General features: G+C 47.9%; 2 protein-coding genes across 3 annotated transcripts in view; both read right to left on the bottom strand.

Annotated features, from left to right (window-relative positions):
* Nucleotides 1-8,356, bottom strand: part of RAB6B (RAB6B, member RAS oncogene family) — a 58,700-nt gene extending 50,344 nt beyond the window's left edge. Inside the window, exon 1 of one of the 2 annotated variants that reach the window (XM_012663512.1) lies at nt 7,947-8,356. In XM_012663512.1, coding sequence (XP_012518966.1) covers nt 7,947-8,016 — 70 coding nt within the window. In that variant the 5' untranslated portion in view covers nt 8,017-8,356. The remainder of the gene's footprint in view (nt 1-7,946) is intronic. The other variant, XM_012663519.1, reaches the window with a different exon arrangement.
* A 31,368-nt stretch (nt 8,357-39,724) lies between these two features.
* On the bottom strand, nt 39,725-117,944 carry SLCO2A1 (solute carrier organic anion transporter family, member 2A1). Its single transcript, XM_012663715.1, has 14 exons — nt 117,849-117,944; nt 80,414-80,551; nt 74,706-74,868; nt 57,916-58,143; nt 57,025-57,123; nt 54,634-54,770; nt 52,868-52,946; nt 52,206-52,370; nt 50,956-51,145; nt 49,088-49,253; nt 46,567-46,730; nt 43,623-43,687; nt 40,971-41,094; nt 39,725-40,232 (listed from the first exon to the last, which is right to left on the bottom strand). Exons 1-14 carry the CDS (start codon nt 117,942-117,944, stop codon nt 40,112-40,114), a joined length of 1,935 nt encoding a protein of 644 aa, XP_012519169.1. The 3' UTR covers nt 39,725-40,111.
* Nucleotides 117,945-135,152: the final 17,208 nt, after the last annotated feature.

Here is a 135,152-nt window from a genome sequence, read left to right on the forward strand (position 1 = left end):
CACCCTCAACATCTACAAGGAGGTAAAGGGATGGGGGTTACTGTCACTATTTTGCTAGCAAAATTACCTATCACTTGAGCTTCTACCATGTGTCATGTACTGATGCATTTGATCTTTGTGGAACTCCAACAAGGTAATGATCACCTTACTGGAAAATGAGCACAAGGTAGTCCTGTTGCATCCCAACACCATCCGGAGAACAGGGGGTGGGCTGAGATGGAAGCCCAGGATGTAGGAGGACTGATGTGGTGATAGGGTGGGAGTGGGAGCTGGGGCCAGGTCTCTAAGCCCTGCTTGGTCTGCTGGGGACACCGCACACCCCACTTGGCTCCGGCCCTTTCCCTGCTCTCCCGGCTTACCTGGCCCACCTGACTGCAGAAGGAAGTATTTTGGGCTAAGAGCACCTGGGAGGTGTCACCTGTCCTGCTGTTCTCATCACAGGTCCTCTCTGTGTGGAAGAAACACCTCCTGGCAGCAGGAAGTGCAGGAAAGCCCCTTCCCTGTTGCCTGGCAACCAGAGCCAAGCACAACCTCAGGAGAGGGGAGCCAGAGTGCCCTGGGGGCACACCAGGCAGGGCCACAGGGGGGCCAGGAATGCCTCCTAGGAGAGGAGGTAGCAGGCTGGAAAGGAACCTGCACGTGGGACCCGAGACAGCTCTGAGGAAAACAGTAGACCCCCTGACCCCACACCCTATCCTGCAGCCCCTTTGGCCAGCAGCCTGCTTGTCTCCAGGCTGGGAGTGTTACTGATTTGGCATTATATTTGCAACTGGAACTGAATTATAGAATCAGAATTAGAGCACCATTGGCCCAAGGGGTCACCCAGTCCAGCAGCCTTAAGGAGACACATGGAGAAAGCCAAAGATGGCTGGGCTTGTCCGGCACACAGCCAGCCAGTGGCAGAATCAGCGTCTCTAGGGCCGGATATCTCCCAGCCTCGGATGGGGATGTGGCCAGAGGGTTACCCCCTCCCCTATCCCCAGGTGGGAACCAGCTATTTAGCTTGATTGGTTCTCCTCTGGCAGTCATGAGTTCTCAGCTAGAACCTGGGCAGAGGCGCTCCTCCATGGCAGTGGGCTGAGGGCTGACTTGGGCAGGATTCGGCTGCCCCCATACACCCCATCAACTCCCTTCAAACCACCACACATACGCAGTTCATTCCAAGAACGCGGGGCCTGCTGTGCAAGACCAGCCCCACTGGACTCCACACTGAGTCCCTGCTTGCTCTGAAAGCACCCATTGCCCTCCTCCCTGCAGGGCCGCAACACCCCTCTCCAGCACAAACCGTGCTGGCATCTGCGGGTTCCTCTTTAGCAAGAGCTTGGCACAAACATTCCCCGAGAGTCATCTAGGGCAGACCTCATGTCTGTCAGACTCAGTGTTCTTCTGTCCCCTCCTCCCCAGTCCTGGGCCTTCCTTTGAGGCAGGAAGCCCAGCAGTTCGCTGTGCTACTCATAGCGACCTGGTTCTGAATTCTAACTCTGCCACACTCACAGCGAGTCCTTGGGCAGCGCCAGCTCTCCGAGCCTCTGCCTTGTGGCCAGGAACACGGAGAGGATCCCGCAGCCATCACAGTGATGCTGGGAGGACACAAAGCACGCGCCCGCCCGTGTGGAGCCTCCGGCATGGGAGGTATTCAATAAATGCCATCTGAGGTTAACTGAAGGAAGGAGACAGGCGGCTCTTCTTTTTATACATTTCCTAACCTTTGCTTTAAAGGCTCTATTCTGCCCTCAGGAGCAAGGTATGATCTGCTTCCTCCAGGACTTGGGCCTGTCCCTTGGATATGTCAGCCCCTGGGGACAGGTAGAACCTAGCCCAGAACACGTGGTCCAGTCACCTGGGCTCCCACTGGCCTGGTTACGAAGAGATCAGAATAAATAAGTTTTTCTACTAAAAATAAATCTGTCGTTTCTACTAAAATGATAACGTATTCATAGCAGTCAAGATTTACTTTTCAAAAAGATCTTACTTAGTTTAGGGCAAAAGCTATGGGAATGATGAAAAAAAATTTGAAATCTTAAACCCCAAGACACAGTAAAGAACCTCCTCTTTAGCAGTTGTGAACCTTTGTCCTTTTCTCCCCTTGTTCCAGGAAACAAAGACTGGCCTGCCATTCCGAGTCCCCTCGGGGCTTCAAGTCCCCAGGCCCTGCCTGGAGCCCCATTGCCCCACCCCCAGCCTGTCTTTTTCGCCCTAACAAAAGCTGCCCGTCTCAGGGCGTGTCTGGTACTTCTCCCTGGCAACCTCCACCAGCGATCCCCCAGCTTCTCTTCTCGGTGGTGAGAGATGGAAGAGGATGACAGACAGCAGTCTGCCCAGTAGTCGCCCCTGATGTTTATGAGTTTTGCTGTTTTACCTAACCTTCTCTCACCTTTCCCAATGGTTCTATCCAGCAACTTCCCTAAATTATTTACACTGAGACCAGACAGCCCAGCACACTCAATGGTTCATTCGTTCAACGGGGTGGGAAGGACAGGGAGATTCTGCAATCTGCACGGGGCACAGATGGTACCACCCTCGGGCCTGCCCCGGGCAAGTCTGCAACATCGGGGCAACACCTACAAGAATAAATATTCATGGCCTGATTTTAGGGATATAGTGAGGAACAAAAGGACAATGAGGTTATTTTGTTCTATTTTAATGTGATTAATTATAATTTGGGGGCTGCAAATGATAACAATAATCAGATCGTTCAAAAGATGGTAATTACTATTGCATCTGCACAGCCAGAACATATTCTAACAGTTTCTTTTTCTCTACTAGCAAGTTCTCGTGTTATCTATCATCAGAATTGAAGGTGCCACTTTCTTTTTATACCAAGTACAGGTTAATTCTCATCTTGGAGTCTATCTGACTCTCTCTCACTAACACTCACCTTTAAACAAAAAAGCAAAGGTTCTGGGTCTATACCAAACATCCATGAAGGAGCCCCCTCTTACTCCAGCTGCTGAGGAAGGAATAAAAACTGGGAGGAGAGAAAACAAGAACAAGACACCATGGCACAAAGCACCTTGGGGATTTACTCCAGTTCTGGTGCACCTCTCCCTACCTCTGGTGGCCTGGCTACTTTCCTGTATTTCTTCAGAGATGGGGTGGGGTAACCCAAGAACTTCCGGTTCTTTGAGATGAACTGTAAGTCCAGCATGACCAAGGCTAAATGATCCAATCCTCTGATTCTTAGGTGTTGCTGGTAAAAATCTGCCTTCATTAAACAGCAGGTGTCAGGATGAGGAAAGCCTGTTTCAAAGCCACTTCGAGGCCCTTCACTTTAATCTACCCGTGGGCCAACAGCAAATCTCACACAGCCAAGATAATCTCATCATTTTCAAATCAAGATATTTAATAAGCACATGTAGATGGGGAGGGGTAAAATAGTGACTAAGACATAGTTCTCTGAAGGTGCTTAAAATTCAATTAGGGTTTTTGTATCTGAAAAAGTTAATGAACATTTAAAAATCTTTAGTTAACAGAGACAACAGAAAAGAGGTCACAGGGCAGCATGTGATTGTTTTTAAGAAATGCTCAGAAAAAAACCAAAGGTATGCCATGGTGCCTGGCCAGGTGGGCTGCTGCAGAGCTGGACACTGAAGAGCAAATGGGTCTGGGATTGGTGGGGAGGAGAAAACTTCTAGGAGGGGCTGCAGGCATAACCACCAGGCCAGCAAAGGGCTCCTCGAAGGAGGGCAGGTGCTGGGTGCTGTGGCTAGTGTGAGGACAGGGGGCAGGCTGGGCCAGGACGTGGGCAGAAGAAAAAGCCTTCCAGGCAGTGGGGGCCCCTGAACACTCCTTAGCCCTTAACTGGAGAAGAATGGGATGAAAGTGCAGGAACAGCCCCTACTCAGCACCAGCAAATCAGACACTGAGAGTCACCCTAGTCTTCCTGCAGCTCCACCCCACACACTTTTCACACAGCAGGGAAGAAGAACAGACTAGGTTCTCTGGAGATGGTGGGCTCCTTCTAAGACCTACTCCCTGCATGAAGCCCAAAGATGAGCAGTTACCTGTTGCCCATAGAAGCATCTCCTCTGAAACCTGCAGAAGCCACCTCTAACACCAGCCCCCAAAGGCGAGTCAGATGCCCCTGATAAAGGCTCTGCCAGCTGTTGTTCCTCCCTTGTCATGGCTCTCATAGACCTTTATCCACAAATGTCTGTGCTCCCAGTGGACTATAGGATCCATGAGGGCAGGGATACACTCAAAAAGTAAATGAATAAATAAACAGATGACGGAAGGAGGAAGGGAGGGAGAAAGAGGGGAGGTAGGAAGGGATGAATGAACAAATGACTAAACAACCAAGGGGCAGCTGCCTGCAGGGTCACTGCATTGCACAGCTGGCTCCAGGGGATGCTATTCAGATCATGTTCAACGTGAACAGCACCTCCGGCAGCACAATTGCTAGGGGCAGGGCAGGGAGGTAGCTGGTCAGAGGGAGAAGTTGGCCTGCTGGCCTCGGCCATGGAAAACAGACAGAGCTTTCTGTGTGCCCAATGAATCTTGCCATATCCACCGGAGGAGTCTCAGAGAAGGGGCGATCAGAAGAAGCCAGAGTGTAGGAGACACATCCCTGACCCTCCCTTCCCACCACACATACTGAGATGTGCTGAGTGAAGCCTCAAAGCCCACAGGATGCCATTAGAGCTTAGGAGGAAGACGTGTCCCACAGGCCCACTCTCCTTCCTCAGACACCTGCTCCTGCCTGTCTTCTCTGGATGTCATCAAATACCCCAGTTGGGACTGGTGTATGATATGCACATGTTCCCTAATCCATACAAAGGCATGCCCAGTAGGCCAAGAGAGCCATCTGGCACCAGCAGGGTTGCACAGCCTCCCTGCCACAAGGAAATCCCTCACCCTGGGTCCACAGCACCCTCCCCACATTCGCACCCTGTGCCAGGCTGACACAGTTGGGCAGCCTATATTCCACGGGCCAGGGGACAGTAGTCACTCTGCTGCTAGGAGGGAGTGGTCTCTCATCAGCAGGAGCTATTCTCTCTAGAGTGGTTCCTCAAGGGCTTCCCATTCAAACCAGTTACCTGGTATCTTTGAAGGCCTGATGCCCACCTGGGATTACCTGTCCCAGGATGTGCTCTTCACCCTGCTCCATCACGCCACTCCTCTTTGGAATCCAGCTGCCCTTGCCCACTGACCTAGACAGATGCCACCACTATGCCAGGCACTGGAAACAAGAGAAAGCCGCATCCCTACACTTCTTCTCCTGACCCCTCTTGGCTCGTACAGACAAGCCCAGAAGGGGCTCTGCTCCAGAAGGCTCTGCCGAGCTCAGCTGGCCCAAGTCCCCCATATACAAAAGGTAAGGGACCTCTGAGGTCATATAGGAAGAGAGAGCCAAGGTGGGAGTGAGGGCCAGACCTCAGGATGCTCCCTCTACCACACAGGCTGCAGCGGAGGCTGGTACAAAGGACCACCAGAAGCAAAAGTGCATGCAGGCAAGGTGGAAGAAGTGGCTCTGGTGACAATCCCCTATCCCACCAGGCTTAGAGATGCACAGGCCTCCTACCTAACTCTGGGACCTCATAAGCTTTGTAAATCCTAAGGTAAATAACCCAATAACCACATCACAAAGTGGAAAGAGGTTTTTCAAGGCCTTAGGGCTCCCTGCCAGTAGGGACCAGGGTGGCCAGGAGCCAGTCTCACTGATGGCAGTGCTCCTCTAATTTCCAAGGGCCCACAACCCTGCCCCTGACCAACTAGCCTAGCTTTCCTACCATACCAGGTCACCAGACCCAGCCATAAGCCTGGCCAGATAGCGGCAACCCTCACACCCTCTCAGGGAGGCTCCCCAATTCTTGGCTTCCCCAATTCAAGGTCATCTTATTTCCCAATGACATGCTAGTGAAAAACAGTGGACCGGGAACAGGAGGGGTGGACTGCAGCCCTGGAAGGGGACTCTGGTCAAGCCCTCCCCCGCGCCTGGAGCTCAGACTTCCCATCCCAATGAGGGGGTTGGTGGGGGGTCATTTCTCAGGTTTCAGCTCTCACTTCTGTGATTTTAGGAGCAAAGGGGGTTTGCAGGGTTCAGCAGGGACCTCAGCCCATCAGGGATTCTGAGGGAGCCCAGAGTTTTCGCTCAAACTCACCAGAGACCTTTTCCTTATCAAATCCCTAGCCCTTTCTGCAGCTTCTCTAGACATGGAATAAACAAATGTTTGTTGAGAACCTATGGGCGGTCCAGGCACTTTGGGAGGCACTAGGGAAACATGAAGGAATAAGAGAACAGTCATCAAGCAACCATTTTTCAGAGGCAGAAAGTGAGTCACAGAGAGGCCTCCAATTTTGCTGAAGGCAACAGAGCTAAAAAATTCAACTCCCAGCCTCCCTGATCTCTATAGGTTCTCTCCCAGGGTTCCAGGTCGGGTAAGACCAGCACTGGGTTGTGAAGACCACCAAAATCCCTTCCAGACACAGGGAAGAGTCAGCTCTGTAAAACTGGGATCTAATAATAACAGAAAATCAGAGTCTAGAATATAGGCTGGCTGGCTGAGTTGATCTTGTTCTAAAATGGTCAGCGTGGCCCCCCAAACCCATCCCCATGTTTGGGCCTGGCAACCACCTTCTATCCAGCTCAGGTGATGAGCATGAGCAAACAGGAGCCGGCCACGTGACCGCCATAACCCTCATGTACACACATCACAGTAGCACTATTCCTGGCCTACCGGATCCTCCCACAGTTGCCTTTCTCCAGGCCCTCCCTGTCAGACAGGCACCAACCCAGGTGAACAGGACTGGTCTGCAGAGCCAGAGCTGGGGGTCCTGCCCTCCTGGGATGCCTTCTCCCAGAGCAGAGCTGACCAGGGCCCAGCTTGTCTCTCTGCGGCCCCCTGTGAGAGGCCTCTGGAGGGATGCTCTGAAAGCCACTCTTTGCTACAGGTGGCAGAGGGGGCCCAGCTCTTCAATCTGGGTGTCAGAGATGTTTTCCTGGGGAGGCTGCTGGGTAGCAAAGAAGCTGTTCCTCTCCTCGTCCCCTGGCTCTGGCCAGCTGCCAGGGTGACCTCCCCTCCCCCAAGAAGGGCGATGAGCTGGGAGGTGGGGGTGGGAAGAATCCGCCCATGCTCTTAAGAAGGGTGCTGGGAAGCCAGGCAGGGCGTGTCGCCTGGGCCTTTCTCTGCCCAGAGCCAGGATTCACAGCCTCTTGGCGTAAGGTGCCCCTGTACCATCCCCCAAATAGCCTCGTATTAGGGTATCCCTCGCTGTCATCCCCCAGACCCCTAAACACCAAGAAGGCTAACACGTTCCGGCGAAGGACAGCGGGTCTAGAACCTTCTGTGCCCAGTCGGACGTAAGCCAGGGGAGGTAGGCGTCCTGATTCCCCACAGCCTGCACCGCTCTTTCTGCACTGCTCCTTCGAGAAGAGACAGGTTGTGGGTCTTTTACCCCCGGCGGCCGTCTGTTCCAGGGCCTGGATGTGCCCTTTCGCATGGTTCCTGGCAGGGTCCGCAGGGAACCCCTCCAGTGCAGCGGGGTGGGGGGAGGCTAGACCCCAGCCCCACCTCGTTCTTCCAAGAGGGGCGCCCGTGGTTCCCCCACCCCCGCCTGCACCCAGCCACCTGAGCGGTCGCCCGCAGCCGGTGCCGCAGTGCGAGCTAGCCAGCGAGCCCGGCGCCTTCACGCCTCAGCCGGCGCCGCGGAGCGAGCCGCCGCCCTCCGGCCTCCCTGCCGCGCCGCACCTGCACCCGCACCGCAGCCCCCCACCCGATCCCACCCTCACCCCCACTCCTGGCGCCCGCGCCTCCACCTTCCTTACCCTTGGCCCCTCCCCAGCCCGGCTCCGCCCGAGCCTGCCCCGACCTCCTCATCCCCATCCCTCTCCTCCACCCGACACGGAGGCGCCCTTCCGAGCCAGGGCCGGGGGTCCCAATGGGGTGGGTGATTGGGCGGCGGGGGTTGACTCGGCGCAAAGCCAAGAGAATAAGCCAGGTACTTACCGCTCTGCTCCCCCAGGAACACCAACTTGAATTTTCTCAGTGGATTCCCAAAATCTCCCCCTGCGGACATGGTGCTGGCAGCCGGGGCCGGAGAGAAGGAGGAGGAAGAAGCGAAGGAGCAGGGAGGGAGAGGAGGAGGGCGAGGGGAGGCGGCCGGCGGTGCGGGAGCCGGAGGGGGAAGGGCTGGCTGGCTGCGCGCGTCCCTGACTCCCCAGCTGCGTCCCGGCCCCGGCCTGCGGCTGCGTGTCCAGCAGCAGCGGAGGAGGAGGAGGAGGAGGCGGAGGAAGGTTGGGGCTGGGCTGCCGCGGGCGGCGCCGGCTGCGGTGCGAGGGGCGCGCTCTGGACGCCCGAGGCGCGGCGCTGGCAGCGAGGCGCTGGCGGAGCGGGGCGCAGGGACCGCGCGCGGGGCGGAGGAGCGCTCTCCAGAGCCGCGCCAGTCGGCCCCCTCCCGCCTCCGTCCTCCGCCGGCGCCTGCGCTCTGCGCGCTCCCCAGCCTCTGATGTCATGCGGGGCCCGCGGTGCTGCGGGGCTGGGGGGCGTCCGCCCGCCCACCCCGAGCCCACGCCGGGGCAGGAGAGAACCGCCGCGCTGTGCTTCTGAGAGCCTCCGGGATCGGACCGTCTCTCGCTACCCCGCTATGTCTCTCCTCCCCACTATACCTCTGTTTTGAACCCAGAAAAATGACGCGAAATTGTCAGGGGACATTTATTTCTGGTCTTTTAAACCTAGATGCCCAGTCCTTTCCTCCACCTCCACCTTTTCTCCACCGATGCAAAGTGCAGTAGTCCGACGGGGCGGAAAGAGAGGAAGGAGGTAGGGGGAGAGCCAGGGTGTGGTGAGGCGTCTCGAGTGGGCAGACTTGCGCATACCTGGCGCGCCTGGCTCAAATGGGGCTCGACTGTCGCCCGGTGTGGTCTCTAGCCAACCGTCTCGTCCTAGGCCCAGACCCTTTATCCAGGCAGCTTCTCTGGGGTCCGTGGGTGCCCCCGCAGAGCTGACCAGCAAGAGGAGCTGCCAATGTAGGACGTGCCTACCTCAGACAAACTGCTCTTACTGATCATTTAATACTAAATCCTAACGTGCCCCATGGGAGAGAAGGAGCAGTGACGCCCTGAATGCCAGTGCGGCTGTCTCCAGGACCGTGCCCTGCGTTTTTTGATCCTGGGGTCGGTAGGCTGTCAATGCCACTCCTTGCCCTGGCAATTATGTGCATCTGGACAATGAACTCCCAGAAGACACTCTGGAGACCTCCCATTCGCCTCTGTATAGCCTGGCCCATTGAGGCACGTGGAATAAATTGTTTGTGGGTGAGAGCAAAGAGCAAATGCCAAGCACGAGGAACTCTCCCAGGAGAGCCTGACGCTAAGGTATCCTGGTTAATCAAGGTTTCACAAAGCTGCCTCTTTCAGTCCTGCCACCACGTGATCTGGTTCATTTAGGGCTGTTCAGTGAACATTTATTTGGGATTATAATCCTCATGTCTGTGAACACACTGTTACAGAGACAGGAGTGAGACACAACTTTCATCTCCAGGTTTCCAGGGGACACTTTTTACCCTCTTTTGACTTGCAGGGCTTGCTTAGGCTGTCTCCCTGCCTGTCTCCCTGGTGTACTCACCTAGAGTCTCTCTTCCATCGCTTGTGAAGAACCTGACCACAAGTTCCATGAAAGCAATAGTTGAGTCTCCACTACTGGATACCAAGGACCTAGCTCAGAGCTTAAGAAATAGTTGTTGAATATTTGAATGAACATCTGGAACCCAAATCAAAATAAGTATTCTGTTCTCAAGGTCACCTTTGGTTCAGAACTCCAGAAGTTGTAGATCATCTCCCTGGCACATCTGCCCCCCTGTGCCTGGCATCAGGCTCAGGGTAACCCTCCAGACACCCACTCTCTTCTGCTCTGGGGTTCTTGCTCTCTCAAGAGACCACATCCAGCATGGAGCTGAAGGAAGCTCTGGAAGGAGAGGAAACTCCCAAGTCACAGTCCTTCCTGCCTCTGTGAGTGGTCCTTCCACAGGAGGGTCAGGGAGCTACTGGTCAAGGCACCTAGCCAGGCGTCAACACTCCTCCAACCTGTACCTTCTCCTAACATCTGGTGCTGTCTTCCCAGATCCTCTCATCCTGAGGAAATCATCCATGGCAAAACAAAGCAGCTGAGGTGTAACAGAAAAGGCACCATCTTTTAGGTAAGCCTAGGTGAGTCCTGTATCTCCCCTAATCATCTTGTCCTTCACACACAAAGTGGTATGGCCGTGGAGGTGGGAGGGCTGGGGCCTGGGACCCTCTGGACGCCTTTTCTAAGTCAGCCCACTGTGCTTACCAGACCTATCTGGACTGCCTATGGGCTAGGATACCCAGAGGGGCTCTGTCAGGATTCTTCCAGTCCAAATGACAAAAACCCAACTCCAACCACTGGGCTGGCTCATTGTAGCTGGAGCAGGTACTGGTGTTGCTTTCACAATGAGGTCATCAGGCTGTGGGAATGAGAGCCTCAGAAACTCCAAGTCTCTCTCCTTCTCCATCTGTTACTGCTTGTCTCCCCTTATTTGGGGTCTTGTCCTTAACCTGCCCTGGAGCAGACAGGCTTTCTCCAGGTGGTAGAAAATGTGACCACTGTGAACCTCAGTTTGGCAACCCCACTAGAAGAGTTTTTTCCACACTGCATCTTTGTGTTCCCTTTTTAAAAATTCTGTAGAGCTTCCTATTGAGTGTGTGCTATGTATATATATGTTAGTCATAAAGGAAACCTATTGCTGTGAATGCCCATTTACCCTCCACCCGGCTGGAGAAATCAAATACTACGAGTATACTTTCCTCCCTCCCCAACTTGGAAATCCAGAATCTTGGCATTTCTTTGAGTCTTATCTCATTTGGATGTGCCTTTCAACAATGTTTTGTTTTGCACCTTTTGAATCTTATATAAGGTATCAAACTGTATATTCCGTCCTATGACTTGCGTTTTTCTTAACATTATGTTCCTGAGATCCATATGTTGATTCACATAGCAGCAGTTCTTTCATTTTCACTTCTGTTTAGTATTCCACTGTACGCCCCAATTTTTAAATGGTTTTCAGTAAAATTTGTCCAGTTAAATTTTTCTTTAATTTTAGATAACTTTAGACTTGTATACAGGTTGCTGGAAATAATACAGGGAATTTCTTTGTATTCTTCAGCCAGCTTGCCCCAGTGATAACATCTTACATAACCTTATTGATTAGCAAAACCAGGAAATTAACATTGGAAAATGCACCCAGTTTTCTTTCTGCTATTATAAACGATGCTGCTGTGAACATTTCTTTATGTGTCTCCTGATGCACCTGTGAAGTTTTTCTAAGATATGTTTCAAGTAGATGAATCATGGGATAAAAGCAAGTGTATGTTTAATTTTATGCCAAACTATTTCTCAAAGGTAGTTGTTAGGTCATAGAGTTCTACATTACCACCTTTATTTTTCATTTTCTTCAAGAAGGTCTTGACTATTCTCAGCCCTTTGTTATTATGTACACATTTTAAAATTAAACTTTTTATTTTGAGATTATTGTAGATTAACAAGCAGTCAGGAGAAATAAAACAGATCCTTTGTATCCTTTATCTAGTTTCTCTCACTGGTAACATCTTGCAAAACTACATATCACAGGATACAGGATATAGGATATCACAACCTGGATATTGACATTAAGACAACCAAGGTACAGAACATTTCCATTACAGCAAGGATCGGTCTTGTTCCCCTTTTAGAGCCACACCCACGTCCCTCCCACCCTCACCCCCTTCCTAACCTCTGGCAACCACTAATCTGTTCTTCATTTCAATAAATCTGTCACTTGAAGAATCTTATGTAAAAAAGTGGAATTTCACAGTACGAAACCTCTTGGGATTGGCTTTTTTCACTGAGCATAATTCTCTGGAGAGTCACCAGGTTACTGTTTAGACTGATAATTAGCTTTCTTTTACTGCTGAGTAGTATTCCACAGTACAAGTCTACAACAGTTTGCTTAACCATTCACCTGTTGAAAGGCATGTGGGTTGTTTCCGGTTTGGGGCCATTACAAATAAAGCTGTTATGAACATTCACGTACAGATTTGATGTAAACATAAGTTTTTATTTCTCTAGGAGAAATGCCCAGGAGTGCAACTGCTGGGTCATATGCATGCTTGTTTGTTTAAGGAACTACCACCAAGCTTTGCACTCCCACCAGGAATGTATTACATGAGTGATCCAGTTTCTTTCCATCCTCACCAGCATTTGGTGTTGTCAGTGTTTATTTTTTAAGCCATTCTGAGAGATATTTAGTGACATTTCATTGCAGTTTTAATTTGCATTTCCCTAATGGCTAATGATGTTGAACATCTTTTCATGTGCTTATTTGCCATCTGTATATCCTCTTGGTGACATGTTTGTTCATGTGTTTGGTCCATTTAATTAGATTGTTTACTGTTGAATTTTGAGAGTTCTCTATATATTGTAGATACTAGTCCATTGTCAGATATGATGCTTGCAAATATTTTCTCCCTCTTTGCAGCATGTCTTTTCATCCTCTTAACAAGGTCTTTTGAAAAGTAAAAGTTTTTAATTTTGATGAAGTCCAATGTACTGATTTTTTCTTGTATGAATTATGCTTTTTAGTGTCATGCCTAAGAACTCTTTACTAAGCCCTAACTCCCAGAGATTTTCTCCTATGTTTTTTGAAAAGTTGTTAAAAAAAATTTTGTGTTTTACGTTTACCTTCATAGCCCATTCTGAGTTAAATTTGTATAAGGTGTAAGACCTGGCTAGAGGTTTTGGGTTTTGTTTTTGTTGTTGTTGTTGCCTATGGATGTCCAGTTACTTCAGCACCACTTGTTGAAAAGGCTGTATTTTCTCTATTGAATTGCTCTTGTGCCTTTGTCAAAAATCTGTTGAGCCTTGTTCCTGGGGTGGTGGTGGGAGTCCAGCCCCCTTGCATGGTCTCTGCTGACACTGCAGGTGGGAGGCCTTGGTATTGCCCATTGGAGGTGAAAGTCCTGGCTCCCATCTTGGCCTTCTCTGACACCCCCATCCTAGCTAAAGGGTTGGGGCAGCTTGATACAGCCTGGCAATGGTGGAAATCTATACCCACCACTCGGACTTTGCTGGCATTAAGTAGATGTGGGGTGGGGACACACAGCACAGTTTTTACAGTGATGTTTGGCTGGAGTAGAAGTTATTGACTAAACATTTTCTGTTTTGTTAGGTTGTACTTTTCCTGTTCCTCTGACTAGAGAGATTAAGCTTTCATTGGGGGTTTATTTTTGTTTGTGCTTTTTGTTGTTTCTGGGTTGCCAACTTCTTCAGCTCAAAGTCCCAGTTATATAAGGTAAAAAGAAAACCCAAGGAGCTCATCACTGTTTCATTACTTAGGTCCTGAGGTCCCTACCTGGTCTGCCTTCTTTTCTCTCTACCTTTCAGAGTTTTCTTATGTTTGTTTTATGCATAATATCCAGAGTACTCTGTTGTATTCAGCAGGAGGAATAGGGAAAAGTACATTTACTTCATCTTTCTACATATACATTTTAATATAAACACATTGAAATATAACAGATATGCATAAAAGTCAACAAATCACAAGTACACAGCTTAATGAATTTTATGTAGTGAACATATCCTTGTAACCACCACCCAGGTCAAGAAGAAGAATGTTACCAGTACCCCAGAAGCCTCCATTATGCCCTTCTTAATCATTATACTGCACTTTCCACAAAGGAAATAACTATTCAGATATATCAGCATAGATTGGTTTTGCCCATATTTGAATTTTATATGAGTTGAGTTAAACAATATGTACTCTTTGGCATCTAGCTCTTTCATTCAGTATTGGGTCTGTAAGATTCAGACGTAGTGTTGCATGTAGCCATAGTTGATTCATTTTCACTGCTACGTACTGTTCTATTGTGTGAATATATCACAATTTATTTACCCATTCTAAATGGAGGAACATTGAGCTTGCTTCCAGTGTTTGATCATTACAAATATTGCTGTCATGAAAATCTTATAATCTTATACATGTTTTTTGGTGAACATATGTACTTATTTCTTCTAGGTACCCCTAAGTGTGGGATAGCTGAATCACAGAATATGTACATTTTCAGATTTAGTAGATATTTCCAGCTTTCCAAAGTGGTTATATCAAGCACAAGTGGTATATAAGAGTTCTAGTGAACATCCTTGCCAACACTTGATATTATTAGTCTTTTAATTTTAATTTTTAAATTATCATTATTATTATTATTATTATCTGGAATGAGAGAAGCAGTCTTTTAATTTTAGAGATTTTGGTAGATTTGCAGTAATATCTCACAGTAGTTTTAATTTGCGTGTTCCTGATTACTAATGGTGTTGAGCATCTTATCATATGTTTACTGTCCATTTAGATATTCTTGTAAGGAAGTGTTAGTTCAGGTATTTTCTCATTTTTCTTTTGGGCTTTCTGGCATTTTCTTATTGATTTGTAGGAGTACCATATGTTTTCTAGTATTGGTTAATTATGTGAATGACAAATATCTTCTTTTGGTCTGGATTGCCTTTTCTCTTTCTTAATGATATCTTTTGAGAAACAAAAGATTTTATTTATAATGTAGTCAAATGTATTAATTGTTTTATTTATTTATTTATGTCAGGCCACCTGAGATAGATAATTGTTTCCTTTATTGTTAGGGCTTTTTGTGTCCTGTTTAAAAAATCTTCATCCACTCCAAGATCATGAAGATATCATACTTTATATAGTAGAATTTATATCGTGTTACCTTTCATATTTAGGTCTACAAAACACCCAAAATTGACTTTTGCATATGGTAATTTATTTTTTGCCATAAGAATATCTAATTGATACAGCAACATTTATTGACAAGATCACCTTTTGCACATAGTACTATAATTGTACCTTTTTAATAAACCAAGTGACTATAAGTGGTCTGTTTCAGGACTTGATATTCTTTTCCTTTGGTCCTTTTGTTGGGCCAACACCACACACTATAAATTACTAGAGCTATAGAATACGTAGTGTAAATTCTTCAAAAATCATCTTGTTTCTTTTTATATTTTCCAAATACGTTTGAGAGGCAGATTCTCAATTTCCAAATACACACACACACACACACACACACACACACACACACACCACAGACTCCTCTGAGAGGAGTTTGATTGAAATATCATTGAATCTACAGGTCAATTTGGGGAGAGTTGATGGCTTTACAATATTGGGTGTTTCAATCCATGAACACAGTTCATGGGTCTGCTTTAATTTCCTTCATTGATGTTTTATAATTTTATGTGGAGGCCTTGCACATTTCATACATTGACCTTATATCCAGTTATCATGCTAAATTTACTTATTATCACAATAGGGTATCTGTAGATTCTTTTTGGATTTTCAACATATACGATCATGTCATATGGTCAATTTTAGCCACTCTAATAGAAGTATAGTGATATCTCATTGTGGTTTTACTTTACATTTCCCCAATAACTAATGATATTAAGTATCTTTGCAGTTTATTTGTGTTTATTAAGCATCTTTGTGTTTATTAGCCATCTATATATCTTACTTGATTGGATTTTCAGTTCAAAAATTTTGACAATTCTTTTTTGGTTATTTGTTTTCTTGTTGTTTAGTCTTGGGAATTCTTAATATATTCTGTTCACAAGTCCTTTGTGGAAAGTGTTATGACTTCATTGATTGCCTGGAAGAGTTTGTGTAGAATTAGTATTACTTCTTTAAAAGTTTGGTAGGATTAACCAATGAAGTCATTTGGTTCTTGCTTTTCTTTGTGGGAAAGTTTTTTAAGTATAAATTTAATTTATTTTATAGATACAAGGCTTCTTAGGTTATCTTTTTCTTGAGGGAAGCTTGGTAGTTTGTGTCTTTCAAGGAATTTGTCCAATATAAGATGTATAATTTATTGGTGTAAAGCTTTTTGTAATATTACTTTATGGTCCTTTTAATACCTGTGGAACCTATAGTGATATCACTTCTCTTGTTCCAGATATTGGTAATTTGTGTATTTGTTCTTTTTTGCCCCTCGGCATTCTGTCTAGTTTATTAATTTTATTGATTATCTCAAAGAATAAGCCTTTGGCTTTATTGGTTTTCTCTATTGTTTTCTTTTTGATTGATTTATGTTCTTTTATTTTTATTATTTCCTTTATTCTCTTTATTCTGGGTCTAATTTGCTCTTCTTTTTCTACTTTCTTAAAGTGGAGGTTGGTTTATTGATATGAAATCTTCTTCTTTTCTCATAATATGCATTTTTTGCTATAAATTTAATTCCAAGTATACTGACTTAGCCGCATCCCACCAATTTTAATGTTATGTTTTCATTTAAATTTATTTTGAAATATTTTCTAATTTTTATTTTGATTTATTCTTCTATCTATGGTTATTTTTAGAACAGTGGTATTTACTTTACAAATATTTGGAGATATTCAAGAAATAGTTTGGTATTACTTCTAATTTAATTTCGTTGTGCTAAGACACTAAACTTTGTGACTTAATACCCTTTAAGTTTATTCAGACTTGTTTTATATCCCAGAATACGGTCTATCTTGGTAAATGTTCTGTGTACACTTGAAAAGACTGTATATTCTGCTATTGTTAGGTGAATTGTTATATATAAATGTCAATTAGACCAAGTTGGTTGATTGTATTGTCCAATATACAATTGTATTATATATTCTTACTGATTTCCCACTTTTATCAATTATTGAGAGAGGGATATGGAAATCATGAGTTATCATTGTAGACTTGTCTGTTTCTCCTTGGAGTTCTATCAATTTTTGCTTCATGTATTTTGAAACTTTAGTATTAGGTACATACACATGTAGAATTTTTATGTTCTCTTGATGAATTGATCCCTACATTATTACAAAATGACTCTTTTTATTTCTGGTAATATTATTTGCTTTAAATTTTACTTTGCCTAGTATAAACAGGGTCACTCCGGCTTTCTTTTTATTAGTTTTGGTATAGAATATTTTCCATCCTTTCACTTTTTAAGCTATTTGTATTTTTTCACTGAAAAGTGTGTTTCTTGAAGGCAATGTATATTTGGGTCTTGCTTTATCTAAACTGAGAATCTCTGCCTTCGATTAGAATGTTTAGAAAATTTACATTTAATATGATTATTGATGAGACTGGGTTTAAATCTATCAATTGCTATTCTTTTCCCATTTGTCTTATCTGTTATTTGTTCCTTTCTTCCTCAATTTCTACCTTCTGTTGGATTGAGCATTTTTTAATGATTCTATTTTATCTCCTTTGTTGGCTTATTAGCTATAACACTTTGTGGTGTTATTTTGGGGATTACATTAGGGTTTACAGTATTCATTTTTGATTTAGCATAGCTTACCTTCATGTAATATTATAGCACTTTACCTGTAGCTCAAGATCCTTACAACGGTATACAGCTGACCCTTGAACAATACAAGTTTGAACTATGTGGGTTTACTTATACGTGAATTTTTTTCAATAAATATATTGGAAAATTTTTAGAGATTTGGAATAATTTGCAAAAACTCACAGATGAAATGCATAGCCTAGAAATATTGAAAAAATTAAGAAAAATTAGGTATGTCATGAATGCATAATATATATACATACTAGTCTATTTTACCATTTATTGCCATAAAATATATGCAAATCTATTGTAAAAAGTTAAAATTTATCAAAACTCATGCACACAAACACATATCATACATGGTGGCATTTGCAGTTGAGATAAATGTAAACAAATGTAAAGATGTAGTATTAATCATAACTGCATAAAATTAACTGTTGTAATACTGTACTATTGTAATACTTTTGTAGCCACCTCTGTTGCTATTGCAGTGAGCTTAAGTGTTGCAATATCCGCTTAAAATGCCATGATGCTAATCCTATCATCATATAAATATGCTAATAATGTCAGTTTGTGGCCTAAGAGATTGAACTGAATTTGTGGCAGGAATATTTTGAATATTTTACATCTGTCAAAAAATAATTTCAACAAGATATGAATAAAATTAGTTTCTATCATGATGGAAGGTGCTCCAGCAATGTTAAGTAAAGAATCCAGACTTATTGCAAGTTTAAACCTAGAGACTAATATTTCAAGATTTTTTTAAGTAAAACAAATATTGGTCAAATGTTCAATAATTAAAGATAAAAATGTCAGTGGGGCTTAAGTTTTCTTACTGATATTACACTGCATGTGAATAATATCTAAATTTGAAATGGCAAGACAATAAAAAAGCTTATTTATTGGCCTAGCTAGATAGGTACAAGAATTTATTTTGAAAGTGCTTTTTATAATATGTACAAATCAATAATAATGATTTGACACATTGTTCTAAAGTAAATCAATATGCAGAAGATTTTAATTATAACTGTCACCATTATGTAAACTGGCTGCAAAAACTATAAGAAAATTTTGTTAATAAATTTAGAATTGCTTTTCAATTTATGTAATACCCCTTTGATGTGATATTAATAATACTGAGTTGACACAAGGTTATAGAATTTACTTAACTTAGACAGATGTAATTTTGAAACCAATAGACTTTTGCTTCAAAGTCAAACTAATTCTTCTGTAAAAGATGAACCAGTTTTGTCAGTATGGATGCAAATATTAAAGGAAAATTATAATATTGAAGGAAAAAATTTTAGTATTCAATTCAGTTATTAAAATACTTTAATGTATATTTGAAACAATTTAAATATGTGAACCTACTCTTTTATCTATAATTTTATGAAAATATAATATCCAAATTGAAATGCACTATAAATTTAAATTATACACTGGATTTCCAAGACTTAATACGAAAAAATTGTAAAATATCTCATTAGTAATTTCTCATATATTTATTATGTGTTGAAATCATAGTACTTTGGCTATATTGGGTTAAATAAAATATATTATTAAAATTAATTTTTCTGTTCCTTTTTATTCTTTTAAATGTAGCTACTAAAATGTAAAATTGCATACTTGGCTCACATTATGCCAATCTGTAGAATCAACAGTCATATAGGTTTACTTATTTATTTACCAATTTGTTGTTCTACACGCTTGCCTGCATCTCCATTTTTCTTTTGGAGTCCTTTTCTTTTTGTCTGAGAAGGTACTTAAGTATTACTGTGGAAGTACCAGTGATGAATTTTCTCAGTTTTTAAAAAATATCTTTATTTTGCCTTCATTCTTGAAAAATTTTTGCTGTGCATGAGGTTTTAGGTTGCAATTATTTTCTTTCAACATTTCGTGAATATTCCATTGCTTTCTGACTTCCATTGTTTCTGTTGAAAAACCAGCATTTAGTCTAACTGCTGCTCCTTTTAAGGGGGAATCTGTCTTTTATGTCTGGCTGCTATTAGATTTTCTCTTTGCCTTGGTTTTCAGGCAAATACAAAATGTCTTTTTTCAGAAATTTAATGTGCTTGAGTGTGCTTTTCTTTCAGTTTCCCTGGGCAGAGTTTTCAGAGCTTCTTGAATCTGTTTTGGAAAATTCATCAGTTTTGGAAAATTCTCAACCATTATCTTTTTAAATATTTCCTCCTCTCCATTTTCTCCCTTTTCTCTTTCTGCAACTACAATTACAGATGTGTTAAACCTTCTTACTGTATTCCACATATTTTTATCTTCCATTCTTTTGTCATTTTATGCTTCCTTATGGATATTTTCTTCTTATTAACCTTCCAGTTTACTAATTTTTTTCTTTAACTGTGTTTATTGTTTTAAAAATTCATCCAATGATTTCCTAATTATTGTATTTTAAGGTCTTGAATATCTGTATATTTATTTTTCAAATATGCTATATTCTTTTAAAAATATATCTTTTTTAACTGTTTTCTCTTCCCTCAAAAAATTTTAGACTTATTTTTTTAAAAATCTTATTGAATTTAGCAAGCATTGTTTTAAAGTATGTATCCAATTTCCTCACTATCTGGAATCTTTATTGGTCTGTTTCTTTTGAGGGTTGGTTTTGGGGTTTTCATTTTTGGGGTGTTTTTATCCTCCTTTTCATTCATATTGTCTTGTCTCAAGTGTCTGATTATTTTTATTGTGTGATGGAGATTGTATTTGAAAAACTGCTGGTATAAAAATAACCTGAGGCCTAGGAAGATGTTCTTCTCTAGGGAGGATTTACATTTGTTTATGCCAAGCATTAGGGAATTCTAGCAAACTGGTATTGCTTTAATCCAATTTCAGAGACTGAGCTGATCTGAGGCTGCAGTCTTTGTGAGAACTGATCTATTTGCAGTCCAATCTTATTACTACGCTGCAGTTCTTTTGGTTCTCATCCCACCACCAGGCTATTTCCCTAGATAAGTCCTGGACTCTGACTTTTTACGCCATTACTTTGAGACCATCTCAAACACTGCCAGGCTCTCAATTGACTCTTCCACAATTAACAAATGCTTCCAAGGTAGAAGTAGTCCAAATGTTGAGTTCACCTTTCTGGGTTCCGATTTTTTTTCAAGATCTTTCTAGACCCACTACTTCTTTACTACCTTGTTATCTCTTCAGTATCTTCGAGTATATATATATTTTTAAACTGTGCTTAGTTTTTCCTGATGTCCTGAATGAATTACCTATTCTTCCGTCCAAAGAGGCATAGGGTTCCCTTTTATAGCTTGTTGTTTCTTCTTCATTTAACTAATAATCCCTCTTATATCTTTGAATATATTTGTAATATTTATTGTGCTTATTTCCCATGGTGGATCTGTGTATAGCACACATTGTATTCAGTTTGTTGTATGCCTTTTCTAGTGGTTTCACTCCTCAGCTCTACTGACATTGGCTTGTGAGGTCATGTTCCCTTGTGATGATCAGCTGCCCTGTTTGATAATGGATAAGGGGTATGATGGAGGTCTGGCCGCTGTTTCCTGCTCCTGGTGAGCATGACGAGAGGAGTGGGGATGAGCCCCAGGCTGGAGAGCCTCAGGTATTGTAAGGCCACTATTCAGCATTCCTTTTGCTTTCATTTCACAGAGAAACTTCTCCAGTTAGGGATTCCTCTTTAAATTTTTTGAAAAAAAGCAGCACTGAGAGGAGACAGAATCTTTAGAATGGTCAGCCACCGTCCATGAGGAAGTCATCCACTGTCCTTGAGAGGGCCATCCGTCATGCTCGAGGGCTTGGGGGAGAATAGGATGGAAGAGTAAAAGTCCCGGGATTCTGGTCAGCCTGCATTTGTTTTTATCAGAATCTCAGTCTAGCTTGGCTCTGATATTACCCTGGAATCCTGAGCAGCTTGAGCTGTTGCTGCTGATTTCTTTCTCACAGTGTCGGAGGCCACCAATGACCTTATCTAGGAAATATGGGAAAGAGGACTGAGCAGAACTTAAAATCCCTCCATCATCCTTTCCTCCTACATCTGTACCTGCCACTCCTACATCGGACAGCGAACTGTTCACATTGGTTCACCCCAGCCTTAGTCTCCCCAGGGGTTAGTCACAGATTTTATATTAGTTCCTCCATCTTACTTCCATAATTTCTCTATCATTGAATTTTTGGGAGACAAACAGAAGACAGGGTTAGTTCACTACCTTGTAGGATACTGTATCCCTCTTTCTCCTCCTTTCTTTTGCTCCTTGAAATTTTTCTTGTGCTTATTACTATTTTCCTCTTCTTCTCCCTTGTTCCCCTTTCTCCTTTCCTTCTTCAACTCTAGGTTGATTACAGTTTCCTTGTCCCTACTTTGCAATTTACCCTGCAAGAGAGTTTTTAAAGTTTATATTTATTTCTATAGTCTTTCCTTGTTTTGACTTGCATTTTTCATGAATAGCCTTGGTCTGGTAGTTCTAGCTGTGAACCACTCATCTGGGTGAGAAACTGAGCTTTTCTCACCTCCAGTTGTTACTGAGATCCATTGAAGTGGTGCTTCCAGGCTGCTTAACCCAGAGTGGAGGTGGGAAAGTAGACAACTACATGCAGTTTGGCACTTCACATTTCGTGCAGGCTGGATGGCCAAAGAGCTGAGTAGTAGGTGGATTGATGGAAAGTTGTGCCCCCAATAAAGTCATCAGACCAACGAAGGAAGGAGGTCTAAAGGAGTCCAAATATGGGCAAAGTTTTTACCTCATAGTGTGACATTGTAATCTTTGCTGTAATCTTCAATAAAGAGGGGATTGGTTACTTTAAGATTAGAAGATTCTATTATTGGGGAGATTGTTAACAGAGGGTCCAATGTTTAGTAAGATACCATAAGATCCACCCTCTTTGTTGCAAGAATTTTTATTTGGATAAGAGACAATTAGGATGTCTGTGAGTTCACAGACCTCCTTATCATGCTTATGGAATGCTGTGGTCTTCTCCTGACAGCTGGGAAATGAAATGAGACCAGAAGAGTCATAGAAGGACAACATTCCCTATTCTATGGAAGATCTGGGTTTCAGGGTTATCAAATAAATTGATGAACTGGTTGGATGACTAGATGAATTAATAGAAAGGATTAATCATGGATGGGAGATAGCATTGAGTGATTTGTGAATGGGTGAGTTGGTGGGTGGGTAAATGGATAGATGGATGTCTGGATGAGTGGATGTGTCTATGCACACATGTATGAGTGGGGAGAAGGTGGATGGATGCTATTGTGAATGAATGTAGATATATGGATAGATAGGTGAATAGAAGGATGATGGGTGGATTGATAGATGAATAGGTGGAATGTCTGGATGGATTAATGGATGCATGTAAGTGTATGTAAGTTCACATCATATATGTGTGAATGGAGTAATGAAGAAGCAGGTAGCTGGATGTTTGATGGATGGAAGAGTGTGACAGATGGATAGATACGGAGCTAGACAGGTGAGCATGATGGATAATGAGCAAATGTGTAACCGAGTGGTGGCAGGAGATAATGGATAGATGATAATAGAATGAGCTCTGAAATTAGACCTGTATTTGTATCCTGACTTTGCACACTAGCTGCGTGAGTGACATTGGTAACATCTCTTAATTTCTCTAAGTCTTGGGAAAAATTTAAATATTCATGAAAAGAAGTCACAGGTTACAGTGAAAACTTTAAAGGGAAAATATCATTGAAAATAAGTATTTTTCCAGCCTGAGCAAGAGCGAGACCCCATCTCTACTAAAAATAGAAAGAAATTGGCCAAACAACTAAAAATAGAAAAAATTAGCTGGGCATGGTGATGGGTGCCTGTAGTCCCACCTACCTGGAAGGCTGAGGCAGGAGGATCCCTTGAGCCCAGGAGTTTGAGGTTGCTGTGAGCTAGGATGACGCCACGGCACTCTAGCCCAGGCAAGAGAGTGAGACTCTGTCTCAAAAAAAAAAAAGGAAAAGAAAAGAAGTATTTTTGAGAATGAAAACATCAAAGAATAAATATCATTAGCAGAGAGTGGTGAAGGTCTTACATGAAGTTAAATTTCTATAATTAAAATAAAGATTTCAGGAGTGGAGAGCTGTGGTCAAATGTCAAGTGGTAAGACCTGGAAACATTTAACTATGAAATAATATGAATATAAAACATCTTACAAATTTTAGTTATAAAATAAAATATAAATACTATTTATGTAAAAAATATTAATATCACAATATGTGAAAATAGAAGAGAAGGATGACTTTGCATCTAATGTTCTCATCTTTCACAGCAAGAAATCATAAACAATAATGCCTAAATTGAAGTATGGTATATAAAACAATTACTCTAATCTCAATGCTTTTTCCCCCAAAATATCTTTTTGAAATTATAAAAGGATATTTTTAAAAAACTGTCTTGAGGTGAATAAACATTAGTAGTTTGAAATTTTATAATTCTTTCTGATTCTCTTTGGTTTCTTTTTCAAGTTTTAAATACAAATGAAATTAAGCAATAATGTATTACAAATAGCATATATAAAAATTACATATTTATAAACATATATCAATATATCTATTTAGCCTTTCTGGAACACATGTATGACAAGATGTCTAGAATGATACTCTGCTAATGTAAATGCTCATTATTTATGAGCAGTGGCATTTGAATTTTTTTAACCTCTATGCAGTACTTGAATAATTTATAATAACCATGCATTCTTTTTTTGCAGAAAAAAATATTTGCTTTTACTCTCATGACAGTTGGGAATGAAACTAGAAAAAGTACATTTTAATAGAAGACTATTAAAATTCTTCTTGCTAAACAGTACATATTTCCAAAGTACAACACAATATTTCTATAGACAATAAAATATAAAAGTTTACTTATGTGATTAATAGAGAAAATATTTAGTAAACACTGTCTTCAGAATTGTAATGTGAAGTTTCAATCCAAGTATTCTTTTTACAAAGCCCATACTGATTTTTCTTTGCATAAAAGAGAAAACTTAAAAAGAATTAATTCTCTGCTTATTCTAGTGTTGTCATTACAATCATAAGTAGTTTATTTGCAGGAGTGCTCTTGTAACCTTCTACACTTTAACTCTAGGCTTTATTGTTAATTCTCTATGGAATGTGACCCTTAATCTCAAGGCCATGGAAACTACAATGCTTGTTTCATTTTGTATGATTTGTTGGGGAAAAAAAGGATAGTTATTAAGATGCTTGTTATAAAAAATTGTGACTATTCGCCTACAGTTGCAAATATTTGTGATAGGAAATTGAATTTGTTCACCAGCCACGTGACAAGTAATCCCTGGCTATTTCCCCTCTGGTCTTGTTATCATTAATCTGAGAGTTTATAAACTAAGTGGAGTCTTTGGTGAATAAGAAATTTAAGGGTAAGCTTTCCTCCTTCAAAACGATTTTTACAAGAATTTATAGCAGACATTTTAAAATAAAACACAAAATCTTTTATGACAGTTAAGGAGTCACGATTCAGATCAAAGTAGGGAGCGGTGGGACGGGCTGCCCAACCTTCCACCTGAGCTTTATCCGATGGCGCCAGGAGCACAGCAAACTCCCCTGCCAGCTCAGAGCTAGTAGGGGGCTGATTTTGCTTTGTAATCTCTAAATGGTATATGGAAAGGAAATGCTCACCTGCAGGCCGGTTAGGCTAAGATCCAGGATTTCAAAACCCTATCAGTGAGGATATACTCTGGCTGCGAGGTGGTATATTAATTTCCTATGGCTGCTGTAACAAACTTGGTGGTTTAAAACAGAAATTTATTCTCTCGGAGATGCAGAGGCCAGAGGTCCAAAATTAGCCATCACTGGGCTGGGATTAAGGTGTCAGCAGGCCCCTGCGCCCTCTGCAGGCTCTAGAGGAGAGCCACTCCCTGCCTCTTCCAGAGTCTGGTGGCTGTTGGTGGCCACATCACTCCAGTCTCTGCCTCCGTTGTCACTCCCCTTCTCCTCTGGGCGTGCATGTCTAATCTCTCTCTGCTTTTCTCTTGGAAGGACACTTGTGATTGTATCCAGGGCCCACCCAGCTAATCCAGGATAATCTTCCCATTTTAAGATCCTAAACTTAATTACATCTGCAAAGTCTTTTAAGTAACATTCACAGGTTCCGGGATTCTAATGTATCGTATCCTTAGGGGCCATGGTTTAGCCTACCACAGCGGTAGTAGGATGGTAAGATTGAGAAAGAGCTAGAAACATTTCCGTCTCCTCCAGAGGCAGCTATTTCACACCATATAAATTAAGGCTTCAATCTGAAAGATGTGAGTGTGCGAATTTGCTCTGCCCTGGATTGTGAAGCCCTCACCCGAGAGGCAGGTTCCTGTCACTGCCGTGAACCAAGGTGGAGGCTCTGGCTCCCCTCAGGGCCACCCTTCCTGAAGGCCCTCTCTGTGGCTAGAGTGTAAAGCTTCCGTTGGAGAATATGCCAGCACTGGCTGGTCTGAGTGTGTTTGCTCTTTTGGACCTGGGTGAGGACAGGAAGACAGAAGGGGGTGTGTTGACCCACAAACAACCAGTCTGGGGCTTTCATGCTTTTAGCTTCTACCTGCTTCACCAGGAGTCAGTTCTGACCCAAAGCATCTCTTGTCTTTTCCTCACTCTGCATGGGGCATTCGTGTGGAACATCATTCATATTTAAATAGGGCCCACAATTCATGTGCCAGAACAACAAGTGGGTGCTTGCTGTGATGTGCCAAGGATGTGTAGCCTCCTGTCTGGGTGTGTGCTTTCTGCTTTGCATCCCAGAAGACCCTCATACTTGGCGGACTGAGTCCTGGCAGCACTGGGGGAGTGAGAGGGCCTCCTGGGCTCTCCTGCTGCTCCAGGGTCAAGTCTCTTCGTTCCATTGTTGATGTGTGAACTACGTTCCCCTCAGACACCGAGTGCAGTGAGCTGGGAAGAGAGAGGGGGGCCTGTCTCTAGGGAGTCCTTCCTGCTCACACACATGAATGGTCATAGGAGATTATCAATGTAAAGATGTGGAATAATATTACAGAAGTGTTCAGATAAACAGTAGATTGCTGACTCATTGCCTGAACAATCACATGCTGTTGTACATTTTGCTCCTTTCCCCGCCCTCCATGTGTCCCTATAGCCTGTGGAAACCAATCTTTGCAATATCATAGAAAGCTGAGTGACACAATATGCTTTTTAAACTCTGAGATGTAAGCATATTAAATGAGCTTTAAAAAAATCATGGATAGAGGACTGGACTTTATGAAAAAACAAAAACTTTGTTCTTGAAAACCTTTCGAGTATAAAATTAAACTGAGTTAATAATTAAGCTTTCATTTAACAAGTAAATATTGTGCTCTGATAAGAGAAAACAAATATATGAAGGTATTTTGGGGTAAAAAGCTATTAATTATAACATTTTAAGTTCCAGATGAATTTCAAACAATAAAGACTAAAGTGTTATTATAATTTATGATGAGCGTTAAAACTGGTAATCTATTCTTTTCCCACATAATTTGTCTTCTCCCCTATCAGACAGTGAAGACTGAGAAAGCGGGGAAGAAAAAAGTCACCTGTCTTCTTTGTTTTATTAAGTTGAAAAAAAATGGCTTGAAGCCATCTCTGGCTAAAATAAGTTGCAGCGCAGGTGATGTTTTGCAAGATGGTAATATCAGCCCTCATTCAAAACAACTTCAAAGATGTAAAGGTAAATTGGTAAAAGTTTTACAATTGGAAATGCTTTCCATTGGAGAACATTTTAATACAAAAACCATTTATTCAAAAAGGTAGCATCATGCTGTTGTATAATAAAACCATGAGTGTTGAGTTTAATATGAAATTTACTCAAAACCCCTAATTAAATAAACCTTTGGAAAATCAAATATTAGGTAAGAGTTTTACTTTAAGGATGATTTTATGTTTTATCCCTGCAATGATAGTACAATTATAAGAGTGCTCAACTGAGATATGTGCATGGTATTGTAACAATTTATACTGGGAAGTGTAATACACAGAAGTACATAAGGCATAAATGTAAAACTCAATGGATTATAACAAAACAATGTACCCACCATGAGTTCAAAAAGTAGGACATTGCCACAATCACAAAAGCCTCCCTCCTGCCTTCTCCCAGTTATTAAACCTACCCTCCTTCCCAAATGTAACCATTTTTCTGACTTACAGCACAACAGTTTAGTTTTGCCTGTTTTTGGAATTACTGGGTATGTGTTCTTTTGTGTTTTGATTTTTCACTCAATGAAATGTTTGTAAGATTCATCCATAATGTTGTGGTTACTGTGGTTCATTTATGTTTATTTATGTATATATGTATTGTATATGTATGTGTGTGTTTGTTTTTGTGTGCGGTGGTGTTTCCAGTTTGGGGCTGTTATGAATAATGTTGTTAGGATATATATTATACGTGTCTCTTGATGCACATGTGCAATGCATTATTGTGTTTGTGCTGTTGAGTTTGTGCCTAGCAGTGGCATTTCTGGATTAGATGATATGCAGGTGTTCGGCTTTAGTAGAAAATGCCAAAATGTCTTCAAAATGATTATACCAGTTTACACTTTTACCAGCAATGTATGAGAGCTCCTATTGCTCCATATTCTTGTCATCCATCTTTTTAACTTTAGCCATTCTGGTGGTAGTACTGTAGAATTGTATTTTAGTTTTCATTTTCATTTCATTGATGACTAATGAGATTAAGTACATTTTAATGTATTTCTTGGCCATCTGGCTATCCTCTTGTGTGAAGTATCTGCTCAAGTCTTTTGCCTTTTTCTCTATTGGGTGTATCTATTTATTGTTTACATGTATGAGTTTTAAGTACAGATCCTAGATACAAATCTTGTCTGTTATACAAGTTGGTGGTTTCTTTTTCTTCTCCATGGCTTGATGTTTCACTCTATTAATGATGTTTTCAGTGAAAATAAGTATTTGATTTTAATGTAGTTCAATCTATCAGTCTTTTTTTATGGTAGTGTTATTTTTACTCTCTATAAGAGATCATTATTGAGGTCTTCCACTTCTACCTAGGAGGTAGAAAGCTGCAAGATAACATTACTCCCATTCTTAAAATAACAACAAGCCCAGACAACCTAAAAAGGCATAAGTTTTCATGAATCCATCAGAGGGTTGAGGTTGAAAAGCAACTAAGAAGACAAGAGACACATACTGTTTTACCTTTGGTGGAGTATAGGAGGAAGAGGTGGGCACCATCCAAGTGAGTAAAAAGAAATCAGCTAATATTTTCATGAATTCCTACAAGCTTATTTTGGTTTAGCATATCAATTTAAAATAACTGGGAGTCCCAGACACAAGTGGAGTTTGCATACACTTATATTCTACATGAGTCTCCCCTGGGTGCTCATGAGAAAGATGCAGACAGGACAAAAGATCAGACAGAGCTCCCTTGGGTGGTGTTTACACACAGGAGGTGATCAGCTGTGGCTGAACACTACCTATTTCTCTGGTCCCCTATCTTATGCAAACCAAAAGTCTTAAGCTATTGGGATGGAACAACAAACCTTCATACCCCAGTGCTATTGAGGAGGGGTAAGAACATGTCTGAGACCAAAGCCTACTCTAGATCTGCCTTAAAAATGCCTAAAATCAAGCCCTTATGAGATGCTTAGGGGAAACAGAACATGGAGGTTGAATCCCACTAAATTAGAGGGAGTTGGCAAATATCTTGGTGTTTTTACAGATTTTCCCTGAAAAAGTATATAAAACCAAGCCTACACACATTCAAAATGATTAGCCATAAACTACCTACTAGAAAAAAATTCAACATTCTTTAAAAGATGATAGCAGAATTTGGAGTCTCTATAGCATATCATTCACAATGTCCAATATATACTAAAAAAATAACTAGAATAGCAAAGAAGGAAAATGTGACCCAAATTCCAGAAATAAACACAATCAAGAGAAATTGACCATGAGAGATGGCCCAGAGGTTGGATTTAGCAGACAGAAAATTTAAAGTAGCCATTATAAGTAAGTTCTAAGAATTAAAGGAAAATATATTCAAATAATGAAAGGACAATATGATTTTAATGAGTGAATAATTTGGCAATCTCAGCAGAGAAATAGAAGTTATAAAAAAGGATCAAATTATATGTCTAGAACTGAAAAGATAAAAAACTGAAATTAAATCACTGGATGGTCATAAGAATGGATTAACAGGAAATGGCAGAACAAAACTCAATAAACTGAAGACAGATCAATAGAAACCATCCAGTCTGAGGACCGGAGAGAAAAAAGTAAAGGAAAATCAACAAGAGAACCGTGGAATGTATCAAATGGTCCAATATGGTTAATTAGAGTTCCAGAAGGAGACAAGACTAAAAATGGTAGAAAAAATATTTCAAGATATAATGGTGGAAATTTTCTCAAATATGATGAAAAATGGCTCAGTGAATCAAAAGCAAGAGAAATATAAATAAAACCACAGCTAGGGAAATCAGTCAAACTGCTGAAAACCAAAGATAAAGAGAAAATAATAGAAGCTGCTAGAGAAGAAAGATGTTGCATACAGAGATCAATGACGCAAATGGACTAACAGCATAAATAATGGCATCTAAAAGACGATAACATGACATTTTTAAAGTACTAAAGGAAAGCACTGTCAATGTAGGTTTTTATATCTAGTAAAAAAATCCATCAAAATAGATTAAATAAAGCCATTTTAGATAAACAAAAGCTGACACGATTTGTCACCATGAGAACTCTAGTACAAGAAATACTAAAGTATGTTCTTCAGGCTAAAGGTAAATGATTCCAGATGGAACCCTGGGTCTATGGAAAGGAATGTAGAGGGTCAAAAATGGTAAGTATAATAACCCAACTCTAACTTTAATAACTTTGGTAAACAGTTTGGCATTTCTCATGATCTAGGAATTCTACTCCTAGGTATGTAACCAAGAGAAATAAGAATGTATGTCTATAAAAGGCCACTAACACAAATGTTCATAGTAACTTTGTTTGTAATGGCTCCAAATTGGAAACAACCCAAATCTCCATCAACAAGTCCATGGACAGAACATTGAGATATACAGTATTCACACAATGGAAAACTGAGCAATAGAAAAAGAATGAGTTTGACACCAAAAGCACAATCTGTAAAAGGAAAAATTAATAAATTGGACCTCATCAAAATTAAAACCTTTTTTTTTTTTTTTTTGAGACAGAGCCTCGCTTTGTTGCCCTGGCTAGAGTGAGTGCCGTGGCGTCAGCCTAGCTCACAGCAACCTCAAACTCCTGGGCTCAAGCAATCCTTCTGCCTCAGCCTCCCGAGTAGCTGGGACTACAGGCATGCGCCACCATGCCCGGCTAATTTTTTCTATATATATATTTTTTTTTAGTTGTCCGATTAATTTCTTTCTATTTTTTGGTAGAGACAGGGTCTCACTCTTCCTCAGGCTGGTCTAGAACTCCTGACCTTGAGCGATCCACCCGCCTCGGCCTCCCAGAGTGCTAGGATTACAGGCATGAGCCACTGTGCCCGGCCTAAAAACTTTTACTTTATGAAATTCCACATGAAGGGGATGAAAAGATAAACTACAGAGAGAGAGAGAGAGAAAATATTTGCAAGTCACATATCTAACAAAAGACTAGTGTTTAGAATGCATAATGAACTCTCAAAACTCAACAGTTAAAAAACAAACAATGCAATTAGAAAATGGACAAAAGACATAAACAGACATTTCACCACAGAGGATATACAGATACAAATAAGCATATGAAAAGATGCTCAACATCATTAACCATCAGGGAAATGCAAATTAAAACCACAATGAGATATTACTACATATCTGTCAGAATAGCTGAATTCAAAAAGAGTGACTACATCAAATGCTGGCAAGAATTTGGAGAAACTGCATCACTCATACGTTGCAGGTGAGAATGTAAAACGGTATTGCTACTCTGGAAAACACTAGTAGTTTCTTAAAAAATTAAACGTGCAATTATCATATGACTCAGCAATTACACTCTTGGATATTTATCCCTGAGAAATGAAAACTTTTCTTCACACAAAAACCTGTACACAAATATTCATAGCATAGTTATTCATACTGGCCTCAACTGAAATCAGCCCAGATGTCCTTCAGTAGGTGAATGGTTAAACAAGCTGTGGTACATGCACACCATGGAATACTACTCAGTTATTAAAAAGAACAAACTATTGATACATGCAGCAACTTGGATGAATCTCCAGTGAATTATGTTGAGTGAAAAAAATGACATGCTGTATGATTCCACGTATATATATTATATTTATACCATTTTTGAAATGGCAAAATTTTAGAAATGAAGGATAGATTAATGTGGTTGCCAGGGGCAAGGGACGGGTTGGGAGGGGACAGAGAAAGGGAAGTAGATGTGTTTATAAAGGGCAACAGAAGAGAGTCTTATGGTGATGGAACTGTTCAATATCTCCACTGTGGCGGTGAATTCATGGACCTACACGGGTGATAAAATTGTATAGAGTTAAATACACACATGCACACACACACACACACACACACACAGATGAATACAGATAAAGCTGGGGAATCTGAATAAAATAGGTGAATTGAACCATCAATTGAATCAATGTCGATATTCTGGCTATGATATTACATTATAGTATTGTAAAATGTTACAATTGAGTGAAACTAGGCAAAGTGTACAAGGGATCCCTCTGTATTATCTCTTACAACTGCATGTGAAGCTACAGCTTTTGCAATAAAAATTTCAATTAAAAGTATCCTATGGAAAATTAACCAAGCTTAGAATAGTTAAGACAGTATCTCCACTTTTTCAGGTAGTCACATAAGCATTTCCATGTGAAAACTGGAAAAGCGGACTCTAAATTTATGCCTTCTTAGAAACCTAAATGATCTGATTGTCATAAGCTGATCCTACTTAAAAAAACAGCTGTGGATATTGTGGAAAATAGGAATATTCAACAGGTGGTCTTTAAGAACAAGTCTAGGCTAGGTTCATTCTACAAATATGGGACCTTAAAAACTGCATATTTTGTTAGATATTTAAGTAGTAGTAAAATCATTTGAGACATCAATTGATGGCCTTAAGGCATTTAAAATAACTATCATGAGTATTTAAGATGTGCGTAATGTAAAGATTTAAAAATATTTTATAAAGTTAAAATAAAATCCATTTTGCAAAGAGGGAAAAAGGAATAAATTACTGATTCATGCAACAACATAGATGAATCTCAAAAGCATTATGCTGAGAGGACATAATTAAGATTCCAATTTTATTGATTTCCAGAGCAGGCAAAACTAATCTATAGTGATAGACATCAGATCAGTGGTTCCCTGGGGGCAAGGTATATGGTAATGAGGAGAGCTGGACTATAAAGGGGTGGGAGGGAACTTACTAGGGAGGTGGAAATGTCTCAACTGGGCTACAATAGTCACATGGATGTATGCATTTATCAGAACAAACTGACCTTATACTAAAAATGTATGGATATAATTGCATGTAAATTAAACCTCAATACAGTTGGTTAAAAAAAAAAACAACTAATGATACCAAGTTTTCAAAAGGATGTGGAGCAACTGACTTTTCCTACCTTTCTGGTGAAAAATGTTAAATGGCATGACTTTGGAAACAGGCAATTTCTTACAAAGTTAAACATGCACATACCCTATGATTCAGCAATTTTTACTCCTAGGTATTTCCTCAAGAGAAATGAAGACATGGGTCCTCAAAAAAAATTGTTCACAAATGTTCACAGCAGTTTTATTCATAATATAACATTGTAAACAACCTAAATGCCAGGGTGAATAGATAAATGATATATTTATCCAACGGAATACTACGCACAATTAGAAGGAACAAATTACTTACACACACAACCACACGAATGAATCTCAAAAGACATTACACTAAGCCAAAGAAGCAGATATATAAGAAAATGTATTATATGTCTCCATTTGTATGATATTCCAGAACAAGTTAATCCGTAGTGAAAGAAAGCATGTTAGGGGTTGCTTACACCAGGAGGGAGGGTGGGGTGCTGATGTGGGGACAGTATTTTCTGTAAAGGAGTGTCAAGATATTTTCTGGAGGTCATGGAAATGTTCTATAAGTTGATTAAAATGGTGGTCGCATGGTTGTATGCATTTGTCAAAACTCGTTGAAAGGTAAGTGGGCTTAAAATTAATGCTTTTCATTGTATGTAAATTATAAGTTAGTAAAGTAGGTTTTTTTAAAATAAACTTTTAAAACTTATTTTCTCTTGTCTCCCAAGTTTTTGTTCTAATCAACTGAAGCTGGAGTGTCATTAACTGAGATAGGTAAGTCAGTGAGTGAAGGGGGTTGGGGAGAAGGACCAGGAGCTCTGTGTTGCGCTTCATTCCCTAGCAGGCCACAAGCGGCCACCTGGCGATCACCACCTGTTCCTCAATCATCCACCCATCAGTCATCAAGCACTGCCTGTCTTCCCTAGTCATTATTTCTCAGACATGGCCCTTGTCTCCTTCTCGGGTGCCCCAGGCCTTGAAGGGTCCTTCTCAACATCCACCTGGATTTCTGGTGGCTTAGCTTGATTCTTTAGGGTGTGTGTGTGTAAATTTTAAATATCCACAAAGGCCGGGCAGATGATATGGGCGAGTCGCATTGCGGCGGGGTCGCACCGCAGGGCCCCGGCGGACGGGGCAGCGCCCCCTGATGGTGGACAGCGACTCCGGGCGCGGGCGAAGCCCCGCCCACCAGGCTCGCAGGCCCCGCCCACCCACGGCCCGCCGGGCGGGGCGGAGGCGCGGCAGTCTGCAGACGCAGCGCCTGCGGTCCCGGCGTGCGCCTACGCGGTGGAACTCGGAGGAGAGGAGCAGCTGTGCCCCAGTTTCCTGGTCTGCGAAATGGCACGATAATTGCGTCTCATAGCGCTGTCGTCGAGATGCAAGGCGCAGATGTTATGTAAAGCACTTAGGATGTCTGGTACGTTCTGAGCGTTCAACACACCCGAGCTGTTGAAACTGCAATCTCGGCGTGTCTGGAGAGGCGGCGCGGGTCGAAGAGGAGCGGCGCGACACCTGCTTCTGTCCTCTCCCAGTGTGGACCCAAGCTCTGCCCCCCACTTCTCCTTCTGTAAGCTGGTGGTCATGAGGTGTAACAAGAGCGAAGGTTTGAACAAATGTTCGTCCCTGCCTGGGATCTTTGAGGTCACTTTTATGGATTTGGGGATTTTATGGATTTAAAAGGGGATGCCTGGTGTATGGCACATTGACAGACACGCGGAGCAAAGGGAAGGGGGCTAGTCACACATTGGGGGCCCGGAGAGACGCCGTTTTAGACAAGCTGCCCCACGCTGCCCTGGACTGAGCCTCTGTGGCGCCAGCTCCAAGCCTGGCGCTCAGCACCCAGATGGGGGAGAGAAGGTGGGTGAGGAAGGCGGGGGGTGGGGGGGGCGGTTGGGGGTGGAGGCTCCTACCGTGGAGAACTTTCTCCTGACTGTGCCCCTCTCCCCCAGCAGCCTGACAAGGCTGGTTTAATTGTCCGGGTGAGCCACCCTGTCCACCCGGTGTCGCTCCCCACGGCGAAGGAGTCCAGTGCTCATTCCATCTCTGCTTTTTCTCTCTTCCGAGCATCCGCGATCACCCTTCCCTGCCCTATGGCAGTTAGGCAGGGCCATGCCACTAGTTCTGGCCGATGGGCTGGGAGCAGAGTGAGTGCGTTACTTTGGGGCCAAAAAGCATCACTTACACAGAGCAGGACCTTCCAAGTCCCGCTCCATCGATCATGGCAGCATGTAATGAAATGCAGCTACCTCAGGATCCAAGCAGCCTGGATTACTGCTACGCTACGGAAGCCACTGCCCTGGGGAGTCACCCAGACCCCACCATGGACTTTATGTGAGCAACATACAATCTTCTGTTGTGTCATGTGACTAAGATTGGAGAGGTTTGTTACCACAGCACTGCCAAGCCTATCCTGACTGAGCTTGTTGAACAAGCTTGATTGAACAAGCTTTAAAGGAGCTTGTTAAATGAATGGGTGGCTTGGTAAACTGTAAAGATCTGTGCACATGTTAGTTTTTATTACTGTTGTCAAAGTGCAAGAGGTGCCCAGGGGGCAGCAAGGTGAGTGTAGTGCTGCAGGGCTGGGATGGGGGTGGGGAGTGGACGAATGGCCAGGGTGTGTCTTGGAGAAAAACTTCCTCTCGTTAATGACTTGCCAAGGGCTTGCCCAGGACCTGTTTACATATTTAATCTCTGATAAAAGGTTATAACAGGCCGGGCACGGTGGCTCACGCCTGTAATCCTAGCACTCTGGGAGGCCAACAAGGGAGGATTGCTTGAGCTCAGGAGTTCGAGACCAGCCTGAGCAAGAGTGAGACCCCGTCTCTATTAAAAATAGAAAGAAATTGGCCAAACAGTGAAAAATAGAAAAAATTAGCCGGGCATGGTGGTGCATGCCTGTAGTCCCAGCTACCTGGGAGGCTGAGGCAGGAGGATCCCTTGAACCCAGGAGTTTGAGGTTGCTGTGAGCTAGCCTGACGCCATGGCACTCTAACCCAGGCAACAGAACAAGACTCTGTCTCAAAAAAAAAAAAAAAAAAAAGTTATAATAAATCTGATGCTATTGGCAGGAGATGGACATTTCTCCCAGGCATTTATTATAGTTCCTGTGGGTAGTGAAAGATAGGGTTTTCCCCCTGGATTGCCGGATTTCTCTCCGTCTGTCTCTCTGTCTCTCTCTCTCTCGCATACACACACACACACACACACACACAGCCACTGCCAATCTCTCTGGGAATCTGTAATATAATATTTTAATATCAGTTTGATACTGCCTGGGTTCAGGCCCCAGCTGTATCTCTCCATCTTTGAGAGTGGTTGAAGAAAATCACAATATGGCTTTGTTTCTTACACAAGAATCTGCTAACCAGTCACCAGAGGGGGCTGTTCCCTCGAAGGACCATCTGTGTGCAGCATTCTCGGGGCCTTTTTCTTCTCAAAACCACTTTATCCCTTTTCTCCCCAACTCTCCTTTAACTCATGGTGTTATAGGGCTAAATTGGCCATGTTTAATGAATACTTACAATGTTCTTGCTAGTGAAATATTACCCGGTTTTCCCGACCTCCATTCCCCACCTTACATGGCCCTCAAGAGACCCCCCATCTCCTTTCCATGGGTCAGTGAACATCAGTGGAAAAAGAGGGGGCCTCCTCTCCATTTCATTTTTTTTTTTTTGAGACGGAGTCTCGCTCTGTCACCTGGGCTAGAGTGCAGTGGCGTTAGCCTAGCTCACAGCAATCTCAAACTCCTGGGCTCGAGTGATTCTCCTGCCTCAGCCTCCTGAGTAGCTAGGATTACAGGTGCGCACCACCACGCCCGGCCCTCCTTTCCATTTCAGTATCCCCCTGCCCCCCAATTTCAGTAGAGGACATGGGGCTAGAGCAGAGAGAGCTGGACAGCCTGGTTTGAGTCCAGGCCCAGCCAGTTATTATTTGTGTGAAGTTGGCCATGATGGTTGCTTCCTAAAGATCAGATTCCTCATCTTCAAATGGGGCCTTAAGACCAGTCTGGCCTCCATCGTGGGGCTGTGGTGAGGATCACCCCAGAGAACATTGGGCCAGAGGATATCTGATGGCGATATGGTGTTTAGTTCTCATGGTATTTTCCCTCTCTTTTGCCAAGAAGGGTCAAAGAAGGATGGAGAAAAAGGTTCCAGCAGACTCCTCTTTTCCTGGCTTTTTTTTGTTCAGCCCTTGAAGGGCTGGATTGTGTGGGCAGAAAGAGGGGTGCAGAGGGGTGAGCTTCCTGGGACTGGGGTAGGGGGAGGGCATAGCTGTGCAGGTACATAGGGAGGTGGCCCTAGCCCTGGGGTCTGGCCTCGGTAGGGTTTCTAGGCTGAGGGGAGAAGCAGAGCCACCAGAGAGCCTCAAATAGGAAGGAACCAAAGACATACAGTGGTTTTCTTGAGCACCTAGGCACCCAAGGGCTTTCAGGTGGCTCTGGGAGCCAGACCAAAGCATAGCTGATGTTGAATTTCTAGCCAGTCATCAGGATGGGGGTTTGAAATCAGATTCAACTGATTTAAAGAAATAACCATGACGCTTTTGCACACCCAAACTTGTGGAGTGAGAATTCCTCTCTCAGTACTGACAAGAGCCTGATATAAATGTGAGCTCTTGGATTACTTTTCATGCCCGTTCACTCCTGGTTTTAGCCATCCAGGAAATCAGATTCACAGGTATCCCTTTGCCTTGTCATCCTTCACTCATATTTGAATATACTGAAGGCCTAGTGAGCCCATAAATTTTCCAGTGGGCTGAGTACAAGCAGACATCCCCAAGGCTCTGCTATACAGATGGCCCACCACATGGGGTTTGAGGACCACCCACATCAGCCTCAAGAGAGGAGTCAGTAAAAGTACCTTCCTGGGTCACCTTCAGACCCACAGAAATAGAGTCTGGGGCTGGGTGGAGGGTGTTGGGAATTTGCATTTTAACAACATCCTCTATGAACATCTTATTATGCTCAAGGAAGTGTGTTAAGCTTTGCTCTAGAAGTGAAATGAAAATGACACCATTATATTCCCTGCTGGAAACTGAGAAGACAGATTTGCTGGGAGGAGTATTGGTTGTGACCAAGTGATCAATTATGATTATGATATTAATTCTGTTTTTGTATCACGGACTTAGCTATTTGTGTCCAACCCTACTTCTGGATATAAACTCAACGGCAGTGATCAGGCCCCCTGAGAGCTCAGCACCAAGGGCCTTTGACTCCACTGAAGGAACAAGAAGCTCCCAGTGCCTGCTTGGTACCAGCCTGATGGTTGAGAGTTGCATTACCTCTAGTCCCCATGGCCATGGGCCCCTGGGGGCTGTGTCATGGTCACCACCTCTGTTCAGAAGGTGCAGGTTCTGTCTGCCATCTGATGTATATATGTGATAGCATGAATTTATGACCAAGTTACATAAATAGCAAAATTATAATATATTAATAGCAATATCATAATAGAATAAAGGTTTGAGAAGGCAACCAATCTTCTAGAAGCTGAAGGTTGGCATTCGTTGTTTGTGAACTCAGTTGAAGGCAGTCCCTTCAGAATTTGGTTAAATCACAGCGAGAAAGACCAGCATTAGTTGCAGGGAATCATTTTCCAGGCGGAACCATTGCAAATGCTGAAACTGGCCCCTGAGGTTGCATGGAGCCTCCTTTCCTGAGTGAGATCTTTGGAAATGAGGCTGTCTATAACAGTGGTTTCCACAAAGACTTCCGTCTCACAGCAGTTTGGCCACTGAAATAAATTTTTTGGCTGATCACCATATGAGGCCTTTCCAGAGGTGGCTCCTAGTGTGCTCTGGAGAAGGTCTTCCAATAGGAGTGGCAGTCAAGGGTCACGTATGACAATGACCAATGCCCAGCTGCTCCAGAGGACATGGTGAGCCAGGTATCTTTCTGGCAAAGGGCCAGGTACAGAGTCAGCCTGGTGGGGCCAGGGACAGCATGGGTGGTCAGGTCAGGATCCTTCTTGACAATCTCTGGTTTTTTGCTGTGCCTGTCCCTGCCCCTACCCCTATTCTATACTGTCCACCAAGCCCACTCTGGGAGGATGCCCAATGGAAATGGAGGGAGGTGAGGTAAGAGGTAAGAGAAGCTCAGTGGAGAACCATGTACTAGCGCCGGCACTGTGTTACACAAAGCTGGTCTGCAATAAATATTGTATTTGTTGATGAAAAGCCTCCTTTGTTGACTTCTGTCTCTCAACCTCTGTCACATAGCAGCGATATCTCTCAATCCAGGTGCCCACTCCTCTGGGGCAGTGAGAAGAGGCTGAGAAAATGGTGATGAATACAAGCGTGTTTGAAATCAGGAAGGTCAACCTCACTGGCCTCTGTTTTGTGGGCTGCAGATTTCATCTGCTAGGTGACAGTTGACATCCACTCTGCTTCCTCACTTGCTTTGCTGACATCTCAGACAGCCTCTCTTTACTCCTCGGGATACAGGCTGAAGTCCAGGCAGGGACGTCCATGTGAAGCCCACTCATCTGCTCCAGGAAAACGCGGGGAAGGTCTTCCCATTACTCTGAGATGACGGGATTTGTCCTGTGCTGTGGGCATGGGAGGCTGGGCATTGGGACCATTTTGCAGGCCCTCCTTGGGGTCTTCACTGTGCTGTGACTTTCTTGAAACGTGGCCCCAGAAAGACAGGGATGGACATGTGCAGATCCAAGGAGAGACAGGTCCAGGGTTCACGTGAACAGCGTTTGGATGACCCATCCTCAGGGTTAGTCTTTAGTCCTTGCATGCAGGTGACGGACAGAGACCACACTTCCCAACCTTGCAGCTCCCTAAGTGGCCTCTAGCGGCCTCTATGGGCACTATCTGAGGGGGATGGGAGCCAGCCCCTCCCACGGTCCATGCTGATGCCAAACCCAGGTGCAAAGCGGGCTGTAGCCAGGCTTCCACTCCCAGAGTGGCTCTGGCTGTTGATAACTCAGCCACTCCATTCCTCTCACCCACTGCTCTGGGGGGTGTGGGTAGTCAGAGAGAGACCTGGGCCGCCTGGAAAGGAGGGCAGATACCCTGTTTCTCTCTCCACTTAGGATTCCCCCCCGCAGCGCTGGTGAGGGGCAGAGGCTACCTCAGTGGGCATGCTTGTCGAAGGACCCATCACTGAGGAGAGCCTGGGCATGTGGGAAGACCTGGCCCCCAGCTGTGGCCCACCCAGGAGCCACAGGAGGGACTTTGAGAGGAGGAGGCAGGGAAGGCAAATAAATGGTGACTGGGGTTTTCTTTCTTATTTAAAAAAATAAAAAGGAAATGATACGCTAACATTGGTGAACACAGGCAGGTGTGGAGGAGGCAGGGTCTGTTCTCTGGAGCAGGACATGGCCCGGGCCCAGGTCAGATGAGGCCCGCAGCTTTCTCCTGCACATCGTATTCCTTGTTCTTCTTCACCCTCCAGCTGATGAAGACAAGCAGCAGCATGCCCAGGGCCTTGTAGCCCATCTGCAGACCCAGGTACCTGTGGGAAAGGAGGAGGCAGGGCCGGTGAGGGAGGGGGCTCTGCAGCCCAGGTCCTAGGGCCAGGACCATCAGAAAGTGCAGCCTCATTCTGACAGTGGCCCAGGGCATGTGTGGGCACCATGCAGGTAAGGATCTGTCACCACCCAGGTGGGGATCACCTTCCTCATTCCTTTGACCCCAATGTAGGCCAGGAGTAGGCACAGGACTCCTAATCCAGTGCTCGTCATCCCTCTGCTGGCTCCCCCAGAGGGCCAAAGATGAAACGGCTGCCCCAGCCAGCCCTGGGGGGGCCCATCCTTTGAGCAGAGCCAGCAGGAGAGGGACATCTTGCTGTCCTCTCAGTCCATCCCTCTCCTGGCCTTTGCCACCCCCACACCGTTCCCAGCCCCCCAGCCTCTCAAGCCCCCTTTCCCATGGCTTCTGGGCCATGTGATGATGGCAGCAGGGGAGGTGGCTGGAAGGGGAGCAGAAATCAGCAGAACTGCAGCTGGGCTTGGCCCATTGAGACAAACTGGGCCGCCTGCTCACAGAGCTCTGCCAGATGGGGGCCCCTCTCTCTGAGTGGTGGGAGGCTGGCCTGGGGTCGTCCCACAGCCATGGCCTCTCCCTCACACTCCAGCCATCTCCGTGCCTTCTTTCTGCTGCTGCCTGTCCCTGTAGCCATTGGGCAGATGACCACCCTTTGCCCAGGCCTAGGACCTGGCCTCCTTGACTCATGTGTGTACCGGGCCCCCACCTGTCCCGAAGGGCGTCGTTGTCGTAGTAGGCGCAGGCCCCTTGCCTCCCAGAGCACTGCGAGCTCCACCGGATGCAGGAGTAATCGATGGTGAGGCCGTAGAGGGCTGGAGCCGGCAGCCAGGCTGGCGTGGGGGAAGAGTTCAGAGAGCCCAGGTCACATGGAGCTGAAGGCTGAGGTGCAGGCAGGGTGGGGAGTGGAGCCCCCCCAGCTCCCCGGCATGGTTCACACATATGAGAATGGCTCTGCCCCGCCCTTGGGCATCATAGTGACTTTGGAAAGCAGAATAACTTTCAGTGAAGCCTGAATTTCTCTTTCACCAGGAGGCTTAGAAGAGAAAAGGGACCTGGGCCTTCAAGGCAAAATGAGTCACAGGGGTCACCCTGATGCCAGGGCAGACATCCAACACAGTTCTCACGCCTGAGACTGGCCCCAGGTGGAGATACGCTGACCTCCACGCTGAGCAGGAGGCTCCCGAGAGCATCGACTTCTCAAGTTCTCACACTGGCCCAGAGGTGTGGGTGCCATCACTTTAGTGAGGAGGATGGGGAGCTTGGCTAGCTCACTGTTACACAGCCAAGAGGGGTCAGGGCTGGACTTGAACCCTGACCTACCGAGATTGGAATCTCATGTGCTTCCACTACACCAAGCTGCCCTATTGGATCAGACAACACCCCTGAAGGCCTCTCAACATCCTGGCTGCTCAGAGGTTCTGCTCCCAGCCCCCTGAACTTCCCAGAAGCTGAGTGGTAAGATCTGGTCCAGCAGGGGCTATGCTTTCCTGGTATTAAATATTCTGGACATTCCTTGCTCTGTATCATTAGCCACAGTTCTAGACCGTCACTGGACTGGGAAGGGGCTTGTCTGGGATTTGTACCCAGGCTGAGCGATACCATTCTCAGAACCACAGTGCTAAGAACAGCCTCCCAGACTTTGTTTAGGGCCCTGTGAGATGCTGCTTCCAGAGGAAAGAGATGACATTCTGCATGTGGCCCCACCCATAAGCAGGAAACTTTGAGAAGCAGCCTCTCTACTCAGACCCTGCTCACTCCCATCTCCAGGTGAACTGGAAACTGGCTAGATGGGCTGACCTCCCAGGATACCTTCCTAAGTAGAAATGAAGTCCAGAAAAATTTTCAACCAAATCCCAATGGGTAATTTTAAACCTGCTGGAGTTTATGAGTAGGAAGTCCTTCTTTCTACCCCAGGGTGGAGTTGCATTCTTGGTTGATAAATGGAATCCCTCCTGGCCTGGGTTTTCTAACTGTGGCCCCACATTGAGTTATCTGACCTCAAATGGAAAAACAAAAGCAGCAAGTGCTTTGAAAAATGGGAGAGTTGTTTTCAAGGTCATATTCAAGGTTGCTGGAGGAAGCAGGGCAGGGCTCTTCAGAGCATATCCCAGCTGCTGGCTGGGCCAGGAGGAATGCAAGGTTTCCTTCCCAGGGGAGGTTTTAGAGAAAGTTATGAATGATAAGTTATACATGAAAATGAGGAGCTATGATGACAACAGTTTTTCCTAGCCTCAGCCAAGAGGACAGGTAGATCTCACTGCCCTGAGTCCTTGGTGTTTATAATGTAGGCCAGAGGAGCAGGTCTGAAGGGGCTCAAAGGGGTCAACGGGGATAGAGAAGCAAGTGGGCCGAGGCCAAGAAATCTGGTTGAAAAAGCTGGTTCATTCCTCATTATCCAGACACCTCACGCAACCTGGGGTTGGATTGGGCCCTGTAAGAGTTCCCATACAGCCAGCCTCAGGAAGGACATCACCCACACACCCTAGAATGAAATGGAAGCCACTGCAGGGAGAGGTGTGGACCTGGCCTCCTGGGTAATGAGGCACAGTGGACTCTACAGGATTTCAGATTTAACATTGGAACATACACCTTCTGGAAACTGAAGTCCCTCTCTCTGGGATCTCCATATTCCCCCCTGCAGTTTGTACCCACTAGGTCCTTAATAAATACATCCTCAGTTGCATTCAGTCCCTTTACTTCTGTTTACCTGTCACTGCAAGTATCTCCATATTAATGCCTGGTGTTAAATCTAGTATGTGGATGTGTCAAGAAGGGGCACCCCCACATGAGCAGTCCTGGGAAGGGCCTGCAGTGGCCCCCACCACCCAGCCCACACACCCAGGGAGAGCCAGTGTCCCTGTGGGGCACTGCTGATCCGGTCACTTGTGTACAGCTCCATTCCTCTGGTGGGCTTTGGGCTGCTTGAGGGCAGGCAAGGTTGGGCTTATGGCACCACACAGAAGAAACTTTTGTTGAACAGCAGTAGGAGGAGTGAATTTTGTAAATTGGGAAGGAAGCCAAGGCTGGGCCTAGCTCCTATTCTGGCTGGGGTAAGAATACAAGGTTTTGTTCCTACCACAAGTTCTTGGAGAAAGATCTTAAAATACCTATCTTTAACTCTCTATTAGCTATTTTCAGTTGTGTCCATTTTTCTTACATAAATTAGTTTGAAATTAATGCCATAGAGGGAGTCTTTCCTAACCTCAAGCAATCGGGGACACTGTCCACACGGGGTTTTGGCGTCGGCTGTTGATTTTGCACAGCTTCTCTTTACCATGCAGATGTGATCTTCTCCCTTCCCTGCCCTGCACTCCACAGCCTGGGGCCACTTCTTGGGAAGGGGATCCTAGACACTTACCCAGCAAGCGCATCAGCAAGAACTGTATCCCGATGGCAAATGACTTTTCTTCCTGGTTCACTACACTGAAAAGGAAGACAGGGAATCAGCAGTGGGAGGATTCAGGGCTGCACTATCCCTCAGTCAGGGGCGGCCAGCCTCAGGGCGGGTCAGAACCTGTCCTACATGGCCTGATTCACCTGGGCTGAAGGCCCCGTTGTTTGCATTTGTGGTTCTCACAGCATGTTCCCTGGATCATCGGTGTGCTCTGGGAACTTGTTAGAAATGCAGGTTCTCAGGCCCCAGCCCAGACCTACTGAGTCAGAAGCCCTGGGGGTGGGCCCAGAGACCTGTCTTAACAAGCCCTGTAGGAGATTCTGATGCACACTCACACTTGAGAACCCCTGGTCTATGTGGTTTTCAGGGCTGCCCGGTGCCCCCTTCAAGAGGCAGAGGGAGGAAGAAGCTGGGAGCAGAGAAGGGTGCTGGCAGGTACGTTGACAGCAGCAGGTCTGAACAACTCCCAAAGGGCGTCTGAGCCCAGTAAAAGGCAGCCCTGGTGCAAAGTGTACCTAGGGCCCCTGGGCTGCAGGCTTCTGTGCACAACTAAAATAATTCCCTACTCTGGGCCAGCTCTGTGGGTGTGTGAACTGTGCAGCTGCTTCCCTAGATTCTCAACTAAATGGGACTTCGGCACCCCAATTTGGCTTTTGAGTGAGATCTTGGGCCCCTTCTGGCTCTGTCCCATGTGGCCCTGAATCAATACTGGTTTTCTTTTTTTTTTTCAAAATATTACGGGGTGCAAACATTGAGGTTACATACATTGCCTTTGCACCGTCCGAGCCATGGCTTTCTGACCACTCTCTCTCCTTCCACATTTCAGCTGAGCTTCACTCCCAGCCTGCATTCCCACAGCTGCTCGGGGGCCAGCACTGATATAAGTAATGCTTGGATCACCCACAAAGTCATCTCTAAGCCTCTCCTTCATGCTAAATAGCATCCATTCTGTCCTCTTCTCCATTGGGATTTATTTTTAAATCATTTTGGAATCCTGGGGCCTCCTCTCCAGTTTCACCCCTGCCCCTGACCAGACTTGGGGAGATTGTCCAGAGAAGCCTGTGCTCTGGCTGGAATGATGCTCTGTTCTCCACGACTTCCCCATCCCTGGGGTTTGAAGTCCTCTGGGAGGAGATTTGACAAGGATCACCCTCTCCCCTGCTGCTTAGGGACTTCCCTGAGAGATTTCCTTACTGTGTCCCCTCTCCTCTTTATGGCCTCACCCAGATTAATCTCAGGGTTAGAGGGTCCACCGTGGTCCATCTGACCCGGGGTGTAAGAGGGGAAGCCCACCGTGGTGCCTTAGGTGAAAGCATCAGTACTCGGAATGCACAGGATTGGGGGCAGGCAGTAGAGAAGGGGGTGACAGCGGTATTGGGGAAAGCAACATGCCATGGACTCTGAGCATCCCTGCACCTTCTTGCTGAGTATGCCAAGAATGCAAGGTCCTAACTGCTTTTTTCCTGCACCACTTCTCAGGGTTGTGGCTGCAGTGAGCAACCTTGAGGCATGAGTTAAAGTTTCTCCCAGAGCAAGAACGGTCTTTCTCGCTGCTCACTGTATAAGCAGCAGCTCTCTCACACTTGGTGTTCCTGCAAAGCATACACCTGGGCCTCTCTGTGTCACCCCTATAGGATTTGGGGGGCAAGGATAACTGACATAGCATGAGGTTCATGCTGCTTTTTATGCTGTTATAAAGTCCTTTGTCTCTGACCCAGGAGTCTCATATCTTCTGCCAGCATCCTTGAAACAGTAGCTTGAAAGCTTGCAAGCTAACTTGATAGCTAATTTGTAAATAGGGTAAAATCCTAGACCCCAAACAAGGGGCTGCTTCTGCTCCTTCCTCATCTCCTAGCCTTCTGGGGAAAGTAAGTCATGTGTACCTAGATAGCTGTTAATAATTATTATTATAATTCAGTTAATAGTGATAATTGACCAATATGCAGAGCACCATATATTTACAAAGCAATTTATTATATTGTCCTGACACCAGCCCTTTGTGGTTGATATCATTATCCGCATTTCATAAATTAGGAAACTGAGGCTCAGTGAGGTTAAGTAACACCCAAGACACTAATTCAGCGTGCAGCAGTACAGGGACTGACTCTGGCAGGGGAAGGCCAAATCCTGTGTTTTTCCCTCTCTGCTTGGAAAGCGAGTGAGGACAGGAGGGAGGGCAGGGGGTGGGTTAAGTGAACTTGGTTGAAATGTTGTTTTCCCCTTTGCAGCCAGTGAGGTGAAGGAAGGGTCATTCCCTGTAAAAACCTCAGAGGCACTTCAGCTCCAGCTGTAATGGGACACCTCTCCCCTCCCCCTCCCACCCTGGCCTCTCCCTTCCTGACCTGAGGACTTGGTCCTCCATCCAAGGATACTGGAATTTTCTCATTTTCATCCTTTTCCATAGCCCCCACTCTGTCTCTGGAATGTTCCTGAATGCTTAAGCCAGCATTAAGTCAGGGCCTCATGGAGCAGAGACCAGAAGGGGCCCAAGATCTCAATCAAAATTCCTGCCTTGGTTTGTACGCCCAATTGAATTCTCTTCCCTCCTCTCAGTTCCTTTAGGATTTAAAAATAAGCAAACCTACAGCATTTCCACAGCATGGCTCAGCCATTCGCCAGGTCTGCCATCCTAGGCTGGAGATTTAACCTCCCACGTGCAGAGTGGAGGTGCTCACGGGGCCGCGTGAGGCCAAGCAGTGAGGGCCTCAGCACAGAGCCCGCACCGGCAGGGTCCCTGGCACTGTTCCTGCTAGCATCATGTTCCTGTATTACCAAAAGAAGCTTGCGTGTCATTGTTCAAAGGACTCTGAGGGCCAGAAAATGGAGGAGAGATGGGAAGGGAGCAACTGAGCGCAGAGTAAAGGGAGATATGGGAAAGCCAGGCCTGGCCCCCCAGGGCGCCACTCACCGCAGAACCATCATGTAGAGCGGGTTGTGGGAAAGGCAGGCTATCAGGGACACGAAGGAGATGAGGAAGGTGGTCGGGAGCAGGAAGTGGGCACAGGGGACCGGGCACGATCCTGTCTTTGCTGAGGCGGATCCCCCGGTCACACAGCTGCAGTTCAAATAGGTCTTGAAGAGGAAAGGGAGGGAAAAAGAGGAAAGTCTACTGTTATTATCTCACCTCCACACGCTTCAGACGTCTGAACCAGCTCTTTCCTGAGACTCCCACGGGTTAAACCCCTGGCTCCTCCAAGTCCCCAGGAGAGCTGGGTGAGGCTGAGGAGGAGACCAGGTGACGGCTTCAGGCTGTCCCAGAGGTCCTGCCTCTGTCACTGTTTGGGCAACAGTGACTGTCCTCCAGCATGGGCAGGGCCCCCCAGAAGTCACCCGCATCTGGGTGTCCAGGCTCTCACCGCCAGGCAGGCCCAGCCCAGCTTGGAGCCAGGGGCTGGGGAGGGCTGTCCTCTGGACCAGGTCACCCTGTGCCTAGTGGTGGTGGTTTTGTAGGTTGTTGTTTTTGCCATTCTGTGTTTGTTTCAGGGGAAGGTACAAATACGAGGAAAGCAGTAGGGATACAATAAAATCCCCTGAGCTTTGCAACTGTCAAGCCTTTGTGGGAGCTCCCTGCCTGAGAGGAATTCCTTCTGTCTGTAAAGGACTCCAGATAAAGAGGCCCCTGTCTGAAGTCTGCAAGTCTGTGTGGCTCAACACTGTTGCACTTTGGTGGCCACTGCCCTTGTCTGGTGGTCTTTACTTTGCTTCTTGTAGTGTCTGATGGCCCAGTCAATGATCCTTTAAGAATTATAACAGTTATGGGGCCAATACTGGAACTAATGACACAGTGTGTTTCCTTCCACAGACAGTGGGAACTATGCACCTTTGTTACATTGACTCCTAGGAAGCTCAGAAGTAAGTTAAATACAATATTGCTGTTACCATCCTCAGTCTGGGTTTTATAATTACAGATTTTTTTCCTTATACTCTACTATTTTTTTCTAGATATTATGCTAATGGATTTTTATCTTGACATATTTATGCTGTTATTGGAAACTTGCCAAGATTATTTCTGGAAGTAGGTGAGTCAGAAGTAAATAAAGATAAGAAAACCACAGAAGCCACCACAGACTCCTCCAACTGGAAGGCAACTAAGAGAGCATCCTGCCCAAGTTCCTCATCCTCCCTCTGCCTGAGGGGCACACTCCTTTGCCCACAGAGTGGCCGTGGAAGCAGCCATGCCCTGTTCTCTGAGAAGGGATTGGTAAGGGGGGGCTAGCCTTGCCCACGCCCTCCACAGACTTATGGGAATAATGCACATTCCTCTCCTTAGGGCATCCTTATGGTAACTACATAGATTTCCCAATTGCTCAGAGGTTCCTGAGCCTGACCTACCTGGCCCTGGCCCCTGCCTGCTCCCTGGCCCGGCTGGGTGCGACATTCCTCACTCAGTGCCAACCCTGGCCTTTCCTCTCTTCTCCTATAGCACACCAGTACATGCATGCCTTGGGACTTGCACTTGCTGTTCCCTTTACCTGGAATGCTTGCTCCCAGGTCTTCACTGGGTTTCTTCTCTTGGTTGTTGAGTTCTAATGTCACCTCTTTAGGGAGGCCCCAGGCAATCTCTATCCCATTAAATCTCTCAATGCCATGGGTTACTTTCTTTAAAACTCTTGTGCATTTATTTGATAGAATGCCAACTCCATGAGAGCAGGGACTTTGTCTGATGGGTTTACTTCCATGCCCTCAGCACCCAAGGATGTGCCTAGTGTTCACTATTTGTTGAATAACTAAACAAATGATCAAATTGGTTTGCTGCTGGCTGATCCTAAAAGGTCTGGAGCCAGATCAGAGAGAGATGGATAGGCCCTCGCCAAGTGAACACAGAATGTAGGCTGCCCAAGTAGAAGGCTAGTGGCCAGGAGATACATGGCTGTGAACAGATTGAGGCAGGGCCCTGGGTTTAGTCCCAGATCAGCCCCTAAATATTAATAGCTGCATGACTTCAGGCCAGTCATGTGGCCACACTTGGGAGCTGAGGGGTTGAACAAAATGCTCTCGACTACTGCTTCTGGCTCTAACCTTCCAGGTTCATGTCACAGAGGCCCTCTGCCTCTGCCTTTATCTGGGCCAGCCCACATGGCTTTGCAACATGGCCAGAATGCAGGACCTGGAGATGTCCCATCAGGACCCATCAGGATGAGGCACGAAGGCCTTGGCTGACGGAGTGCTCTGTCTTGTTTCTGCTCTAAGCGTTGGCAGGCCTTAAGAATGTGAATTTGTTGGACATTGGCCAGTCTTTAATTGACCTTGGGCTGTCGGCATCTGGTCAAGTCCCTAGGGAAGGGGAGGTAGAGAGAGGATGGGCGTGGCCCAGAGGAGGCCAGGATGCTGGCAGCGGGAGTGTGTGGAGCCCTGCCCATCCCGGAGCCGGGGAGCAGTCCCAGACCCCATGGGGCTCCTCCTGCCTCTGGGACCCCAGCTGCCCTTACCGGCTGCCTGGAGGCTATGGAGCTCATGTTGATGTCGCTGCAGCCAGCATGGCAAGGGGAGAGGTACTCTACTCCATTGTCCCCGCAGACAGGGTGGAAGATAGAATCTGGGCACGAGCAGTCCCTGCGGCACGCAGGAGGCTGCGGATGTATAGAACTTGATGTGCTGCCAGCAGAAAAGGAAACGGAGAATCAAACAAAGCGAGACCAAAGAAAAAACTCTACACTCCAGCCAGTGTGAGTTCCTGGCCAGTTAATGTGTCTGTGCCTCTCTATTTGTCTTGGGCCAGCGCCACCCTGGGATCTGAATTATGCCTAGTAGAGCCAACGATAAATTTGCCACTGTTCAGTGGTTACGGCACCTGTCTGTTTCTTCTGCTACTCAGAGCCCAAACCCACCAATCTGTCAGCTGAGAAGGCCTAGTCGGCAAACCTCCTGCCACAGCAGGAGTCAGGACAACCAGCCAACCTGATGAGAGAATGGCAGTTGCAATGGGAAAGTCACAGGCAATATGGGCCCTCTCTCTTCTTCCAGCTGGGCTCAGGCTGGAGACAGTGGCGAGTCCCCTTGAGGCAATCCGGGCTCTAGCTTGCTGCCTGTCTCCTGGGTCAGCGTAGACATTGCCCAGGTCGCTCCATCCCCTGAGCTTCCACCCAGGGGGTTTCGCTGGTTGGTCTTACTGTTTCCACTGTCTACAATATCTGATATTCATGACCTTCTTTGGGGAGGGTTGGGATGGGACTCACAAACCACAGTCCAGATCTTCCACTAATATAATTATGCTAATGATATTTAGCATTTACGGGCCATCTTTTATGTGCCAGGCACTGTGCCCAGGGGCTTTTCATGCACGATCATCACAATGAGTCTACAATTAATTATTCGCCTTTTGTGGATGAGAAAACCGAAGCTTAGATAAGTAACTTCCCCCAACTAGTAAAGAGCACCAAGACTAGAACCCAGGCCTGTCTGATGACGAAGCCGAAGCCGTGTGCTAAACGCCCAGGGAAAGCATCAAAAGGCCCCAAAGGATTCTCAGCTTCTCTCAATCCACGGTCAGCCTGCAGAAGGGCAGCACACACCAGGGGGCAGTCCCTGCCCTGAGCGACCCTCTCTTTCCTCCCTTCCCTCCCTTCCCTCCTTTACCAGCCAAAGACAGGAGGAAGTTATCTCAAAGAGAAAGAGAAAACACTGATTCTGTCTCCAGTGTTGCAACCTCATTAGGCAAAGTCTAAAAGAAAAGCTTGCTGAAAGGTGGCACCCAGGAAAAAAATGAAAATGTTCCTTTCCCCTCATCCTGAACATAAAGCCAGACTTAAGCCCATGACCCATATTGCTTTATGCAAACTGATAGCTAGACTTTAGCTGCCCTCCTCCTTACCTGCCCTAATTTTTCAAGTCTGCCATCACTTTCATTGTTCCTCTCCATATCTTTTCAAGTCTCCTCTCGTCTTTCCTCAGCAGTTCAGTGAGACTGTAATTCCAGCCGGCACAGAGCTGATGCTAAACATAGCTTATCTCCTGGTGCCTGTGGCTCACAGCCCTACAGATTCATCCTGAAACCAAATGAATTAGTTTTTGATGCTTCTTAAAAAACAGAACCCTAACCCTGAATGCTGGCGGCCCACTAGGACTCTGATCTCTTGTAATAATGGAGCATGCTATTCAAGACCTGACTTTCTAAGTTGCCACGTGAAAGATCAGATCAGAGTCCAGAGTACTCACCATTATGCTATGGCAACTAGATAGCAAATCAAAAGTGCATCGCAGAGAAGAGAGTCAAGGAGGCAGGAAGGAAGATGTATGGCAGCCAGATCAAGGCTCTGGCCTTAGCAAAAAGCATCTCCACACCACTTACTCCCATTACCTGGGAGGGTAGACCTCGGCCACGGCCGGAGTAGAGCATCCCATGAAGAAGAGAGGGGTACAGAGGATCATGGAGATGGTGATGATAGTGGTAGCTACTCGGGGAATGGTTTGTAGAGAGAAAACAAAACGCTTCATGAGGATTCCTCCAAACAGCATCCCCAGGGCTGCGGCAGGGAGGTTCACAGCACCTGTAGTTGGAGAGAAGGAGCTGGTGTGGGTGCACAGGCCTGGGAGTGCATGTGGGCTACAGACACTGAGCTGGACCACTGAGAAGGGAGCATGGCTTCAGGAAGGACCATCTGATATATTATTAATAAATTATAATTATAATAGCTGACATTAGTTGAGCATTTACTGTTGTCAGGCACATCTAGAGAGTTATCTTGACATAGAGGATTGCCCTGTCTGTTGCAAAAAATAAAGAAGTGGGGCCCTTGCAGCCTGTGGGTTGGATGTGCATTTATTAAGCACCTCTCATTGCTTGGGCCCTCACGGCACCCTCACTATGACCAGATGGGGTTAGCTACACAAGAGTGATGACCCCTGATGTACCAGAGACTAAAGGCCAAAGGAGTGAAGTCACATTCGAGGGCCACACAGAAGGGGCACGGGAGTCACCCTGAAAATCTCACACACTGACCACCTTGCCAATCCAATATGGTTAAGCTCGCCTGTGGGTTGGGCCCAGTAATTCCCTTGGGTACTTGGAACCACATCGTTGGTTCTCAACCTCAGCTGTAAAATATAGATGCTGGGCCCCACGCCGGGGCTCCCGGCTGCATTGACCTGGGCATCTGTATTTTGTAAAGCTCTCCAGAGGAGCCTGAAGTACAGCCTGGGTTGATAATCAGTGGGCCACGTACTCTCTTACTGAAGCAAATGTATTCGAGCCCCTGGACAAGAAGGAAAAACCCAGGAGGCATTTTGTCTCACCCCAAATCTGATCCTCCCTCTCTCCTCTGCTACCCCTGCTGACATCAGGGCCTTTGGGAGGCTATCAAACATCCAGCCCCTCGACAGGGAGGAAGGCAGCCCCCAGCCTCCACCCACTTCTGACTGGGAAGGAGTCTGAGAAATCTGCCAAGAACATTCTAGATTGTCAACCAGGAAAAATGTCCTTAAAATTCTTTCTCTTGGGCAGTCCTCCTCTGGCTCCTGTCTGCATCCAGTCTCGCCTGCACCCATCCCTGGATGGGCAGCTGGAGTGCCTGGCCCCTGCCCAGCTCCTGCATTGCCCTCCAGACTCACCGATGAGGAAGTTGGCATAGGCCGCTGAGGTGCCATACTGCTTCTCCAGGAACTTGTTGAGGAATGTGGAGAGGCCAGCGATGACAGAGGAGAAGGTGCACTGGGCCAGCACCACCAGCATGAAGAGAGGGTTCATCAGGAGCCTCAGGAAGATGCGGGGAAACCCTACGAACAGACCACCGTCAGGGGCCAGGCCCCTGTGGCAGCCACCACAGGGTGACCCTGCTTCGCCCCCATTTCTTCAGGGAAGAATCGGAGGCACTGAGATGTTCAGTGGCCAGTCTAGGGGCACACAGCCACTCAGACTCCCACGGCACATGCTCACAGGCTAAATAAAATGAGGATGTGCCAAAAGAAATCAGGTTGTGGGCAGACAGAAACAGGATTGGCACTGGAAACAGCCTCCTTGCGTGACCAACACTTCACATGAAGGGAGGAGGGAGAAAAACATGGGGGCCAGACCATGGGGCAGGGGTAGGGGACTGACCCTGCCTGAATTTGGGTCTCCTGGTACCTGCAAAGCGGTAGTCACCAGGATCCCCGAGCTGCAGGCGCACCTAGGAGATGGGCCAGCTACAGACCACCTGCTCCTGCTGCCCCTTACCACGCGGCACCACGTGGGCTGGGTTCCCCGCCCACCCCACCCTGGGCCAGTCAGTTACGTTTAATGAAATCCACCAGGGAGCCTCTCGAGCTGTCGCCCTCCATCGACCTTGCTTCGTCCGCTCCGGCAGGAGACCTCTGAAGGCAGCAAAAGGGGCAGAGTGTTAATGGCCCAGGCTCACGGCAGCCACCCTCCCCAGGCCCTCGACCGTCTGGTATTGGAGGCTCAGGGCCAGGCAGAGGTGAGCCACCCCAGGCCCGGGTGTCTGGAGGGCATCCAGAGAACGCTCTCTTGAGGCAAACACTGCCTGCATTTCAGTGAGCCTGGGGCTTTGGCCGACAACCAGAACACATCCGTTCCAATGCCTCCCACGACACTTGTGGGCATATTATTTCATACCTAACTTTCCCACGACTGATGCCAAAGGTATCGTCCTGAATCCCATCCCCTGTCTACCTGTCATGGCTGTACTTCCCCCTACCCTCAGATTCCAGGGCCACTGGCTGCTGGGACATGCTACCTCAGTGAGCTTGCCTACGTCTTACGACCTCGCCAGCTGCAGCCGGAGGCCCCCATCTGAACTACTCCCAGAGGCAAGGCCCCTGAGCTCTGACACCGTTAGCTGCTCCAGGAACTCATGGCCAGGAACAGACGCTCGCATTCATTGAGCGCTGACTCCATGCTGGGCACCGTGCCCGGTGTTCCACATGCGTTGTCTCATTCCTCACAACTTCCTTCCCCCTTCCTTCCTTCTCTAATTATCTAGAGTATTTTAAAGAAGAGGAAGCTTAGGAACAAAGAAACTTGACTAAGATCACTGAGCTGGTTTATAAGTAGCAGAGCTGCATTCAAACCCAGGTCTGCTGACCCCAAACCCCCACAATGTGCTGCCAGCCTCTGAAATTCTCCCCCAAGACAAGCCGAGGTCCTCCTGCCCCTGCCCCTCTTCCCGTAGCTGGGCCTAGATTTCATACACCTCATTGCCAAACATCAAGCTCTATTTCTCGCTCAAAACCTAGGCACAAACTTTATCTTTTTCTCCTCCTCTGATCCAGCTCCCTGCAAAGTCGTCCAGGAGTCTTCTCCAGGAATGGCCATCCTTGTCCTTGTCCCAGCCTCTCGCTCAGGCCTCTGCACTGGCCTCTTTGGATCTCCAGCCTTCATTCCTTCCAGACCCCTCAATCCCATCCACTGCCATGTTGCCACCCACATAGCCCCCCTAGTCACTGCAGTGCCCCAGAACTTCATGGGATCAGAACAGGCTTTAGGCCCTCAGCCTACCGTCAAGGCCCCCCTCCCAGGCTTCTCTTCCTTGTTTTCCGTTCTCACCCTTCCTTGATTCCTTTCCCCAGCAGATCTTACTGGAAGATGCTTGGAAGGTCACCCTGCTCAAGATACGCTCCAATCTCAGCCACCCTCACACTCTCCAGTGCTGAGAATCCCCTCCCTACTCAGTCTTTCAGGTTCAGACATGATGGGCCTATTAAATGCAAAACTCAAGTGCACCTGGTCACACACGCGACTTTTATTGGCTCTTAACTCTTCATCCCAATTTAGATGAACTCAGTGTTTCCCAAACTGTGCTTCCTGGCGCCCTCCTGATGCTTGAGATGCCAACATGGCAAGGGGACACAAGGATACACTGCCTTTTGGACATTCATGAACACCTCACCTCTCAACGCCTCTGAGAAGTCCTGCATCCTGAAACTTGCTTTGATTTCACCCAGAATTTGCATGACCTGCTATACCATCTCAGCTCTGCTTATTTTCTACCTCCTTTTCTTAAACTCATATAAGTAGGGTCTTGGGCTCTCAGAACCTTACCTCCACTCCTCTGGGCATTGTCCGAGGAAAGAAAAAAAAGGGGAAAGAGGTGAGAACCAAGAGGCCTGAAGAAACAAGCAGGCCTAGCCACCAGGCTCCAATCCAGCGGGGGTCTCCCGGGTTCAGGTTAACTGCAGCTGAAAAGAAGCCAAAAGATGCAGGGGTTTGTTAAATGAATGCATGATCTCACCTGACTGGAAAGAGACTCTCTGATCAGAGGGAGTTTTATTGACTTTCTTCCCACAATGGAGAAGAAATAAGCTATGAGCTAGAACGTTGGTGGAGACAACATTTCCTCTCCAGGCCATTGTGGCCTTCCCAGAGCACTGAGGCCACTGAGCAGGAAGCAGAGCATCAGGACGTCCCCTGCTGAAGGGAGCCTGACCTTTGCCTCACCTTATTAATTGCCAGCCCTTGGCAGGAATGATGGTGAAGGGCGCTGACTCTCCTGAGGCCTTCCGTGGGACAGACCCTAGGCCACGTGCTCAGCATCTGTTATCCCACTGGGCTGTCCCGGCAAGTCTATGGGGTAGGAATTACCTCTGTCCACCTCTAACCAATCAGGAAACTCAGGATCTGAGAGGTGAAGTCCCTTGTCCCAGGTTAAGGCTAGTAAGTGCCATTTCATTGGTTAGTTTCAAGTCTTCGTCTTCCTGGTACCCAAACCTGCACCCTTAGCTATTGAATTCTACCACCTCCCCACTTTATTGGTCCCTAAAAGGAGGCCCCATGGTCCTTGGAAGCCTGAAGAACCAACAGTATGGCTGCCTGGCCTCCAAGGAGAAGCTTTCCCCTGGCAACTCTCCTGCAACTCTCCTGTCAGATCTGACAGTCTGCCACTGCCTTTCTCTGTGTAAAGAAACCACCCGGCACAGAGGGAGGGAGAAGGTGGCAGAATGGTTCAGGCAAACAATGACAGGCATCCCTGGGCACTATCTGGGTGGACTGGGGGCTCAGTTGCTGGTCTCTTTGGGCAACCAAAAGCCAGGGGCCAACTCAGGAAGTGCCAGCACAAGAGCAAAGATGGCTTGATCTTGAGGCAGATTATTCCCCCTGGCTTTCCAACTCTCATTTGAAATACGGGCAGATGACACCACACAGATGACATAGCAGTCTGACAGCCCTGGGGACGGGAGTCTGGGCTCTGGCAGCATGGTCAGATTTCATGCTTGCCAATTCTTTGTGAGATGGGCAGGCCGACCTGTGCACTGGGCACTGGTGGGTATGTTCTTCCCAAGGGCCTGGCTCAGTCCTGCCTTCCAGCCACAACTTCAGTGGAGCGGGAACGTCACATACCACCCCCACTCTCCCCATACTCCCCACCCTCTCACCCTTTTGGTTGTGTTTAGCTGGTTTCCTCCAGCTGGGAAGGCCTTCCCTCCTGTCACTACCTGTGGAAATCCCACCCATCTGGCCTGGCTCTAAGCAGGTGTCACCTCTCTAGGAAGCCCTCTCAGATTGCCTCATGCAGGAGAACTCTCTTTTGCCTTTGAACTTCCAAAACACTTTGCCTGTCTCTCTGATACAGGGCTGACCTTCCCTGTCCTGGGGGAGGCTGGGTGGTGCGGGACATGCTCACAAAGGCAATAGCCCTGGCGTGGGTCTGGCTCCCGCCTGAGTGGTTAAGCCAGCACTTTCACCTATGTTTGTGTCTTCCCATTCTCAGCCACACGGTAACTTAGTCCATCCAGTTTTGAAAGATTACAAGCTCACACCTGTTAACCTCTTAATATATATTGGGCTTATTCTAATCTGTACAACAACTTTATTTTACTCCCATTGGCCCCATTTTACAGATGAAGAAACTGAGACACAGAAAGACCAAGTTACTTGCCTAAGATCACTCAGCTAGTACGAAGTGGGACCGGCGTGAGACACAGGCAGTCCCATACAAGTGCCCACACAGTTAAACACGACCTTAAGCCCTTCTGGATGTGAGTCACAATCCACGCGTATATTTTTTCCGAGTGTTTCTTTTTTTCTTCAAACAGCTCTTATTAAATCTTTTTAAAACAACTAGCAACATCTTAGATTCAAAGAACCATACAAATATTTTTAATGCCACCACCAAGATGGGCAGGTGTGTGGTGACATTAGAGTCCCTGCCCTAGGTCTCAAGGCTTCCTCCTGCAAATTTCTTGAGGGCAGAAAGTGTGTTGGCTACAGCGGCTCCTTCCCACAGCGGCCAGAGCGGCCGGGCGAGAGGAGGCACGTTGTCTGCTCCCTGCGGTCTGCGGGATGATGCAGTGCGGGATGCCGGATGAGCGAGTGCCTGAGGAGGTGGTGGTGGGCACGCGGAGCTGACGCTCCATTCTCTGCCCTGATTGGATGGGGCGGGGGACTGCTTGGAGGAACTGGGGATGGGGATGTGTGTCTCCGGCACACACTCACCTGTGTTCACCCTGCCGTAGTCCACAAAGATCTGCAGCATGACAGAGCCCAGCAGGTACCCGAAAGCCGGTCCAAATACCGAGATGGCAAATAAGATGGCTGGGAATGGAAATGAGGGAAAGGAGGCTGAGAGAAGTTGAGAGGGGTTGGCAGCCCCAGGCTCGCAAGCTGAGGGGGATTCCTGAGGTGTCACCCTATCTGTCCCCTGGCCTTGATGAGCCCATACCTATGGCATCTCCCACAAACAAAGCCAGAACCACTCAAGATCCCAAGGCATGCAATGCCAGCCTGGGGGTGTGCTGATGGGTGAAGCTCCCTGTGGATACGATGCTGGTGGCCCCGGCAGGAGCTTGTGGTGCCACAGAGCCTGTCGGTGTGGCCTGTCTGGTCTGAGGTATAGGCCCTGAGGATGCTCAGTGTGGTTTGTTCTAAGAGAAGGACTCGGGCACTCAGAGGGTCATCTGCTATCTGGTTTCCGTGGGCTTCTTTGAGGCCACACTGCCCTGAAGTGGGTGGCTCAGAGAAGACATGTATCCCAGCCTGTGCCTGCAGGACTGGACAGCAGCAGTAGCTGCTTCGGTTTAGGATCTACGCAGTGACTGACTCACATCATCTCATCATCTCTCAGCCACCCGGTGCTAGATGATGTTAGCTCCATTCTGCAGGTGAGGACCCTGGGGCTCTGGGGTTCAGCCATCTGCCCGGGATCTCGCAGCTGGGGGGTAACAGAGCTGGCATTCAACGAGGGTCTGTCTGACCCCATACCTCTGTGCTCACTTGCTGGGGTGTGGGCAAAGACCGTCAGACCTCAGTTCAACCCCCCAGGGCCTCAGCAAGTGCCACATCAGGACCTGACCCCTCCCCATAGCCCTCTTCAAGCCTGGGACTCACAGATGTACAGGGGTGAGTTGTTGGGCTCTGAGAAGTCGTCCACGTAGGAGATCCCAAATGGCTGAATGGGCACCGTCCCGATGCCAGCCAGCAGCTGGGCGACCACCATCAGGCCCCACATGCTGCTGGTCTCCTTCCGTGGGTTCTGGGTGGTGCTATGGCACTTACTGTGGGGCAGGTCCCGCCCATGCTTCTGACAGAGTTCAGTCTGCAAGAGGCTGCTGTTCCCTGCAATGAGAGCGCACGCTGACCTCCACCACCCTGGCCTCCTGGTTCCAAACCGGCCTCCAAACCTGGCCTTTCTCCCAGGCCCCTTACGGGAGGGCCAAGCCGGGTCAAGGCTGTGCTGGCAGACAGGGCTCGGTTCCTAAGGACCACCTCTCTCTGTTTGGCTAGCAGGAGAGACTCTCGAAACAAAGGTGGAGTGTGGGCTCCAGAACAGGTCTTCTTGGGTGGGAGAGGAAGCTTCCTCTTACGGGTGTCCGTCTTTCTCCTCTGTGGGCCCCAGTAGATGGAGAGCTGGGCATGGAAGGAACAGTACCTTCATCTCTGGAGGCCACCCAGCCGGAAAAGCGGGATCCAGGATCAAAATCCAGGCTTGTCAGCCTCGGCAGCCCTGGGTTCAGCCCCAGGGCTCTGGGCCCAGCCCCAGGGCTCTGGGCCCCCAGGTTCTTTTTTTTTTTTTTTTGAGACGGAGTCTCACTCTGTTGCCCGGGCTAGAGTGCTGCAGTATCAGCCTAGCTCACAGCAACCTCAAACTCCTGGGCTCAAGCGATCCTCCTGCCTCAGCCTCCCGAGTAGCTGGGACCACAGGCACGTGCCACCATGCCCAGCTAATTTTTTCTATATATATTTTTAGTTGTCCATATAATTTCTTTCTATTTTTAGTAGAGACAGGGTCTCACTCTTGTTCAGGCTGGTCTCGAACTCCTGAGCTCAAATGATCCACCTGCCCCGGCCTCCCAGAGTGCTAGGATTACAGGCGTGAGCCACTGTGCCCGGCCCGCCCCAGGTTCTTTTCAGCAGGACAGAGATCACCCTATCCCACAGGGCAGGGGGCCCTTCCAGCCTGGGTTGCATCTCTCCTGGGTTGTGACTCTCAGAGCCTTCACTCCTTAATGAGCACAGTGCCAAGTCACACTGGAGGACCTACTGCCAATGACATTTCATGGCCTTACCATACCTGGGCAGCTGCCAATAATCATGGAACTTCTGAAGCTAAAGGGACTTTGAGACCCTCTAGTTCAACCTCTCCTATGACAGACTGGGGGGCTGAGGCTGCACCCAAAGTAGCCAGGCTGCACCTTGAGGGCCTTCTGAGAGAGTCCCAGACATCCCCAATGTGGCCTGTGAGCACTGTGGCTCCCGTGGCCGTGGAGCTCGCCAGGCTGGGCTGCTGCTTCCATGCCTCTGTTTTTAATTTGGCTCACATTGGACAACCAGCACTGTTAGTCCTCCAAGGCCTTGGAGGTTCTCAAGGGCTCCTTTCCATGAGATCCTTTTTTTTTCTGCCTTATTCAGGTCAGTGGAAACCATAGATATCACCAATCTCACTCCGTGGGGTTATTCACTTAACACTAATGGGATTCAGTTTAATTTGCATTTGTGGTGCTCTCAGAGAGGGTATGGCCCTGAGCTAGGTGGGCCTAAGTCTCACGGAGAAGAAAACTGAGCACCATAGACTAGATCTGTTCCTCACACTTGATGCTGCCCAGTGCTGTTGGGCTCAGAGCTACCCTGGATGGTGGGGCTTGCGTGGGTCGGGGTCTGTCCTCCTCACTGTCCTTTCTCCTCTCCCCAGACACATGCCTCGTCCAGTCTTGCCCCACTATTGTCTGCGTGCTACACTGGTGTCTGTGCAAGACACATTTGACAACTGCTGCATAGCAGGCTCCCCCATCAGTCAGGGAGGCCTGTCCCAGGAAAAGCAAAGGGAGCCAAGGCATCTCTCTGGGTCCAGGTCATCCAGATCTGGCCCTGGCTGTGTGCAGGGAATGGAGCACCCAGGCAAGCAGCCAGGGACTTTGGTCAGTGTCCCTTTGGACCTTCCTCCTCCCATTCCATGCTCATCATTCTGTTTTTCAATGCACAATTCAAATGAATTGGCCCAAACACATAGTACAATAATAAGCAGTTTCTTAGAATTAGGGTGAGAATATAGCCTTATTTACATGGAAAGACAGCTGTAACATCTTGTGAGGTTCAAAAAATAACTAGTAGCTTGGACAAGAATATGATCCCTAATTTATAAAACTTATGTGGACCAACTGAACGTGCAGAGGAAACTTCTGGGAGACGGCAGCTCTCTCAGGGACTGATGGGATCATGCCAATCTTTTTTTGTTTGCCTCATTGTATTTTCTAATTTTTCTATTATATTATGAACACAGGACACTTTTGAAATGGAGCAACAAAGTTTTTAAATTGAAAAAGTTTTCATAAATAAATATATCCAAATTTAACAACGTCTCTCCCATTTCATGTTTCTCCATCCCACCCCCATTGCCCTTCTTTCTGGTCCAGCCTCCAGGCCTGCAAGGCGTGGGCTGCGTTCTTCTGCCCACCCTGCCCACCTACCACCCCCTTACCGCTGCACAACAGTAGCCTTCTAAGATTTACAGCTCCCATGTAGGGACCCAAGTTCCAACACCAGAATTTTTAAACTTCCATTTACTGACGGGGCCAGGCCCTGTGCCAGGCTGTGATGTATGTCGACTCCTGCTCACAGAGGGTACTAGCCTTCCTAAGCGGCTGGTTAGGGGCAGGGCTGGAATTCAAATCTGCATGTGTCTGACTCAAAGTCCAAACTGAAGTCCAGTCTGATGGCAACTTTCAAAAGGCCGCATACACATTTTGCAGGGATGGAGGAGCAAGGCTTGGGGGGAATTCCTCCACACCTAGCCACATTCGAACGTACAAACTCTCTGACCCCTGGAGGTGGCTGGGACCTACATCTACTTCCTCCCAGGTGGAGGTGTCCTGGAAAGGGACTGGTTGCCTGGAGTTTTGCTAAAATCTGGGATAATACGATGAAATAAACACAGTATAGGAAGTCAAGAAATTGGTTTTATCCCTAGGTAGCTGTGTGATCTTAAGCAAGTTTCTAAACTTCTCTGAGCTTCAGTTTCCCTTGGAGCAGAGACCATAAGTTGGCTAGATAGGCAGATCCCCTATGGGTCATTAATAAGCTAGAAGGCATAGTTCCAAAAAGAGGCCCAGGCATGAGAAGTTGGACCCTGCCAGGCTGCCAGTAGGCTGGTGGCTGTGCATGTCCTCTTGAAGGAAGTTGGTGTGGCTCAGTAATGTTGCCTGGGTCCCATTCTCAGGATAGTCACTTTAGTCTAGAAGCACAGAACGGTGAAATGTTCCTGCTGAGAGAGAGACCACAGGGACTGTCTGGCCCTCCCACCACCCCACTCAGGAATCCTTATATCAGCCCATGTTCATCACCCAGAAATGGGTGTGGTGCTGGCAGACTCATGTGGATCCCTGGGGGAGGTCTGGGTGGCCGTGAGCAGGCAAGGCCAACAGATGTTGGAAGGGCTGGGACCGATTCTAGTCCTGAATCCGTGGCTCCCTGTGTTGGTAACCTTGACTTTGAAAGATTTCAGAAGATTCTAGGGAAGGGCCAAGCACAGCAGCAGGTGAGAGGCTGCAGTTGGGCCAGGCAGGCAGAGTGTTGGGCTCACTAATCACTGGCTGCCCTCAGTACCTGCTGCCCCAGGTGGATGAGTGTTTCCACAGCACAGGCCACGCTGGTCTTTGCAATGAGTGATCGGCAGGTCCCATGGCCTTGTTCTCTTCTCAAGACCAAATGGGCATATTCAGGAATGAGGGCTGAGCTGGCTGCCTGGCCCGGGAAGTGTGCAGGCACTTAAACTAACCCACCTGACCCAGCGTGGTCAACTGACCGGACGTAGCTGTGCAGTCCCTTGAACAAATCTGCACGTGTGTTTCTCCAACAGCTTCCCTGCGCCAACTTTGACCAAATGGATGCGTTTCTAAAGGGCCAGCATATACTTTGAGTCCATAAATTCAAGGTCTGCTGCTAAGTTTTCAAATGAGTATTTCTTTCCAAACATTCAAATAAATTTCAGGTACATTTTGTACAAAGAAATGAAGCACAAATGAAGTCTGAGCTCCCTAAGACTGTGGGTGTAGTCACTGGCAAGTGTGTGTGGCTGAGCCATGCCTCTCGCTGGGACAGTGGCTCTCTGTGGTGTGCCGTCTCGCAGGCCATGGGGTGGGAGGGCCAGGAGACAGTTATATGCAAGCATGGCTGAAAGCGAATGGCAATACTAGGAAAGAGGTGAAAAAAATCGGCCTCTGGGCAGCCACTGAAGGACCATGCCCAGGACCGAGTGGCTGTCCATTCACAGATCACTGAAAAAGCAACAATATTGCTCACTCAAATCAAAACCACAAGGAGATACCACTTCATATCCATCAAAATGGCTACTGTCAAAAAAACGGAAAACAACAGCGTTGGCAAGGGTGTGGATAAACTGGGACCCCTATGCACTGCTGGTGGGAAAGTTAAATAGATCGGCCACTGTGGAAACAGAATGGTGGTTCCTCAAACAATTAAAAATAGAATTGACATATGATCCAGTAATTCACTTCTGGATATTTACCCAAAATAACTGAAAACAAAGACTTGAACAGATATTTGTACTCTCATATTCACAGCACGATTATTCATGATAGTCAAAAGGTTGAAACAAACCAAATATCCATCAACAGACGAGCAGATAAACAAAATGTGGCATATACAATGGAATATTATTCAGCCTTAAAAAGGAAGAGAATTCTGATGCATGCTACAACATGGATGAGCTTTGAGGACATTGGGCTGGTGGAATGAGCCAGACACAAAAAGACAAACAGTGCATGATTTCATTGACACGAGTTATCTACAGTAGTCAAATTCACAGAAACAAAAAGTAGCATGGTGGTTGCCAGGGGCTGGGGGGGAAGGGAATGAGGTCAGTGTTTAATGGGTGCGGACTTTCGGCTTGGGAAGATGAAAATGTTCTGGAGACGGATGACGGTGACGGTTGCACAAGGTGTGGACGTGCTTAATGCCACTGATCTATGCACTTAAAAATGGTTAAATAGTAAATTTTATGTCATATATGTTTTACAATTTAGAAAACTATTGCCTGGTACATGCTAAGCTAGGACAGGGTGCCAGGGAGCACGAGAGAGGCACCAAATCCAGCGTTGTGGGGAGAGGGTTCTGGAAACGCTTTCTGGAGAAAGTGGCCTGAACTGAGAAGAACCGACAGGCGGAGACAGAAGATGAGGGTGGGGAGGGGGCAGCCGAGGAAGACAGACACAGCAGGTGGAGGGGCTCGGAGGTGGGGGCGGCACACTCCACAGCGCGAGATGGAGTTCAGTGTGCGCACAAATACAGCCAGGGTGAGGACTGGCTGTTCCTGCCGGGCTTGCGTGTCCTGGGAAGGGACCTGGAGTGTATCCTAAAGAAACCCCAGAAGGAGGAACCTCCTGAGGGGCCGTGCAGTAACACATTGGAGAGGTTAAGAGCAGTTTTCAAGGCCCACGGGCCAGGCGGGGAGCTGAGCCCGTCTGAGCTGCTGAGGTGGTGGAACAGAAGAGGCTGCTGGAGAGAGGCTGGAGCGGCAGGGAGTGCTGGCCGCTCGGCGCTGGCCTGGCCGGCGAACGCACAGCCAGGGGGTACGCGTGCAAGTCGCACAGGCCAGGCTGCTGGAGGAGAGCAGAGGCACGAGAAACACCCCTGGGGAAACAAGGGCCAGAGAATATGTGTTTCTTTTACAAGTGCTAGTTCCTGATTTTGCTGATTCTCATTCTACTAAATTCACATTTATTAGAATGCCGATGCTGACTTGGCTGGCAAAATCCTTTCTCATGGGACATTTAATGGTCATCAAAGACTGCAAAACTGTTGACTGGCTTGCTAAGTGTTCAAGCTCTAACACGTGTAAAAAGGGAAGAGCAGTTAAAGGCAATCCCAGAGGGCACTGCCCTCAGAGAAGCTCCTGAAGACAGCCAGGAAGCGCAGGGCAAGGCGGAGGGTAGGGAGGTGAACAGGACCCGCCACTCCCTGGCCTTGCGTGGGGACAGGTGTTTATGTCAGAGTCAGACGTGGGGCAGACTTCCGCAAAACTCAAGCCTGGGACCCCCTGGCAGTAGGTGGCCCTAGCCAGCTCACTCTGGTGAGCATAGAGTCTTCTAGAATTTAGAATATCAGGCTCTTTTCTTGACATTAAGAGCACAGGCATAGGTGAATCCAAGGGGCAGGAGGAATGGTAAGAAAAGACCTTGCATCCGGCCCATCCCATGGGCAGCCTGCGATCTAGGGACATTGACATTAGACAGCCCCGGCAGACAGAACTGGGGGCTTGGCTTTCTTTGCTCCCCTCCTTGGAGCAGGGACCCCAATTTTGTCAGGCACTGGGGTCCATGTGATGGAAGAAGCAGCAACTTCTCACCATTTCTCGGGCATTCTAGCCAAGGCCCCAGACCTGGCTACTCTCGCTTTAACTTATGGAAGTTCACCCCCTTCCTCCTCAGAGCCTGCTGGCTCCGGCCTTCCCACCGTGTCAAATCCTGTGGTAAGGTCAGAGAAACGCCTGCCTTTGCTCACCACAGCCTCTGGAGGCCGCCTGCCCACCCGCAGCCGCCGGCCTCCATCTTGAGGGGTCTGGGGAAGGAGGGGCGCCTATGTGTTAGCCGGATGTCAGTCTGTTTCTCATCTTCCCCGAGGCAGACTTCTGGAAGGCTCAAGTTCATCAGAGTACATTCTTTTTCCCACAGGACACCAGAGGCCTGGCTTTGCCAGTTTTCACAGGGCTGTGAAATGCTAACTAGAAACAGGCCGGGACCTCTCCCCTCCTTCAGCTCCCCCAGCCCCACCCCACTGGCACGTGAGTCAACCCTCTGACTCATCCCACAATTTAAATACGCAGAATTTCATTTCTGATTTCTGGGCCCCTCGGCTGGTTTGGAAATGTAAGCTACTCCGTCAGGAAGGTCTACCTCCCTAGAGTGGCACACACAGAGGTGGCGCAGACCTGGGGCAGACCAAGGTCTGGCCATTCGGTTGCTCAAGGCCACACATTCCAGGGCTCCTTCCCACCCCTCAGGGTGGCCAGGCTGAGGCCGGCTGGAAGGCTGTTGAGAGTGTAATAAGAGGTCTCTGCACAAAGGTCTGGAGCTGTGGCAGAAAGAGGATCCTAGAAGGATCGAGCAACATGAGAAGGCCATGGCAAGTGGGACTTTCCTTTGGCTGATCATTCCGTAGAGCAAAGAGAAGAGAATTCTGCCAGGAAAGAGGATGGCAGTGAGTTCTCTCTCCTTCAAGTCATGACTCTTGAGAGCCACCCACTCCTTCCCTGCTCAGAAGAGGACAGGGCTGTCATCCGGGAGCTTGTGGGTGAGTAGGGTCCAAAGGGGAAGAGGTTAGCAAGCCTCAAACCTCAGAAGCAATCCATAAGAGAACAACAGGGAAAGGCAGGGGTGCTTCCAGAGAACTTTCTGGAACATCCAAGGTGCCAAGCCCTTGAGCTATCAGCACAAGTCCTGGAACCTCATTCAGAATGTTCCACTCTGAAGGACTTATTTCTTCATCCTCCTAAATTCGGCTACACCCACTGGCAGGCCTGGAACAGGCTGTCCCAAATTCACTTGTGACTTGAGATCTCAAAGTCATTTGTAAATTGAGTTGTTTGCAAATCAGAAATGATTGGGTTCTCAGTGGAATCCACAAAGCCTGGTTAATCCATAATGCTCCTATAATAATATGTGCTCTATTCCAACTAAACTAAGCCTCCATTTATAAAATGATTTCTGTGGGAAAACGCATTCTGAGTTTCATCTTGGGAAACAGGAAAACATAACCTTTTGCTCCAGCAGAAAGAAAGAGAGTCAGGGCTGATGGTCTGGGGTACATCATGGGGCAATGGAAGAAATTCACACCTTGAAGCCAGACAGGTTCATGGCTCTGCTCACTAGTCAGGGGCCTCTCTGAACCTCAGTGGCCTCATCTCCAAAATAGATGTAATAATACCTACCTTGCAATATTCTTAGGAAAATTAAAAATAATGAGGATATTGTAACCTGGGACGTAGCGACCATACAATAAGATCAATGTTCCTCCAAAGAGATGAATAACTGTGAGAAACTCACATGGATAAGGGAAATGGCAGAAGCTTGGAGATAGACAATGTTGCCCAGGCTTTTAAGAACTTGGGGACTTGGTCCAGAAACTAGAGACCGGTGAGATCATTGCTGATCACCAGCAACGGATGGATTATGATAGAGTAGTCGAGGGGCAAGTGGGTGTGCTCCAACAGGTTTATATCCGTGCAGGGGCAGAATGAGCTCCAAGGAGAGGAAGGAAGGAATAATTCCTCTTCCCTGTGCTCAAGACTGGGTTTCCAAGACTGGTTCTGAGGCTGAGGCTTGACATCCCTTCCCACACTGCCACCCTGGCACTAGAAGGGTCCTGGGGCAAATGCCTACCTGTATGGAGGAAGCTGAGCTGTGAGTGTGTGGGGCATGAGAGGGCAAGCTCACCAAGTGTGCCCAGCAAGGCTGGGTGTAACACTGCTGGCCAGGGGCTTTCTCCCGTACTGGCCACGCCCCCCCTCGCCCTTCACATGCCCCAGCACTCCGAGCAGCACCTGGCTTGGCTCATCATCAAAGCTGGTTCTTCAGTGGACGAAAGGAAGGAAGACATACCTGAGGGAGCAAGATGCAGCTCAGAGCCATTTAATTTTAATATTCGAAGATTCGTGAGCTTAATTAGCACACCCCCATTGGATATGAGGCAGAATGTGTTGTCCATAGACTTACTCAGTAGGCTGATGAGGAGCTCTTTGAAGACAAAAAAAGCTGTTAGCTGAGCCAACATGAGTTCATCAGAAACCAGTCATGCCAAACCAACCTCATTGTTAATGGGGCTCCTAAACCAGCGGGAAGCCGGAACACGATGTTAATTGGTTGGAAGAGGCCTTTTGACAAAGCCTGCCACTGATACCCTGCTGCACAAGATGGGGACACGTGGCTGGAGAGTTCTCAAGGGGAGAACTGGCTCAAAGCATGTCCCACTCGAGTGCTGATGGGCCAGCGTCACCCGGAAAGAAGGCTGCTCTAAGTGCACCACTCGATACTGTTGTCATGGGGGTGAAAGCAGGGAAACTGCTTACGAATTTGTGAATGACATGAATGACACGAAGCTGGGAGGAATGGCTGATTAGACAGTCCGAAGGCTGAAAATTCAAAATCAGACCCAAAGTTATAAGGAGAGGCTCCAACCAACGAGAATGAGTCCTATGGGGATAAAACATGAAGCTCTACTATAATTTCAAAGAATTCAGCTAGTCGGCAGTTGGAAGGATGAGACCTGGCTTTAAAAAATTTTTGAGGACAAATCTCTGGTGTTTTGACCACAAATTCACAATTCAGCCTGCATTGACGAGGACCCTCAGATCCAGAGAGGAGCCTCCCTCCGTCTTCTTCCCAGGGAGACCGCCCTGAGGGCACCACGCTCTGCCAGGCAGCTGGGGCCCCCAAAGGGCCTGAAGCCTCATTTCAGGAAGGAGGCAGAGTAAGTACAGGAAGTGAAGTGAAGACTCTGGGGTCCTGTGACGGCGTTTCTGCAGCCATGGCCTGACAGGCTGGTTCTGGGTGGTTCTAGGAGGCAGACCTGGGACCCACAGAGTAGAGTATAGGAAGGCAGAATTCAGGGAAATCTAAGAAAAGGGAGAGAAGACTGGGAGAAAAGGAGGGGCCCGTGGGCCCAGCAGAAGTCATGAGCACTGTCTAGTCCAGGGGTTGGCAAACCACAGTCTGTGGGCTAAATTCAGCTCCCAGCCTGTTGCTGTCAATAAATTTTATGGGAGCACAGCCACACTCACTTGCTTATCTATTGATAATGGAACTTTTGTGCTACTACAGCAGAGTTGAATAGTTTCCACAGAGACCTTATGGTCTGAAAGCCAGAAATATTTACTACCTAGCCCTTTACGTAAAATGTTTGTTGACCCCTAGTCTGGTCCCATGGTTTTCAAACACTTCAGCCATCAAATCTTTCTGCAACCAATGGTTCTGGAAAAGCACAAGGTATGAAACAGACAAACGCAGAGCTTTGCCATCAGGTGGGGGCCGGGGTGGGGGGGTGCAGAGCTGTGCTACTTTGACCTCTCCTCACTCCAGCCCTGGGCCAGAAAGGGGCCAGGAAGGGGCTCTCCAGAACATTCTAGAGCACCAGCCAGCACCCTTAGGTGACCACTGAGGTCCCGGTTTATGGGTTAGTCCTCTGTTGAGCTGACTTTTCTCTGCTCTTTCCTCCCTTTAGATTTCTGAGCCTCACATCCTCTCTGACTACAGCCAATCCAAGCTCTGAATTCTGAAAAGTCCTTTTGTTCCTGAGACAAAGAAGCTGCCCCGTCAGTCTCCCACCTCCTGGTGGGAGCACACTGCCCAAATGTGCCAGTGGTTACCCTTTCAAGCCTTAGAGCCACAAGAGGTATCTGGGCACACAACCAGCAGCCTCGGGGAGCCCAAGGCCTCTCTTGCAGGGAAGATCAGTGGTTTCTTCAAACCACATCCTCAGAGGGACAGGGGCTGGCACCCTGATTCTGTGGGGCTATCCCTCACTCCTCAACAGTGTTTCCAGGGTGACCAAAGCCACTGGAATACTGACCAGCCTTCCTTTCCTCCTCGAATGCACACTCCCAGGGAGACCGCCCCTGCCATAGGTGGGCCCTGACACATGGTCTGCAGCCTTCCCGGAGACGCACCGTCCCTGGAGGAGCAGGATGCAGCCTGCCCCCCGGATCTCCTGGCCCAAGCAGGCCTGCCACGCCAGCCTCATTCCCAAGCAAGGGAGACGCTAGACATGCCTGAAGGGCTGATGTGGAAGGGGGAGCCACACTCAGGTCCCCACCAGGCCTGGGCTGGAGACCCAGGAGAACAAGGGGTCCAGGCTGGCCAAAGGGGGGTGTGACCTGCCCACAGAACAGATGTCAAAAGGGCCTGACGGAGTCAACTTCTTTAATATCACTGCTCAGGCCTTCGGAGAGGCTGCCACGCCATCGCCACGGAGTTCTGCCAGCTTCCAGCCCTCACTCTTTCCCTGGCCTTCCCCTGGAGTTCAGCACCGTGGCTTAGTGTTTTCTACCATTTCTCCATGTTTGTTTCTATTCTTTCCTACGTCGCACGTTTAAAAAATGTTCCACATCAAATCTCATTAAGTTTCGTTCTGCTCATCTGTTCAGGGCTTATGTTTTCTCAGTTAAATTAATAACACACATATTATTTGTTCGTTTTCTCTTCCTTTTCAGGTTAAATAGATCCATCGGCCAGGTTGTGCGACTCTCACCTGGACTGGCCACACAGTCACCCCCTACAACACACACGCTCTTTCTCCTCGCCCCTCACAGATGCCCACCCCTCCAACCACCTCCACTCCCCTCTCGCATGCACCCCCCACCCTCCATAACCCACGCCCCACACCCTGCCCCCTCACGTGCACCCCACCTCCCCAGCCCCCACACTTTCCTCTCACACACCTCCCACCCTAGTGCTGCAATCCCCCCACATCTCCACATGTCTGCCTCCCCTCGACATCCACACACACCCTCACACACTCAGCTTCCCACACACAGAAACACCTCCCTCACACACCCACACACTTACCCCGCAAACGCACTCCCGCCGCCCTTCGCAGGGCGTGCCCTTCGCTCCCCTCCAGGGCTCTTTAGCACACACATTTCACACGCATTCACACACAGCTGGGTGCTCCCCACAGAGCTGCCCTGAGTTCACTGCTCTGAGTGGTTCCCCTGCTTGAAAGACCCTGTGTGGCTCCCAGGATTCAGGGAGTCTGCTCTGGGAATTGGGGTGCTGCATGTTCCCCACTGAGTCCACGGACGCAGCCACTCAGGACCCCAAGGCTTCCCCACCTGTGCCTTCCCACCACCCTCTTTCCAGAGTAGGGGGCCCTTGGATGAGTGAGCATGGGTAGGGGCTGGCAACTTCATGAATAAAGGGCTGGAAAGTGTCTCTTCCCTTTCTTTTCTAGACTCCTCCAAAAATACACTCCCCATTCTTCCTCCCCTTAACCTCCAGGAAGCTTCCTGCCTACGGCATCCATTGTCTGCGTGTGGGCAGACTTCCCCCTGGACTTGGCAGGATCTTTCCAGGTTACACCTAGTCCTGCCAGACGCTGGTTTCCGAAGCCCCTTCTCTTATCTCCCGGGAGAACTGGTCTCAGGGCGGCCTGTTTCCCATCTCAGAAAACCTCTGCGCCTACCAGAAGTGGTCTTAGAGGCTTTGGCTAGGTAGCTCGTCTTTTCTCTAGAGGCGCCAGGGCACATTTCTGGACCCCACTGACATTTAGAAAATCTAAACATCCATAAATGTCTGCATGGCCTTTTTAAAATTAGCAATTAGTCGTTAAAGGTCTCCGTGATTCCCACAATGTTCAACCCTTCCTTAATTTTTTTTCCTAAAACACATAGTTACTCTTCATTTCCCATGTTCATTTCTGGAGCAGCTTCACTCCATGGGGAAGAAATCAGCAACAAACACGTGCTAATAGGTCTGGGGCCATTCCTTACGAATAACAGATTTCAAATACCACAACAAAGGCAGACAAATAGAAATTTGCTGAATAGTTAACATGAGCCAAGCACTTTACTTATATTATTTCATTTCAGTTTTACTCTCCAAACATGCTGAAAGTAAAAGTAGTATTGATCCCATTTTATAGACAAGGAAACTGAGGTTCAGAAAGGTGAAGTGGCTTGCCTATGGAGACTTGGCAAGTCTTGGCTGAGCTGGGATTCGAATGCCAAAGTCCATTCCCTACCCATCACACCAGGCTGCACCAACATGAGGATCAAGGTGCAACAACAGCCTAAGCTTCCACCGAGAGAAATCCTACGGACTCACGTGGGAAGATGCAGCAGGGACCATGCCAAGGGAGGGGCCCTGCTCGGGGCCAGAGCAGAGGCCAGTGGTGAGGACTAGGGAGAATCTACCTTCAGATACCCCCAAGCTGCCCAATCCATAGCCAAGAGCTGCTGGACTCTGGCTCTTTATGGGAAATAGGGGCTTTCTCATTTGGGATCTGGAGGATCTACCGCTTTGCTCAACATCTTGGGTATTGTCCCCACCACCATGCGGAAAAAGAGTCACCACTTAATGATTACTGAATATGCCAGTGCTGGGCTAAATTCTGAACATGCATCTTCTCAGCCCTGGCAATCCTACAGGGAACGGTCTATTATAGACCCTCGGGAACCAACTGAGACTCACGGCAGGGAGGAAGTGGCCCAAGGCCAGGCCATTAGGAAGCCTCAGTGCCCAGGTTCAGACTGAGGACTGCCTGGTTCCTGAAGATGATTCAGATTCACACCACCATTGATGGTGGTGCAGTTGATGAACCGCATTTGTTCCTGCCAACCTAGCATATTTCAAAACTAAAGTTTCCAAAGGAATACATTCGAAGTAGGAGTCACATTTTAAGCTTTTCCCATGAAGTGAGACTTTATGAATATTTTTATTTGCACATATTAGCATAGCACAGTCCTGCCCTGCACTGGTACCCAGTGTGAAGCCCCAGCAAGATCCCGTGGATGAGGCTCCTGGGCCAAAGTCCTCCCCATCTCTCCCCTGGCACCGGGAAAATGCCCCAAAGGTAGCTCAGCCCTGAACACTTCCAGCCATTGCTCCGATTCAGGCCAGACCGAGGGAGACTGCTATGCCCTATTGTTGCAATTAAAGTTTGCACAAATAAAATGAACAATGACTATAAAACAGTTCACTCTCCTGGCCTACAGCTCTCCCACTGCAGCCCTAGGAGGCAAGCTGTGGTCCTTCCACAGCCCCTTTGGTCCTCTCTCAGGGGATTCTGGCTAAGAGCACTGAGGGCAAGGCTGAAACAGCAGAGTATTTCCCTCTGGGCTGGGAGGATCGTGGTGGGCTGAACCCAATCTGACCATCCCTAACAAGGAGCAGAGTGAGGCCCGTCTGTAACCACCCTCCCGTGGCCGCTTGTGTGAGGCAAATGCCACTGGGGTGTGGACCCAGGCTGTGGTGAACTGACTCTCGAGGCTCAGCAGGCCACAATGTGTGCCTGGCAGGGCACCCTCCTCTTGGCCTGCCCCAGTGCCCCAGGCTCTCTTGCTAATTCCATGAGCCCAATCTTCACTGGGCCGGGACAGTGCGTCTGGAGAGATGACAGTGCAGCTGGCCTGGCCTCCTAGAGTGTGGCCAGCAACTCCTGACCCTCCTTCTGAGCTGGCTTCAAACTCCTTGTCTAGACCAAGGGGGAGAAAGCACATGGTAGGGCCCCTGGGCTCAGGTCTGTCCTCACCCCTGCCCACCTGAAGCAGAGCTCAGCCTCACACAGTCCAAATGGATCTAAGGCCACGATGCATTTACAAGAAATGACTGGCTTTAAAGAGATGGGGAAAAGATTTCCATGAGCAGAGCCCAGCAGCCATTTTGTCATTAGACATCCCTGTTCCTGCTCCATTCTTTTCCCCTTCCAGCCACTTCCGTCTGTGTACCATAGGTCTTACAACATGTAAAGTAATCCCCTCCCTCTGTCATTCTAATTGATTCATCTCTTGGACCTGGTCTACACATGTGACTGAGAAAAAGAGCCTGGTATTTCAGCAAACCAGAATCGATTCTTTCCTCAGTACATTCCTGGGTGGCTCATTTATCCTCGGACACTTTCAACTCCAATACAGTGGACCAAGGATGAGCATCTATGGACTGGGCCTCGCACAGCTGCTCATCACAAAATCAGTCACTTCCCACAGCTCTTAAAACAAGTGCAAATTCATCCCAAGCCAATACATTAACATAAAATTAGCTCCAAAGCTGTGATGTTTCCAGGGTGCTGAGTAAATACAAATGCAAAACCACTCTGTAAGGCTATTTCCCAACCCAGACCACTAAAATGTCTACAGGGGAAAAATCCCACTGCAAATGGCCCATGGTCAAACATTATAGAACATACAAGGAAATAATCCACCATGAACATGAGCAAGCAGACACAAAACATTGGGGGTACTAACATTCTCAAAACTTGAGCTAAGAGAACAATCTGAAAAAGGGTATAAAATAAATGTATTTAAAATAGCAGAAGACATCTAAGAAAAAATAGAAATCATAAGGAAACACCAAGAAACCATAAAAACTGGACATACAAATTTGAAAAACTATCATAAGAATTTTTAGAAATTAGCAAAATATATAGTGCCAATAAAATTTTCAATGTGAAGGATGGGTCTGACACCAATTAACAAGGCTGGAGAGAGACTAAATGAATAGAAAGACATATTTTAAGGAAATTGTCCAGGATGCAGCATAGATGAATAAAGCACTGAAAACTATGAAAAAGAGATTAAGAGACAAGAAGGCCAGAAATGGAAATGTTGAACACATATATAAAAAGAGTTCTAGGGTAAAGAATGAAGAAAATAGGGATGTGCAATATCTGGAGTATTTTTGGCTGAGAATTTTTCAGAATTAAAGAAAAATCTTAATCTATAAAAGATTTAACACATTGAACTTCCAAACAATTAACCCATAGTCAGATACCTTATGGAAGGCATGTAAAACAACAAAGAAAAGAGAAAATCGTAAATACAACTTGAGACAAAAAAAGTAGGATACCTAAAAACAGATGACAATTAGACTGATGGAAAAGTCCCAACACTATCAAGAAATGCCAGAAGACAGAGGCATGGTAACTTCAAAGTGCTGAAAAGAAATAATTATTAATTTAAAATCCTGTTTATAGCTAAACTATAATTCAAGAACAAGGGTAAAACTGAGGCATTTTCAGACAAAAACTTGGAGATTTTCTCACTCATGCTCCCATCTGAAAGTAACACTAAAGGATATCCTTCAGGAAAAAGAAAATTGAATCAACAGGGTGGGTGAAATGCAGGGAGCAACGGTGAACAAACAAACCAGTAAACTTGTGGGTACATACTTATATTAAATAAGCACTGACTTAAGTATAAATAACAGTTTAATAATAATTTATAGTAATGGCCACTGTGGAGAGGTTAAAGACAGGTGGAACTAAAATATTGGTCAACAATAAAATGGAAGATGGAAGAGGATGATGAACATTAAAATATTCTAGGATTTTTGTTTTGTTCTGGAGAATAGAGACATTCACAAACTTTAGAGTTTGTTAAGTCATAGGTCAATGTTAAATGTAAGAGCAATGGTAAGGCATGTTCTTGGCATGTTCATGGACTGGCAGAATCTATGAACATAGTGAACATGATCAAATGAGGTCATAGCATGAATACACTATAACCTAAAGAATTATGGAAGAATGTACAAATGTCACCAAGTGCTGTAATTAAGCATCGAGAAGATTCACAGATCTCATTGTGATAGATGCTGTGACCCTCCTCCCGCCAAGCCCCTCATGGGCATTGCTCACAGTCGTCCCCAGGCAGGTGGAGCTTGGGTCATTCCTGGCATGAAGCACAGGGGTTTGCAGCAGGAGGGGAGCCACAATTGCACAGTCTTTCCTTAACAAGCCAGAGCTCAGACAGCTGCTTCATAGTTCTCCGTACTTCAGACATTCTGAGCTTCAGATGTGCTTTGGGGAGAAACAAAACAATAAAAGCCAAGGAAACTTTCTGGTGGGAGAGGGTGGCACGACCCGGAGTGGTGTCCACTGCCCCAGGAGTGTCCCTGCTAACTCTATGAGGTTCCGGCCCGTTCCTTATCCCCCTGAGGCAGGGGTTGGAGGCCACTCACCGACGCTGGCCGAGGTGTACTGGTAGGGCTCCGAGAGGAAGTGTGGGAGGGTGAGGATGAAGGCTCCCGCAGCCAGCAGGAGACCCCCAACGCCGATCAGCCGTGGACGGTGCACCCGGCTGCCAAAGTAGCTGACAAAGATGATGAGGATGGCATTGCTGATCTGCGGAGAGAGCAGAAGGGCCGAGTGAGACCATAGACCCTGTCCTCACCCACCCACAGCGGAGGTCTGACCACACCTCATCCAGGAAGACCGGAGAGGGAAGAGGCTGTCCAGTGTCAGCTCACAGTGTCAGCCTTGCCCAGAGAGTTTCGCAGCGGGCCAAGCACAGGCAGTTTTAGATCTCCCTCTGTTGTCAGAAACCCTTCCGGACCAACGGAAGTATGTGGAGATGACAGAAAGCTCACAGCCTAAAATCCATCCATCTTAGGACCTAAACTTTTGGGGCAAAATCCAAGGAAGCCTCCAGTCCTGGCTGGCTCCTAGGAATAAAACATGTTCCCTAATTAAACCCCCAAGTTTAACACATTAACTGCCATGTGAGTTGTATTTAACTCATGCTAGTTTTGAGCCTGGGGCCTCGTGAAGCGTGTGTAACTCACACGTCTCTTCACCATGAGAGTCACGAGAACTATTTTTCAAGTTGTATATAACTCATGTACAAAAAACAATAAAAAATAACAAATTTTTCATTCAATTAGAAAGGATTATTTTGTTTTAGAAGTTTCTATGATATTTTTGTAATAAAACACTGTGGCCCCAGGGAAAAACTTTCTTTTTTCTAGTGTGGCAGTCAATGTGTTAATTAGGCACTAATTAAAGGATCCAAAGACTCCAGATTCAGAGTCAGAATAACAACCAAGCAACATGCTTATCTCATTTATTCATGCAACAACCTTCATTGCACAGGTGACAAAACCGGGGCTCAGAATATTAAGTAACATGCCCACGACCAATGAGGTTGGGAGGTGGCTTAAACCAGGCTTGCCTGACTCTATAGCACCAAGGTGTAACTACAGTGGTCTACTGCCTCTTGACAAGGGGGTTTCTGCACTGACAGCTCTGCTACTGTCCTGCCCCTTCCGCTCCCTGGGCCTGTTTCCACTCGTGTAGAATTAGGGATGAGGACTGCAGCACCCCTACATCCCTTCCCAGCTGGAAACATCGATAACCCCATGTTCCTGGTGCTCCCTGACAGGTGTGCTCTCTGAGCTCCACCCGGATCCGGGGAAGGGAACTGAAGGCTTCAGCCTGGGGGCAGCATCTTCAATGGTAAAGGCTGTGTTGGCATATTCTGACCACGTCTCTATCCAAGAGCAGCGTCCTCTCCCCAGAACACAGTTCACCTGGACTGGAGGAGCCCTGTAGGTCCACAGCACCACCCTGCCCTGCCCACACCCCGGTCTCCTTCTGGCTGGAGAAGCAGGTGCTCCTGGCTCAGGAAACAGGGGCTAGAGCCTCAGTACATGGCTCTCGCCAAGGTCACCAGTGACGTCCTCATTGCCAAATCCACAGCACCACTGATCCAGCTGACCACTTCTTTCTTCCTGAAACACTCCTTCCACTGAGTTCCCAGGACACCACCCTCTCCCACTTCCTTCCCCTGGCTGCTCCTTCTCAGTCTCCCGGGCTGGTTCCTCCTCATCTCCCTGAACTCAGCGTTGGGCCCAGAGCTCTGTCCCTGAACCTCGGCTCCTGTCAGGGTGAGCTGGTCCAGTCCCTCCCGTGGCTTTGCACGCTCTGTGTGTGCTTCTAATTCCCAAGGCTCAGCACATCAGAACTCTCAGTCCTTTTCCTACCCCCAAAACCCAGGCCACCCTCCCTGTCCTCGTTTCACCTCCATGACACCTCCATCCTCTCAGTGGCTCAAGCAGAACCCCTGGGCATCATCCTTGACTTCCCCACCTCATATCCACTCCATCAGCAAATCCCACTGGCTGGACTTCAGTAGCCACCCAGAAGCCAGCGACTCCTCACCTCCCGTCCTGCCTAGATTCCTGCAGTGGCCTCCTAACTGTCCCTCTGCCTCCACCCTCGCCCTGCTGCAAGGGCTGCCCTCACTCAAACCCTCCCGTGGTAAAAGGCAGAGTCTGTCCCAGAGCCTCGGGGCCGCCTCGCCTGCCCTCCCTGGTCCACTCTGCTCCTTTCCCCGCTCCCTCCAGCCAGCTGCCCCAGCTGTTCTGCAAACACACCCCAGGCATTCCCTCCTCTGGCCTTTGTACTTGCTGCTCCTGTCCTGTTGTCCTCAGGGCTTCCTTCTTATCTAAAGCTTACATTAAAGTCTTTCTCTTATCTCCCCCACCCCACCACTGGGGCCTGCATACCCTTTCCCCTCCACCACTTCATCTTTCTTCATAGCACTCCCCATAATCTGACCTACCGTATGTTTTATTTCTATAAATAAATATTTGTCCTTAGACTGATACGTGAGCAGAGATGTTTGTCTGTTCATTCCTGTCTCCCCAGCACCTAGAACAGTGCCTGACACATACTTGGTGCTCATTAGTATCTGTTGAACAAATGAGTGAATGAAAGAGTAAACAGCTGGCTTTTCCAGAGGACACAGTTGCCCAGGAGACCCCTCCAGCATGGCCACGAGTAAGACAGCTTGCAGAGAAAGGGGAAGTAAAGGGGTGAGAGGATGGCCCCGGCTGGGCAGGGAGTTGCTCCAGCCCCTGCCAGACATAGTTCTAGGACATTCTGAAACCTGTATCTGGAAAGAAAACTTCATTTTCATGCTTCATAGATTTCATTTATTTCCTTCTGTTTCCCCATCGTTTTTCATGAGATGACTGTAAATGTCAGATGCTATCAGCTACGCTGACCGCTGACCGAGGCTGACTTTAAAAGGTCTGGGTGAAGGATGGTGGGGGAGGAGGGATGGGGTGCCCGGGCCCCGCCCGTCTGGAGAGGCCCTTCGCGCTCTCCTGGGGCCTGGGCTGTTTCTCTGTGGGAAGCTGGACCTCCACAGGTGTTATGGCTGATGCTGGCTTAAGACCTTGTTCTCAAACTTTTCTTCAGCCATAGAGTCCCTTTGAAAAGTCTATTTTTCCCTTGTATAAAACAAACCCCAAAAATGCAGCTGTTCTGGCTGAGGAGAAGGCTTCAGGCCTCAGCTCCTAAGCGGTCCCTAAAACAGCTCTGTGGACTTGCTGTGACACCCTCTGAAAGCGGGTACAAAGCATATCTGTAACACATCCCTGCCCTTCGACATCCCAAGCCAAAGGGGCCCAGGGAACACGAGTGAGAGGCACTGAGGGCAGGAAGCCTCGAGGCCCTCCTGACTCTGTGTGCTGGCCCTGGCCTTTTGCAGTGGACAACAGAAGCTGCGGCCCCGCAGGGCCAACACGCCTTCTCTCGATAACCAAGTTCCCCTCCTGCCGCTGGCCTTTGATCTCAGCCTGTGTCGCCCCCTGCCTCACCTGCTGGCCCCTGGGGGACTGTGTGAGGTTGTGAGGCTCATGTCCCCTGGAGGCCCGCTACACACACAGGTTGTGAGTTCAGGGGAATGAACTATCTGATGGTATTTGCCTCAAATCACGCCCACAGGCAGGATCTAAAGTCAGATTCTTGAGAAGTTCATCTGAGATTGGAAAAGAGAAGATTTAGTATATGAGTTATCTTTATTTTTGATTGAACTCTAGCTCTGGGGAAATATTATGCCCTTTCATTGCCTAATCAACCTCTGGTCTTAAACAAACCCTGCTACATGTCGCAGCTAGCTACCCCCAGCTCCTTGGAGAGTCCCATTATTCCTTGGCCCACATTTTTGTTTCAAACATAGGGGCTTTATGAATGAAAACTTAACCACGGAGATCATGGATTTGGCTACCATCTGGGCTGGGGTGGAAGAGAGCATTCACTCTGCACGCCGGCTCTGGTTTTGATCAGCAGAGGAGCCCAGAACATTGTGCTGAGGATTCAGAGGCTGCTTGTGGACTCAGCAGGAAAGGGACTGCAGGCGATTAGTGATGCCTGCCAGGGCCATGGAACAGGACTGTGGGGACACAAATGTCAGAGGTCTGTTTTCCCCGATGTCCATCATGAGTGAGGACAACATGTGCCAGGGGCATTACCAAAGTCACGGGCCAACATCTAGGAGGATGCATTCTGTGTGATTGCAGGACAGGGACACCAGGTCCCACAGCCTACATGGTGAGGCAGACGCCAGCACCAGGTATCATCAGGAAGCTCAGGACAGACACACAACCAGGGGGACAGAGACACACTGATATACACACACACACACACACACACACACACACACACACACATAGACACACACACATGCACAGAAAACAGTGAAGGCACACACGTGGGCCTGGGAGTTCAGAGAGGGAGTTCGGAAGCCTTTCAGCCCAGCAAGGACAACGCAGGCTGCAGGACCGTGTGTGTAAATGTGCACGCATGTCGCACATGTGGGGGAGCAGCCCATGGGGGGAGCACATGCAGAGAGGGGCACCAATGGAGATTTCAGCAATGAGTGCGGAGGACATGAGACTGAGTAGACAAGGGACTAGAGGTGCGGCAGAGAGGTCAGCTGTGGATTCACAGAGGAGGCCTTAGCAGGCGGCCATCAGACAGACCCAGGCTCAGACACTGGCTGTGCTGAGCACATGACACATGGCCGACCTGCAACAAAGGACTCAGGCTTTCTGATGCAGGTTTCCTCTTCTGGAAAAGTAACTACAAAAAGAGCCTCTCACCTAGGACTGCCAAGGGGTGGGCACAAGGGGGCCCTGGGGGTGCTGTTGTGAGGGCCATCAAGGGTGGGGGAGGAGTGAAGGGCAAAGCCACGTTCCCTCAGGAGCAGACTGGGCAGGGGAGACTGAAGGGTGAAGGCTGGGGTAGGAGATACCCGCTGCCACATCTTAGCCAGAAGGTGCACAGGGGCAGGGGCGGTCTCTGAGTTACTGCACGACCTGAATTTCGCTTAGTCAGGGGGAGAACCAATCATGGTCCAGAGGAGCGACCAGGCTCAGGGGAAGGGAGGCCACTGCCTCCATCCAGGAGGAGCAGGCGGGAGAGAGAGACGAGAAACCAGGCTGGGCTCACACTCCATCCTGGGCGTGACGGAGGGGCCCTGCTGCTGCCCTCACTCTCCCTCAGCTTCCCTGACCTCTGACCTCCTACCTCAGGCTTCTTGGTCCATCCTGTCTTCTTTGAACTCTGATATGTGGTCACCAAGGGATAGGAAAATGCTAGGAGGTCACAGGTTTTGGAGTCAAGGCCATTGAGCAGCTCTGGCTCCTGTGACCCTCATAAGACAGGGCCTGCCTGGCCTGGGGCTGCTTCCCCACCCACACGCCTGGGGCTCATCCTCCCTGGACTAGGGGTGGGACAGAGGCCACACAAGCTCTCGGGGTGCCACAGAACTCAATCAGGGGCACAGAGCTCAGAGGCAGATGGCGCTGCACGCCTGGGGTAAGCCACTTATACTGCCAGCCGGGATCCCCATCTGTGACGTGGGCATGAGCAGAGAACTGCTCGCAGGCTGCTGTGAGGAGCCCTGAGGTCAGGCACGGGTGGTTCTCAGCTGAGCACCTGGAGCAAGTCAGGCCTCAGGAAATGTGGCTGCTCTCACTGTGCCCATGGGATCTTTGCTGGCTCCCTGGTCCCCTGCACCCCAGTGCACATCCCAGCCCCTTGTGCCTCTGTGTCTCCTGGATCCCGTGGTCAGGGTGATAGACCAGCACCTCCTGCTCACCTCGTTCAAGCTGGAAATGAGACCCGAGGAAGAACTGGAGAGTCCGAAGCGCTTCTCGATGGTGGTGAGGCTGCTTTTGAAGTAGGCGCTGTACAGGAGCTGGCAGAGCTGCAGGAGGCCTTGGCAGAGCACGAACACCTGGGGGGACAGCGACAGCCCGTGAGGCCTCTGGACAGCGAGCCCTGGAGCTCCTAGCCTTCCACTGTGGGGCCTCCGAGGCATGGAGGCCCAGCAGCCGGGCCTGTTTCCTCACCTGTTACCTGGGAGCACTTACTTCGTAGTCCTGAGGGTGAGATGTCATCACTGCTACACTGTGTTCCACCCCCTCGGGAAGGAAAGCATTAGCGGTTCCTCTCATCTCTGCACTGTTATCACCGGTACCATAAATGGCCCTGTAAAACCACTGGCCATTTTCTGACAGGGCTGGAAAGTCACCCTGAGGGAAGGGCCGAGCACCGTGGATCTTCCCTAATGGCACACAGTACACAAGCCCCAGGTCACATCTCTCCACTCCATCTCTCCCCAGCATGCCAGCCTTCCCTGCGCTGCTCACCGCCACGCCAGGCCACCGGGGCCATCAGACCTGTCCTGATGATCCCTGTGAAGATCCAGGCCCTACCCCTCCTGTCCAGCTGGCCAAGAACTGGACCTTCCCCAACACGAGGGCAGCTGGCAGCTCCTCGGACCCTTTCCTATGCCCACCCTGAAAATTGGAGGGGCTTCCCAGGACCCCCATGGCCCTGGCCATGGACCGGAAGCAGAACCAGGACCCAAGCCGCCCATCCCCTACGCCCCAGAGCCCGGCTTTTGGCGGTAGCCGCACTCCCAGCACGTCGGACATGGGTGAAGAAGGCGGAGTGGCCAGCGGGGACCCTCCAGGGCTGGAGACCTCAGAGTCACTCAGCGACTCGCTATATGACTCGCTGTCCTCCTGTGGGAGTCAGGGCTGAGAGGCTGCGTCATACCACAGCCCCCTCTGGAGTTGGGGACCACAGACTGGACCAGCTCTCCGTGCCCCAACCCCTCAGAGCCAGTGGGGCCCCTCCCTGAAGGGACCAAGGAGGCAGGTGGATAAGAAGGCAAAGGGGGTCCCTGGCACATCCCACTGCCCACCGCTGCTGTGACGAGATGTCCGTGCTCAGCTCAGGGAGAGACCCCACCCTTGGTCCCGTCTCTCACCCAGACTAAGGCTCTTCCTCTGATGGGCTGGGGGCCTGAGGCCGCTGTGTCCCAGCCTGCCGGCTCCCACTTCAGGCTGAGCCATCTCGTGGTGCTGGGCTTCCCGCCCGCCAGCTGTGCCATCTCTGCCCAAAGCCCCACGCAGGCGCCCATCCTGGAGGCCCCGTGCTGGTGGAGTTTGCGGGGCGGGGGACAAGTTGCCTTCTCTCTCTGCCCTGGTCCTCCCTGCTGTCTGGATGGTGCTGCCCTCCCCTGCCCCATGTCTTTGGGGTCTGTTTGTCTGTCTTTTTTGTTGTGTTTTTTTTTATATTAAAGCGCCTGGCCCAGTCCCCACCCCCAATCCCTGCACTGCGGTTAATTTATCTGTCGTTTAAAACGCGGCTGCTCTGCTTCTTGCCTCTGCTTCTGCCGTATCCCTAATAAAATGTGGAGGCCCCTCCCTGAAAAAAAAAAATCCCAACACATTCCCATTCCTGACACATCCTCCAAGGCCCACCTCTAATGCCTCCAATAAGGCACCGCGATGTGGCCCCCAAACCACTCGGTTTAAATGGATGTCCCCATTCATGTCCTCACCAAGCTTGTTGTCACCTCTTATCGGGGGTGTCTGTGACTGTGCTGGATGGATGATCATGAACTCAAGGAAGGGGCCTAGGCCATTTGTCTCTGTCTTTCACACTGCCCTGCATGCCTTGTCCTGTGGGTACTGAGTAAATGTGAGTTCCAGGTTGATGGGGACATACACATTGGCCAGGGTGGGAGAGGGGTTTGATGGTGGCCTTAGTTGGCTCCGGGCTGAGCTCTGGGCCTTCCCAGGTCCTCAGTTGTTGGGCCAGGCCCAAAGAGGCTCCTAGCCAGGAACCCCACCCCCTCAAACATCCCCTGGAAGGTGCCCTCGTGGGTCATGCTTTTCCTCCAGGGAAGGGTGGGGTGCCGTTACATTCATAGTCTGCCAAAGTTCTTCCCTTAATTGAAGGGCTGGCATCTCAGGAGAGCAGGGGGCTCTACCTCCATTTCCATTTCCTTTCTGAAGCTAAGGCTACCTGCTCCACAGGGGCTCTCACTCCAGACTGTGGGGTCTCCCACCTGCAGGGCAGAGCTTTTGCTGGGCTTCCAACAGAGCCCAGAACTCCCTGCCTGTCCGCATGTCCCTGCTCACAGCCTCCAGATCTGAGGAGGTCATTATACACGTGAAACCAGATACCTCTCAAACTGCCAGCTGCCCCTGAGCCCGTGTGGCCACCTCACTCCTCACTGGTGGCAGAAGGAAGCCTGACTGCTTGGCGGCAGAGGCAGTGTTCCACCCCTGCCCGCCCAGAGAGCCTCCTCTGGGCTTTGTTTTATAAATTGGAATTCTTCTTAATATTTTTTGATAAAGGTATTTTTGAAAATAATCTTGTCCCACTCTTTCACAAGTGGGGAAACTGAGGTCTAGAGAGGGTGAACCCCAGTGCCTGGCACAGTGCCCTGCATGTAGTAGGCACTTTGGGGCTTAGGTGCCAGTCACTTGACATCTTAGAGTGAACCAGGCCTGGGCCGCTCACCTGGAGGGGCAACCTCAACCAGTCTCGCCCCCCAACCCCGGGTTTCCTCAGCTGTGAGCACCCAGGCTACATTGGTGGGTCTTAACTCAGCTTTGATTCAAAACCACATGGATGGAGGTGTCTGAAATACAGAAGTGAGGCCAAGCCCAGACATACTGAGTCGGTCAGTGGGGGTGAGGCCCCAAATGTGTTATCTGGGAAAGTGCCACCAGCAGAATCTGGTGGGTGACACTGGTTACAATTACTGGACTACAGGATATGTCCTGGGTCTGACCCTCTGTGAAGGATTTGAAAAAGAAAAGCAAAGCAATCACATAAAACCCTTAATCAGAAGGAGTTGCCCCCATGAGGTGGATGACCGGCGAGAGCCACAGCACAGGCTGTGGGAAGCAGCACACATGGTGATGGGATCTGTCAAAGTCCACTCTTCTCCCACAGACACAGGCCATCAAGGCACCTTTGAGCCCAGATGATTCGCTGGTCCAGGCCCGACTCAGGGAAGGGGCAATGTGATTTCGGATGTGTTGCCAGATTCGCCTCCTCCAATCATTCCCTAGAGACCAACGCCCCAAACTCTCTAGACCCTTTCTCTGGACACGCACCCATTCTGCACGTGGGCACGGGCAATCCCATTGGCCCGCAGGATGGCGGCACCCAAATCTCAGCTCCTCATCCAGAACTTTCCTGAGAGCTTTGCACTCAGGTCCATCCCATTATCTGCTGGGCGTGTCCACATGGACACTCTCAGACCCCTCAGACTCACTTCCCAGCTAGGACTCACTGTCTTCCCCCATGAGCCTCTCCTTTTTTTCCTTCATTCCCTATCACTTTCACTCCATTTCTGAAGCCAGAAACCAAGAATCCTCCTGGATGTCCCCTCCTCCTCACCCCCTGGCATTTGCCCCACCACTGGGCCCTGTGGTCTCTTCTTGGTGTCTCCTACCTTTGACTCCTGCCCTCCTCTCCAGGGGTGTGCCCTGGCTCAGGCCCGTACCATCTCTCCTGGGATTACTGCAGCAGCCTCTCCCAGGCCTCCCATCTCCCTCTTCAAATCTTCTGCCACACCACCCCAGGGGGAGCCTTCTCAGGCATAAGCGTGAGCAGCTCATGCCCAGAATGACACCTCCTATAAGGTAAAAACCAATGCCCTAGTGTGATACCAAGGATGCTACAGGTCCTAGAGCCTGCCTGCGTCTGTTCCGTACCCTGCTGGGGCTAATCATAGTTTGCAAAGATGGCCACACCAACCTCTCCCGTCCACATACACCTCTTACATGTGACGATGACACTTCACCGAGAGGTGAGGTGGGGTCTGTGTTCTCTTCCCCTGAACGTGGGCCCATCTTAGTTACTTGCTACTAACAAGGAGAATGAAGCAGAAGTGATGCGATGTGACTGCTGAGGTCAGCTCCTAAAAGCAGATGGAGAACCTTCCTGGGTGTTCCTTTCTTGAGACTCTCAGAACCCAGACATCACATTGTAAGGAAGCCCAGTCTTCTTTCTAATGAGCAGGCCCAGTGTTGGTGTTCAGCTGACCACCCCAGCTAATGTTTCAGCCCTCAGCCAGTGTCAGCTGCCAGACATGTCGCTGAGCAAGACTTCAGATGATTCTAGTCCCAGGCTATGATGCCAGGCAGAGCAGAAACAAGCTATCTCCAACGAGCCCTACACAGATGGCAGATTTTCAGCAAACTAAATGTGGTCATTGTTTTAAGCACAAGTTTTGGGTTTGCTTTGGTTTGTAGCATTAGATACTGCAACACCTGCTGCCACACATCTTGTCATTCAAACACCATCAAGGTCATACCCTAAGAGTCCCCCAGCGCACATGTCTCCGTGCCTTTGCTCGCAATCCTCCCCTTCTTTGTCTGGATAACTCCCCCTGCCCTTCAGGGGCCCCCTTGCCCAGCACAAGGCTCAGTTGTGTGTCTAGTTCAAGGTCACTTCCAAAACTCCCAGCACCCTGTGCTGGCTTCTGCACAGAGGCCTCTCAAAGGCTGACACACACCTGGGGGCAACAGTAGCATCCAGCCAAGGAGTGAAGGCTGGACCGAGGCCAGGCTGGGGCAGTGAGCATGTGGGGAGGGACAGGACCAGGGACTCCTGCACAGGCTGAGTTGACAGGGCTGTCACTGATGCAGAGTGGAAGAAGAGAGCGGCGGTGTTCCCAGCCCAAGGGCCGGGAAGGGGGCAAAGCCATGGGTGGAGACAGGGGCTCAGGAGAGGGAGGACAGTGAGCTCAGTTTTGGAGCAATTACGTTTCTGAGCATTAAGCTCAGGAAAGACCAGTCTCTCTCTATCCAAATGAGTAATGAATTAACAAGAGTGACTAATCACTACCAACCTCCCCAGCTGTCTCATGAGAGGAAGATGGGGAGGGCAGGAGAGAAAATCTGTCTCAGATCTTTTCCTGAAAGATATGCCTTTAAGTATGAAGTCACCCATTTTCTCCCCCCAGCTACTAGGTAGGAGACTCCAGCCCCCCCTGGCTGGCTTCTTCCACATCCCCGCCCCCTCACAGAGCCACCCTCACTGCCAGCTGTTGGCCCCAGCAACACTGTCAGGCCTGGGTGCCTCTTGGGGGCCCTGGCAGAAGTGCTGGTGTGTATCTGAGCCAGTGGGTTCCAGCGGGTATGGCAGATGGAGAAGAATCAGATCATCTGTGGATGCAGGGGAGGGAAGGGCCGGGAGAAAATGCCAGGAAAGAAGAAAGTAGTCGATGGGTGGTTCTGGCAAGGCCACTCAGGGTCACAGCCATCTGGCCCCACGTACTGCACTTATGTGGATGGGACCATGGGACCACAACCCAGGCTGCTCGAACTTACCAAGTACCACTACATGGCCAGCATCAGACAAGCAAGAAACACTCGACATGGTGCAGATGGAACAGAAACCCAACCTCGAGGAGGACATGGGTTTAAGAGTATATTTCGATGGATTGGTGGGAGTAGGAAAAGGTTTGTTAGTTGGGTTGCAACTCACCCTCCCCCATCATTTAAGCATTGTAGTGTTACGGTGTTTGATGACTTGGGTTTTGGAGTCAAACAGCCAAGGTTCAGATCCTGCCTCTATAAGGAATGGTGTGACCTTTGGCTACAATTTGATCTCTCTGAGCAGCAGTTTCCCCCAGTAGTAAATGGGAGCTATGAGGCCACCTGAGATGTGAGGATTGCACCAGAGATGTATTTGCGGATATTGGCACCTTCCTGGCCCACAGTGAGAGCTCCTCATACCAGAGGGCCATTCAATAAGTTGAAGCTTCCTCCACTCCCTCCTCTTGCCCCCCAAGTAATTTAACTGGAGAAAGAAGTTTGGAAAATATTACGAACTACAATCCTCCCTCATGAATATTTGCAATCATATTAGCATATTAGAGGTTCTAAGAAGTCTTTCAGTAAAGATCCCCTTAACTTTGCTTAACCCAACTTTCCCCACACTTTGTTTTCTTGAGACAGAGTCTTGCTCTGTCACCCAGGCTAGAGCATAGTGGCATCAGCCTACCTCACTGCAACCTCAAACTCCTGGGCTCAAGCAATTCTCCTGCCTCAGCCTCCCAAGTAGCTGGGATTACAGGTCTGTGCCACGTCGCCTGGATAATTTTTCTATTTTCTGTATGGATGGGGTCTCACTCTTGCTCAGACTGGTCTCGAACTCCTGGCTTCAAGCAATCCTCCCACCTCGGCCTCCCAGAGTACTAGGATTACAGGTCTGAGCCACCACGCCCAGCCTCCCCATACTTTTCTACCTATGGAACTTCACCACCACTGCCACCATTTTTTTTTTTTATATGACAAATACTAGCATTTTGTACAATATACTTTGGGAAAGATAATATGGCCCTTTTAGAAAGCAGCTTATGGTAGAATTTGAATCTTGTGATTTCTTCACGGAAGGAAAAGAAAATAAAGACATATTACCTGGGCTGGATTATATTCTTTAAAATAGTCTGCCATCATTTTCCATCTCCTCACCCTTTTTTTCTTTTTCTTGGCATTTATTGCTTCCTGAAATTACACCATGCATTTGATTTCTCATTTATTGACATTTCCTCCCACCAGAATATAGACTTCATGGTGGAAAGATGATGTGTGTTTTTTAAGACAACAAATTCCCAGTGCCTGAAATTGCCTGGTTCATAACTGGGGCTCAATCATTGTCAGGTGAACAGTGTGTCTTTAAAGTACTCTTTTTGAAAAAAATTTTTTAAGAGATAGGGTCTGGTTCTGTTGCCCAGGCTGGAATGCAGAGGCTTGATCATAGCTTACTGCAGTCTCAAACTCCTGGGCTCAAGCCATCCTCCTGTCTTAGCCTCCCAAGTAGCTGGGACTTACAGGCACGCACCAACAGGCCTGGCTAATTTTTTTAATTTTTTGTAGAAATGGGGTCTCACAATGTTGCTCAGGCTGGTCTTGAACTCCTGGGCTTAAGCAATCCTCCTGCCTTGGCCTCCCTCCCATCTTGGCCTCCCAAAGTGCTGGGATTGTGTGAGCCTCCATGCCTGGCCTCTTTAAAGTACTCTAACTGATAAATCCATGCTCCAGAATATACATCCATCAGCGTAGCCATTCTTCAATGCTGCAGATTCATTCCAATGATCTGTCCTCAATTATTTATAAATTTCCCCTTCGGCATTGCCTTTAATCAGTCTATGAGCCACACAATTTATAAGACACAAACCAGCATTCATCAGTTTAGTTGCCCTTCACTGACATGGCTCGACTCTAAACCACTTTTGGATATTTCTAAACTGAAACTAAAAAGTTAGAGATTTTCAGCTATGTATGAAGGGACTTTCTAGTGTGGTGAAAATGTTCTACATTTTTATTGTGGTGGTATTTATACAGGTATATGCATTTGTCAAAACTCATCAAACATTTAAAGTCTGCATTTTATTATGTGCAAAGTATACCTCAAAAAGTTGGCTAAAGAAAAAATTCACTTGAAAGAAGATTTGCAACCATGAAAGTATTCAAAATAATGTTCTGAGGCTTTGAAGGGAATTCCACAAACAACTTCCTTTTTTTTTTTTTTTAATTATGAGCGTTGGCAATGTCATTGGAACACATTTGTTTATTCAAGGGGCCTACTTTGAAAGGTTCTAAACCCATATAAATATTGAGGTTAGTGTGTGTGTGCTAATCTAAACATCTAGGTTTACAAGGTGTGTGTGTGTGTGTGTGTGTGTGTACGTGTTAATGTGTCACCTGAGGCACATCTTATAGAAGGAAGCTGGCAGAGGAACCCCATGGAGGGGGGGCAACATTCTTGCAGGTGGGGTGGGTGGGAGATGCTCAGACTTCTAAAGGCAAAAGCCATGCCCACAGCCCGGGTCTTTCTCCAATCCTAACAAACACAAAGAGGAAGGAAGCAGAGAAACCAGAGTGGCCATGAAGGTCTCTCTTCTGACAAAGAAGAAACTTTTAACCACCTGTGCCAAGAGCTAAGCAAGGCTGACAAGCTGCTGAGATGCCAACTGAAGGCACAGAGGGAAGCCCCAGGCCCAAGTCACACTTCAGTGCCTGAGTAAGACAGCCACAAGGAGAAAGGGTCAGAGGATAGCCTAAACATGGTTTCTTCTGATCCACATGTTCACGACTCCCTTTTCCAAACTAAACATCAGAGCTATGATCTAACCATCGCTGGATCACAGCAGCATCTAACCATGGTTACGGGGACACTGGGAAGAAGTCCTGAAATGTGATCGCCAGAGGGTTATTACCTGTTTAATGTCTGAATCTGCCATCGACCAGCTCTGGCTTTGCCCACACAAATCCCAGGGAAGGCAATACTCTGGAAAATCCACCTGATCCTTTATGTCCGCTAGAATGTACCTTCTTTGAGGTGATTCAACACACTGAAGGAGCCCAAGAGTGGGAAGAAAACCACTCGGGAGCAGCAGAAGGGGCTGGACTGAGACACACAGTTGGAGACCCCCCAGTATGGAACTGCTTCTGTCCCTGGATGAGAGCTGTTGGCTTTCCCAAACAGGGCTCTGACAGAGCAAACTAAATGGAACAATTCTTCCAAAGGAAGAAAGGAGGCAGAGAGGGAGGAAAAGGCAGAAGGAGAAAAGAACAGCACCAGGAAACCTTATTCTCATCCTCGCAGGACAGGGGAGAGCCAAGGGGTGTTCTGAGGGCCACGCTGCTGTTCTCTGAATGAGGGAGGCATTGCTTGTGCCTCCCATCCTCTGATAGTCAAATCTGGCCTCAGAGGACATTCTGTCCCTCCTGTCTCTAGGCTGAGCTGACTGCACCCCAGACAGGTGGGAACACCTCTGAGACTGACACATCTCTTGGGAAGACCCAGGACTGCACAACCACACTGACAACCCAGGCGGATGTGAGCAGCACTGGGCTCTGCTTCACAGTCAACTGGAATTCCACCTATGTAATTAGAATCTATTTACATTTCTTTTCACTTTTTAATTTTTCCCCTTTACTTTGAATCAATACGATACATGCATATGTTTTTTAAAAAAATCAAGTAGTCTGGAAGGGCTTAGAATGACAAAGCCCAGCCCCTCAGTCAGCTCCAGCCCACCACCCATCCTGCAGGTCAGGGATGACCACCTCTGTCTTTAGTTTTTAGTTTTTCTGTTGATTATACCCACACATCTCAAAATAATATGCTTATTCTGCAATTTCTTGACTTACCACTGTAGGGTGCATGCTATTATGGAAGGGGATTTAGCGCACTTACACTTGCACCTGCCCTTCTCTCTACTCCTCCCAACTTTTAATAGTTCTGTCAGTACTTTTATTATTAATAGATCACTTCATTTTGTGGCAAGTGAGCTGGGAGCCAGAGAAGCAGGGCTTCCTTCCTGGGCACAAATGCTCACACTAGCTAGCCAGTTCCCTTAATTCAGGGAGAGAAGGCTGCTTGTGTTTTCCCTGGGGGAAGGGGCGGTTCTGCATTAACCCCTCGGGGTTCAGCTCCACTTCTCCTTCTACAGCCTGTGATTCCAAATCTGTGGTCTCTCCAGGGCCGAGCAAGCCTGAGGGCGCGCTGCTACTGCAGGCCCGTGCATGCGCCTGAGGGCCTGCCTTCCTAGTTCTATTTCATCCACTGACACTTCCCAGCCATTGCCCACCTGCTGAAATTACTGACATGCTTCATCCACTCATAGTCTCTCTTCTCTATATTCCTGTTACTGGTTTTCATCATTTTTCACTCATTACTTTCATTATAACGAAGGTGTGAGAGAAGAGGGGAGGCAAACGTCTGCTCAGGCTGCCATCCTGAGTTATAAACCCTGTCCATTTCCTGACGCTGGGCCTTGCAGACAAATCGTGCTGTCCCCACCTTTTCAATAGGAAAAAGCAAGGCTCCGAGAAGTGTATACCTGTCAGTGGACTCAGTTGTCAAACCTCAAAGTGTAACCGGGTCCTCCCTCTCCCCACTACGTTCACGTGTCCTGATACCTTACGTATTTGACTAGAGTCTTTCAAGGCGGTCGTGTGTCTCCGACAGAAGGCACGTGGCCAGAGAGTGGTGCCAGCTCTGGGTGTCTGCCCATCTCCACTCACACTTCTCTTTCTGAGCGTGTCCATTCTCACAGCTCTTTCTCAGTCCTGGCTGGCAATTCACCAGTGGGTAAGATCTGGGAGGTAAGGTTTGGGGTTCAAGAACCCTAATGCAATGGAGACAAAGAAGTGAACTGAACTCAGAAGGGTGAGTCCTGGCTGCTTCCCGATGTCAGAGCTGCAGGCATTTAAAGGGGGAGGAGGGGATCTGGCTTGGTTCCTCAGAGGCCCACCTGAGGGCCTTCAGAGCTGGAGGGGAGGGGCTCCTTCTCCCTGTCCCCTCAGAAGGAGGAGGAAGCTAAGCCAAGAAGCAGATGCCTCCTGCCGTGGAAGGCCTCCTCCAGCCCGACGGCCTGCTACCCCTCCTGTACCTTCTGCAGGGTGCGGCTTTGGATTCAAACCATGGCCCCGTGCCCCAAAGGGGACTGTCTCTTTCAAGAAGTGATTCAGGAAATCAAATATGTTCCCATGCAGGAAGAATGCCTACATGAGATAAAGCGCAGAGATTCAAAATAGCCAGCCTAGGGTCAGAGTTGGTGGTATCCATAGCAACAGTGATAAAAGGTATCTTTAGTATTATTAGTATTATTATGAACTAGAAAAAGCCTTTGAAATCCAAGGTGGACTCTTTTCCCACCTTTCACACTGCCTGGGGGACCCCGGGCAAGGCATCTCTCTGAGCCAAGTCCTGACTGAATCAGACTTGACCAGGGTTTTTCAACCACTTTTTACTTAGTACATGCAGCTTAGATAAAAAATCTCACTTGAAGGCCACCATACAACTAAAATGGATACAGAAGTCCCAAGCTGCATAATTTTGTAGTTTTTGTTGTTATTTTGTATAGTATTATTATGAGCTAAAGAAAAAAAAAGGCCTTTGATATGACAGGATCCTGGGGGCCCTTGAAAATACAAAGATGAGAACAATCTGGAAAAAAACATGCAGATTTCCATGGCAACGCCCTTGTTTGAAGGAAGATAGGGCACAAGAAAGGGAGGTGGACAAACTTTCTAGCTCCTAATAACACCGGCAGTGCTAATCTGCCTTGTGTTGTCCTTGTTCTGTGTTTAGTTTCCTTCCTGGAGGTGCCCTGTCAGGAGCACCGCAGTGGGGTGGGGAGGGCCCAGGCCGGCTGGAGGGGAGAGCTGGAAGAGCGAAGGGTGAGGGATTGCCCAAGGGCAGGGGGGATGAAACCCAAGCATGTGAGACCAGGGGAACTTGCCGGATCAGCTAGAGGCGTGGTGCTCAAGGTTTTCCAGAAAAATAAACACTTTGAAATTATCACTGACATTTCTGTAAATATGTATCCAAATTCTTCAGAAATTCCAAAAGTTATCTCTTTTGTTAAGCCAGAAGCGGTTTTCCTTCATGAAGAACAAGTGATTCAGTATAAGTATAGCTTATAAGTATAGCTATAAGTATAGCTATCTTGTCTCTTGGGGAAGTTGGCAGGAGAATAATTTGTTAGGTTGAAATAAGGCACCATTGGGGAATCTGCTTTGAATCCATTTATGGCAGGAAAATGTACCATATTAACATGGAAACTTCACTGTTTGATATTCTTCCTATTCTTTGTTCTAATAATAAGATGGATGTCAATATTTTTTCTCACATCCTGGAAGGGTTTGAAGATTAAGCCCTTCCCTTCCTGACTTCAAGGAAAGGGAAGCTAGTTTTTCCAAGCAAGAAAGTAGGGATTGGGGACACGGTATCAGAAGAGCCTAGGACCTTAGGAGTTGACCCCAGGGAAGTCAGCCAGGAAGGGAGGGACCCCACGGTACAAGAGGGCAAGGTGGTGGCTGCAGGGAAGCACGGAGTGGCAGGCATTTGTTTTCTTCACATCATCTTGTTTATTTATTTACTTATTTGTCCCCCGACTTGTCAGTCTTGGTCACTTTGGACCTTCTGCATCTGGCTATCTGGCATATGATAAATGTTCAATAAATACTTGCTGAACAAAGTCAATCCTCATATGAACCCTGAGAGGTACATGTGATTCCTTTTGTTTATAGATGAGCAAACTGAAGCTCAGGGTAGCTTACAAAATCGTCTCATGTCACACAGTTGGCAAATGGTGGAGCCAACGGATACTGAGTCACACCATCATTTGCCCCACCATGCTGCCCAGTCCTCTGAGAGTCCAGGGGAAGGAAGGACCGGCGAAACTGTTTTCACCAGACGGCCAGTTTCCTGACGGCCGCGTGCAATGGGCTCTCCAGCAATCGCTGCCCTGGTTCTTGGGGTTCCCCCTTGCCATTTGTGATGTCACTTGCCATCCCCATGTTCTCGCTCTCCTTCTGACTGTTCCTTCTCAGAAATCCTCATGGGAGCCCTCTTCTGCCTCCCCATCTGACATTGACGGTGTCTGGGCTCTGTCCTTTTTCTCTCTATGCACTCCCCTGGCCGTCCCGCTCATCCACCCGCAGGGGAATCCTCGGCTGTAGACCGAAGTCTCACTCCTCGACCCCAGGCCTTGCATCAGACTGCATCCCACACACTTCGACTCCAACTCCAGATCAGTCTCCCAAATCCACACCCCAGCATTACTGTTACCCCACACCATTTCCCCTCTGCTTGAGCTCTCATCCCAGAGCTTCCACTGCCAGACCAGTCTTGCGTCTACTCTGTGTTCTCCCCCTCCTCTGCCACCCTCCAGTCTGGGTCACCCGTCAGCTCCCGCATGGTTCCCTATCACAAGTTCCTACTCAGATCCTACACCCGTTTGTGTTTCCTTTGATGTGTGCTTTAACCAAGGGCCACAGTAATCTTTTAGGAAACTTTATTGGCATATAACATTCACATAGAAAATGAATAAATCATAAGTATAGCTTAAAAAAATGTTCCAAGCTGGGTACACCTGAAGGACCAGTCTTCAGATCAAGAGGTAGATCATTACCAGCTTCCCAGAAGCCCCCGCCCCCAGCACCTCTCATTCACCCCGCACCTCCACCTCCAGGGCAACAAGTTTCCTGGCTTCTAACAACACAGATTAGTGGGCCTGTTTTGTACTTTATAGAAATAGAGTCATTTGGCATATATCAGCATGATCTTCCAAAAATAGAGATGAGACCTGTCAAGATCCTGTAAGAAATCCTCCAATGGATCCCCACCACCTCAAATCAAAATGCAAGCAAAGTGTCCCAGCCTAGAGGGCGCTCCCTACACCAGCCCCATCTACCTTCCACTCCTGCTGAGCTTCCCATCACAATGGTGGCTTCGTACCAACATAACTATGTTATTGTTGGGTAATAGGCAGCTGAAATTTGTAGCTGAAACCACTTCAGGTGATGAGCTTTTGGGGGTGGGGCCATTCTCTGCCTGGGGGCTCTTCATTCTCACCTCCTCCCTTGATTAGCTTCTACTCTTCTCTATCTGGTGGCAAAAAATGTCCCTCCTGTTACACAGTCTCTTTTGTTCCTTAGGGGCACTGAGCCCAGGTTGTAATTAAAACCACCATGAGTGTTTTGGGCCCTGAAGCAATCCTGGCACTCAGCACATACCTGTCACCAGCAAGACAGAAGAGGGAAATGACCAGAGAGAGAGCAGGGTGTTTTTACAAGGAAGAAGCAATCTTCTCTGTAAATAATGATGGATGAACAAATCAAAAGGAAAGAATAAATGTCAGTGAATGATCCTACTGATTACCTAGGCATTCAAAAGCAACAAGTACGAGGATATAGAGTTATCAAACTGGGCTGTAAATTTGTTGTAGAAACAGGTATTTTGCTTCTATTATATCTGTTTACCTCCCAAAAAAGTTCTGGAGCCATAGTAAGTTACTTAGCAAACCCCGTAGATTCTTTCACTTTCTTCAGAATTATGCGCAGGGCCAGCTCCATACCAGAACTCCCAACAAAATCATCTCCGTTTGGAGAATTGAAATCTTGGACCTAGTTTTGGCTCTTGGTCCTGTCAGGCATTTCTGTAGTGGACAAGAGACTGGAGACTGATTGCTGAGCAGTGAGGAAGGGAGGGTATTGGGCTGTTCCCCCGGGGCCAGCTCTGTGAGGAGCTCCAGCAGGTTTCATCAAGAACACGTCAGTGCCCTGGGAAGACATGGAAGGAGCCCTTACCCAGGGAAACTGCTGCCCCAGGGCAGCCTGGGCCCACCCACCACCTGCAGCAGCTCCAAGATGACCCCCTGACAACCCACAACACACACAGCCTGCTCAAAGCCATAGTGGAGGTCTGAGAACAAACCTTCAAGAGTCTGTGAGGGAACCCCAAACAGCAGGTACTTAAAGCAGGGTGAGCAAGCTGCCCACCCCACGAGAGCAAAAGTGCATGGACACCTGCCAGCCCTCCCCAACCAGGGCGCTGGGCCCTGCTCCTGGTCAGCAGGGCCCCGCTCACTCTCCTGAGGCCACAGCATTCCAGTTTCAAACACAAATGCCACAGGTGGGCTCGCTCTGCCTCCACCTGCACCGAGCAGATGTGGGCCTCCCCTGCAACAACCTGTTGCTGGCAGACACACTTTCCCACATGGGACCATTCCCACACCCCATCCTTGTCACCCTGGCATTCCCCTGCCTGCCAAGGGACCCAGGATTCACGACCATGGGCTGTCTTCCAAGACCCCTTGACTCCAAAAGTGATAAGCAGCCCCCTACAAACTGGGCCCTTGAGAGCATGTCCTTGGCAATCAGGACGAGATGTTAAGGGGGAAGGAAAGACCCAGTGTGCAACTGAGCAGATTGTCCCTGCATAAGAACATCACCCACTTCTGTAGTCATTCCTCTCCGTTTTCCAAAGGCAGGTAGAGGATGACAGAGGAAAAGGCTCTCTGCCGAACAGTCAAATCTCTATCCCATCAGACACCTCAAGAGAAAGAAACATCCTCCCTAATCACCAAGCTATGAGCACAATTCCAGATTCCACCACTTGCCCTCCTGCAGATCACAGGAGGGTCATGTAACCTGGTGGTCTTGGTTGCCCACTGATCAACAACAAAGTACCAAAGACAAGGATGGAAGGACCACATCTCCTGGGGATGACTGTGAGCAGGGAAGCGAGGATGTCTGTCCCCCACATGCCAAGGGCCTCCACTTCCCTCCCTAGAGAGCCCCGTTGGCCTCCAGCACCAGAGGTGGCCCCCCAGCACTCTGCTGTGACCCCAGGGCTGGTCTTACACCTCTCTCCACCCCATTATCTCTGCCTCTGGAACTCACAGCAAGATGCTGAGGACATTCTCCACCCCCAGCCTCCTTGCGGGGTACCATAGTTTGAATCGAGCCTCCAAAAAAGCGATGAGGGAGTCCTAACCCCTGCTACCTGTGAATGTGGCATTGTTTGGAAATAGAGTCTTTGCAGATGTAATCAAGTTGAGACCATACTGAAATAGGGTGGGCTCTAATTCATTGACTGGCATCCTTATAAGAAGAGGAAATTTGGACACAGAAACAACTGAGGTCAATGGAAGAACACCATTTGACAATGGAGGCAGAAATGCAGTGATGCATCTACAAGCCAAGGAAAGCCAGCGATTTCCGACAACCACTACAAAGGAGAGAGGCATGGAATGGGTTCTCCCTCAGAGCCCTCAGAAGGAACCAACACTGCCAGCTCTTAATTTTGGACTTCTCATTCCCAGGCTCTCCTGTCCACACTGGCCTTTCACCTGCACCCAGACGGTCCTGACTGCTCCTGCTCCATGAGCATTTCCCTCGGACACACAGACCCCTCCTCCGCTGGCCGCAGAGCTACAGGAAGCCCAGGCAAGCTGGACAGGCCCTCTTTTTCCCCCATTAAGTCAAGTCTTTTCCTCTTCTTCTTTTCAAAGCTGCCACATGGAATGGCACCCTGCCTTCTCGCTCATGGCAAATACTCACAAGCATCGGGTCAGTCCACAAGGCATTTCTCCACAGGCCAGAGAATGTCCACCCACCTATCTGGACCTCATAAAGGACAAGGCTCTGGACTGAGATGCTTTTCCAGACTTTTCCTCCTCCGGACTCACCCTAAACCTGTGCCCCCAGTGTACATCCCAGTAAGAGGCCTCCGCCTGCTGCAGGGAGGCTTGGAGAGGCAGCCCCAGCCCCTGCCACACTGACATTGTGCCCACCCCTTCGGTGCATCCCTCTGTGTCTAGATTACTGCTCCCTGCTCCTCCTGCATGCTGTCCCTCTGCCCAGAGCACATCTGCAGGCCTCTCTGTCTAATGCCATCACACCTGCAATTCCAGAGCAGTCAAGGTTTACATGGGGGCACACCCCTGAAGATCTTGTTTAGTTCAAAACACGCTGCTCGAGACTTGCCCTGAACCGGATGCTGGGTCTCCCTCTGACAGCTGAGATGGCGCCTCTCTCTGGCAATGGTACAGACACAGTGCACAATCCCCTTGGCCTGCCAGCTCGGATGATTTTATCAGATTTATCAGTGTGTATGTGGGAGTGGGGGGCAGTGTGTGCGGGTGCATTACTACCAATTTTGCCCAGAAAGAACGGTTGAAATAATATGATAAGCAAATATTTATTGAATATCATTCTGGACCAAACACATTCAGGGGAGACCAAGGGCCAAGCAGGGCTCGACCCCCTGTGGGAGCAGTTTGTTGATAAGGTGAGGCACATGCACACAATAGAGCAGCTGCTCTCAAGGTGACACTACCCAGAGCAGCCACAGAGTGATTCAGAACGCAGGAGGGGAGGAAGAGGGAGAGGTCCTTGCAGAAGTGAGGCTGGAGCTGGGGTTTTGAGAACAGGTGGAGAGGAAGAGAGGTCCTCCCAGGCCTCGGAGAAGATCTGCTTAGTCTGAGAGAGTTCTGGGCAGGAGAGAGGAGGGCACCAAGTCAAGAGAGGACTTGTGCCCAAGAGGAGCCACAGAAGTTTATTGCCATCTGGCCATCAATGAAGACTTCTGAGTGGGGACAACACATGTCAAACACTTTAAAAGGTTAACCTGTAATAGGCTAGAGGCGAGGAGGCCATGCAAGGTCTTGGGACAAAGCAGAAAAGACTCCAGTCAGATGGTGGCAGAGACCAGGGGCCTCAGTGGGAGAAACGATTGGGAGAGGCAATGGGCTGGTAACTAAGGAGACATGGGGAGTGGCAGCGAGTGGCCACCTGCAGATCAGGGGAAGGGGAGGGCGACGTCAGGGAAGCAAGGAGCTCAAAAGGCGAGGGGAGCCGGGTGAGTGGGGGCAGGTAGATTGAGTCAGTGGGCTGGAGAGACCCATGGAGATGTCCAGGGAGGCACGGGGCCTTCAGGGGCAGAGGCAGGGGTGCGTCAGGGGACACAGAGCTGACGTCCATCCACAGAGAGGAACCCTCTGAGGAGAGAGGGCAGGAGGTGAGAGCCGGGTGGGTGTGGCAGCAATGGAGATAGTGCTAGTGGGAGGCGTGGGAGGTGAAGCTGGCACCTCTTGGCCACGGGGGGCAAAAAGGCCAGTTCTCTCCAGCGTTGTAAACAGCTGGTGACAACTTGAGTCGCATACCTGGGGAAGGAGGTACAGGGGGCTGACTGGTGGTGGCATTAGGAATGGATCCCTTGGTTTTAGCCTACTCAGCAGGTGGCTCTAGGGAAAGACAGCCTCGCTTCTGCCAATATTCAGCCTCATACTCCAAAAAAAAAGATAAGGGCCCTTTTGGGTCATATGGGATCCAAGGACCACTCCCCAAATTAAAATAGCAACCCAGTAGCTACATTTGGAGCTCTGACATAAATCCCCCTTGGGCTTTATGCAATGTTGGAGCTCCTTGAGCAGACTGCAGCTGGGGGGACATGTCTTGTCCCATTATCTCTGCCACCTTGCACCCCTTCTCCCTGAGGCCAGTGCCTCAGGCTCGGTTAGACTCCACATAGCTGCACACTCCCTGTAGTGAGATGGAGGGCTTCGCTCAAATAGAGCCCCAGGGACACCTCCTAACAGAGCCAAACTGCTAAATTAGCAAGAGAACCAGGAGGACAAAGTCTCCGTGGCTTGACAGAAGCTGGAGCACATCTGAACTCTGACAGGAGTCTGGCCCCCTGGCCCCCACCCTGCCCCTCTCCTGGGGTGGGCAGCTTCATCACTGGAGGCTGCATCAGGAGGGCGGGTGGTCAGGCCAGCTGCTTGGTCTTCTGCAGTCACCTCTGGCCAGCACATGTCCTGGCCACCTGTGTGCCCCAGGAGCCTCTATTCCTGCTCTTCTCTCTCCATCGCCTCAACTGACTTGTGGACTTTTCCAGCAGAGGGCTTCCCCCTCTGTGGCCTTACCACCCCGACTTTCCTAGGGGCCTCCCAAGGGTCTCCTTCCTCCCTGCCCCCTTGGCCTGCCTCCGCTCCTCCCCAACGCTGCAGGTCAGCAAGGAGAGGAGCGGGGAGGGAAAGAGCCGCGGGGTCTGGATAAGGAAAGCAGGGAGACAAGAGAGGGGCTTCAGTTAGCACCATAGGAAAGCTTCCTCAGGCCCCAGGCTGATGTGAGAGAAAAAGAAACATGCAGAGGTCAAGGCAGGAGGTCAAGAAAGGCATGCTTGCTTCCTTCCCATCAGAAAACCACGTTTAGATGATAGCGACCAGAACATCCTCCCTGGCACCCACGCCCTCCTGCCCTCCCACCCCTTCACCGCCATAACCCCAGGGTAGCAACAAGGGGGTGGACCACACTGATCACCACCCATGCTGGGAGGGGTCATGGGGCATCCAGGTCTTCTCTGCACTGTGAAACGTCCGGCTAAGGTGTGGGAAATACGGGCAAGAAAGAAACACAAGCCGATTTCTCAAATTCCCTGTTTACCTACAGTATTTAACTTGAAGCTATAAATATCATTAGTTAGAACACTCCTGACCTCAGCCTCCCAGAACATTTGTCCTTTCCAAACTATTGGGGGGAAAAGAGACTGAAATGGAACTCAGCCTAGCATAGAAAACCTGTGTGCCCAGCACCCCTGGAGATTCTCTGAATTCCAGTATGTGGCGGCCACTCCTCCTTTGCCGAGAAGAGAAGGCTCTGCCCTCAGCACCCTCCTGACTCTCCTGTCTCCTGGCCCAGAGTCAGGTCTCAGAGCCTGAGGTTCACAGCCCTAGGCTTTTGCCCCAGGCCACAGCAGGAAGCTCGGGGAGGGCTCCCCTGGCCAATCTAGGATTCCCCCTAAGTTCCTCCCATCAATTATGGCACCTACATCAGAAGCTCACGTCCCCCGATAACCATTTGAGTTGAATACCAATCACTTCCTGCCAAACACTTTCACAAATACCTTGGCCATAAGGATATCACAGCTGCCTCAGTGACCTCTGCATGTGAATCGGTGCCCCAAGCTGTGCTCGCTTCAGAGCAGATGTTCTCCAACTTTAGGGGACATCAGAATTGCCTAGAGGGGTTGCTGAAACACCTTGCTGGGCCTCACCTCCAGTTTTTCCTTCAGCAGGTCTGGGGTGGGGCCCAAGAATTTGCATTTATCACAAGCCCCCATGGGATGCCAATACCGCTGGTCCAGGGACCACACTTTTACTTCAAGAACCACTGTCTTAGCCTCAACTAGGTCTTCCTGAGCGCTAACCTAAAGTCTTTTTTCTTGACATCTCTTTCTTGGAAACAAGGCTAAACCTCTTGAGCAAATCCATTCTATAAAACAGGGCAGCTAAAAAAAGTCTTTGGGGTAAAATTGAGTCAATCCCTTGATTTTTCTGTATTCCCCCTGGCCATGTGGCTGTCTGCGCATGGGGACTCCTCAGGCAGTCAGGGTCTGGCTGCAGTGTTGGCGTGGGCCAGGAGCATCCCACGGCTGGTCCACTTCCCAACTACTTTGAACACTCCACGCTGCCTCACCTAGAGTTCTTGAAGGCAAATGCGAGGGAATGTGGTTTCATCATCCACACCTGGTTTATTTTGGCTGGGATTTCTACCTGCAGGTTTCAAGACTCCTGAATGAAATCATCAACAAGCATCTTTAGATAGGGAAAGATTAGCTAAGCAAATACTTGACGCCTACAAGCTGCAGCCCTAGGAACAGCAGACATGAGCTCACCCACCTTTCCAACACTGCCGGTGGATTCACGTCTGCAGCCCAGGGGTCTGTGACCTTAGTAGTGGGTCACAGAGGACACACTGGAAGCAACATAAGGAAGGAGCATCTATACACTGGTGATATGCTGGTTGATCTGTGTTGTTCTGGCAATCTGTGTGGAGGACGGAAGCAAACCACAGTCATGGGATTTTCCAGCTGTGAGAAGGAGCAGACAGATGGCCCCGTTCCGGGCTCCATGCAGCTCACCCCAAGCACACCTTCCTCCCATCAGTGACTCTGAAAAACTACCTCCGGCCCGCTGGGTCCCTCCTTCGGGGTTTCCTATTGCCTGGTGGTGCTCCCCACTCCTGGAGCCCTCGGCCTGCTGCTGCCACATTCTGTCCTGTACATGTCTTGATGTCACTGCCCTTGGACCCTGTGACAGTGTTTTTGATTTGGCCACTTGGCCAGGCTGTGGTCCCCAATTATTTAGCCAAACACTAATCTGGGTGTTGCAGTGAAGGGAGTCTGCAGATGTAATTAAAATACATAATCAGTTGCCATTAAGGGAGATTATCCTAGATAATCAGGGTGGGCCTGATTCAATCAGCTGCAAGGCTTGGCAAGCAGGGCTGTGGATTGAGAAAGGTGAGGAGGGAGAAAGAGGGGGAAAAAAAAAGAAAGAGAAATTCCTCTGTGGACAGCAGCTTTGGCCATACCTGTGACTTCCAGCCTGCCTGTGATCATCCCTTCCCAACAGCCTGTCCTGTGAATTTTCTGTTTGCTTAACTAGCCTCCCAAATTGAGTAAGCTGATTCTTCGTAATAAATCCCTTAATACATACACATACCTGTGTGTCTCTGTGTGTATCTTTTACTATCTCTGGTTTGGTTGAACCCTGTGTTAGACAAAATAAGGGCCTCCCAAATGCCTACATCTGAATCCTCAGAACCTGTGAATAAGTTGCATTACATGGCAAAAGGGTTTTTGCAGATGTGATTAAGTTATAGATTTTAACACATTGACTGCCGTGCTAGAAAAAAAATTTTTTTTCCCTGGGGCCACACTGTTTTATTACAAAAATAGAATAAAAACTTCAAAACAAAATGCTCCTTTCTAATTTAATGAAAATTTTGTTATTTTTTTATTGTTTTCTGTGTGTGAGTTATATGCAACTCACGTGGTGCTAGAATCAATCTTCACACTGCACACCAGTTGAGTTGTGTGTGACTCATGACATACTTACTGAATTTGTATTGGAGAATTGAGTCTTCATATGCTTCATGAGGTCCTGGGCTCCAAACTAGCATGAGTTAAATACAACTCCCATGGTAGTTAAAGTGTTAAATTAGGAGACTGTCTGGGTGGGCCCAACGTACTCACAGGGTCCTTATAAGAGGGAGGCAAGAGTCAGACAAAAAGATGAGAAGAAGAGAGATTTCAAGGTGCTAAACTGCTAGATTTGAGGACAGAGGAAGCGGCCATGAGCCCAGAGACGTAGGTGACTCTAGAAGCTAGAAAACAGAAACTGGAAAGGGCAGGGAGACAGATTCCCCATTAATGTCTCCAGAGAAATCAGGGACTTCTGACCTCTAGAACTGCTAGACAGTAAACATGCTGTTTTAAGTCACTGAGTTTGTGATAACAGGAGACTGATAAAAACCCTGACTCATAAAGGTCCCTTCCCTCATGCCCACTGCCCTCTCCCCACGGCAGGTCCACACCTCTTCCGTGGTGTCTCCTTCAGTGTGTCCTCTTCCTCCCCACGGGAGTCTCATTGTCTGTCTGCTCAGCCCTCGTTCTGAGGGCCACTCTCCCCTCATTTTGGAGAGGGGACCCATTCAACCACATGGCTCAAGGAGATGCCACCGGCCAGAGTGGCTCAGGGAGGGGCACATGACCCCACTGAACCAATCAAAACCAATTTGATTTTGTCAAATTGGGGATTTTCCAGAGAAGGGCAACAGGTGCTCTCTGGTTGCTGACGGCGACTCAGCATGAAGACGGAGGTTTTCAATGGACGACAGTGACCGTGACATTCACAGAAAAGTAGAGAGGGTGAAGTGAGCCCAGCTGGCCTCCAATGCACCTGCCCAAGTTCCTCTGCACATGGCCGATGAGGCCCTGCTTGATTATGTGGATTCCAGATACAAACAACTCAGTCTGCCATGCCTCTTGCTTTAGATCCGTTATCAAAGTAGGTAAATCATCTTTTTTTAGTTGGCATTCTTCTGATATATCTTCTGTCCCTTGATTTTTCAACCTTTTTGTGCTATTGTTTTAGATGGCTCTTTCAAAGAGCAACTAGATTTTGTCTCTATTTTTTATCCAATCTGAGATTCTGTAGCTCTGAAATGGTGACAGTAGGCCATTTTCATGTATTGTAATTTCTGATAAATCTAGATTTCTATCTGCCTCATTGTATTGTGCTCTTATTTACTATGGAGCTTATTTTTGGTTGTTTTATTTTTTTCCTTTTTTCCCCTCTCCCTTCTAACCTTCTATTGTTTAATTAGGTTTCTTTATTCTCCCTTTTACTCTCTTCTGCTTTAGAAGGTATACATTCAATGCCGTTTGTCTTAATGATTACCCATATATTTTTAAATTGTGGCAAAATACACACAAAATTGGCCATCTTAACCATTTTTAAGTGTACAGTTCAGTGGCATTAAGTACATTCATATGTTGTGTAATCATCACCATCATCCATGTCTAAAACTCTTTATATCTTGAAAAACTGAAACTGGTACCCATTGAACTCCTCAAACCCCCCTCCCCCAGCCCCTGGAAACCACCATTCTTTCTGTCTCTGAATACGTCTACTCTAAGTACCTCGCATAAATGGAATCATACAGTATTTTGTCTTTTTGTGACTGGCTTATTTCATTTAACATAATGTCCTCAAGTTTCATCCATATTGTCGCATGTGTCAGAATTTCCTTCCTTTTTAAGGCTGAATAGTATTCCATGGTGTATATATATATACCACATTTTGTTTATCCATTGATATATATCTGGGTTGCTTCCACCTTTTGGCTATTGTGAATAGTGTTGCTATAAACATGGGTGTACAAATATCTGAGATCCTGCCTTCAATTCCTTTGGATATGTACTCAGAAATAGAATTGTTGGATCACATGGTGATTCTATTTTTAGCTTTTTGATAAACTGCCATACTGTTTTCCATAAGGGCTGTACCATTTTACATTCCCACCAGCAGTGCACAAGGGTACCAATTTCTCCACATCCTTGCTAACACTTGTTATTTTCTTGGTTTTTGTTTTGTTTTGTTTTTGCAGTAGCCATCCGAATGGGTATGAAGTGATATCTCACTGTGGTTTTGATTTTTATTTCCCTAATGATTAGTGACGTTGTGCATCTTTTCATATGTTTGTTGGCCACTTGTGTATCATTTTGGAGAAATATCTGTTTAAGTCCTTTGCTAATTTTTTAATTAGGTGTTTTGTTGTTGTTGAGTTGTAGCTGCTCTTTATATATTCTGGATATTAACCCCTTATCAGATATATTATTTGCAAATATTTTCTTCCATTCTGTGTATTGTCTTTCATTCTTTTGATTGTTATTTGATGTACAGAAGTTTTAAATTTAGATGGAATACAATTTATCTATTTTAAGTTTTGTTGCCTGTGATTTTGGTGTCATAGCCAAGAAATCTTTGCCAAATTCAATGTCATAAAGCTTTTCCTTATGTTTTCTTCCAAGAGTTTTATAGTTTTAGGTCTTACATTTAGGTCTTTGATACATTTTGAGTTAATTTTTGTATATGGTATACAAGATAAGCATCACCACACCAGTGGATGATATAAATTCTGTTTTCCAATCCTGTGTGGTACAGCTTTTGGGTTGTAATTTCTCAGAGGAATTTTTTCACCCAGAAGTCCTGCCATATACAAACCCCTTTGTTGTCCCTGGGGTGGTAGGAGTTTTATTAGTTCCCCTTTCACCAAGGGTCCCAGCTTTATTAATGGGTCTGAGTTTCAACTCCCAAAATCATCTTTGGTACTTGTGTGATTACTAAAACCCAATCACCATTAGGAGTTCCTTTAGGGTCTCTTTACTGGTTTAATCACACCATGCACATTTCCCCTTTATCCTCCTTGCAGGGTCAACTGATGCCTTTGTTTTTCTGGTGTTCAATTCATTCTTCATTTCTTTCTCGCAAGCTCAGCTGTGTATTTAACTCTTTGGTGTTATTCTATTTTATGCAGCATCTCTAGGTATTTGTAGCAGGAGGGGTTCCATGTTACGTGAACCTGCCATGCTGATGGAAACCATAATTCACTATAGCTCTTTATGGTCCACCTTATCCCATCTAACCACAGCCCTTGGAAGACAGGGACCTTGTTTGATTCATGGCTGAGTTCTCCACGCAGAAGTTCTATGTGAGAATCATGAAGGTGACTTGTTAAAATTCAGAGTCCACAACACCAGATGTATAAAGCCCAATCCAATTGTCTCTACTCAGTTCTTTCTCATAAAACCCAGTTCTTTTCCCTCTTATTTGACATGTTTTGTAACTTTTCATTTATTTGTGCGTCTGTTCACACTGTTCACTGTTCACTGTGGATCTCATTCACGAGGGCATAGCACATTCTGCTTTGTTCATCTCTGGATCTCCAGTGGCTGACGGTAGACAATCAATAAGAATAAATGAATGAATGGATGAGTCTCAGGCAGCTGTCCCAACACCACTCTTGGCCTCAGAGTTCAGAAACCCCTGTGGTTTACAATACTAGCAGAGTGCTGCCTTGCAAACAGTGGGTGGTCAGTCAAGGCTCACCGAATGACTGGGTGACAGCCCACCCAAGGATGCTCCCCACTCCTCCCAGGCATAAAACCCCAGGCTCAGGACCAGAGCCCCAGCCAGCATCTAGCAGATCCCATCCCAGCCTCTGTTCTCATCACTTCACCCTCGGGCCCACTCTTCCTATCTGGTGAGGAGCCGATCAGATACGCTTCTTTCTCTAAGATGTTTGGCCAACCCTCTAAGCTTAGGGCTAGATTCCTAAGCTCTGAGCCAGCCCCTGGGAGTGGGGACCAGAAGAACACAGAGGGCTTCCTGGACAGAACTGCCTCTCAATCGTCCCAGAAAAGAAAAGGTTGCACATTCTTGTCTCTCTTTAAGACGTCAAGTATTGTTATCTGATTTTGCTTCCATTTCTGGAAAGCAGTAAGACTCAAGTGCGATAACGGATGTAAAAATGCATGGGGAGCAGTGACGGCACTACAGAAAACGGTGCTTCTGGACAACCCCATCCTCCTGGCTGCAGTCCTAGCCACATTCTTGGTCCATCCTCAGCGACCTGGAGTACCCACTTCTGCCTTACAATGCATTCCACGCACCACAGTGAGATGTCTTGCTGCGCCTGGCAAAGGAGAGTGCGATGGCACTGCAGACTTGGGGCTTTTTAATGGGTAGTTTTTTCTAAGTATAAATATAGGACATGTTATTATAGAAAAATGGAAAATATCAAAATTCACAAAGAAGAAAACAGAACCATTTACAGGCTTCCACACAGAGAGAACTACCGCTATTTAGGGATACTCCCTTCAAGTCTCTCACTCTGCATGTTGTGGCTTTTAAAACTTCGCATCATCTCTACATATGGTTACCCATCCTGCCTCCTTTACATCACATTAGAAAAGAAACTCTTCCCCAAAGTTTAAACTATTCTCCATAAAGCTTTTAAAAGTGATCTGCAAATATTCTATAGATGGCTGTCCCATGATTTATTTATTATCTTTCTGATTGCCAGATATGCAAGTCACCTCCTCATTGTAAGTTTCTGAGCAGATGAGTTAAATGACAAAATGTGCAGCCAACTGGGTTTGCATTTATTCTTTCATTTAGAAATCAAGTGTTTCTAGGCCACCTGATTGCCCCACCCCCACGCCAGGTCTAAACGCTCATGTGCTGTACAGCTGGAGTGCGAGTCTAGACTCACACTGTGAGAAAATGTGAAGCAAGAAAGGAAACCGGGGAATGAAGACTTTCAGGACCCCCACTGCCAGATTTGGCTTGGGAAAATACAGCAATAAATAGACATAGGCAGCTCTGTTGTGTCTATCGGTCTAAAGCAATGAGGTAGCACAGCTCTGGCTCAACAGTTCGTGGTTTATGGTAAAGTGCAGGAACAGCTATGGAGGAAAAAAATATTAAGACAGAATCTGCCAGAAAGCCCCAATTCCAGCTCTGTCGTTGTGTAACGTGGCAGCTCCCACGGGCTGCCTCCCAATTTCCCTCACTGTGAAATGTGGACAATACGTACCTCACAGCACAGTGGGGAGCGTTGGGCGCATGGTGTTTCTGAAAGGAAACTTGTCCACATTACCTCACTAAATTTGGCACATAATGGGTCCTCTCAACCAGGGGGCCTAAAATATATTTTCATTCACAACTACATATCCATACAGCCCCTGTGTTTTACCTACATACGTGCCCTAATGAAATGTACTCATCTTTGTGATGGTATCTCAGAAAATCATAATTGCTGCTAAAAATACGTTGGTGCTGAGGGTGGGAACTTTGAATATTTGTGATTTTTAAGGCAACGAAAACAGGCTTGACTGATACCTATCTCTAGTCCTTGTTTAATAAATTGTATACATTTACACGTCAATTCAGTGGGCCTATACTTTCCAGGACACTGACGACTAACGCAGGAGGCCTGAGCTGCCACGAGGAGGACTACAGCCTCCTGACAGCAAGGGCAACTTGCAAATGCAACGGACAGCCACAGAGCCCTGTGGGCTCACTCTCCAAGTCAGAGACAACGTCCAGAGGTGGAGTGGGCCCGACAGACAAGGCTGGCTCTTCATTAACTTGGCCCTGCCGGTCTGGCCTGAGTGGTGTACGTGGGGTGCAGCCCTGGAGCACAGGCTGGGACCCACAAGGCATGTTCCGGCTAGCGCTGGGCCAGGTGTCCTCTGTGGGGGGTCTCTGTTGGGCCCTCTGGCAACAAAGCGAGGGAATGTGGTCCTCAGTGAGCCCCTCTCTCCTTCCTCCAGAGACATGTCGTTCAGCTGAGGGTTGCAGGGTGGACTCAGCACCCTGTCCAGGACACTCCGTGAAAGCTCCCAAGATCCAGGAGCAGTGAGAGCTGGGCTGTGAGGACGGAGGGAGGCGGGTGAGAAGGAAGCGTGTGAGAGATGGGGTGGATGCAGATTGGGGCCTGTGAGGGCATCCCAAACTTTCCCAGCAGCTGCCACAAAACCAGAGGCATCCACATGAGTGGTGACCAGTCTCGCAGTGACCAGAGCAGCAAGGAAACTTTTGTGATCTGGGATGACGGGAGTGGGGAACCACATGTGCCCCCAGCAATGCCCACCCTCAGAGCCCAGTTTGGCTTTCAGGGCAGGGTGGCCTGACCATCTGGCTTTCTCTTTCAACCCTGCTGAGCAGTCCCCAGCGAGAGGGGTTTCTGGGAGAGGGGAGACAGCATTACTAGAAACTGTGAGGCGAGTGACCAGGAAGGGAGGGGTCCTGTTAGGGGAGATATACATGGAAGGGCAGGCAGGGGTTTCAGCTCTGCGTAGGAGGAACTTGCTAAAAGCCTGTGGTGCCCGCATGTGCTGGGTCTGCCTTGTGATGCACGAGCTCCGCCGTCACCGAGCCGCACAGGCAAGGACACCAAGAGGATTCCTGCGTTGTTGAGCAGATGAGCTTTCTCAGCACTGTCTCGTGAAATTCAACGATTCCATAAACCAGGAAGCTCCATTTTTCTACAGCTCAGTTTTATCACCGTCTGTATAGATTTTGGACAATGAGAAGTTTAAAAATGCTGTAAGTATCATGAAGGCAGGAAGCTGGGCGGGAGGACTTCGGTGTAGAAACAAGAGGGAAAAATGAGCCCTACTGCTGTGCAAGGGCCCAGGCCCAGGCGTCCTGGCTCTCATGCTCCTGCTCTCGGGAAGTCCCCATGCCTTCCCCCACGGGTCCCTGAGGTTCATTTCCATTCCAGGACACCATCTCTGACCCTCAGTGCTGTCCCTGTCCTGCAGTCAGAGGTTGGAGGTTTGTTCTTGTAAAATGTCATAGCAAGGGAGGTAGGAGGGTGACCAATTCATTCCAATTTTCCTACAACTTTTCTAGTTCCAAAACTGAAAATCCTGTGTCCTAGGAACCCCCTCTGTCCTGGGCAAATGGAGACAGCTGGTCACCCTGGGAGGCAGGGAACAGGCAATTGTTTCTTGGAAACTTGGGAGGCTCTGAGGGAGCCAGGTGTAAACAGCAACCCCTAGCAAAGGGTGGCAAGGGAGATACCCCATAAATGCTTGTGGAATGTTTGAGGCCCCGGCTCCTACACCAGCGCTCAGCTCCCAGCCACTTACCCCAAATGCACTGTGAATCACAGGGAAAGCAGGAAGTTTTCAAGAGCCTGAGGCGCAAGCAAGGAATGACTTGTACAACAGCCTGAGAAAGTGATCAGTTTAATCACATTCTGCCATCTCCTTGGCAGCTGAATGCGCAGGAGGAGTGTGGCTCTGGAAGCCTGCTCTCCCCACCCCTGCCTTCCACCACTGCTCTGTGCTCCGGGCCCAGTGGCCACAATGTGTCCTCCAGCTGGCTCCTCTCCTGCAGTGTCCCACAGGGCCCAGCCCGGGAATGTTCTCACATCCGCACCCCACACACCTGTCCCACTTAAACTGTCTAGGTACCATTCCCTCTGCACCCAACAAGCTGGCTGGGTGAACTAACCAGATAAACTAGTTCCAACTTGAGGTTGCCTGTGTTGTGTTTCCCAAACTCAGTTCACACTGCCTGGAAGTCCACACCCAGGCAGACACGAGCTAGACACACACAGTTTCCTGGAGCATCAGCGTTACTCCAAGATTGGCGGGGGTGGGGGTGGAATATAACATTGTTTGGAAACGCATAGATTGTGGAGGACAATATAAAATTCACTTGATTTTAAGACAGAATATATCAAAGAGATGTAATACTCAGGGTTAGTCAGGCCACATCCCAGACACCTCCCCTCTCTACCTTGTCCACACCTGTGTGGAGACTTCTGTATACCCTCTAGAATTCGAAGCCTCTTGGTGGGGGAGTTTGACAAACATTAGCTCAATGCAGCCCTCCCTGATGATACCTATGTTTTAACTGAGGCCTTCTGTGTTCTAGGCCAGCATCTCCCAAGGGTGTCGGATGGAACAGTCTTCAGAACATAAATAAGAATTACTGATGTTCGGGTAAACAAAATGAAATTTGTCATCAGGACTCTGAGGTTCCTACAGGACCCAGGTGCACAGTGAATCTCTAGGAAGTTCTAAAGGCAGGGGGGCAGCCCTGATTAGTGCCAAGTGCTGACCAGGCTGAGTGTCCCAAAGGTCACAAGTGCAGAGTTTATTGCTCCCGGCTGTGCCCTCGAGCTGTGCCAGAGCCTGCTGTGTTTCCATTCGGCAGGGCAAAGAGGTGGGAAAGACAGGCTCAGGAAGAGGGCTGCTCGCTGGGGAGGATCATCTCATCCTTCAACCCCTCAGCATAGTCTGGGACTTCCTGCCTTGGTTTCATTCTCCACCCCTGGGGAAATTTAATCCATTCCACACAGTAAGACACACTGGGGAATCAGGTCCTCTAGACCAAGAGAGCTGGGGATTGATCAAGACAACCTGGCTGCCTTTGCCAGGTTTCATGTCAGGTCTCCTAGTGAATTTCAGACCCAACTGGACTTGCTCCTAGTCTCATCTCAATCAGCAACTTAACATTGTGAGATAAGAATCTGAGAATCTGAAAGACCCGAGAGATCACTGAGCTCAGGCCCAAATATTCATGGATGAGAGAATCCAGAACTGAAAGGTGTTCTCTCGTCATGGAAAGGAGGCTAGGAAGTGAGACGACCGGGGTAGGCATTCCTGCTTTGCTGGTTACTGGATATGTGGCCTTGGATGAGCCTAGGTTTCCTCAACTGTGACACGGAGGTGCAGATAGCTCTCTGGCAGGGCTGTCATTAAGATTAGAAAATATTTAGGAACAAATGATTTAAAAAATCAAGTTCAAGGCCAAAAGAAAAGCTGGAGCACATAAATACAGAAGATCCCACCCAGTTACCAAAAGCAAACTTTAACTCTGTCCTTAAATCTTCCTAAAAGCCAAAATAGTAGAAGTGAAACTGGATGGGTTATAAAATTTGGTATCTGTAAGATAAACACATACCATTGCAGGATAAAGCCAAGCGTTTATCTGACTTCCAGACTTGCTCTATGTTATTTACAATAGCCAACACATGGAAACAACCTAAGTATCCATCAGTGGATGAATGAATAAGGAAAATGTGGTATATATACACAATGGAATATTACTCAGCCTTTAAAAAGAAGGAAATCCTGTCATGTGCATGGATGGATCTAGAGGACATTATGCTAAGTGAAATAAGCCAGGCACAGAAAGACAAATACCTCATGATCTCACTTAAATATGGAATCTAATAAAATTGAACCCATAGAAGTAGAAAGATGGTTAGCAGAGGCTGGAGGTGTGGGGTGGGAGGGAATGGGGAGTTGTTAATAAAAGGATACGAAGTTTCAGATGAACAGGAGGAATAGGTTTTGAGATCTGTTGCACAGCAGGATGACTATAGTCAATAACATGTACTATATATTTCAAATAACTGAGCGAGTAAATTTCAAATGTATCACCTTAAAAAAATAATAGGTAAGGCCAGGTGCGGTGGCTCATACCTGTAATCCTAGCACCCTGGGAAGCCGAGGCAGGAGGATTACTTGGGCTCAGGAGTTCGAAACCAGCCTAAACAAAACCGAGACCCCAGCTCTACAAAAAATAGAAAAAATTAGCCGGGTGTGGTGGTATGCACATGTAGTCCCAGCTACTTGGGAGGCTGAAGCAGGAGGATCACTTGAGCCCAGGAGTTTGAGGTTACAGTTAGCTGAGCTGTGATGACACCACTGCACTCTAGCCCCGGGTGACAGAGCAAGACTCTATTTCAAAAAAAAAAAAAAAAGGTGATAGATACATTAGCTTAGTTAGCTTGATTTAATCATGCTATATTGTATATATATATATATATACATATATATCAAAACATCACATTGTTCCATAAAATATATCTAATTGTGCCAATCAAAAAATATTATCCATAAAAATAATACTAATAATAAATTTTGAAAAAGTAAATAAAATGGATGATTTCATCAAATAGAAAAAAAAACTTGCTCTATAGCTACAGTAATCAAGACACAGTGGTATTGGCAGAGAGATATACACATAGATCAATGAAACAGAATAGAAAACCCAGAATAGATCCACACAAGTATGGCCAACTGAGTTTCAACAAAGGTACAAAGGTAATTCAATGGAGGAAGGATAGTCTTTTCAACAAATGGTGCAGGAACAATTGTAGAGCCATTGACAAAAAATGGAATGTTGTCCTAAACTTCACACCTATACAAAAATTAACTCAAAATGGAACATAAATTTAAATGTAAAATTGAAAAACTTTTAGAAGAAAATGTAGAAGAAAACATTCAGGAACTAAGGTTTTAAGAAGAATTCGTAGACATGATGCCAAAAGGAGGATCCAGAAAATTAAAAGTTAATAAATTAGAATTCATCAAAATTAAGCTTTTTCTCTGTGAAACACCTTGTTAAGAAAATGAAAAAAAATAAGCTATAGACAAGAAAAAAATATTTTCAGACTACATACCCAAAAAAGGACTTGTATCTAACATATATAAAGAACTCTAAAAATTCAAAAGTAAGAAAAAAGTTCAATTAACAAATGAAGAAAATATATGAGCAAACATTTCAAAGAAGTGGAGATACAACTGGCAAATGAGCACATGAAAAGATGTTCACTGTCACTAGCCATTAGGAACCTGCAAAGCCAGACCATGTCACTACACTTCTATTAGAATAGTTGAAATAAAAAACAGTGACAATACACATACTGACATGGCATCAGAACAACTGGGTCTCCCACATATTGTTGATGCAAACGTAAACTGGTATGATCACTCTAGAAAACAGTTTAGCAGTGCTTTAAAAAACTCAACATGCAAATGCCATATGACCCAGCAAACACATTGCTGCTTAAACACAATCGATGCAGAGAAATGAAAATTTATGTCCACACAAAAACCTGTACATAATTGTTCATAGCAGATTTTTTTGTAATAGTCCAGAACTGGGGGAAAAAAACCCCAAATGTCCTTCAATAAGTGAACATTTAAACAAATTGTAGTATATCCATACCATGAAATACTACTCAGCAAGAAAGAAGAACAAACTATTGATACACAAAACAACTTGGATGGATCTCAAGGACATTATGCTGAATGAAAAAAAGCCAATCTAAAAAGGCCACATACTGTATGCTTCCATTTGCATAACATTCTTGAAATGACAAAATAACAGGGATGGAGAACAGATTAGTGGTTGCCAGGGGTTAGGGGGTGATAGTCGGGAAGGGAGAGACGTGACTATAAATGGGTTAGCACAAGAGAAATCTTTGTGGTGATGGAATGGTTCTGCACCTGGAAGTGGTGGGGTGGTGGCTACTCAAAGCTACACATGTGATAAAATGGCACAGAACTATACGCACACTCGATAGCAATGTCAATTTCCAGCTTTTGATATTATGCTGTTATGCACGATGGAACCACTGGCAGAAACTGGGTGAAGGCTACACAGGACCTCTCGGTACTAGTTTTCTTATGAATCTATAATTGCTTCGAAATAAAAAAAGTGTTTAAAGACTCAAAATAAATCATTTTGTCTAGTGCTAGGAACTCAGCTGACTTTCTCCCCAAGTACCCCAGTGACAACCATCTGTGTTGATCCAACAGGCAAATTCACACAGCTATTTCTTCAAGTCATTCCTCAACAGAAACTGAGAATGGAATGGCTAAGTAACTTCACAACTTCAGAACAGGGGCCAAACCAGCCCAGCCCCGTACCCCTGGCTTCTGCTCGGTTCCACCACGGTGGTCTCTCGGGCTGTGGCACACAGATGGGGTTCTCTACAGGACAGCGCATCCACTGGCAGGAAGAGGGTTGAAGGAAGTGCTGAGGGTGGTTAAAACCATGGGACGGGATTAAAAAGACCAAGCAGGGGGTGTGAAGAGGGAGACTGAGGAGGGGGTGAGGCCAGGTGACCACCTACATTCCTCTGCATACACCCTGACCCATCACACAAGCAAACAAACAAGGTGAGAGGAAGACATGCTCCCAACCCAACATCCTGATGCCACTTCTAGGTCTTCCAGAACAGAACAAAAAGGTAGTCATTGCCACAAAAAGAAAGAGATGAAACGAGCTATCTATATTGTGAAACATAAGCCATTCTTCCATTTGCTATGTCGGCATCATGAGGAGAGAAAAGGGGGCAAAGCTAAGAGGGGCTTTGCACATCATCCAGGAGAAGGTCTAAGTGACCTGTGACCCACCCGACCCCACCCCACTACTCCCTACAAGCAGGCAAGAGGGGCCTCTCAGGAGGCAGACACCCAAGAACAGAATGATGCTATCCTAAATGGTGGGGAAACACCGCCCCTGGGGAGGAGTGGGCCCAGCTTCATTCACTGAGTCAGTGAAGGAATTCTTTGGCCCAGCGGATTCTACTGAGCACGTTTTCCTGAGCATGAATCAGGTTGCTGGGATGTAGCAGTTTGCTTTGGAAACTCAGAAATTAAGCCCAAGATGCTTCCCCATGGTTGGGGTCAGAAGCCTCGGGAAGTTATGGGCACAGGAAAAGACAAAGAACTCCTCCCTCATTTTTGGTCCTCCTGGGGCAAAGGTTACCAGGGCCACTCCAGCTGAGCTGTGAGGTTTGCCTTTCCTTCCTTCCCACCATTCTTCCCAACCCAGCCCCACTGGGATGCTCCCCACTGGTGGGATGTACATTACCTCACTGTGCTGGGGCCCTGCATGTGTAACTTCCTGAAATCTGGGCAGCAGTTACCAATCAACCACTTCTTCTGTAAGATAACCTCAGCCTGGCCCCAAAAGAAAGTTCCATTTTAAGGAGAAACAGATCTCTTTGAGGCTGCCAGGATAAGTTGCTCAAAGGCTCCCTCCTATCAATACTTCCCACCCCCATAATCACTACATGAACCTGTTTTTAATTTGGCATTCTGATTGTTGAGCAGGTCTCTGCTTCTTTATAATCCTGTCAGCCAGAGGCAACCAAAACTATGTCCTGATTACAGACGATTGTATTTACTCCCACGGGAGAAAGTAGAAAAACTTCACCCCGAGAGCGGCCAGACTCTGTAGATGAGAGTTATGAGGAGTGAAAGGTTATGAGCCTGTTTAGATGGGGAGCACCCATCCTGCAGCCACTCCAGCTCCCCTTGGTCACAGCTGGGATGCGCATGGCACCAGTGCCCGGAGGAAGCCCCAGCCACTGGGAACAAGCACAAGAACGTGCGCTGGTACCCCCACCTGCTGAAGCAGAGCCCAGCACAGTGCTGATGGTGAGGGCCAGGTTGCACAATGGTTAGGGTCTCCAATTCTGTTGTCTCACATACCTGGTTCCTCTACGCTCCACCTTTCTGGCTGTGTGTCCACACACAAGGGACCAGCCTCACGAAGCCTTGTTTTCCTCATCATTAATGGGGACAATGATAGTATCCATTTGACAGAGAGTTGTGATGAGGATTAAATATGGATAAAATATTTCCATAGTTCCTGCTACATTCATACAGCTCAATTATTGTTAGCTACTATTACTATTATTTTGGACGTTATTAACTGTAGTTTTTCTTAACTAATAACTATGCCTCATGGAATTGGTAGATCAATAGTTCCTAAAGGATGTTTGAATGTGTAGGCCTGTTTGTTGAAGAAAGAACTGATTTCAAATTGGTACAATCCTGGAGAGCACAGAATGGTTTACAACACCTTTTCCTACATCTCACTCCTCATAATCCTTACAGAGCCCCGTGAGGTGGGACTTGGTGATATCACCTACTTTTTCAGGTAAGGACCCTGAGGCCCAGGAAATGTGAGAAATGCTTCCCTGTGTCAGTTATTAAGTGACTAGGATGGGACATGGGTCAGAGTCCTCTAGCTTTATCTCCTTCCCCTAAACCACAGGGTATGTGGGTGTTTGCAGGAATGTCCACAAAGCCAATGGGTGAGTCTGTCCCAGCAACGAGGAACCTAGAAAAATGGCAGATCCTCAGGTTGGGTGTCCCCTGTTCCCACTCATGTCACAAATGTCCCAAGACATGTGCAGCCCATCCCCCACTGGGAAGGGGCAGGGCAGTCCCCCCACCCTCTCATTGGGAGGATGAAATCTCGCTTCAAATAGCAAAGTCCCCAATTACTGCCCCAGGAGAGAAAGGCTTAAGTGAGTTTAACTAATGGGATTTCAGATTCCAGATTTGCTTAAGACATCCAACCTTGCACTTGGTTTTAGGCTGATAGGTGAAGCTAAGTGGCGGTATCTCCAAACTCCAATCTTAGAGTTACTATGCATCAAATGAGGCAATGATTAAGAGAATCTGATTTTTAGACTTAAGAAAGATTCTTAACTGCTATGAGTACTTAACTCCTTTAGGAGGCCAACTGGCCTGAGCCCAGGCTTCAGGCACGTGTGGCTAAATCATTGGCATATGAGAAATTATCTTATTTTTATGGATCATCAAAGAAACTGCAACCATATGCATTTATTTTAGAGACTCAGGGCAGGTCTAAATAGAACAATCTCATTCGGCATTACTCTCATTGTCAGGAATCTCGTCTGGGACAACTGTCCCTCCTGCCCTTCTTGGTGAAAATGGAGGGAGATTGCCCCTACCCTAGCTCCTGCCCAGGCCCCTCTCCTTGGACCACCCAACCCTTGCCCTCACCCTCTCCTCCCAACTCCTAATTTAAAAATATCAAAATTTCCACAATTCTCTGCTGAAACTTCTCCAAAACCCTTTTAAATGGTGGAACCAAAACTGCACGCAGTGTTCCCATCCAGGTCTGGCCAAAGATGAGGAGATTTGAGGATTATTTTAAACTATCCCAAAATTTCTGTTTCTTATTCATATCCAACTGTGAAATAAATTCAGCCTTTATTTACTGTGGTGTGGAGAGACAGCAGAAGCAGGAGTGGAGATCCCAGCTCCACTGGTAACAATCTGAGTAAGTATGTAGGTGAGATCCACTCTGACCTCTAGATCCCTTTCTGTTGGGCACATATTACCAGTCCACAGAGACCCCCATCCTCCCTTTGTGTGATCTGGCTACCTTTTAATTGCACCGCTGGAGGCTTTACCAAGTCCCATTAGATTGCATGATTGTGGGAAAGCAGCTCTCTGCACCACAATCCCCACCCTGACCTGAAGGGGCTCTGATGCTGTCTCTGCAGCCTCCCACATCCTTGCCACAGTAGCTTCGCCCTCTCAGGAGGTACCTTCCGTAGTCGTTTCTGTCTGGCCAGAATGGACAGAAAAGCCTGAGTGCGGATTCAACCATTCCAGGTCTTCCTGGACCCGTGAGGGAGTGAAAGAATTTCTGATCCCTGGGGAAGAAGGTGTTCTCATTGCAACCGCTGCCAACACTCTATATTCTCTTCCTCTACTCCCTGTAACTTGCCAGGCAAGAGGCACCTGCTTAGCCCTTCCTGGACGAACAGCGAGGGCCTGCTGCTTTCCTGGGGCCATCTCCAGCCCCGAAAATGACAGGAGCTTTGGGAAGCTGCCCTCTGAAGGGGATTCTCTGCACTGCCAGCAGCGCACGGCCAGGCAGCACAGTCCCCCATGCTGGCAGGAGAAGAAAGCCTGGGGAAGGAGATCATCCCTTCTGCCGCCCACCCCAGGAGGGGATGGCCTCTGACTTCCTCCATCTCTGAGGGACCACAGCCTGTCCCCCTCAAGGCGCCAGAGCCCGGCACCTCCAAGCCTATCCCATTAATGAAGTAACTGCCCGCAGGAGACCGAAAAAGTGTTCCAACAGATGCTCTTTTTCAATCTAAGAACGGGACAATTCCCTCGCCTAGTATGCCAGACCTCTGCCTTGAGTTGCCCCAATAAGCAGGTACTTCCATTGACCTGTTTCTTACCCTGACGAGGGCATGTGAGCGCGCGCGCGAGCACACGCACGCCCAGCACGCGCCCGCCGTCCAGGCGCCCCCTCGCCAGCCGTGCGGGGACTTGGGGACGCGACCGGAGCGCCCCACCGGAGGGAGCCCGGCGCGCCCCGCGCCTCCGGGCTTGGGCGGACAGACGCGGGCGCCCCGCCGAAGGTGCGCCCGGCGCGGCTCGGGCCCAGACGGCCTCGCGCTCACCTTAATGTTGCCGAAGACGGAGCGGGGACAGCTGCTGGCTCGGCCCGAAGAGGCGTTGCTGCCCTGGGGCGCGCCGGGCTTGGGCAGGAGCCCCATGGTGGCGGGCTGGGGGCCGGGCGGCAGAGCGGCGCGGGCGCGGCGGCGGCGGCGGGGCCCCGGGCTGGGGGCGGGCGAGCAGGGTCCGGGGCGCCTCGGGCTGATGCGGCCGGACGGGCGGGCGGCGAGCGCGGCGGTGGCCGGAGGAGGCGCGCGGCGCGGAGACTGAGCGAGAGAGTGCGCGCCCAGAAGTTTTATAAGTGGCCGCAGCCGTCGCCGATGATGAAACGCGCTCTCCCTCCTCCCTCTTTTCCTCCGGTGTCAAACGCTCGGCGAGCCCCCGCCCCCCGCCGCCGCTGCCACCCCCTCAGACAGGTGTGACGCCGTGGGGACCCGCGAGGCTTGACCGCCCGGGGAGAAGGTCCCGCCTGCCGGGAGGCGGAGGGGGAAGGAGGGAGATGTCGGGCCCCGGGGAGGGCAGGTGATGGCTGGAGGGGGCAGGAGGCTGCAGGGGTTGGGGAAGCCTGTGGGACTGGTGAAGAGAGGGTGGGCGCAACGGGGGCCGGCGGGTGGGTGATTAGAGGGGACCCGGGAAGGAGCCGGCAGGGCTAGGGGACAGGAGGGCTGAGGTAGGGGGAGGTGAAGGGGGTCCGAGGGGACGCTGGAGGGGCCGACAGGACCCAGGGGGTGGAAGGGAGCTGGGGGTTTCTGCAGCGGAGGTGAGCCCGGCACCCCTCCCGTCGCACTCAGGAGATTTACAGAGCCAGTCTCTGCTTGTTTGCACTCGCCTCGAAAACCTGGGCCCTCAGTTCCGGTGATGGCTCTGAGACTCGCTGAGACTCTGTTTGTGCTGAGGACTGATTTATATTTAAACTGCTCTTTGCGCTGGAGAGGGGGCGGGTAACAAGGTGGAGAGGTGGGGGCCGCCCCAGGCTGGGCCCGAACTCTCTGGACCTGAGCCAAGGTAAACTGCAGGGGCTGTCAAGTGTCAGCTGGGTCTGGCCAAGAGTGCTGCGGGGGAGGGGGGGGGCCGTGGACAAGCGGGATGCACCCCACTGACCTCCTTCTCAGGGCGGGAATGAACAGCGGGTTTACTTTTTTCCCCAAGATATTTTACCACCAGGATTCCCAGCCCAGAGAAGAGAAAGAAGGTGAGGTTTTTGAAGGGAAGGATAAGAAGCTTCTGCCAAAAGCAGCTGCAGTAAGGAATCCAGGACTGGAGGCGTTTTTCCAGCTCCCTACTTCCTGTAGTCCCCTGCAGAGTCAACCTCTCCCAGCGCACCCCACTCCCAGGAAAAGATGCCCTCATTACCCAGGAAGCTATGGCTAAGGCAAGGGCCACAGGATGGATGGGCCACATAGGCTTCTTATTTCCACCCAGGGCCTGATGTCTTTCTGGGCCTGGTCTGGCCTGGCCTGTGTCCAGGAGCTTCTTCTATCCACCGGCGGCCCAAGGACCCTGGACATAGCAGCATTCCAAAGCTGTTGAACAGTGGACAGCCTCTAGCCCTTCACTCGCCCACAGAGTGAGGTGCATCCAGACAGACTTTCCTGCAGCAGCCCCAGACCCAGAGCAGGCATGAACTCCAGGTCACCTGTTCTCTTGGAGAACATGAAATGCAAGGACAGCTACCACCACGGAACACTCAATGCTTGCTGGGCACTGACTGTAACATACATGGTGTATTGTGCCAGGCACTCTTCGGAGTACCGACATGCATGGTTCCATGTAACCCCAACATTAGCCCTACAGTTATAGGTGCTATTACAGCCTGCACTTTACAGATGAGGATGCGAGAGCAATCCGCTAAAAAAGTTGTCTGACAGGCACACAGCTAGTGAGTGGTGGAGCTGGACCCTGAACTCAGCTTTGCCTAAATCCAAAGCCCAGACTTGAAGCACTATGCTGTTGGAAGTTTAGTTGAGCAGCCCCATTCACAAGTCGAACCAGGTAGGGACCAGAGAATATCCAAGCCAAGGTCACAGAAACATGAGGGCCACCATGGATGGAGCTTCTTCCTTAAACCCTGAGGACTTACTATGATCCCTGGTAGTATCCCAGGGGGGATCAGCCTCTCCAGCCCTCACCTCGTACTGCTGCATTACCCTGGCCCTCTGCCTGCTGTCAGCACCAGCATCCTCTGCCAAGGAAAAGCCTATTCAGAAATGCTCACAGATGCTTATCTGCTTTCATTGACCTTTACTAGGTGGAGTTCAGCTTAATGTAATGGAGAGCCAACCAAAATGACTTAAATGAGATTTATTTGTTTCTTATAATAAGAGGTCTGCTAGTGGGTTGTCTAGGGGTCATGGCCTAGACCACGCCAGGATCCCTTAGTGTGTGGCTCTCATCCCAATGGCTGGCTCATTGTCACAAGGTGGCTGCTCCACCTCCAGCCTCCTTGCCTAATTCCAGGAAAGAAGTGGAAAACAGGAAACAGGAAGGGGCCATGCTCACACCAGGGAAGCAAATCCCCCCTTGCATGCACAGTTGCTTAAGTCTTATTGGCCAATACTGGGTGAGACAGCTGCCCTCTGCAAAGGACACTAAGACATATGGTTAATACCACTGCTGCCCTCTGAACAAAATTGGAGTTCTATTATGGAAACGGAGAGAAATGATATTGTGTCTTCAACTTCCAATGTCTACACAAAGAATAGCCTGTCTCCTTACAAGAGCACCCCCAAGGTCTGCCTCCCCGTCTTTCCATCCTTCAACTTCAGCAAGTGTTTCCTAGCACTGAAAAAAACCAAAAAACAAAGTACAAGAACATCTCCTGATGGTCTCAGGGTGGGGAGTGAGAAGGGAAAGCATCAGTGTGCTGTGGAAGGATAAGAAGATCCTGCCAAAAGCAGCTGCAGTGAGGCAGGCAGTGCTGCAGGCATTTTTCCAGCTGTTGTGCACAGCTGCCATAAAGGTACAGAAGAGGGGCCCTAACTCACCCTGGGCAGCAGGAAGGCTTCCTGGGGGAGGTTACTGTCAAGCTGAGCCCTAAAGATTGGAAAGATTGAAAGGATTAGGGTGAGGCGGGTAGACCTGCTCTAGGCATTCATTCTGGCTGGAGCACACGACCAAGAGCAGTGGGCATGTGTGAGGCAAAGAGGCTGGAATTTAAGGCTTTATCCTCAGCACAGTGGTGAGGCAATAAAAGCTTCTGGATGGGGGACCTGGGCTGATTTGTGTCTCACATGGACCTCTGTGGCGGCAGGTGAAAGTAGAATGGGGCAGTCTGAGAAAAGAATCCCAGGAGCCACGACAAAGACCCATACTGCAGCGGGGGGATGGTGGTGGGAGGAGAGGACCGCTCTAGAAATGTCAAGGGAGATGGCATCCGCATGTCAGTGAGAGAGACGTTAGTGACAACTCCTGGGATCTGGCCTGGGCAGCCTGCATGGGTGATGCTCACTCCTGGCAGAGGGGACCCAGGAGGAGCGGCAGCTATTAGGGAAAGCCGGTGAGGCCCTCTGGGCTCATCTTGAATTCAGACTACTCAGACTACACCCAAGTAAACATGTTCAGGAGGCAGACGGGTATGCGGGTCCAGCGCTCAGGGTGGATGCTGGGTAGGGACATGGCCTGGGGATGCCTGCCCCATGCAGGAGGCAGCTAACCTCAAGAAGGGTTCGATCTCCCAGTGAGAAGATGCTGCTGAGAAGTAGGTCCGGGATGAGTCACAGCAATGTCAGCATGGTCCAGGGGACGGAGCCAGAGTGAAGGGAAGTAAACCAGAGGCGGGGGTGTTGGTAGAGCCCTGTGTCGTGTTTCCAAGAGGAGGGTGGGAGCACTGGCCTCGCTGCTGAGGAGGGGAGAGAAGACCCAATGAGCCGCCGCTGGGCTGGCGACGTTGCCACTGAGGAACGTGGCAAGAGTGTCGCAGTGGGAGATGTGGGAAGAGGCCAGATTGTGCGGGTTGAGGAGGGGCTGGAAGGGAGAAAGTGCAAACAAGCAATCAACAACTTTCCTGAGGTTGCAGAAGGAAGGAGAAAGACAGGGAGGCACTGAGAAGCTCTGGACTCTCCTCTCGCCTGATTGTCCCCAGCTTTCCCAGGTCCCTGGCTGGGGCAGTTGCACATTCTTCCCCACCTCTGGGCTTTTGCTCACACCGTCCCTGTCCGCACTGCCCCAGGATGCTTGGCTTCTGCCCTTCAAGGGGCGGCTCACGTCATTACCTGTTCTGGCCCCATAACAACAGTGGAATCACGTCTTGCAGTGGTACGGTCCCATCACACACATTACTTCGCGTCACTCAGGAAACTGGAGGTCATTACTCTCATTTTACAGATGAATAAATTGAGGCTCAGGGCTCTTCCCTAACATACACAGTGTGTTCCTGCCTTTGTTGTCACGGGTCACATGTGTGGTGGCTAAGGGCACAGACCTTGTACTCAGCGAAGATACGGACTGCCCTTCACATCAGCTGCACTGCCTCAAAGAGTTTGCTTAACCCACTGGCCCCTCAGTGCCTTCTCTTTGAGATGAGCTGCCCTAAAGTGCACAGGAGACCACGCTCGGAGAGCCTGGCGCACAAGGACGCCTTGGTGCCGGGCAGCCGCCATAGCTGCGGTGCTTGGTGGGGTTGGTGTTAGTAAACTGCACTCTCGGTCTCTTCCTCCAGCCCAGCTGGGAGCTCCACGAGGACAAAGGTTCTGTGTTAAGTCTCTTTGTATCCCCTATTTGGCCCAGCACATCTGTTGCTTACACACGTTTATTAAATGGGATTAAGCTGAAATGAATTCCAAAAAGACCCCAGTGACTGGGAAAGGCCTCATTGCTCCTAGACCTCCAGGCTGTTGCTCTCTCTGTCAAAACCCCACTCCTGCCACCCCCTGGAGGCCTCTGGTCGTCTTCAGGTCTCAGACTCGTCTGTTCTCACTGGTGGCTGGCCATGGACTTGGGCCACACTGCCCACTCTTGCAGCAGCTGATGAAGGTCCGTTGGTGATTTAGATATCCGAGTGTGATCACAGATTCACTCTGGCCATCTGGCTCCTTGTGTGTCATCCGCCAGCAGGTATGGGGGCTGGGGGTTCCTCCGTGACTGCCTCTCCCTGAGTCGGAGGGCATGTTCGCAGCCAAGAGCTCCATCACTTTGTCACTGTCACTAGTGGGGCAGTCTGTGGGCCGCCCTGACCACTATTTTATATTTTTATTTAACAAACAGTGCTGACAGTCTGTGCCTGGTACTTGTATAACATTGATTGATCTAATCCTCAAAACAACCCAATGACAGAGGTTATTTTTATTAGTACCGTTTTATGTTTGGCACATAAACATAAACTGAGGCACAGAGAGGTAAAATAGCTTGGTCAGGTCACATAGCTAGTAAATGGCAGGCCAGGATTCTAACCCACAAAGCCCGAGCACAGAATCTGAGCTCCCGGGGCACTCTTGCTCAAAGGGACTTAGCCACAGCATGTGGGCAGGCCACGTCCAACACCCACCCACAGGATGACCCTTCAAGGGTCAGAAGCCCACCTTGGTGCCTCACCCATCCCTGCCCTCTCGGAAAGCCCTCCTTCCTCCTGCCAGAGAGGCAACCCCTGTTGCCCACACCCCACCTAGCCTGGTGAGTTCTCCCTTATGAAGGTCTGAGCACAGGCTGGGGGCCCTCGCTAGATTCATCTCCAAGAACCCCCAATTCTGCTCTTGCCTACTCCAGCATGGGTTTCTGCAGCACCTGCTGTGTGCCATTGTCCCTTCCACCCCTCCTCCCTCTCGGTAGCGGTAGCGAGGCAGGCCTTGCCCTCTGGCCCCCACCTCCCATGCCCCCAGCTGCTCTGCATTTTACCTGGGGTCCCCCAGGGCTGGGCACAGGGCCTGGCACACAGTGATGGGGCTTCCATTGTCTTCCATGAATGACTTCCTCAAGGCCTGGCTTTCCTGTTCCAGCTCCCAGTGTCACCCAGTGGAGGTCACTCGCTGCTATGGCAGGAAAAGAAAAAACCCCCAACAGGCCTCACCCCACACCCCTCCCCTGTCCATTCCCCCAGCAGCCTCCTCCCTGGGGGTGGGTGCTGTAGCCTGGCCCTGTCTGCATTCCACCCGCCTGGGCTCAGGCCATGCCCTCCACCTGCAGGGGTGCTTATCACAGCTGTCCGCGTGCTCGTCCTCGGGTGTGCCAGCCCATCGCCACTCCTGCATTACAGTCAGCCACTCCTGGGCAGCAGGGTTCCCAGCCCCACCTCTGGACCCTGCCAGGGTCACTCAACACACAGTGAGCCAGCACCTGTAATGACCTCCGTCCTGTGCTGGGCTGGGGACCCAGCGGGTCCTGCCATCTTGACATTGCCAAGCAAACAGAGAACCAGACCTTGTCTTTCTGCCATGATGCTTGTTTTGAAACGGCTTGGTAAGCTTTATACTATACACTCTCAAAAGTAATTTACTGTGTTTTAACTCTACTGGGAGAAATAAAATATCTGTTTAATTCAGCTTTCATTCCATACCACTATTTAAATTTTTCTGAATTTTCTACTTTTTCTAAATTTTCCCCATAAGCATGTTTTTACTTAGAAAAATCCTGGTGTACCCTCAGTATCCCACCTTTCACAACGAGCATTGTTCCGTGACTAGAGGGGTTCTTCTTCACTATCTCTTGAATGGCTACATGGGCAACCAGGAATGATTTAAACCCTCCGCTGCTGTTGAATATTGAGGATGTCTCCAAATTTCATCTTTTACAAATAGTGACCTGATGGATAACTTTTTGCAAAAAGTTCTTTGTCTTAGGACTGACTGCCAGTGGTATAATTACTAAGTTCAGTGGATTTGAACACTTCTAGATATTTTTCTCTATGACATTCAAACTCATTCCTCATACTGCATTTCCATCACTTAGGTCCCTTCTTCCTCACAGTGACACCCTCCTGGCCTCTATAGAGGAAGGCCAGTACTCCAGAGAGAATGGCATGACACCAGCTGTAGAGCCCCCTTAGCCCTGGACCCCGGGTGGTTATTCTCTTGTTCTATCCCAGCACTGTCAACTTACTAGCTGTGTGACCTTCGACGAGTCACTTAACCTCTCTGTGCAGTGCTTACTTCTCAGAGCTGTTGTGAGGTGTGAATTGGACTCACGGCGCTCAATAACGGTCACCATTATTACTGCTCTTTTCTTCTGAATTCAGCAGCGCTTCCCTCATGGTCCCATCTTCCCTCCTAAGCTATTCCCCACTTTTCTCTGTAGGAAGTCCTGCTTTCTCTGGGGCCTGGGTGTCTCTACAGCTAGTATAGTATGTAGTTCCTGGGAGGAGTCCCAGGCCTCTACCCGCCTCCCCGTGAAACTTCCCCTCTATATGCACATGAGAGAGGCTGGAATCCTAGTCCCAGCCCTTGAATTCCCTCTCTCTTCCCTGGGAGCCCAAGCCCTGGTGCTGGCGTGGCTGCAGCACAGACACACACGCACACATGCACACACCTCGAAGGCAGACTTCCTTAAAGCTCTCTTGGCATTCCCTGATCAGAGATGCTGTCCCTCTGTCCTCTCCTTGAATCTTCGCGCCTTGTTCACAGCAGGGTCAGCCCATGGAGGCCCTAACAAGGAAGTGCCCTGAGCATCTTTTCTGGATTTCACACAACACCTGTATTACTTACGTAGTTACTCTGGGGCTCTTGTACCCTGCCCAGTGTCCTATGCCCCGGTCTGGACTCATGCTCTCACCTGACCCGCCCTCACCTCTGAGAGGGATCCCCTTTTTCCTCAGCCTTGCATCTCAGGCCCCCTTTTCTCCTCCCTCTTTATTTGTCCGTGGCCTCCTTGTTTACCAGAAAGGCCCCAGACTCCCTGGCTCCTGCCCTCCTGGCCCCTCAGCACCCCCTCCATTGCTCCCAAGGGTAGTGAGCCCTGTTTCTCTCTTACCTGGGGAAGGGAACAGGCGCCTGCCTTGCCACACACACGCCCTGGCTGCACTGTTTGGACTGACCCCGTATCAGGTGGATTGTGAGCCTTCAGGGCAGGGACCAAGTACAAACACAAGTACAGATAGCAGGATGCCACCCGCAGGACACATGGCAGGACTGATCTGTCAGAAGAGCCTGCCTCTGCCCAACACTTCGGTGTGGGGGTTGGCAGGGGTGTACTTCCTGCACACCTTATTCCCCAAGTGAACAAAGCTGGGGCTGAGAGCACCAGTTACGGACAGTGGCTTCCAGGCTCCTGGACCACTGCCTGCCCTGTGCCTGGCCCCGCCCCGCCCCAGCCTGGTTCTCCCAGGCAGCATCAGCTCTGCTTTCTCAGCTGTAAACATCGGGGCCTATAAAAGCTCAGTGGGGCCCTTCACCTGGGCCCTGGTCTTAACACACCCTGGGCCCAATGCAGTGTGCTGAGTCACCTAATGAGGTCACTGGAAGTCAGGCCTCCTCCCTGTTCATGGTCACAGGGAGGGAGCTCCTGGGCGTGTGGCCCCATTGCAGGGGATTTAGGGAGAGAATTCTCACTGCTTCCCTGTGCAGGTGGCAGGAGAGGAGACTGAGGAGAGTGACTAGGGAGGATTCTGACTGGAGGACAGCGAGCCCATGGCTCTCTCACGCTGGGGTGCGGAGACTATACCATGTAGGGGCGCCTGGCCTCACCAGCTCTGAGAACCCCCCTCCAGCTACAGCAGTAGGAATAGCGGTCAATGAGGTGGGCATCTGCTGTTTGTCCTTCCTCAAATCTGTCCTTCTGGTGAAAGCACTCTGACCTTCCTTTGGGGTACCAGCCCTGACCACTCTCAGGTTAGGAGTCCCCCAGGGCAGGAATGGGCCCAGGCCTGGCCACTCAGGCCCTCTGCTGGAGGGACAGGACAGGTTGCTCCCTCAGTGTCTGGGTCTGGGGAGTCCTGGAGAGAATCTGGCCCAGGATGTGGACACCAGAGGAGTGGGAGTGTTGGACAGAGGTCCCGAGGTCTGTGGCCACATCCTTCAGGCTCTGGGTCCCACTGGGCCATTGCATCTGGACTTTGCAGTTCTTGAGCAATAAATTCCCTTTATGGTTTAAGTTTTGTTGAGCTGGATTTCCTGTTGCTGGCATCTGAAGAGTTCTGATAAATTCAATAAACCAAGGTTTGGACAACACTGGGCAGTTCACGCAGCAGCCTTGGAGCCAGCACCTCACTTAAACTTGTAGCTGCCACATGAGGCGAGTCTGGTTGTTGTTATCCATGTTTCAAAGAAGAGGAACAAAAGCTTGGAGGCTACAGGCTCCCCTGTCCCTGTGAGAGGTTAGAGTGACCTGGCACCCAAGTCTTCTGAACACAGACCTTGTCTTCCTGCTGGGTCTCAATGTGCCACTATCCCCTGCTGGGATCAGGCCCTGGTGGCTAAGGAGGCCACAGAGTGGAGGCAGCACTGCCCACACCTTGGTGGCTGAGCTGTAAAGGGCTCCAAAATGTGTAGAGAAACAGCTGTATGGGGAGTGCACAGCCACTAAAAATTATGCTCATGAAGAATTTGTAGCAGCAGGGAAAACGTTTATGCCATAATGTCAAATAAAAATATGACACTTACTCTCTGCACTCAGAGGAGAGCTCAGCTACTTGGAGCAATCAGATCAAACAGCCAGAAAACGCTGCTGCTGCTGCTTCGTGGTCGCTCCTCTCCCTGCGTACTGTATGCTGCGTGCTCACAACAGCCTGTGGTGGCGGCAGGTGGGGGGCGGGAGGGGCTCCTGTCCTTATGCCTCTTTCACAGTGGTGGAAACTGAGGTTCAGGGAGGTTAAGCACTGGTCCTTGGTTACAGGGCTAGCGAGGGACAGAGCTCACTAGCTGCAACCCATCTGATTGCAAAGTCATTGGCCACACTCTTTGACATCACCTCTGTGAACAAATATGAACGTGAAAGAGCCAATCCTTCAAGATGGATCCCAAGTGGCTAACTGAGCCTAAATTTTAAATAGAGACAAGTGGCATTTGCCAACTAGAGGTCACATACCTCCTCTGAGTTCCCCCCAAACCCACACCTCTGTCTAACTTGGGAACTTTCAGAACTCAACAATATCAACCAATCAGGGTTCAGCTGTATCAACCAATCGGAACTCCGCTGAATTAACACATCAGAACTAAGCAAGTTTGAAGCCTTCATTTGCATAAATGGACCTGACTGGAAACCCGGGAGAGAATTTTATAAAAGCCAGATCCTTCTTTGGCTCTCTGGAACACACCTTTGTTTTACAACGGAGGCTGTGTCTGCCCTGTTCACAAACTGTTCACTGGAATAAAATCTCTTTCCTACAAATTCCTCTTTAGAGAACTTTTGTTCACATTCTTGGTGTCAGAAGCAGGATTCAAAGTGACCCCTCACTGTCCTCCCAGTCCTGTACTGAGCCCACACATTGGCGCTTGCAAGAGCCCCTTGAGCTCAGTTGTCTTTTGGGGGATTGCGGGGTCAGTGGTTAAGACAAGTCTTCTCAAATTCAGACCTCCATGTTTTGGTTGAGGTCTTGGAGACTTTATTCCTTCCACATAGGTTCCCTGCATCTGGACCCCAGAGAGAACCTCCCCTTTAGCCCTGGGCTTTGGGAGAGGGTGAGAGGACTTCCTTGCCAGTTCTCTCCTTCTGGGCCCCAGAGGGGACCCTCCCTGTTGGCCCTGGATTTATGGGGCCTTCCCAGTCAGCCTCCCCCATCAAGGACCTGGAGGGGTCCCTCCCAGTCAGCCCAGGCAGGGGGAGGCCTCCCTAGTTGGTTTCGGCCAGTCTATAACGTTTTGTGGCGGTGCTTGTGAAAAAGGGATTGGAATGGTCAGGTCGGTGCAATGGGTAACCCATGTTTTAAGTTTTTCTGCTGATCAGCCACCTTCTGGCACTGTGGCTGGCATTATGAGCAAAAATTGTGGTCCAGGGAGTTACAATTGGCTAGATCTTTGGACAAAAATTACCCAGGATAATCTTAAACTTTGTTTGCAAAATAGGGCTCCTTTAAAATTTCAAACTTGCCTATCTGCACCCACAATTAGAACAAAGAAAATACCGAATTTCCCAGAGACAATGGGAAACCTTTTCTTCCATTGGCACTTTGAAAGTTCTAAATGAAATCAAGAGGCCTGTCTTAGAGAAAATAACTCCAAATTGAGTGAGCACCTTAATGAAATAGCAAGAGAGGTTAGCACTTTTGAGACTGAAACCAAAGCTGTTAAAACAAGACCTCTTATCCTCTAGCCTCCCTTGCCTGCCACTCTGCCTGTCTTCTGTAACTTTTTTGCCACTTCTACTTTATCCCTCACTTTCTCTTTCCTCTTTCACTCTTTCAGCTGGTCATCTTGAAAAGATTCTTAAATTTTCCCTAGGCTCATATGTATGTTTCTTTGTAAAATTCTGTGATAAATTTCATGGTTCATGTTACCTTGGCATGCATTTTAATCCCCCTCTAGCACACTCAAATTCCTTCTTAAGAGAGCTTAAGTTCTCTCTGTGCTTGAGATGTAAATTTGCTAGCATCTTTTCTCTAAAATTCACTAAGGGCTTCAGTCATGTGGGACAGATAAATTTCAGACTGTGTCATCTAGAGAGACAGTTTGAATCCGACTGTCCTTTTAAACTAGTGAGTTTTACCCAACTCACAACTAAAGTTTTAAAATTAAAGCCATAAGATCTTTATTTGTGTCTTCCTGTATTTTTGTGTATACATGTCTCTTTGTATATTGTCAACGGTACCAAATTGGCTTATAAATAAATGAGGTACTCATAAATTAAGCAAACAAGCCCAAATGCTTTTCAAGTTCATGTGACTTAGTAATGTTTTGTTGGATGGGGCTACTCTCATATTGTTGGCTTGATGGGAATGATTGTGTCTTGTGAGTTATCAGAAAAATACTATGTGTGTATTTAACTTTAGGGTTCTCGATTTTATGATACTTGCCTGGCATGCAGTAATATAAAATTTGTTGATAGAAAATTTAGCTTAGAATGGTGGCTAGATTCGTCTAGTGTCTCATGAAGTTTTCCAAATATAATTGTTAAAAGAATGAATTGAATGGATGTAAATGGGATAAAAGTTTGTAAATAAACTTTTGATAATGGTTATGTTTTGTAATATGTTTACTTGGGAAGGCTTCTCAAATATCTTTAGTAACTATACCCTTAGAGTTTTACTAAGCTAAATAAAATGTTCTTTGAATGTCTAGAAGATGTAATACTGAGACTTTGGCTACTGAATATGAGTATAGGCTCATATACTTTTGGCTTCTTACTTTAGAGAAATAAAATTTATTTGGGTCTATTAGTAAAAATATCCTGTTCCATATTAAAGAGTTGTTCTGTTAGAAAGTCAATGTCTCTGGAAATTGTAAAATGTGTATCATGGATTGTTGGTTTGTGATTGATGGTTAACAATTGCTTACTTCTTAGATTTTACTGAAAATTAGAGTTGCTAAGAGTTAACATTATAATTAATGTGTGTGATTAAACTACTAGAGAAGAGAAAGACAATTCTGTATGCAAGTATATAAGGAGGGTAGGATGTATTTTTGGTAAGGAAGGTTGAAAAGAAAAGAGAATAATTTTATATGAGAAAGAATCTTGTGTGGTAAATTTTTGTCCTAGAGTAAAATGGTTATTTAAGAAAGAGGAAGTATGTGACAAAGAAGAAAGTCCAAGCATGTCATAAATGGTCTAAGTAAGTTCATGACAAGGTTTATGAAAAGAAAATTTATAAAAAACAATTTTCTGTGTAATCACGTTGGCTCCAATTGGAAGGAAATTGTGTGTGGGTCTTTCTAGGGATTGAATTTTGATATTAGAAACACACTGATACAGAACTTAAAATTTTGGTCCCCTATGTTAAAACAGCAAGGTTTTCTTAAAATATTGATTTGCTAGAGGTTTTGATGTTTGGTTCTGAAATCTGTACAGTTTCTATTTCTGCCACATTTCTTCCTGAGATCCATCTAATTTTCCTCGTTTCAGTTTTCAGCTCTGCTTCCTACCCTTCTACCCATGCACTTTTGAATGGCTAGGGTGATAACATTCCCCTTCAACCTTGTCTTCAACTCCTGTAATGTTTTCTCTGCTTCTAGCACTGCTGTTATAGCCTGACACTAAAGTATTTATCTTGAGGGTCTAGAAAAGCAGTATTTCCTCCAATATAACTTGATTATGTACTTTTTTGACTTTTCTTGATATGTCTGAATTTTTTCTTGTAACCAGGAAATTTTTTACGTTATTACTATGAACCATGTATTCCCCTGCTCAAAGGTACCAGTTCTCTTGTTTACATTCTTCTGTAATATAGCATACACTCATAACCCTGGACACACTGTTCCTGTGTCTGATTAAATCCTAGTACTCTTTTTTTTTTTTTAATCAGATTTAACTCCTAGGTAGTCTAAATTGGCTTTCCATGAGGAAAAGCAATCACACTGCAGGAGGTTTTCTTTTCTTTGCCCTTTAGGTAACTGACCTAGGAAACAAAGATTCTGTATTTTACCCAGGATAATTTCCTGTGCTTCATGTTGTCTTTTTTTTTTTTTTTTTTTTCTCACTATGTTGCCTGGGCTAGAGTGCCGTGGCGTCATCCTCGCTCACAGCAACCTCAAACTCCTGGGCTCAAGCGATCCTCCTGCCTCAGCCTCCCGAGTAGCTGGGACTACAGGCATGCGCCACCATGCCTGGCTATTTTTTCTATATATTTTTAGTTTCCAATTAATTTCTTTGTATTTTTAGTAGAGACGGGGTCTCGCTCTTGCTCAGGCTGGTTTCGAAATCCTGAGCTCAAACAATCCGCCCACCTTGGCCTCCCATAGAGCTAGCATTACAGGCGTGAGCCACTGCGCCTGGCCGCTTCATGTTGTCTTTATTGAGCTTTTGATTACTTAGGAAAACTGAGCTTTAAAAAGGTTAATACATCCATGTACTCTGTATTGTTTTTGAAGTCTTTTGATTATCACTCTTGTTAAATGAATAACTATTATTTAGCAGTGACCTATGAATCTGTTTAATCAAGTACTTTGGACCTTTCGCCAGCTTTGGCAGGTTTCACCCAGGATCAAAATCCCAAATTAAGTCTTTTGTACCTAAAATTAACTTTGGGATTTTCCACTTGGACCGCTGGAGAGGCTCAAAGAGTGTACGCCTTATCTTGTGAGATACTGACTGATTATACTTATTGGTAAATCATACAGGAAGCAGTGTCAAATAAGAAATGGTATTTAACTTCCTTTAAGTTAAATTTTGGTAAATGTGGTATTAAAATATGTTCCTAAAATTATGTCAGATATGTGTTATCAATCATGATTATGGTAATTGTTATATACTACAGAAATAACTAAATCTCCTTGTCCATTGTGAACTTACATCAAAGTTTTGACCATGGCTGTTCTGGGTTTTTGCCATACACAGTTATTCTTTTAAATTCTTCTCTGGAAGCATTTGCAATCAGCTATAGTTCAAAATTTCTTTTCCTGGAACTGTTAATCAAGATTGAACAAAACATTTAATTATATGAAATTAAGTAATTGATAAGGATAATGTTTTATGACTTTTTAAAAATTTTTGGTTCTTTACTGTAATGTTTTATTTTCCAGACTCAAGGAAATATTCTTTCGTAAGCTATCTATAGTTTGCACTCATTTGGTAAAGTATCCTTTTGTGAACAAAGGTGAAAGCATTTCTTTTTCTCCCTACTTGATTCCTCCAAAATTCAGAAACTATTCATGAGTATTCTTACTTTTATTTATGTAAGTTCAATAAAAATCTCTTCTCTCTTTATAAGCAGGATATAATTGGAAACATTGGTTATATTATCATGATTTTGATTGAAATGTCATACTTAAGAATGTGCATAAAATGCCTGGCTTCAAGAGTTCCCAGCCTTACAGTGAATAAGAAAAATTGACACTTCTGGCAGTACAAGAATCTTAAGACCATAAGTAAAATCTAAAGCCTCCCTTGATTTGGCTTCCTGGCCTCAAGAGGTTTTTAAATCTGAGATTCCAATATGATCAATGAAGAGAAAAAGTTATGTTTCTGAAAAACAAATACTAAAACCTAAGGTACCTGTGACTGGATTGTAGCCCTGGGCATTGTTTTCAAGTTCTTACTATCGATCTGTAGACTGGACTAGATTCTGAATTCTCCTATTTTCCTTCAATATTTGGCTACAGCTCAATCCTGATGAAGTCCCCCAGCCCTCTTCCCCTAAGCAAAACTAGGGATGTTCTGGGAACATTCAGGAGTCATTTCCCTTACTCAAAATTAACCAACTAGGTGGATTAGATATTAAAATTGGAGACTAACTAGTCAGAGCTGTGGTTGACACTGGGGCTACATTGTCCATCCTTAACCCCGACACACTTTCAAGTGTCCCCTCCACAGAGTTCTAAATTCATCCAGATGGTCAGGGTAGCCAAGCAACCTATGACTGTCCCTGAATCTCTACCTATGCCCTTCCAACTAGGACCCCTCACTAGTAGTCATTGCCTTTTGCTTGTCATGTCGGCCCCCATACACCTCCTGGGAAGGATCTTCTTGGAAAGCTACCAGGACCATATTTCCTTCTCCCAAAAAGGGGAAATAATGCTAAGTTATCCTCACCAGAATATTTTGCCACAGAAATGGCTTTTACCCAAATTCCCATCTTTTCATTTAGCCTCATCAAGGCTACCCATCCTGTGCTCCAAGAGCTACTTGATAGTCCTTGGGGACCATTAAGCACTGACGATAAGCCTTCAGATTGTGAAGATAATAGTTTTGGACCCTCTCGAGGATGTGATTTATCAAGGGTGGGGTTAAGTAACCCTAGTGAAGAAGCTCGATAGGGAAGGACTCTGAGGTCTTGGCTTGGAATAGGCCCTGCTTGGAATGAGTAGATATAATCAGAAAACCTTTCCTACACTGTTAACAGAATTGCCCGCTCCATTAGCCAAGCCACCAGGGCACAATACACGTTCCTAGATTCCCTTGCTCTTGTGGTGCTAGACAGCTGCATTGCTTGAGACAATCATCTTGCTGCACAGGGTGTGTGTGCTGTCACTAACACTTCCGGTTATACCCAGGCAAATACTTCCAGATAGGTTGAATTAGAAACATCTACCATCCTAAAGCTGGCCAAATCTCTGAAAGGGACATCAGAAGGCCTCCTGGCTGGACTTCCTGGACTAAATTTCCAATTTCCAGATACTTTCAGCTGGCTTCTCCTGGTGTAGAATCCCTTCTTCATTCCACCCTGCAAGTCTTAATGATCCTCTCTTCAGAGTTGGGCTAAGCATTTGGCTCCCCTTTAAAATTGTTCTAGCTTGTTTTCACAGTTGTTTGCGAGAGACCCCCACCAGGATTGTGCTGACCCAACACCTTAAGGCTTTAAATTTGCTCCAGCTGGAAAATGGAACCAACTTAACCCAAGAGACTTTAATTCAAATTTAACAGGTACCCGAGTGTGTAAATAGTTGAGCTCTCGTTGCTCAGTTGGTCACTGCCCTGCCACTAGGGTCCCTGTGAGGGACTAGATGGACCCAGAGAAGGTAGCTAACCACCCCTGCACTGTGAATGGAATACAGCCAACGTGTCTGATCATCAGCACTGTCTGCTAACAGGTTTCAGTCGAGAGGAGGAATGTGAACAAATGCGAACCCGAAGGAGTCAATCCTTCAAGATGGATCCCAAGTGGCTACCTGCGCCTAAATTTTAAATAGTGCCAAGTGGCCGTTTGCTAACTAGAGGTCACACACATACTCTGAGTTCCCAGAAAACCCACACTTCTGTCTAACTTTGGGACTTCGGAGCTCAGCAGTAGCAACCAATCACAGCTCAGCTGTATCAATCAATCAGGGATCAGCTGCATTGACCAATGAGAACTAAGCAAGTTTGAATCCTTCGTTTGCATAAATAGACCCGAATAGGAATCCGGGTGGAAACTTTTTCTATAAAAGCCAAACCCTACCTTTGTTCTCTGGAACATTCCTTCATTTTACACCAAAGGCAGTGTCTCCGGGTTTGCAAACTTCACTGGAATAAAGTGTCCTCTAAATTCCTTCTCAGACGACTTTTGTTCACACCTCTATTCCAAAACATTCCTGGGTGACTTGTGTACTTGTCCCTTTCACAAATATTACCGAGCACTTGCCATATGCACAACACAATTCTTGTTCACAAAGGGGAGGTGGAGGAAATGTGAGACAGCACCAGCACACCCCAGCAACTCCTAACACGGTCACCAGTTTTAAAGGGGACTGTGTGCACCCAGTGGGGACACAGGACCATCCCTCAGGCAGCAGGCAGAATATAGCACAACTTCTATTTAGAGCTATTTGCTGTCTCATAATTTTTAGTTTCTATTTTTTATACGTTTTATAATATATATA

This window comes from Propithecus coquereli, unplaced genomic scaffold, assembly GCF_000956105.1.
Source record: "Propithecus coquereli isolate 6110/MARCELLA unplaced genomic scaffold, Pcoq_1.0 Scaffold12, whole genome shotgun sequence".
In the NCBI taxonomy this organism is placed as follows: Eukaryota; Metazoa; Chordata; class Mammalia; order Primates; family Indriidae; genus Propithecus; species Propithecus coquereli.

Bases quoted from the DNA above. Each gene is read 5' to 3' on its own strand.
- SLCO2A1 (XM_012663715.1), bottom strand. From the start codon at position 117,944: ATGGGGCTCCTGCCCAAGCCCGGCGCGCCCCAGGGCAGCAACGCCTCT. The intron at 54,771-57,024 runs GTGAGTGTGTGC...GCTTCTTTTCAG, and splicing joins CTACGGCAGGGTGAACACAG to CTGCAGTTAACCTGAACCCG. The intron at 40,233-40,970 runs GTGGGGGCCCGG...CCTTTCCCACAG, and splicing joins AACGACGCCCTTCGGGACAG to GTACCTGGGTCTGCAGATGG.